At 44.1% G+C, this 144,179-nt stretch overlaps 1 protein-coding gene across 2 annotated transcripts; it reads left to right on the forward strand.

Annotated features, from left to right (window-relative positions):
- The first annotated feature begins 53,194 nt into the window (after positions 1 to 53,194).
- Positions 53,195 to 118,135, forward strand: ST6GALNAC2 (ST6 N-acetylgalactosaminide alpha-2,6-sialyltransferase 2). Of its 2 annotated transcripts, none has more exons than XM_044298884.1 (11): positions 53,195 to 53,505; positions 82,147 to 82,236; positions 98,185 to 98,268; positions 98,364 to 98,412; positions 98,542 to 98,725; positions 109,257 to 109,419; positions 112,756 to 112,894; positions 115,891 to 115,994; positions 116,084 to 116,167; positions 116,302 to 116,401; positions 117,726 to 118,135. In XM_044298884.1, the coding sequence occupies exons 1-11, from the start codon at positions 53,414 to 53,416 to the stop codon at positions 117,891 to 117,893; spliced, it is 1,257 nt and encodes a 418-aa protein (XP_044154819.1). In that variant the 5' UTR covers positions 53,195 to 53,413; the 3' UTR covers positions 117,894 to 118,135. The 2 variants fall into 2 exon arrangements, with proteins under 2 accessions (XP_044154819.1, XP_044154820.1); XM_044298885.1 differs by having other exon boundaries at positions 98,188 to 98,268.
- The last annotated feature ends 26,044 nt before the right edge of the window (positions 118,136 to 144,179 follow it).

A 144,179-nucleotide genomic window follows, 5' to 3' on the forward strand; every position in this document is an offset into this window, starting at 1 on the left:
TGAATGAACTTCTGCACCACCAAATTCAGCACATGCGCCAAGCAAGGGATGTGCGTCAAATTGGCTAGTCCCAGAGCTGCAACGAGATTTCGCCCATTATCACACACCACCAGGCCGGGCTTGAGGCTCACCGGCAGCAACCACTCGTCGGTCTGTTGTTCAATACCCCGCCACAACTCCTGTGCGGTGTGGGGCCTGTCCCCCAAACATATGAGTTTCAGAATGGCCTGCTGACGTTTACCCCGGGCTGTGCTGAAGTTGGTGGTGAAGGTGTGTGGCTGACTGGATGAGCAGGTGGAAGAAGAGGAGGAGGAAGCCGAGAAGGAGGAGGTGGCAACAGGAGGCAAAGAATGTTGCCCTGCGATCCTTGGCGGCGGAAGGACGTGCGCCAAACAGCTCTCCGCCTGGGGCCCAGCTGCCACTACATTTACCCAGTGTGCAGTTAGGGAGATATAGCGTCCCTGGCCGTGCTTACTGGTCCACGTATCTGTGGTTAGGTGGACCTTGCTACAGATGGCGTTGCGCAGTGCACACTTGATTTTATCGGATACTTGGTTGTGCAGGGAAGGCACGGCTCTCTTGGAGAAGTAGTGCCGGCTGGGAACAACATACTGTGGGACAGCAAGCGACATGAGCTGTTTGAAGCTGTCTGTGTCCACCAGCCTAAATGACAGCATTTCATAGGCCAGTAGTTTAGAAATGCTGGCATTCAGGGCCAGGGATCGAGGGTGGCTAGGTGGGAATTTACGCTTTCTATCAAATGTTTGTGAGATGGAGAGCTGAACGCTGGCGTGTGACATGGTTGAGACGCTTGGTGACGGAGGTGGTGGTGGTGGTGTTGGTGGTACATCCCCTGTTTGCTGGGCGGCAGGTGCCAACGTTCCTCCAGAGGCAGAGGAAGAGGCCGAGGCGGCAGCAGCAGAATAGGCCGAGGCGGCAGCAGCAGAAGAGGTAGCAGGGGGAGCCTGAGTGACTTCCTTGGTTTTAAGGTGTTTACTCCACTGCAGTTCATGCTTTGCATGCAGGTGCCTGGTCATGCAGGTTGTGCTCAGGTTCAGAACGTTAAAGGGGTTGTCCCACTTCATAAAATAGGTTTTATCTAATCTATTTACCCCCACACAACATATCTTCCTATCCATGTTATTATCCAAAAGCTACCTTTCATTCAAAAAATCATGTAAAGCGATTCCTTTGTTGTTTTCTGTATCCCATGGATACGGCCTCTTTCGTCCGGCCGCATCGCTGTGCCGCGCCTGCGCACAACGGCTGAACAAGTACTCGGGCCGCCTCTCCATTCCTACAAGTACGCGCACGCCCGCGCATGCGCAAATACAGCAGGCGGGTGCCGGAATCAAATAGCCGGCACCCGACCTCTATGACAGGGAGCGGGACCTTAGGGGTTAACTGCCGCTGATCGCAGCCCCCTATCATAGAGGTCGGGTGCCGGCTATTTCACTCCGGCACCCACCTCCTGCATTTGTATTAACATTGGTGGCGCAGTGCGCCCCCCCCCCCCAGTATAATATACATTCAGTGCGGCCACCCCCCCCCCCCCAGTATAATATACATTCAGTGCGGCCACCCCCCCCCCCCCCAGTATAATATACATTCAGTGCGGCCACCCCCCCCAGTATAATATACATTCAGTGCGGCCACCCCCCCCCCAGTATAATATACATTCAGTGCGGACCCCCCCAGTATAATATACATTGGTGGCGCAGTGGGAAGTGCCAATGAGGGTTAAAAAAATAAATAAAAAATTAACTCACCTCCTCCAATTGTTCGCGCAGCTGCCGGTCTCCTGTTCTATCTTTAGGACCTGTGAAAGGACCTTTGGTGACGTCACTGAGCTAATCACATGGTCCATTACCATGGTGATGGATCATATGATGTACCATGTGATGACCACAGTGATGTCACCAAAGGTCCTTTCACAGGTCCTAAAGATAGAACAGGAGACCGGCAGCTGCGCGAACAATTGGAGGAGGTGAGTTAATTTTTTATTTATTTTTTTAACCCTCATTGGCACTTCCCACTGCGCCACCAATGTATATTATACTGGGGGGGTCCGCACTGAATGTATATTATACTGGGGGGGGGGTGGCCGCACTGAATGTATATTATACTGGGGGGGGTGGCCGCACTGAATGTATATTATACTGGGGGGGGGGGGTGGCCGCACTGAATGTATATTATACTGGGGGGGGGGTGGCCGCACTGAATGTATATTATACTGGGGGGGGGGTGGCCGCACTGAATGTATATTATACTGGGGGGGGGGCGGCCGCACTGAATGTATATTATACTGGGGGGGGGGGGGCGCACTAAATGTATATTATACTGGGGGGGGGGGGCCGCACTCAATGTTTATTATACTGGGGGGGGGGCGGGACCTCACATACGGCTCCATGTGGATGACCTCATACACATGAACGAGCACGCAGGGTGAGTCATGAGGAGGCGTGGCCTTCACTCAACTGCCTGAGAACCAGGAAGTTATCAGGACATCTACTGCTGATAAGATTAAAAAAGCAAAGTGGGACAACCCCTTTAATGCCTCGCTTCAGGCTCTGATGGCACAGCGTGCAAACCACTCGGGTCTTGTCGTCAGCACATTGTTTGAAGAAGTGCCATGCCAGGGAACTCCTTGAAGCTGCCTTTGGGGTGCTCGGTCCCAGATGGCGGCGGTCAGTAGCAGGCGGAGTCTCTTGGCGGCGGGTGTTCTGCTTTTGCCCACTGCTCCCTCTTTTGCTACGCTGTTGGCTCGGTCTCACCACTGCCTCTTCCTCCGAACTGTGAAAGTCAGTGGCACGACCTTCATTCCATGTGGGGTCTAGGACCTCATCGTCCCCTGCATCGTCTTCCACCCAGTCTTGATCCCTGACCTCCTGTTCAGTCTGCACACTGCAGAAAGACGCAGCAGTTGGCACCTGTGTTTCGTCATCATCAGAGACATGCTGAGGTGGTATTCCCATGTCCTCATCATCAGGAAACATAAGTGGTTGTGCGTCAGTGCATTCTATGTCTTTCACCGCTGGGGAAGGGCTAGGTGGATGCCCTTGGGAAACCCTGCCAGCGGAGTCTTCAAACAGCATAAGAGACTGCTGCATAACTTGAGGCTGAGACAGTTTCCCTGGTATGCATGGGGGTGATGTGACAGACTGATGGGGTTGGTTTTCAGGCGCCATCTGTGCGCTTTCTGCAGAAGACTGGGTGGGAGATAATGTGAACGTGCTGGATCCACTGTCGGCCACCCAATTGACTAATGCCTGTACCTGCTCAGGCCTTACCATCCTTAGAACGGCATTGGGCCCCACCATATATCGCTGTAAATTCTGGCGGCTACTGGGACCTGAGGTAGTTGGTACACTAGGACGTGTGGATGTGGCAGAACGGCCACGTCCTCTCCCAGCACCAGAGGGTCCACTAACACCACCACGACCATGTCCACGTCCGCGTCCCTTACTAGATGTTTTTCTCATTGTTATGGTTCACCACAACAACAAATATATTATTTGGCCCAATGTATTGTATTCAAATTCAGCGGGATATAAATTTGAGGCCTAGTATTTAGGCGCTGGGTGACCGGTATGGATTTAGTGACAGAATTAGACTTGGAAATGCACAGAAGCGTGTGTGTGAAGTTATTCTGAATGACCCTATGTGCACCTTGAATATTATATACCCTTTTTGGGATAGATTTCAAATAGCTCTGATATAGCAGGAACCACTAAATTATGAAATTGCTAAATTGGGAATTGTATTTCAACCCAGAACAAAAAATGTGCTTTGACGGACACTAAATATCTTGCCCAGCAACAACAGTACAGCGGTAACGAGAGATTTAGCAGGATATAAATTTGAGGCCTAGTATTTAGGCGCTGGGTGACAGGTATGGGTTTAGTGACAGAATTAGACTTGGAAATACACAGTAGAGGGTGTGTGTGAAGTTATTCTGAATGACCCTATGTGCACCTTGAATATTATATACCCTTTTTGGGATAGATTTCAAATAGCTCTGATATAGCAGGAACCACTAAATTATGAAATTGCTAAATTGGGAATTGTATTTCAACCCAGAACAAAAAATGTGCTTTGACGGACACTAAATATCTTTCCAAGCAACAACAGTACAGCGGTAACGAGAGATTTAGCAGGATATAAATTTGAGGCCTAGTATTTAGGCGCTGGGTGACAGGTATGGGTTTAGTGACAGAATTAGACTTGGAAATACACAGTAGCGGGTGTGTGTGAAGTTATTCTGAATGACCCAATGTGCACCTTGAATATTATATACCCTTTTAGGGATAGATTTCAAATAGCTCTGATATAGCAGAAACCACTAAATTATGAAATTGCTAAATTGGGAATTGTATTTCAACCCAGAACAAAAAATGTGCTTTGACGGACACTAAATAACTTTCCCAGCTACAACAGGACAGCGGTAACGAGAGATTTAGCAGGATATAAATTTGAGGCCTAGTATTTAGGCGCTGGGTGACAGGTATGGGTTTAGTGACAGAATTAGACTTGGAAATACACAGTAGCGGGTGTGTGTGAAGTTATTCTGAATGACCCAATGTGCACCTTGAATATTATATACCCTTTTAGGGATAGATTTCAAATAGCTCTGATATAGCAGAAACCACTAAATTATGAAATTGCTAAATTGGGAATTGTACTTCAACCCAGAACAAAAAATGTGCTTTGACGGACACTAAATAACTTTCCCAGCTACAACAGGACAGCGGTAACGAGAGATTTAGCAGGATATAAATTTGAGGCCTAGTATTTAGGCGCTGGGTGACAGGTATGGGTTTAGTGACAGAATTAGACTTGGAAATACACAGTAGCGGGTGTGTGTGAAGTTATTCTGAATGACCCAATGTGCACCTTGAATATTATATACCCTTTTAGGGATAGATTTCAAATAGCTCTGATATAGCAGAAACCACTAAATTATGAAATTGCTAAATTGGGAATTGTACTTCAACCCAGAACAAAAAATGTGCTTTGACGGACACTAAATAACTTTCCCAGCTACAACAGGACAGCGGTAACGAGAGATTTAGCAGGATATAAATTTGAGGCCTAGTATTTAGGCGCTGGGTGACAGGTATGGGTTTAGTGACAGAATTAGACTTGGAAATACACAGTAGCGGGTGTGTGTGAAGTTATTCTGAATGACCCAATGTGCACCTTGAATATTATATACCCTTTTAGGGATAGATTTCAAATAGCTCTGATATAGCAGAAACCACTAAATTATGAAATTGCTAAATTGGGAATTGTACTTCAACCCAGAACAAAAAATGTGCTTTGACGGACACTAAATAACTTTCCCAGCTACAACAGGACAGCGGTAACGAGAGATTTAGCAGGATATAAATTTGAGGCCTAGTATTTAGGCGCTGGGTGACAGGTATGGATTTAGTGACAGAATTAGACTTGGAAATACACAGTAGCGGGTGTGTGTGAAGTTATTCTGAATGACCCAATGTGCACCTTGAATATTATATACCCTTTTAGGGATAGATTTCAAATAGCTCTGATATAGCAGAAACCACTAAATTATGAAATTGCTAAATTGGGAATTGTACTTCAACCCAGAACAAAAAATGTGCTTTGACGGACACTAAATAACTTTCCCAGCTACAACAGGACAGCGGTAACGAGAGATTTAGCAGGATATAAATTTGAGGCCTAGTATTTAGGCGCTGGGTGACAGGTATGGGTTTAGTGACAGAATTAGACTTGAAAATACACAGTAGCGGGTGTGTGTGAAGTTATTCTGAATGACCCAATGTGCACCTTGAATATTATATACCCTTTTAGGGATAGATTTCAAATAGCTCTGATATAGCAGAAACCACTAAATTATGAAATTGCTAAATTGGGAATTGTACTTCAACCCAGAACAAAAAATGTGCTTTGACGGACACTAAATAACTTTCCCAGCTACAACAGGACAGCGGTAACGAGAGATTTAGCGGGATATAAATTTGAGGCCTAGTATTTAGGCGCTGGGTGACCGGTATGGATTTAGTGACAGAATTAGACTGGGATATGGCCAAAAAATAACCACACTATTGCTGGTTAAATGCACTTGGTGACGGGCGCAGCTTGCCCCTGATGTAGTATATGGCCAAAAAATGAACAGACTATTGCTGGTTAAATGCACTTGGTGTCACAGCTTGACCAACCACACTACTGAGGGTTAAATGCACTTGGTGACGGGCGCAGCTTGCCCCTGATGTAGTATATGGCCAAAAAATAAACAGACTATTGCTGGTTAAATGCACTTGGTGTGACAGCTTCACCCTGATGTAGGCTTTAGCCAGAAAACAACCACACCATTGAGGGTTAAATGCACTTGGTGACAGGCGCAGCTTGCCCCTGATTTTGTATATGGCCAAAAAATGAACAGACTATTGCTGGTTAAATGCACTTGGTGTGACAGCTTCACCCTGATGTAGGCTTTAGCCAAAAAACAACCACACCATTGAGGGTTAAATGCACTTGGTGACAGGCGCAGCTTGCCCCTGATTTTGTATATGGCCAAAAAATGAACAGACTATTGCTGGTTAAATGCACTTGGTGTGACAGCTTCACCCTGATGTAGGCTTTAGCCAAAAAACAACCACACCATTGAGGGTTAAATGCACTTGGTGACAGGCGCAGCTTGCCCCTGATTTTGTATATGGCCAAAAAATGAACAGACTATTGCTGGTTAAATGCACTTGGTGTGACAGCTTCACCCTGATGTAGGCTTTAGCCAAAAAACAACCACACCATTGAGGGTTAAATGCACTTGGTGACAGGCGCAGCTTGCCCCTGATTTTGTATATGGCCAAAAAATGAACAGACTATTGCTGGTTAAATGCACTTGGTGTGACAGCTTCACCCTGATGTAGGCTTTAGCCAAAAAACAACCACACCATTGAGGGTTAAATGCACTTGGTCGCAGCTTGTGCTGGCGCACCACAAGACACAAAATGGCCGCCGATCACCCCAGAAAAATGTGACTGACAAACGGTCTGGGCAGCCTAAAAACAGTGAGCAATTGAGGATCAGCAGCTCAATGATCCACAGCTGCAGATCGATCAGTTAATCAAGTCCTTTGGAGGAGTTAATCTGCCTAATCTCGCCCTACTGTCGCAGCCGCAACCTCTCCCTACGCTAATCAGAGCAGAGTGACGGGCGGCGCTATGTGACTCCAGCTTAAATAGAGGCTGGGTCACATGGTGCTCTGGCCAATCACAGCCATGCCAATAGTAGGCATGGCTGTGATGGCCTCTTGGGGCAAGTAGTATGACGCTTGTTGATTGGCTGCTTTGCAGCCTTTCAAAAAGCGCCAAGAAAGCATCACAAAAGCGCCAAGAAAGCGACGAACACCGAACCCGAACCCGGACTTTTACGAAAATGTCCGGGTTCGGGTCCGTGTCACGGACACCCCAAAATTCGGTACGAACCCGAACTATACAGTTCGAGTTCGCTCATCCCTAATAAAAACCTAAAAAATAAAAATGAGTAAAAGAAGAAAAATGTAAATATAAATTAATCAAAGAAATACCCAAACAAAAATAGACAAATATAACTGAAAAATAAAAAAGGAAAAAAAACACTTGATTACATAAATTGAGCTTCAGTAAAAAGTTTATTTTACCTTAACCCAAAACGCATACAAAAACTAAAACCTTCAGGAACAAATACAATTGTATAGGACTGAATTAACAAATCAATGACCTGGAGGGTTCCCCTGAAATCGTACAGGAGAAATTCCTACCCACCCAGTAATTGAAATTTTTATTTGCCCAGCCCCAAAGACCTTCAGATTCATTTGACCAGAGAAGCAGGATTTAACATCACAAGGTCCCAAAACACATTTTAACCGTTCATATTGTGATTTAAAATCCACTTCACTGATAAATGACCTTGGCTGTCCCTGGGTTCTCTGCCTTTGCAAAGAAGCATATCTGGGACCATTACCCTACCTTGCTGAATAAACCACTTCACTTCTAGGTGTGGTTCTGGGGTACTTAACATACCTGTGTCTGTTGCCATTGGCAACGTTACAAAATCGTGCAATGTGCCCGTATTCCCTGCATGCGAAACAAATAGCTTGCCTCCCTGCACAAGGCGATTTGACTTGGCGCACAACATTAACCATCCTAGCATGAGTAGCTCCCACACTACTATCTGTATTGAGTCCACTTACCACGGACTCCTCTGAGGAATCTTCTGGCCTTGTGTTAATACACCCAACTCCAGGGTCAGACACATTGTCCATCTCCATCCCTGAGTTGGATCCACCATGTGACCCACAGTCCTCAGACTTCTCCATGCTTACAGCCCATACATTGCCTCTAATCCCAGACACATTACTCTCCAACGGTTGTTTCAATAACTCTGGCAATTCCCTTACAGCACCCTGTGCATGCATCAGGCTTTCAGATAAACTATCATTCTCCTTGCACAGCGCAGTATTACACCTCACAGTACATTCCTACTCAGTGCTAGCTTCAGCTGCCTGCTGGACAAGAGATCTCAATTTAACAATTTCCACTTTTAAATCTTCCACTTCTCCTTCCGAACTCAGCTTCAGCCTACAAGACTCCTGATATTTATCCGCTATCCACCCAGCAGCAAAAAATCAGAGCATACTTGCCTTTCCTTTTGCACCATTTTTTGTACCGATCAGGTTTGCTACACAGTTCTGGGCCTGCAGCCATGGATCAGTAGATCCCTGCATAGCCTGAAGAATGGCTGCCGTGTCCTTCAACTTTGCTACTTCTTTAAAAATACTTTCCATTGTACCAGAAAACAAACGCCACAATGGTTGCTACAAAAAACAAAACACTAGTACCAATGTCTAGGAGTTGTCCCAATACTTTTGGCACAGAACCTTTCTACACTGTAGTACCCGTATTAATTATGCCAAACAAGTCTACAATTCAGTGTAACAGCCACAGATATACAAACATTAGGCAGAATCATCAACTATAGGACGATTTCACCACTAAACTGCCACTAATGTTCACACAATGAGTCCTGTATCAGACTGGTCACTGCAGTATACCATATACCATAACCGAACACTCAACCGATATCCAGCACAAAACTTATCAAAACAAAATCAAACTGTACATAGAAAGGTTACAAAAAGACAAGATAACTATTTGACAAAACTAACATTTCAGGCAAAAATAATCAAATCGCTTTCCATAGCAAACTAACTAAGATGGCCGACAAACTTAAAGATGGCCGACAAGCATTGTAAAGATGGCCGACAAGCACACGGTCATACACACACTAAGGCCTCTTTCACACTACAGTATGTTGAATTCAGTGTTTTGCGTTCCGTTTTTCACGGATCCGTTGTTCCGTTTTTTGCTTCCGTTGTGGTTCCGTTTCTGTTCCGTTGTTCCGTTCCGTGTTTCCGTATGGCATATACAGTATACAGTAATTACATAGAAAAAATTGGGCTGGGCATAACATTTTCAATAGATGGTTCCGCAAAAAACGGAACGGATACGGAAGACATACGGATGCATTTCCGTATGTGTTCCGGTTTTTTTGCGGACCCATGGACTTGAATGGAGCCACGGACCGTGATTCGCAGCCAAATATAGGACATGTTCTATCTTTTCAACGGAACGGAAAAACGGAAATACGGAAACGGAATGCATACGGAACACATTCCGTTTTTTTGCGGAACCATTGAAATGAATGGTTCCGTATACGGACCGTATACGGAACGCAAAAAACGGACCGCAAAACGGAAAAAAAAAACGGTAGTGTGAAAGAGGCCTAAAACCAATTGCTGCCTCTATAAAATCGCCTCTTACTAAATCACAGTAACATAAAAGTTAAGAAGTTACAAAAAAACACAATTCCCTGTACTGCTCATCATACAATCTCTGTACAATCAACACAATGGAAAAACGCTTACCTTACCCTTGATGCAGCAGACAACAACCACATAGGTTGTTTGAATAGATTTTTTTTCTTCTGATACCAGCAGATTGGAGTACACGGATTTCAGTTCACAAAGAGCAAAACTTTCTCAAAAATGAGAGTAAAGAAAAGAATATTACCTTATGCCGGCCTTTTTTGCTTTTTGAAAATTAAATTGTGTCTCCTAATGAGTTCTGCTAATAACAGGGAAAAAAAAATATTTCCCTCCTGAGCTTGCCATCAGTTGTAGACAAATATTAATGGTTGCAATCAGCTCGCATCAAAGTTTGTGTAAGAAAAAAGGTAAGTCCATCTTCCCTCAGCTGCAGTTAGAAAAAATTCTGAGCAACTCCCCCCGCCCTGCTCAGTGTTCCCATTTATTAACTAACAAAAGGTGTAAAAGGGGTTGGCCCAAGACAAGGATGCAGGAAGTGATGACATACAGGAAGTGATGACATACAGGAAGTGATGACATAGGAAGACAAGACACCATCATTTAGAACACATGTATACAATAATCTACCATTACCACTGAGAGACATGATGACAATCTATAAAACACACACACATCCTAAGATAAAATGTCCGCATAATAAAAATTTCCACAACACTCGGTACTGTCAGCTTCTGAATGGGGTCACTAAAGAATATGGAGAAATGGCAGTCTATCTCCCTGTCACTGGCACTTATAAGTAGACGTTCAGTCATGCCAAAACTGACTGGGCCCATTAACGGTAGTAAATAACTACCATGGATACATTGCGTGTAATTTGGGTGCTAGCCCACAAAGTCCGCGGCGCAGCCAGTAGGTTGTGGGGGCATAGCTCTCCCTATTGGGGATTCTGCGAGGGAGTGGGTTGATCCCACAGTGATCCACAGAGGCGCTTTTTATAAATTGCGATTGTCTAGTCGGACGCGGAACTTGGGCGCAGCCGTGGCAAGTGGGAGCTTCCACTGGGTTGTGATATATAGCCTCAGTTTGTAATGTAGCTACTAAGAGTGCCAAGTGTTATCTACAGATACTGTCAACAGGGGGAGGCCATGATATCTCCTGATGGATTTTCAGAACTGCAGCTGTTGATGTGTGCTCCCCTGAGGAGCAGACTGTTTAATATGATTCCAGGTGGAGAAATGCCCAGAGACACAATGATTGCCCTTGATCTAAGAAGATGACCAGACATCTGTACCCATCAGAAAGCCACCAGATGAAATTCCAGATGAACATCAGAACCATCCATACACAAGAAGATGAATCAACCGATTGGCCAAAAATGCAACATAAATGAGCTTATAATGTATTGTGTTTGTTCTTATTGTAAACACTTCCACACACAGACCAGGCTTCCAGCACAGTGTGTCGGTATACCGACAACAGGGGAATATGTTAAGGGAAATATGGCTTTCAGCCCGAACCTCATCCCGATGACCACACAAATATGCCTAATAATTGGACCCAGTGGTATTGACCCATTCAGTATGGCTAGTAGCAGTGTGTCCCTTGTTAGCATATCTAAGGCAGTTGAACAACATCCTCTTGACCAAGAGATGGGGGGAGATATTTGGGTGGTCACAGGGTGGAGTCGATGGTAGGGGGCTGGGACACAGCAAGATATAGGTGAAAGTTGGGAGGGAGGTAGGGTCTCTCTCTTCCTGCCACCCACTGGAACAACAGCACTTCAGGAGCAAGCTAAGTTATATGTGTGCGTATGTGGGTATGTATATAAGTATAATATCCCAGTAGACTTTATATGTGTACATATAGATATTTGTAGTCGGCAATTGTATTACCAGTTAGATGATATATGCTGTTTATGCAGGAGTCTCAATATGTACATATACTAATGGTCAGGTACTGGATGTGAGTTGATTAGAAGAGTAGATCCAGTAGACTGTATATTGATGGACTCTGGATATACTGTATATACTGTAAGAAGGAACAAGTAGCCGTTTTTGACGGAAGATACGTGTCACCGAGGTTCCTGGCCTCGGTGAGGTAAGAACCGGGTTTTTTCCTGAAGTGTCAGGTCTGTAGTGCAATCTGACACTTCAACTGTTAGAATGGCTGTAAAGCCAATCCGGGCCGGTTCTTATTGGGAGCAGCCAAAGAGCAGGGTGGGTGGCTGTTCCCCACGGTTCCAGGCCGGGTTTTGGCTGGAATATAAAAAACCCAGCCAGCATGTTCAGGTGGTGGATTATCCTCCATGACAGAGGAGCTGAGGAGTCTGTGGTTTGGAGACACTGAGTCATCTGTTTGTGTGAGCCATAGGCTGGGGAAACAGGCCACTAAAGACTGCTGCGGACTCTGGGTAAAAATCATCTGCTGACCAGGTGACGTCTTTTTTGCACTGTGAACTTTGTGTGGTGTGAACAGGCACCAAAACTGAACACTTTCTTTTGGCTTCTTTTCTTGCTATGTGTGAATAAACACTGAACTTTGATTTAAACCTTGTTTTTGCCTCTGTACTGCGTCCGCTTACCCCGCCTACCAAAGCGAATCCCCACATTTGGTGTCGGATGCGGGCAAGCGCAGTGAGGCAGGCCTGAAGGCCGAAAAGTTTTTGTTTATCCGGGCACAAGTGCATGTCCTACATTAAGCCGGCAAGGTTACGTCCCGTATCCCCTGACAAAATGGAGGCGGTCGTGAAGGCCCTCGTGGAGGCTAACTTGCAGCAGCGGGAGGCTAACAAGCAGCAACAAGAAACGAACCAGCTGCTATTGCAACATGTGATGGCGTTGCAGGCGTCAGGAGCGTCCCAGAATGTCCACGATGCCCGGAAAGCTGTCCGTGCGGCGATTCCGAAGATGACCCCCTCGGATGACGTAGAGACCTATCTGGCGGTCTTCGAAAAAGTGGCTGTGAGGGAAAAGTTACCCCGAGACCAGTGGGCTGAGGTCGTTGCTCCGTTCCTGGCGTCCGGTCCCCAGCAAGTATTGTTTGATCTCCCCGATGATCAGGCGGCTGACTACCCGACAGTAAAAGGTGAGATCCTGGCGAGACTCGGGGTGAATGTATTGGTCCGGGCCCAGAGGGTGCATCAGTGGGAATTTAACCCGGCTGAACCCGCTAGACCACAATATTATGATCTGCTGCACCGTTTGCAAAAATGGCTGCAGCCGGACATGTTGACTCCCACTGCTATGTTGGATCGGCTGTTGGCGGATGTGTTTTGGAGGGCTTTGCCGTACCCTCTCCAGCACTGGATCGGCCAGGTGTCTCCGAATAATGCCCTGGAGATGGTCGACCTGGTGGAGCGCTATGAGGCCACCAGAAATCTACAGGGGGGTTCTTTTGGGAAGGGGCCAGTCAAACCCCGGAAAACTCCACCCCAGACTCGGCGGCCGGTGCCAGCTAGACCCGCCCGGGATGTACCCCCTGCCGACCCCAACCCGGTGGTCTGCTGGCGTTGTCAGGAGCCTGGACACATAAGGGCTGACTGTCCCTATCGGGGGGAACCCATGGACACCAACTATGGCTTCCGCCACTCATTATATGCCAGGATGTTGTGTGCCACAGGAACTTCAGAGACTATGGACAATAGCCACCTGTGCCAGGTGGAAGTGGGGGGCACTCTGGCGGTGGCTCTGCTGGATTCAGGGAGCCTGGTGTCCCTGGTAAGAGCTGCCCTGGTGCGGCCGGCTGAGTATACTGGCCGAAGAGTCGGTGTTGTTTGCATACATGGGGACTTAAAGGAGTATCCCACCGCCCTGGTCTCTCTGTCAATGGTGGCCAGCAGGTGGATGCATGAGGTGGCCGTCGCCACAAAGCTACCATATGAATTGATCATTGGGAGAGACTTCCCCGGGTTCCCGGCACTCTGGCCGGATACGAAAGTTACCCGGGAGACAGATGTACCCCTAGCAGAGTGGCCTGACTCAGGGGGGAGGCCAGAACCTTGGGAACTGGAGTCAGAAGGACCAGCAGTAGGGGTGACCGCCACTTCGGTGGAAGAGGGGGAGACAACCCCGTTAAGTGTGATGGTGGGAGACGTAGAGGATTTGCCGCCGGGTCCTGAGCTGGCAGACCTCAATGTCTCTAGGGATAATTTCGGTACAGCACAACACCAGGATCCGACTCTATCTCGAGCCTGGGAAAATGTGGTAGTAGTTGAGGGTGAGCCGCAACAACCGGGGGCCGAATCTATGTTCCCCCGTTTTGTGGTTCAACAGGAGATGCTGTACCGGGTAAATAAACTACGGGGTGAACATATTGAACAGCTGGTGGTGCCCCAGGCATATCGCAAGCTCGTGTTGAAATTAGCCCACCAACATGTTCTTGGGGGACACCTGGGCCAGCAGAAAACGCAGGACCGGATTTTACAGCGGTTTTACTGGCCCAGTGTGTTCAGAGAGGTAGAAGAGTTTTGCAAGTCTTGCCCAACCTGCCAGATAACCAGCCCCCAGCCACATTTCCGTAGTCCTCTGGTCCCTCTCGCGATTATTGAGGTTCCCTTCGAGCGGCTCGCTATGGATCTTGTAGGCCCAGTACCGAAGTCAGCTAGAGGGCACCAGCACATCCTGGTCATCCTCGACTATGCCACGCGGTACCCGGAGGCGGTGCCACTGCGTCATACGTCAGCCAAACTCATAGCTAAGGAGTTAATGGAAATGTTTTCTAGAGTGGGTCTGCCTAAGGAGGTTCTAACTGACCAAGGGACCCCATTTATGTCCAAGGTCATGAGGGAACTCTGTAAGTTGCTCCAAATAAAACAGTTACGGACATCCGTGTATCATCCGCAAACGGGTGGCCTGGTAGAGAGGTTTAACCAGACGTTAAAAAATATGCTGAAAAGAGTGGTGTCTAAGGATGGGAGGGACTGGGACCTTCTTCTGCCCTATCTCATGTTCGCAGTGCGAGAAGTGCCCCAGGCCTCTACTGGGTTCTCGCCCTTCGAACTACTATACGGCAGACACCCTCGTGGTTTATTAGACGTCGCCAAAGAGGCGTGGGAACAAAAAACCGCACCGCACAAAAGTGTAGTTGAGTATGTCACCCAGATGCAGGGACGGATGGAAACAGTGTTACCTCTGGTTAGGGAGCATATGGAGGCAGCGCAGCGAGCCCAGAGTAGGGTCTATAATCGCAGGTGTACCATGTGAATCTGCTCAAGCCGTGGAAGGAATGGGAAACCTGTACGGAAGACAGCCCACAACCAGGGTTCCTAGGGGAAGCGGTTTTGGCCCCTCAGTCTGAAGCAGGGGAAGCGGCTGTCACAGTGAAAATTGCTGACAGCCTCTCCTCTAAACAGGCTCAGGAAGCCAGGGAGTTTATTAGTCGGAATACGGATGTGTTCTCAGACCTCCCTGGACGCACGTCCGTAATCCGGCATGACATTGTCACTGAGCCTCAGGCGAAAGTCCGGTTAAAACCTTACCGGGTACCCGAGGCTAGGCGACAAGCCATCACAGAGGAAGTGCAGCTAATGCTCCAGCTGGGTGTCATCGAGGAGTCAAAAAGTGAGTGGGCCAGTCCGATAGTATTAATACCCAAGCCAGACGGGACATTGCGGTTTTGTAATGACTTCCGCAAACTTAATGAGGTGTCCAAGTTTGACGCGTATCCCATGCCCCGAGTGGATGAGCTTATTGAAAAGTTGGGCCAAGCCCGGTATTTTTCTGTGTTGGACCTCACCAAAGGGTACTGGCAGGTACCCTTGACGGAGGCTGCCAAAGAAAAAATGGCTTTCGTCACGCCAGAGGGGCTGTATCAGTACAAGGTATTACCCTTTGGTCTACATGGCGCTCCCGCCACGTTTCAAAGGTTAATGGATATTGTACTCCGTCCACATCGTCGATACGCTTCAGCGTACCTGGACGATATCGTTGTACATAGCAACGACTGGGAAAGTCACTTACCTAAAGTCCAGGCTGTAGTGGACTCCCTTAGGAAGGCTGGCTTAACCGCTAACCCAAAAAAGTGCTCGATAGGGTTAGAAGAGACCAAGTACCTGGGGTATGTCATTGGGCGCGGAGTGATCAAACCTCAGGTGAACAAAATTGAGGCAATTAGGAATTGGCCCCGACCTGTCTCTACTCGGCAAGTAAAATCGTTCCTGGGTATGGTGGGGTACTATATGAGGTTTGTCCCCAATTTTGCTACAGTCACCGCACCATTGACAGGCCTTTTGAAGGGACGCAAGTCAGTGACGGTCCACTGGAATGAGCAGGCGGAAAAGGCTTTCTCCGCTTTGAAGTCGGCCCTGTGTGGGTCCCCGGTTTTGGTGACGCCCGACTTCAAAAGGGAGTTTATAGTGCAGACCGATGCCTCTGAGGTAGGTCTCGGTGCTGTACTATCTCAAGATATTGACGGGGAGGAGCATCCCGTTGTCTTCCTCAGCTGGAAGCTCACCCCAGCCGAGACTAGGTACAGTATAGTGGAGAGAGAGTGCCTGGCCATCAAGTGGGCACTCGAGTCTCTCCGCTACTACCTTTTGGGGAGAAGGTTCCGTCTGGTGACCGACCACTCCCCTTTGAAATGGATGAGCCAGGCCAAAGAGAGGAATGCTCGGGTCACCAGGTGGTTCTTATCTTTGCAAAATTTTAAGTTTTCCGTGGAACACAGGGCAGGCAGGTTACAGGGAAACGCGGATGCCCTATCCCGCGTACACTGTCTGGCAAGTGTTCACCCCCTCAGGGTTGAACAAAGGGGGGAGGTATGTAAGAAGGAACAAGGAGCCGTCTTTGACGGAAGATACGTGTCACCGAGGTTCCTGGCCTCGGTGAGGTAAGAACCGGGTTTTTTCCTGAAGTGTCAGGTCTGTAGTGCAATCTGACACTTCAACTGTTAGAATGGCTGTAAAGCCAATCCGGGCCGGTTCTTATTGGGAGCAGCCAAAGAGCAGGGTGGGTGGCTGTTCCCCACGGTTCCAGGCCGGGTTTTGGCTGGAATATAAAAAAAAACAGCCAGCATGTTCAGGTGGTGGATTATCCTCCATGACAGAGGAGCTGAGGAGTCTGTGGTTTGGAGACACTGAGTCATCTGTTTGTGTGAGCCATAGGCTGGGGAAACAGGCCACTAAAGACTGCTGCGGACTCTGGGTGAAAATCATCTGCTGACCAGGTGACGTCTTTTTTGCACTGTGAACTTTGTGTGGTGTGAACAGGCACCAAAACTGAACACTTTCTTTTGGCTTCTTTTCTTGCTATGTGTGAATAAACACTGAACTTTGATTTAAACCTTGTTTTTGCCTCTGTACTGCGTCCGCTTACCCTGCCTACCAAAGCGAATCCCCACAATACATACATATTATTAGCCACATTTGCTTAGCATCCAGGGTGGGCAGGAACTGAGGTGGCTGTGTGTGGTGGTGTCCTCTATGTATTGTGTTATCTGTATCTCTATGTATAATGTCCATTGCTTTGTCATCTCTGTTATCAGTAAACTATTTTTATATATAAGTATCTGCGAGGGTTGTGTGTTGCTCCTGGGGTATATGAAGGACTGGAAGAGGTGTAATTATACACAGAATAATCAGGTTGCATGGGAAACAAGGGCAACATGCTAGGAATAGAATAGAAGGGATGGAAAACGGAGATATACATAAATCTCAATTTTCCAAGAAGCAAAAACCCCCTCTTCAGAAACTTACCTCCTTGTTATCACCTTTTATCTGGGGTGCAAATAGGCCCAAGTTGTCGATAGTAAACCTAACTCGCTTTAAAAAAGAAGGGGGCATGTATTTGCCTGACATTTACTTATATTACCTAGCTGGGCAATTGAGGAATATTAAATCATGGTTATATCCGGTAGGCTCTCTCTATAGACAGGAGAAACAGCTCGCCGATTACCTGGGCCTCGCCAACCTATGGCCGGTTCTAGAGCAACCTAAACTGTTCCCACGTAAGCTGTTACCAATTCATAGAGTGGCAGTCCAAGTTTGGACGGCTTGCAAATGGCTACATAATGTGCAGTCGGATCTATTGGAAACCCCGATTTGGAATAACCCCATGTTCCCTGATCTGATGAAACTGCGGGACGGAACATTCTGGAAGGAACATGGGGTTATCACGTTGGGAAACCTATACAGTAATAATATTTTCAATGATTATGAGTCCCTGAATCGCAGATATGAACTTCCGAGACAGGTATTTTATAGATTCCTACAATTGAGGCATGCCCTGCAAACACACTACCGAGATACCCCAATCCTTCTGTCCTCATTTCCAATGATTGGTGTTATACGTTCTCAAGGACCGCGTGGCTTCATATCAGCATTATATACCCACCTCCTAGATGTCAAACTGAAAGGTACCCCGATGCTAGCATTAAATAAATGGGAAGCTATGATTCCTGATTTATCTAATGAAGATGAGGAGGACATTCTAGAATCCCCCACACTAGTGTCACCCACCATAAATAATATGTTTATCCAAGTGTGTATAATACATCAAAGCTACCTAACCCCGCTTAGATTACATAAGATGGTCAGGTGTACTCATTCTGAGTGCCACAGATGCACGTCAGAGGGCGCTGACTTCTGGCACCTTATCTGGGCGTGTCCAGTCATACAAACATTGTGGGGTGAAGTGATAAATCTACTTTCAGATCTCTTGGAATGTACAGTTCCATTGCACCCGAAGACCTGTCTCTTTGGAATATTGGATGAAACTGTGTATTCTCATCATACTAGGATATTTCTGAGAGAAACATTGTTCTTAGCGCGGAAGGCAATAGCCATGAGATGGATGGGTGATAGGGCGCCTATCTTAGCGCAATGGAAACAACTGGTCAACACTGCACGCATTTATTAGACTTTGCTGATGTACAACGAATGATAGACTATGTACAATGATTGTCATTATAATTGGCTTTGTGTGTTCAATAAAGCAAATTTAAATTATTCCCTTTCAATCATTATTCATTATGATAACTGAATTAACCCCTTAGGGACTTAGGGCGTACCGGTACGCCCTGTTTCCCTTATCGGAACAGGATGTCTGCTGAAATCATTCAGCGGGCATCCTGTCACAATGCCGGGGGGGTCCCGTGACCCCCTCCCCCCCCCCATGTCGGCGATCACCGCAAACTGCAGGTCAATTCAGACCTGCGGTTTGCGGCTTTCACCTGGTGCAGCAGCGGCGGACGGAGGTGCCATCTGGTCCCCCTGTGGCTTTGGGGGGGGGGGCCCTTCCGGTGACGAGCCTGTGAGATCCAACCCCCTGGGTCTCACAGGCCGGAAGCTGTATGAGTAATACACACAGTATTACTCATATAGCCAATGCATTCCAATACAAAAGTATTGGAAACATAGAAACATAGAATGTGTCGGCAGATAAGAACCATTTGGCCCATCTAGTCTGCCCAATATATCTTAATCCTATGAATAGTCCCTGGCCCTATCTTATATGAAGGATAGCCTTATGCCTATCCCATGCATGCTTAAACTCCTTCACTGTATTTGCAGCTACCACTTCTGCAGGAAGGCTATTCCATGCATCCACTACTCTCTCAGTAAAGTAATACTTCCTTATATTACTTTTAAACCTTTGCCCCTCTAATTTAAAACTGTGTCCTCTTGTGGTAGTTTTTCTTCTTTTAAATATGCTCTCCTCCTTTACCGAGTTGATTCCCTTTATGTATTTAAAAGTTTCTATCATATCCCCTCTGTCTCGTCTTTCTTCCAAGCTATACATGTTAAGGTCCTTTAACCTTTCCTGGTAAGTTTTATCCTGCAATCCATGTACCAATTTAGTAGCTCTTCTCTGAACTCTCTCTAGAGTATCTATATCCTTCTGGAGATATGGCCTCCAGTACTGCGCACAATACTCCAAGTGAGGTCTCACCAGTGTTCTGTACAGCGGCATAAGCACTTCACTCTTTCTACTGCTTATACCTCTCCCTATACACCCAAGCATTCTGCTAGCATTTCGTGCTGCTTTATTACATTGTCTTCCCACCTTTAAGTCTTCTGAAATAATTACTCCTAAATCCCTTTCCTCAGATACTGAGGTCAGGACTGTGTCAAATATTCTATATTCTGCCCTTGGGTTTTTACGCCCCAGGTGCATTATCTTGCACTTATCCACATTAAATTTCAGTTGCCAGAGTTCTGACCATTCTTCTAGTTTTCCTAAATCCTTTTCCATTTGGCGTTTCCCTCCAGGAACATCAACCCTGTTACATATCTTTGTGTCATCAGCAAAAAGACAAACCTTACCATCGAGGCCTTTTGCAATATCACTTATAAAGATATTAAACAAAATTGGTCCCAGTACAGATCCCTGTGGAATCCCACTGGTAACATGACCTTGTTTTGAATGTTCTCCATTGACTACAACCCTCTGTTGTCTGTCACTCAGCCACTGCCTAATCCACTCAACAATATGGGAGTCCATGCTCAATGACTGCAGTTTATTGATAAGTCTTCTATGTGGGACAGTGTCAAAAGCCTTACTAAAATCTAGATATGCGATGTCTACTGCACCTCCACCGTCTATTATTTTAGTCACCCAGTCAAAAAAATCTATAAGATTTGTTTGACATGATCTCCCTGAAGTAAACCCATGTTGTTTTTCATCTTGCAATCCATGGGATTTTAGATGTTCCACAATCCTATCCTTTAGTAGGGTTTCCATTAATTTGCCTACTATTGATGTCAGACTCACTGGTCTATAGTTGCTCGATTCCTCCCTACTACCTTTCTTGTGGATGGGCACGACATTTGCCAATTTCCAATCTTCCGGGACAACTCCTGTTACTAATGATTGGTTAAATAAATCTGTTAACGGTTTTGCCAGTTCACCACTAAGCTCTTTTAATAATTTTGGGTGTATCTCATCAGGCCCCTGTGACTTATTTTTCTTCACTTTAGACAGCAAACTTAGAACATCTTCCTCTGTAAAGACACATGCATCAAACGATTTAATAGTCATACTTTCTAGTGGAGGTCCTTCTCCTTCTTTTTCTTTTGTAAAAACTGAACAGAAGTATTCATTAAGGCAGTCGGCTAGCCCTTTATTCTCTTCTACATACCTTCCGTCCTTTGTTTTTAATTTAGTTATTCCTTGTTTTAATTTCCTTTTTTCATTTATATATCTGAAGAATGTCTTATCCCCTTTTTTCATAGACTGAGCTAGTTTTTCTTCTGCCTGAGCTTTAGAAGTTCTTATAACTTGCTTGGCCTCTTTCTGCCTAATCTTGTAGATTTCCTTATCTTCATTGCTCTGTTTTTTTTTATAATTACAAAATGCTAGCTTTTTATTTTTAATGATTTGGGCCACTTCTGCTGAGTACCACAGTGGTCTCTTCCTTTTTTTGCTTTTACTGACAAGTCTAATGCAATTTTCTGTTGCCTTCAATAATGCACCTTTTAAGTAGTCCCATTTCTCCTGGACTCCATGTAATCCGTTCCAGTCTGATAAGGACTCATTTATGACTAATTTCATTTTTGAAAAGTCTGTTTTTCTAAAATCTAAAACTTTTGTTTTTGTGTGGTGGGACTCTTTCACAGTTCTTATATTAAACCACACTGACTGGTGATCACTAGATCCCAAGGTTTCGCCTACAATGACATCATATACCGAATCCCCATTTGTGAATATCAAATCCAAAATGGCCTCCCTCCGGGTTGGCTCCTCAACCATTTGTTGTAGGGATAACCCCAGTAGGGAATTTAGAATATCTGTACTCTTGGTAGAACTTGCTATTTTGGTTTTCCAGTTTATATCTGGAAGATTGAAATCTCCCATAATGATAACTTCTCCTTTCATTGTCATTTTAGCTATTTCTTCAACTAGTAGATCATCTAGTTCTTTAACTTGATCAGGTGGTCTATATATCACACCTACACGAGTTACTGCATGATTAGCAAACTGTAACGTAACCCAAACTGACTCTATGTTGGCCTCACCAACTTGTATTAGGTTAGATTTAATGCTATCTTTCACATACAGGGCCACTCCTCCTCCTTTCTTGCCTTCTCTGTCTCTTCTGTATAAAGAGTACCCTGGTATGGTTATGTCCCAGTCATTTCTTTCATTAAACCATGTCTCCGTAACAGCCACTAAATCTACATTCTCAGATGCCATTATTGACCCAAGTTCATTGATTTTTTTACCTAAACTGCGAGCATTTGTAGACAGGACTCTGAGCTTATCATTTCTTAACCTCTGTGCTTCTGACCTGTTCTGGCATTGTTTCGGGGGGCAATTGGACTCTTTTATTTTTACTCTTTTGTCCCCCCTTCCTAGTTTAAATACTCTTTCGCAAATTCTTGGAGTTGTTCACTAAGTACATTTGTTCCTTTGAGAGAAAGATGCAAACCATCTTTTTTGTACAGTTCCTTTCTATTCCAAGTAGAGCTATCATGAGAAACAAAGCCAAATCCTTGCTCTTGACACCATTTACCAAGCCATATGTTGAACTCCTTTATGCGCATCTGCCTATCATTCTGAACATTATGCACAGGCAGAACTTCAGAAAATGAAATGGTGGATGCAAAATCCTGTATGTCATTACCAAGTGTGATAAAAGATTTTTTCACCTCTGACACTTCATTGCAAGCCAGGTCATTTGTCCCTAGATGGACAAGAACATCCACGTCCCCTTCCTGCTTTGCTTGCTTAACAATATTAATAATACGTCTTCTATCTCTTCTAGCAGTAGCCCCAGGGAGACATCTCACAAAACCATTTTCTTTAAGCTCCACACTTCTTATGATTGAATCACCCAGCAACAGCTGCTTCCTTTGAGACTTCACTTTATCTTTTTTGTCCTTGGCTGCAGTCTTGCATACATTAGACATAGGAGTCGATGGTTTCTCACCCTCTGTGCTTGAGTCCATATCCATGTTGTCCTTACATTCTGAGAGTGCTGAAAATGAATTTTGGAGAACCACCGACTGTGGGACATGTCTTCTATCCACCACTCTAAGTCTTCCAGAACCTACAGTAACCCATCTGCCATTTCTGGGGGTCCTCTGTGGCAGTGGCATTGCAGCAGTCCTAGCTGGAGTTTGTTTAACAGATAATTTAAATATCTCAGATTGCAAAAATGCAATTTCCTGCTGCAGTAAGGAGAACTGTCTACAGATCTGACAGCATCCGAATCTCCAAAGAGTGGAACATGAAATAAATGCACAACAATTCCTGCACTGAACCACACAATTCCGCGCACTTCGCTCAATGAGGCTGATTCTAAATGTCCGCACGGGCGCATCAGGCACAGGCCTGTGCGCACGTGAGGGATCTTTGAAAAGGAGGAGGGGGCACTGAGCGAGAGCCGGAGGCGGATTTCTTTACATTCAGGTGGCGCTGAAAGGATCAGGGGAGGAGCTGGGCACCAACGGCGGCGGCGGGCGGCAGCTTCAGACCTTCAGAAACGCCCTGGGCACCTTATCCACAAGATTGACAGGTTAGATAAAAGGTATTTTTATCAAAACGAGACGGCGAATTTATGTTATAACAACACCTTTGTAATCACAAGGGCGCCATGGAGAGAACAATAGTTTTAAAAGGGGGGGGGTTAGAAAGTGGTGACAGAGTCCCTTTAACTAAAAAAAAAATATACATATTAGGTATCGCCGCATCCATATCGACTATGGAAACCAATCTAACCGTCACCTCATCCCGCAAAAAATGAGCCCCTACCTGAGACAATCGCCCCAAAAATATAAAAAAATATGTCTCAGACTATGGAAACACTAAAACATGATTTTTTTTGCATAAAAAATTAAATCATTGTGTAAAACTTACATAAATAAAAAGAAAGTATACATATTAGGTATCGCAGCATCCGTAATAACTTGCTCTATAAAAATATCACATGACCTAACCCCTCAGGTGAATACCGTAAAAAAATAAAAAAGTGTAAAAAAAGCAATTTTTTGTCACCTTACATCACAAAAAGTGCAATAGCAAGCGATCAAAAAGTCACACGCACCCCAAAATAGTGCCAATAAAACCGTCATCTCATCCCGCAAAAACCATACCCTACCCAAGGTAATCGCCCAAAAACTGAAAAAATTATGGCTCTCAGACTATGGAAACACTAAAATATGATTTTGTTTGCTTAAAAAATGAAATCATTGTGTAACACTTACAAAAATAAAAAAAGTATACATATTAGGTATCGCCGCGTCCGTATCGACTGGCTCTCTAAAAATATCACATGACCTAACCCCTCAGATGAACACCGTAAAAAATAAAAAAAAACTGTGCCAAAACAGCTATTTCTTGTTACCTTGCCTCACAAAAAGTGTAATATAGAGCAACCAAAAATCATATGTACCCTAAACTAGTACCAACAATACTGCTACCCTATCCCGTATTTTTTTTAGATGGGGTCACTTTTATGGAGTTTCTACTCTAGGGGTGCATCAGGGGGGCTTGAAATGGGACATGGTGTCAAAAAAAAAACTGTCAAGCAAAACCTGCCTTCCAAAAACTGTATGGCATTCCTTTCCTTCTGCGCCCTGCCGTGTGCCCGTACAGCGGTTTACTACTACATATGGGGTGTTTCTGTAAACTACAGAATCAGGGCCATAAATATTGAGTTTGGTTTGGCTGTTAACCCTTGCTTTGTAACTGGAAAAAAATTATTAAAATGGAAAATCTGCCAAAAAAGTGAAATTTTGAAATTGTATCTCTATTTTACACTAATTCTTGTGGAACACCTAAAGGGTTAACAAAGTTTGTAAAATCAGTTTTGAATACCTTGAGGGTGTAGTTTATAGAATGGGGTCATTTTTGGGTGGTTTCTATTATGTAAGCCTCGCAAAGTTACTTCAGACCTGAACTGGTTCTGAAAAAGTGGGTTTTAAAAATTTTCGGAAAGATTTGCTTCTAAACTTCTAAGCCTTGAAACGTCCCCAAAAAATAAAATGGCATTCCCCAAATGATCCAAACTGAAGTAGACATATGGGGAATGTAAAGTAATAACTATTTTTGGAGGTATTACTATGTATGATAGAAGTAGAGAAATTTAAACTTGGAAAAACTTTGGTAAATTTGGTATTTTTTTATAAATAAAAATTATAATTTTTTACTTCATTTTACCAGTGTCATGAAGTACAATATGTGACGAAAAAACTGTCTCAGAATAGCCTGTATAAGTCAAAGCGTTTTAAAGTAATCAGCACTTAAAGTGACACTGGTCAGATTTGCAAAAAATGGCCAAGTCCTTAAAAATAGGGCTGAGTCCTTAAAGGGAACCTGTCACCGGGATTTTGGGTATAGAGCTGAGGACATGGGTTGCTAGATGGCCACTAGCACATCCGCAATACCCAGTCCCCATAGCTCTGTGTGCTTTTATTATGAAAAAAAACAAACGATTTGATACATATGCAAATTAACCTGAGATGAGTCCTGTATGTGAGATGAGTCAGGGACAGGACTCATCTCAGGTTAATTTGCATATGTATCAAATCGTTTTTTTTTTTCCATAATAAAAGCACACAGAGCTATGGGGACTGGGTATTGCTGATGTGCTAGCTGCCATCTAGCAACCCATGTCCTCAGCTCTATACACAAAATCCTGGTGACAGGTTCCCTTTAAGGGGTTAAAGAGGTTGTCCGGTCCCAAAATCAAAATTCTTTTTATGTACCCCTAACACCCCTCACCAATACCTGTTTTTCATGTCCGAGCTTTCCTTCCCCCCCCCCCCTGGAAGACATCACATTATCCTGGCAGATCTGTTTACTTTCTCCCCTTCTTGTTTTGTTGAATACCTAACTTTATTGATACACAATCCTGGCTGCACTGCTCAGTGATGAGTCATGTGTCCCTCTTTCTACACCCAGACATGAATCTACTTCTCACCCAGTGTCTAAATCCCATTACTGACCGTCCACAGGCTCTGCCCTCACATGTGTATCTAATCCTATCCTGTGTGATACAGCCTGCTGAGCTGTGTATCTAATCCCATCACTGACTGTCTGCAGGCTCTTCCCTCACCATCTCGAGTGTGAAAAACAGCTCGCATCAGCAAGCGTATCCAATCATATCTGTATCTAATCCTATCCTGTGTGATACAGCCTGCTGAGCGGTGTATCTAATCCCATCACTGACCATCCAGACTCTTCCCTCATCATCTCCAGAGTGTAATAAACTGCTGTAATCGGCAAGCGTATCCAATCACATCTGTATCTAATCCTATCATGTATGTGTGCCTTTATGCATACGACCGTATCCTTTTTGCGATCCACATTTTTTGCAGTCCCATTGACATGTTCTATCTTTACTGGAACTGACATACCGATGTAAAAAACACACTCTATGTCCAACGTCCATGTGCTTTCCACATCCGTATGTCAGTTCTGCGAAAGATAGAACATGTCATATTCTGGTCCTCATAATGCAGATCTAAAACCTATGGAACGCAATGGGACTGCAAAAAACACACTGCACACAGACAGTATTTAGTGGATCCGCAACTTGCAGACCGCAAAATGGAAACGGTTCTGTGACAGTGACGTCCGCAGTGCTCCCATAACAGTGACATCTGCAGTGTTCCCATAAGTGTCATCCACACTGCGCCATAACAGTGACATCCACACTGCCCCTATAACAGTGACATCAACAGTGCTTCCATAACAGTGACATTAACAGTACCCCCTTGTGCCATCCAGTGCCCCTTGTGCCATCCAGTGCCCCCTTGTCTGCCATCCAGTGCCCCTGTTTGCCACCCAGTGCCCCCCTTGTGCCATCTAGTGCCCCTTTGTGCCATCTATTGACCCCTTGTGACATCCACCATACCCCCATGTGCCATACACAGTGCCCATGTGCCATCCATAGTGCCCCTAATGACATCCACAGTGTCCCCCAAAGTGACCCCATGTGCCATCCACAGTGCCCATGTTCCACCAATAGTGACCCTAATGACATCCACAGTGCCCCCATGTGCCATACACAGTGCCCCCAAAGTGCCCATGTGCCATCCATAGTGCCCCTAATGACATCCACCGTGCCCCCAAAGTGCCATCCACCATGCCCACAAGGGCTCCCATGTGGACCGGAAGACTTGAAAATGCTTCAGGAGCGGTCACGTGACCGTGAAGAGAATCATAGGAAGGGCTGCGCTGTGGAGGTTAAGTATTGGTGTAATAACCTTCCCTTCACAGGTAATAAAGATGGGCAATTTTCAAGTAGGGGCCGGAGAACCATTTCAAAGAGTACCTTTCATCGGTCCAAACATTGTGAACTAAGTATCATGACATATACAGCGGCGCCCAGGGATCTCACTGCACTTACTATTATCCCTGGGCGCCGCTCCGTTCTCCCGTTATGTCCTCCGGTATGTTCGGGGACTTAGTTATAGTAGGTGGAGACTTAGGGGACTTGGTTATAGTAGGCGGAGTCTGCCCTTGTTCTCCTGGGCATCTTCTTCTCCCAGGCTGTAGCACTGGCCAATCGCAGCGCAGAGCTCACAGCCTGGGAGTTTTTTTTTTTCCCCAGGCTGTGAGCTCTGCGATTGGCCAGTGCTACAGCCTAGGAGGAGGAGATGCCCAGCAGAACAAGGGCAGACTCCGCCTACTATAACCAAGTCCCCAAACATACCGGAGGACATAACGGGAGAACGGAGCGGCGTCCAGGGATAATAGTAAGTGCAGTGAGATCCCTGGGCGCCGCTGTATATGTCATGATACTTAGTTCACAATGTTTTTCCAGGTGAAAGGTCCTCTTTAAATCTTTTCTGAAACGGTGTGGAAAATATTTGGTTGTATATTTCCATTATACATAAATTGTGACCATTGTGGAACTGGAGTTCCTGGGGCTCACCAGAGGAAATTATCCTTGAGGCCCAGTCCCCAATATCATCAATAATGTTTAATGGGGTTCAAATCAAAGAAATAGACGCTAGTGGCAAGTGCTTGGCTTTAAAGGCAGTCAAATAGGTTCTTTTCTTCTGGATCTTTGGGTCCCATTATGGTATCTGAACCTGGGCCCACCAGAAGATCCTCTGGTACTCTGGTGGGCCAGTGACTGTGACATAGTGTTTGTAGGAGGGCTGCTTTTTGATTGGTTGACTGCATCAACCAATCAGTGCACTGCTTATAGACCCTGAGCCTAGTATGGATCTATCCAATTAGTGCTCAGAGATCCAGCTGACATGTAGAGCCTGACTTTAAAGCAAGCTTTGGAGACAACTCAGGTCTCTTCATCAGGTAAGTTGTCTCAAAAGCTCCCTATGTTACATCATTGCTTCTATTTTTGATGGCCATTAAAAAGGTATCAAACCTGCTAGACTCTTAAACCTCATTATACATCTGTGTTAGTGCTTAAATCCGTGAGCAGGTGGTCAGCAGTTGCCTCCGGGAAGATGTCCGCAAAGGATCCGTGTGTCCGTTTTTTGCTGTCTGTGTTTCATCCGTGCAGCCGTGCTAAAACACTGATGTCTAAAAACACACTAAGGCCTCCTGCACACGACTGTTGTGTGCACCCGTGGCCGTTGTCCCGTTTAACGTGTTTTTCTGCGGCCCATTGACTTTCAATGGGTCCGTGGAAAAATCTAAAAATTCACCGTTTAGCAGCCGCATCCATGATCCGTGTTTCCTGGCCGTGAAAAAAATATGACCTGTCCTATTTTTTTCACGGCCAACGGTTTACGGACCCATTCAAGTCAATGGGTCCGTGAAAAATCACAGATGCACACAAGATTGTCATCCGCGTCCGTGATCCGTGTCCGTGATCCGTGTCCGTGATCCGTGTCCGTTTTTTCCTATCATTTCAATGGCAAACTTGACTTAGATTTTTTTTTTCATTTTTCATTCCGTGGATCCTCCAAAAATCACGGAAGACCAACGGAAGAAAAAACGGGCACGGATCACGGTACAACGGAACCACGTTTTGCGGGACGTTAAAAAATACTGTCGTGTGCAGGAGGCCTAAGGGTTCATGCACACAAACGTATTTTCTTTCCGTGTCTGTTCCGGGTTTTTTTTGTGGACCATATGCGGAACCATTCATTTCAATGGGTCCGCAAAAAAAAAAACATAAGTTACTCCGTGAACATGTCCTATTATTGTCCGCATTACGGACAAGGATAGTACTGTTCTATTAGGGGCCAGCTGTTCCATTCCTCAAAATACAGAATGCACACGGACGTCATTCCTATTTTCTGCGGACCGCAAAATGCATACAGTCGTGTGCATGAGCCCTAAAATGAATGGGGACGTGTGCTGTCCGTGGAACACTCATTTTTCTTAAAGAAAGCAATAAACCAGTTTTTTACCAGCTAAGAGCTCAAGCACACAAGATTATTTTCTTTCTGTGTCCGTTCCGTTTTTTTTTTTGTGGACTGTATGCGGAACCATTCATTTCATTGGGACCGCAAAAAAAACTGAAGTTACTCTGTGTGCATTCCTTTTTTATATGTCCGTATTTCAGTTCCGCAAAAAAATAGAACATGTCTTATTATTGTCCGCATTACGGACAAGGATAGGACTGTTCTATTAGGGGCCAGCTGTTCCGTTTCTCAAAATACAGAATGCACACGTACGTCATCCATATTTTTTGTGGATCCGTGTTTTGCGGACTGCAAAATACATATGTTCGTGTGGATGAGCCCTATGGCTGCGTTCACATCTCTGTTTCGGAGCCTGATCTGGTGCAAATGCCGGCTGTCTGCATGCAACAGTTTTTGTCCTGCCAAAATCCTGCGTTTATGCTGGAAATCGTCCGGATCACCACCAGACCACATTGCAGTCAATGGGGATCAGGCAGTACAGGATAGGAACCGTCAACTCCTCCTGTACAAAGCTTTACACGGTAACGGACTTGTTTTCCTTAAACAAGATGTCCATGACCATTCATTTTCTTCCAATGATAAATGTTTATTTTTTACTATTAGATGGTATTCCCCTTTAAGAAGAAATCCAACCAGATCACGAGCCACCGCACATGGCACCGATACAGCGAATGTCCTGGATTTCTAGTCCCCGGGTACCCAAGCGCTGTCAATAGAAGAATAGAGGAGAAGGCAGGGGGTAGAATCCGGACAATATGTGATCCTAGAACAGCCAAAAACTGAAGAAAAAGAATCAGGAGAGTGGTGTGAGGGCACAGCGAGCAAGAATGTTACAGAAGAGCTGAGGCGAGTTTCACACTGGCATTTTTGTTTTCCGGTATTGAGTTGTCACAGGAGCTCAATACCGGAAAAAAACTGATCAGTCTTATCCTAATGCATTCTGAATGCATTCCGTTCAGCATGCGCAGACCTTTAAAAATGCAAATAAAATTAATTCAGTTTTTCCGGATGACACCAGCGAGACGGATCCGGTATTGCAATGCATTTGTCAGACGGATCCGCATCCGGATCCGTCTCACAAATGCATCCGTTTGCGGACGGATTGCAGGATTCGGCAGGCAGTTCCGGCAACGGAACTGCCTGCCGCAATCCTCTGCCGCAAGTGTGAAAGTACCCCTAGGCTAGTTTCACACTAGCGGCAGCCTTCTATAATGGGGGCGGGCCGGAGTTCCGACGGCAGCACGGCAAACATGCTGAGAGGCGGCTGGAATATAACTACGACATGTCGCAGTTTTACTCCGGCCGCCTTTCGGCATGTTTGCCGTGCTGCCACCGGAACTCCGGCCCGCCCCCATTATAGTCAATGGGACCAGTGCGGACCTCCGGCGGCATGCATGCACTAGCGGCAGCACGGATCCGGCAGGCTGTTCACTCGCCGGAACAGCCTGCCCGAGTAGGCTGCCGCTAGTGTGAAACTAGCCTTAGTACAAAGATAACAGATCTCTCTGCGACTACATTTTTATGCTCGTCTTGTGACAGGGAAGCACAGTTTACATATATGACTGTCACAAACTAGTAATAGTCGTGTATAAATGAAAAAAATACTGCAAAGTGTTAAGAGTTTAAAATGTGACTGTCATTTAATTTTATTTTTTGTAATGTGTAGGGGAAGTGACAAGGAAAGTTTTTCTAATATACTTTTTTAAGTGAATTTGTATATTTGCAGGGAAAAAAAACTGTCTCTAAAGCGTCCCCTAGCAGCAGTCTCTAAATGAGTGTTGCTATCTGTCTTCACAGCGCAGCACTAAACAGCGAACACGCTGGCCTCACTGCTCCTTCATAACTATATATAACATACCTCCCAACTTTTTGGACAGTCAAAAAGGCACACTTTGGGTTCATTGTGTGAAAAATCAATTTTTCTGCATATTTACACACTGGATTAGTTTTCTTTTACACAATAGCGAGAGAAAAAAAATTCTGAATACAGAAATGTAAAAAATCCAAATTGCATCAAATAATATACAAGGCGGGTTCTAATACACAGAAAGGAACCAGACCAACACTTTATCGTAAATGTAATCTATACCTCAAAAATAGTGATGAGCTGCAGGGGCAATATTCGAATTTGCAATATTTCACAAATATTTGGGCAAATATTCATCATAAATTTGCGAATTCGAGAATTCGCCATTATTTTATTGATTGCGAAAATCAGCAATGTAATTTACGCGTATTGCGCGCGCAATACAGGCGTGGGTCACTGTTGCTACATTTTTCAAACTGCTAGAAGTTTCCTCAGACTGGAGAAAATGGTTGGCACGGCAGAACATTACAATAGCTTTATATGCAGATAGAGTGCTCTAATATATTCGCGATTGCGCAAATCGGCAATTAATGATGTGCATATTTTGACGCAATACGTGCAACTTCACATTTAAGTGAACGCCGAGGAATAAATGAAGGCGTCCTTGACTGCAGAGGGGGACTGGTAAAGAAGGGTTAATAAAGGTGGGCTGGCAGCTAGGCGCTAATGGTTCAGCCCGCGGGGGTGTTTTATTCAGCTTCATGCTTTAATTGTGCTGCAGCTGGCTTTCACTGTCCCTCCCCCTCCCCTCAGTTCTGATTGGCCGGGGCATAGTGGTCAGGGCCATAGGGATTAAAAGGACGCAGGAGGCCTGGGCTCGGCCTCTTTTTTCTTCGGCACCTGCCCTTGGTTTGAATTGTGTTTCAGTTTATTTTCTCTGTTGGTGTTATTTTAGATCAATCTTTATTCATAAGTCACAGCAGAGGTCGGTGTGAGTAAAATGAAGATGCAGAAGAAGGCGGACTTGCCCACGGAGGGATTCCGTGGGGCATACTGCTTCTTGATACTCCGAGTTTTTCCATGTTTTGATATTGCAAAGTTGGTGATTTGAGTAAATCATTAATTAAGCTGTGACCGACTCTCACCCAACAAAGAAGGTTTATTGGTGTGGTTTATTCATTAGCTGCAACAGTTTCAAGGTGGGGTCAAGTATTATAATTCTCGGCGGTCTAGCAGGTCTGACTACATATTACTGATTGCTGCACTAAGTATTGTTGTGACATCACAGCACTATGGGCCAGATTTATCATTAGCTCAAGTAAGAATAACGGAGTGAAAAAGCTAATTTTTGCGCAATCGCTTAAACTGCGCAAAAATTTTCGACTTTTATTGGCTCTGCACTATGCTCGCCAGTTTTCTAAAAATGGGCGTGTTTTCTTATGTAAATGAATCTCTAGACAGATTTACTACTGCGACTTTTTAAAAAGTCGCTAAAAAAGTCGTAAAAAATGCGCAATTTCACTCCAGTGAGGACCATAATTATCTTATGCGACTTTTTAATAGAACATGCGACTTTTTCGTAAAGCTGCTTACTGACGGATAAACTGTACTGTCAAGCCACATATATATATATATATATATATATATATATATATTCTAACTATCTAATGTAATGACTCAGCAAAGCACAGAGCACAGAAATGACACTGCTGTCTCTCTCAGAACTCCATAAAACTACAGAAAATGGCTGCTGGGGAGGTTCTTATATAATAAGGGGTCGGCAACTTTCCTATTGGTTGCTAGGGATGTTGCTAAGCTCAGACAAAGACATTGCAGCCTTTTCATTGGCCCACAAGGAGGGAGGGATCATGAGTTCAGATGAAAAAAAATCTAGAATATTCTCGAATACGAATATGGCCTCATGCACACGACCGTTGTGTGCATCCGTGGCAGTTGTGCCGTTTTCCGTTTTTTTCGCTGACCCATTGACTTTCAATGGGTCAGTGGAAAAATCGGAAGATGCACCGTTTTGCAGCCGCATCTGTGATCCGTGTATCCTGTCCATCAAAAAAATATGACCTGTCCTATTTTTTTGACGGACAACGGTTCACGGACCCATTCAAGTCAATGGGTCCGTGAAAAAACACGGACGCACACAAGATTGGCATCCGTGATCCGTGGCCGTAGGTTACTTTCATACAGACGGATCCGAAGATCCGTCTGCATAAAAGCTTTTTCAGAGCTGAGTTTTCACTTCGTGAAAACTCAGATCCGACAGTATATTCTAACATAGAGGCGTTCCCATGGTGATGGGGACGCTCCTAGTTAGAATATACTACGAACTGTGTACATGACTGCGGATCACAGCCCCCTGTAAGAGATCGGGTGCTGCCAGGCAGCAGGGGGCAGTCATGTACACAGTTCGTAGTATATTCTAACTAGAAGCATCCCCATCACCATGGGAACGCCTCTGTGTTAGAATATACTGTCGGATATGAGTTTTCACGATGTAACTCAAATCCGATGGTATATTCTAACATAGAGGCGTTCCCATGGTGATGGGGACGCTTCAAGTTAAAATATACCATCGGATTGGAGAAAAACTCTGATCCGATGGTATAAAAGGGACTCCTGACTTTACATTGAAAGTCAATGGGGACGGATCCGTTTGCAATTGCACCATATTGTGTCAACGTCAAACGGATCCGTCCCCATTGACTTTCATTGTAATTCAGGACGGATCCATCTGGCTCTGCACGGCCAGGCGGACACCAAAACAACTTTTTTTTCATGTCCGTGGATCCTCCAAAAATCAAGAAATACCCACGGACGAAAAAACGGTCACGGAACTACGGAACCCCGTTTTGCGGACCATGAAAAAATACTGTCGTGGGCATGAGGCCTATATAGCACTATATTCTAAATCTTCGCAAATTCTTGAAGTGCCGATATTCACGATCAAAATTCGCAATTCAAATATTCACGCCCAACACTACTCAAAAATAGGGACATTTAACCCCTTAAGGACATGGCAATATTTCACCTTAAGGACCAGGCCATTTTTTGCAAATCTGACCAGTGTCACTTTATGTGTGAATAACTTTAAAACGCTTTTACTTATCCAGGCCATTCTGTTTTTTCGCCACATATTGTACTTCATGACACTGATAAAATGGAGTAAAAAAAAATCATTTTTATAAAAAAAAAAGAAATTTACCAATTTTTTTTTAAAATGTGCAAATTTTAATTTCTCTACTTTTATAATAGATAGCAATACCTCCAAAAATAGTTATTACTTTACATTCCCCATATATCTACTTCATGTTTGGATGATTTTGGGAATGCCATTTTATTTTTTGGGGACGTTACAAGGCTTAGCTTAGTTTAGAAGCAAATCTTTTTAGAAAATTTCTAAAACCCACTTTTTCAGGACCAGTTCAGGTCTGAAGTCACTTTGTGAGGCTTAGGCTACTTTCACACTAGCGTTCGGGGCTCCTCTTGTGAGTTTCGTTTGAAGGCTCTCACAAGCGGCCCCCGAACGGATCCGTACAGCCCTAATGCATTCTGAGTGGATGTGGATCCGCTCAGAATGCACCAGTCTGGCAGCGTTTGGGCTTCGCTCGGCAGGCGGACACCTGAACGCTGCTTGCAGCGTTTGGGTGTCCGCCTGGCCGTGCGGAGGCAAACGTATCCATCCAGACTTACAATGTAAGTCAATGGGGACGGATCCGTTTGAATTTGACACTATATGGCTCAATTTTCAAACGGATCCGTCCCCCATTGACTTTCAATGTAAAGTCTGGACGGATCCGTCTGCAGCTACTTTCACACTTAGAATTTTTTTTACAATATAATGCAGACGGATCCGTTTTGACGGATCCCATCGTCTGCATTATATGAGCGGATCCGTCTGAGCAGACCCCAGACGGATCTGCTCTGAACGCAAGTGTGAAAGTAGCCTTACATAATAGAAACCACCCAAAAATGGCCCCATTTTACAAACTACACCCCTCAAGGTATTCAAAACTGATTTTTACAAACTGTTAACCCTGTAGGTGTTCCACAAGAATAAATGGAAAATAGAGATAACATTTCAAAATTTCACTTTTTTGGAAGATTTTTAATTTGAATCCATTTTTTCCAGTTACAAAGCAAGGGTTAACAGCCAAACAAAACTCAATATTTATGGCCCTGATTCTGTTGTTTACATATGTTTATGGCCCCATATGTGGTCGTAAACTGCTGTACGGTCACACAGCAGGGCGAATAAAGGAAAGGAATGCCGAAGGCAGATTTTGCTGGACTGGTTTTTTGACACCATGTCCCATTTGAAGCCCCCCTGATGCACCCCTAGAGTAGAAACTCCCAAAAAGTGACCTAATTTTGGAAACTACGGGATAAGGTGGCAGTTTTGTTGGTACTAGTTTAGGGTACATATGATTTTTGGTTGCTTTATATTATACTTTTTGTGAGGCAAGGTAACAAGAAATATCTGTTTTGGCACCGTTTTTTATTTTTTGTTATTTACAATATTCATCTGACAGGTTAGATCATGTGGTATTTTTATAGAGCAGGTTGTCACGGACGCGACAATACCAAATATTTGTTTCCGTTTTACATAACAAAGCATAAAAAAAAATAATAATGATTCTTTAGTGTCTCCACATTCTGAAAGCCATAGTTTTATTTATTTTTTGGGCGTCTGTCTTGTGTAGGGGCTCATTTTTTTGTGGGATGAGATGACGGTTTGATTGGCACTATTTTGGGGTGCGTATGACTTTTTGGTCGCTTGCTATTACACTTTTTGTGATGTAAGGTGACAAAAAATGGCTCTTTTTACACCTTTTTTTAGTGTCTGCATAGTCTGAGAGCCACGGTCAGTCTCCATGTATGTAAACAGAAGACACAGGGACGTTACTAAGGCTGATAATGGGCCACTTTACAGCAGTTTTTCTAATAGAAATATATACGATTTCAGTTATTAAAGTGTATTACAAAAATGGTCAGGGACAAAATTAGGGACTGTCCCTCCAAAAAAGGGACACTTGGGAGGTCTGTATATATAAATATATACATAGATAGCTAAATAGACAGACAGATAGATCTGAATATATATATATATATATATATATATATATATATATATACACACAGTAAAGACCAAAAGTTTGGACACACCTTCTCATTCAAAGAGTTTTCTTTATTTTCATGACTATGAAAATTGGAGATTCACACTAAAGGCATCAAAACTATGAATTAACACATGTGGAATTATATACATAACATATATATATATATATATATATATATATATATATATATATATAGTATATATACACACGCACCTGTATATCGTATTTTTGCTCCATAAGATTAACTTTTTCCCCCCCAAAAGTGGAGAAAAATGGTACTGCATCTTATGAAGCAAATACTTGAGTTCTAGGTTCTTCAAAGTAGCCACCTTTTGCTTTGATTACTGCTTTGCACACTCTTGGCATTCTCTTGATGAGCTTCAAGAGGTAGTCACCTGAAATGGTCTTCCAACAGTCTTGAAGGAGTTCCCAGAGATGCTTAGCACTTGTTGGCCCTTTAGCACTTGTTGACCATCTTGATTGGGTTCAGGTCCGGTGACTGTGGAGGCCAGGTCATCTGGCGCAGCACCCCATCACTCTCCTTCATGGTCAAATAGCCCTTACACAGCCTGGAGGTGTGTTTGGGGTCATTGTCCTGTTGAAAAATAAAAGCTGGTCCAACTAAATGCAAACCGGATGGAATAGCATGCCGCTGCAAGATGCTGTGGTAGCCATGCTGGTTCAGTATGCCTTTAATTTTGAATAAATCCCCAACAGTGTCACCAGCAAAGCACCCCCACACCATCACACCTCCTCGTCCATGCTTCACGGTGGGAACCAGGCATGTAGAGTCCATTCGTTCACCTTTTCTGCGTCGCACAAAGACAGTGGTTGAAACCAAAGATCTCAAATTTGGACTCATCAGTAGGGATGAGCGAACTCGAACTGTATAGTTCGGGTTCGTACCGAATTTTGGGGTGTCCGTGACACGGACCCGAACCCGGACATTTTCGTAAAAGTCCGGGTTCGGGTTCGGTGTTCGTCGCTTTCTTCGCGCTTTTGTGACGCTTTCTTGGCGCTTTTTGAAAGGCTGCAAAGCAGCCAATCAACAAGCGTCATACTACTTGCCCCAAGAGGCCATCACAGCCATGCCTACTATTGGCATGGCTGTGATTGGCCAGAGCACCATGTGACCCAGCCTCTATTTAAGCTGGAGTCACATAGCGCCGCCCGTCACTCTGCTCTGATTAGCGTAGGGAGAGGTTGCGGCTGCGACAGTAGGGCGAGATTAGGCAGATTAACTCCTCCAAAGGACTTGATTAACTGATCGATCTGCAGCTGTGGATCATTGAGCTGCTGATCCTCAATTGCTCACTGTTTTTAGGCTGCCCAGACCGTTTGTCAGTCACATTTTTCTGGGGTGATCGGCGGCCATTTTGTGTCTTGTGGTGCGCCAGCACAAGCTGCGACCAAGTGCATTTAACCCTCAATGGTGTGGTTGTTTTTTGGCTAAAGCCTACATCAGGGTGAAGCTGTCACACCAAGTGCATTTAACCAGCAATAGTCTGTTTATTTTTTGGCCATATACTACATCAGGGGCAAGCTGCGCCTGTCACCAAGTGCATTTAACCCTCAATGGTGCGTTTGTTTTTTGGCTAAAGCCTACATCAGGGTGAAGCTGTCACACCAAGTGCATTTAACCAGCAATAGTCTGTTTATTTTTTGGCCATATACTACATCAGGGGCAAGCTGCGCCCGTCACCAAGTGCATTTAACCCTCAGTAGTGTGGTTGGTCAAGCTATCACACCAAGTGCATTTAACCAGCAATAGTCTGTTCATTTTTTGGCCATATACTAAATCAGGGGCAAGCTGCGCCCGTCACCAAGTGCATTTAACCAGCAATAGTCTGTTCATTTTTTGGCCATATACTACATCAGGGGCAAGCTGCGCCCGTCACCAAGTGCATTTAACCCTCAGTAGTGTGGTTGGTCAAGCTGTGACACCAAGTGCATTTAACCAGCAATAGTCTGTTCATTTTTTGGCCATATACTACATCAGGGGCAAGCTGCGCCCATCACCAAGTGCATTTAACCAGCAATAGTGTGGTTATTTTTTGGCCATATCCCAGTCTAATTCTGTCACTAAATCCATACCGGTCACCCAGCGCCTAAATACTAGGCCTCAAATTTATATCCCGCTAAATCTCTCGTTACCGCTGTCCTGTTGTGGCTGGGAAAGTTATTTAGTGTCCGTCAAAGCACATTTTTTGTTCTGGGTTGAAATACAATTCCCAATTTAGCAATTTAAAAATTTAGTGGTTTCTGCTGTATCAGAGCTATTTGAAATCTATCCCTAAAAGGGTATATAATATTCAAGGTGCACATAGGGACATTCAGAATAACTTCACACACCCGCTACTGTGCATTTCCAAGTCTAATTCTGTCACTAAACCCATACCTGTCACCCAGCGCCTAAATACTAGGCCTCAAATTCATATCCAGCTAAATCTGTCGTTAGTGCTGTAGCTGGGCGAGTTATTTAGTGTCCGTTCAAGCACATTTCTTGTTCTGGGTTGAAATACAATTCCCAATTTAGCAATTTCATAATTTAGTGGTTTCTGCTATATCAGAGCTATTTGAAATCTATCCCTAAAAGGGTAGATCATATTGAAGGTGCACATAGGGACATTCAGAATAACTTCACACACCCGCTACTGTGCATTTCCAAGTCTAATTCTGTCACTAAACCCATACCTGTCACCCAGCGCCTAAATACTAGGCCTCAAATTTATATCCAGCTAAATCTGTCCTTAGTGCTGTAGCTGGGCGAGTTATTTAGTGTCCGTTCAAGCACATTTCTTGTTCTGGGTTGAAATACAATTCCCAATTTAGCAATTTCATAATTTAGTGGTTTCTGCTATATCAGAGCTATTTGAAATCTATCCCTAAAAGGGTATATAATATTCAAGGTGCACATTGGGTCATTCAGAATAACTTCACACACACCCGCTACTGTGTATTTCCAAGTCTAATTCTGTCACTAAACCCATACCTGTCACCCAGCGCCTAAATACTAGGCCTCAAATTTATATCCAGCTAAATCTGTCCTTAGTGCTGTAGCTGGGCGAGTTATTTAGTGTCCGTTCAAGCACATTTCTTGTTCTGGGTTGAAATACAATTCCCAATTTAGCAATTTCATAATTTAGTGGTTTCTGCTATATCAGAGCTATTTGAAATCTATCCCTAAAAGGGTAGATCATATTGAAGGTGCACATAGGGACATTCAGAATAACTTCACACACCCGCTACTGTGCATTTCCAAGTCTAATTCTGTCACTAAACCCATACCTGTCACCCAGCGCCTAAATACTAGGCCTCAAATTTATATCCAGCTAAATCTGTCCTTAGTGCTGTAGCTGGGCGAGTTATTTAGTGTCCGTTCAAGCACATTTCTTGTTCTGGGTTGAAATACAATTCCCAATTTAGCAATTTCATAATTTAGTGGTTTCTGCTATATCAGAGCTATTTGAAATCTATCCCTAAAAGGGTAGATCATATTGAAGGTGCACATAGGGACATTCAGAATAACTTCACACACCCGCTACTGTGCATTTCCAAGTCTAATTCTGTCACTAAACCCATACCTGTCACCCAGCGCCTAAATACTAGGCCTCAAATTTATATCCAGCTAAATCTGTCCTTAGTGCTGTAGCTGGGCGAGTTATTTAGTGTCCGTTCAAGCACATTTCTTGTTCTGGGTTGAAATACAATTCCCAATTTAGCAATTTCATAATTTAGTGGTTTCTGCTATATCAGAGCTATTTGAAATCTATCCCTAAAAGGGTAGATCATATTGAAGGTGCACATAGGGACATTCAGAATAACTTCACACACCCGCTACTGTGCATTTCCAAGTCTAATTCTGTCACTAAACCCATACCTGTCACCCAGCGCCTAAATACTAGGCCTCAAATTTATATCCAGCTAAATCTGTCCTTAGTGCTGTAGCTGGGCGAGTTATTTAGTGTCCGTTCAAGCACATTTCTTGTTCTGGGTTGAAATACAATTCCCAATTTAGCAATTTCATAATTTAGTGGTTTCTGCTATATCAGAGCTATTTGAAATCTATCCCTAAAAGGGTAGATCATATTGAAGGTGCACATAGGGACATTCAGAATAACTTCACACACCCGCTACTGTGCATTTCCAAGTCTAATTCTGTCACTAAACCCATACCTGTCACCCAGCGCCTAAATACTAGGCCTCAAATTTATATCCAGCTAAATCTGTCCTTAGTGCTGTAGCTGGGCGAGTTATTTAGTGTCCGTTCAAGCACATTTCTTGTTCTGGGTTGAAATACAATTCCCAATTTAGCAATTTCATAATTTAGTGGTTTCTGCTATATCAGAGCTATTTGAAATCTATCCCTAAAAGGGTATATAATATTCAAGGTGCACATTGGGTCATTCAGAATAACTTCACACACACCCGCTACTGTGTATTTCTAAGTCTAATTCTGTCACTAAACCCATACCTGTCACCCAGCGCCTAAATACTAGGCCTCAAATTTATATCCTGCTAAATCTCTCGTTAACGCTGTCCTGTTGTGGCTGGGAAAGTTATTTAGTGTCCGTCAAAGCACATTTTTTGTTCTGGGTTTAAATACAATTCCCAATTTAACAATTTCATAATTTAGTGGTTTCTGCTATATCAGAGCTATTTGAAATCTATCCCTAAAAGGGTATATAATATTCAAGGTGCACATTGGGTCATTCAGAATAACTTCACACACACCCGCTACTGTGTATTTCCAAGTCTAATTCTGTCACTAAACCCATACCTGTCACCCAGCGCCTAAATACTAGGCCTCAAATTTATATCCTGCTAAATCTCTCGTTAACGCTGTCCTGTTGTGGCTGGGAAAGTTATTTAGTGTCCGTCAAAGCACATTTTTTGTTCTGGGTTGAAATACAATTCCCAATTTAGCAATTTCATAATTTAGTGGTTTCTGCTATATCAGAGCTATTTGAAATCTATCCCTAAAAGGGTATATAATATTCAAGGTGCACATTGGGTCATTCAGAATAACTTCACACACACACGCTTCTGTGCATTTCCAAGTCTAATTCTGTCACTAAATCCATACCGGTCACCCAGCGCCTAAATACTAGGCCTCAAATTTATATCCCGCTGAATTTGAATACAATACATTGGGCCAAATAATATATTTGTTGTTGTGGTGAACCATAACAATGAGAAAAACATCTAGTAAGGGACGCGGACGTGGACATGGTCGTGGTGGTGTTAGTGGACCCTCTGGTGCTGGGAGAGGACGTGGCCGTTCTGCCACATCCACACGTCCTAGTGTACCAACTACCTCAGGTCCCAGTAGCCGCCAGAATTTACAGCGATATATGGTGGGGCCCAATGCCGTTCTAAGGATGGTAAGGCCTGAGCAGGTACAGGCATTAGTCAATTGGGTGGCCGACAGTGGATCCAGCACGTTCACATTATCTCCCACCCAGTCTTCTGCAGAAAGCGCACAGATGGCGCCTGAAAACCAACCCCATCAGTCTGTCACATCACCCCCATGCATACCAGGGAAACTGTCTCAGCCTCAAGTTATGCAGCAGTCTCTTATGCTGTTTGAAGACTCCGCTGGCAGGGTTTCCCAAGGGCATCCACCTAGCCCTTCCCCAGCGGTGAAAGACATAGAATGCACTGACGCACAACCACTTATGTTTCCTGATGATGAGGACATGGGAATACCACCTCAGCATGTCTCTGATGATGACGAAACACAGGTGCCAACTGCTGCGTCTTTCTGCAGTGTGCAGACTGAACAGGAGGTCAGGGATCAAGACTGGGTGGAAGACGATGCAGGGGACGATGAGGTCCTAGACCCCACATGGAATGAAGGTCGTGCCACTGACTTTCACAGTTCGGAGGAAGAGGCAGTGGTGAGACCGAGCCAACAGCGTAGCAAAAGAGGGAGCAGTGGGCAAAAGCAGAACACCCGCCGCCAAGAGACTCCGCCTGCTACTGACCGCCGCCATCTGGGACCGAGCACCCCAAAGGCAGCTTCAAGGAGTTCCCTGGCATGGCACTTCTTCAAACAATGTGCTGACGACAAGACCCGAGTGGTTTGCACGCTGTGCCATCAGAGCCTGAAGCGAGGCATTAACGTTCTGAACCTGAGCACAACCTGCATGACCAGGCACCTGCATGCAAAGCATGAACTGCAGTGGAGTAAACACCTTAAAACCAAGGAAGTCACTCAGGCTCCCCCTGCTACCTCTTCTGCTGCTGCCGCCTCGGCCTATTCTGCTGCTGCCGCCTCGGCCTCTTCCTCCGCCTCTGGAGGAACGTTGGCACCTGCCGCCCAGCAAACAGGGGATGTACCACCAACACCACCACCACCACCTCCGTCACCAAGCGTCTCAACCATGTCACACGCCAGCGTTCAGCTCTCCATCTCACAAACATTTGATAGAAAGCGTAAATTCCCACCTAGCCACCCTCGATCCCTGGCCCTGAATGCCAGCATTTCTAAACTACTGGCCTATGAAATGCTGTCATTTAGGCTGGTGGACACAGACAGCTTCAAACAGCTCATGTCGCTTGCTGTCCCACAGTATGTTGTTCCCAGCCGGCACTACTTCTCCAAGAGAGCCGTGCCTTCCCTGCACAACCAAGTATCCGATAAAATCAAGTGTGCACTGCGCAATGCCATCTGTAGCAAGGTCCACCTAACCACAGATACGTGGACCAGTAAGCACGGCCAGGGACGCTATATCTCCCTAACTGCACACTGGGTAAATGTAGTGGCAGCTGGGCCCCAGGCGGAGAGCTGTTTGGCGCACGTCCTTCCGCCGCCAAGGATCGCAGGGCAACATTCTTTGCCTCCTGTTGCCTCCTCCTCCTACTCGACTTCCTCCTCCTCTTCTTCCACCTGCTCATCCAGTCAGCCACACACCTTCACCACCAACTTCAGCACAGCCCGGGGTAAACGTCAGCAGGCCATTCTGAAACTCATATGTTTGGGGGACAGGCCCCACACCGCACAGGAGTTGTGGCGGGGTATTGAACAACAGACCGACGAGTGGTTGCTGCCGGTGAGCCTCAAGCCCGGCCTGGTGGTGTGTGATAATGGGCGAAATCTCGTTGCAGCTCTGGGACTAGCCAATTTGACGCACATCCCTTGCTTGGCGCATGTGCTGAATTTGGTGGTGCAGAAGTTCATTCACAACTACCCCGACATGTCAGAGCTGCTGCATAAAGTGCGGGCCGTCTGTTCGCGCTTCCGGCGTTCACATCCTGCTGCTGCTCGCCTGTCTGCGCTACAGCGTAACTTCGGCCTTCCCGCTCACCGCCTCATATGCGACGTGCCCACCAGGTGGAACTCCACCTTGCACATGTTGGACAGACTGTGCGAGCAGCAGCAGGCCATAGTGGAGTTTCAGCTGCAGCACGCACGGGTCAGTCGCACTACAGAACAGCACCACTTCACCACCAATGACTGGGCCTCCATGCGAGACCTGTGTGCCCTGTTGCGCTGTTTCGAGTACTCCACCAACATGGCCAGTGGCGATGACACCGTTATCAGCGTTACAATACCACTTCTATGTCTCCTTGAGAAAACACTTAGGGCGATGATGGAAGAGGAGGTGGCCCAGGAGGAGGAGGAGGAGGAGGAGGAAGAGGGGTCATTTTTAGCACTTTCAGGCCAGTGTCTTCGAAGTGACTCAGAGGGAGGTTTTTGGCAACAGCAGAGGCCAGGTACAAATGTGGCCAGCCAGGGCCCACTACTGGAGGACGAGGAGGACGAGGATGAGGAGGAGGTGGAGGAGGATGAGGATGAAGCATGGTCACAGCGGGGTGGCACCCAACGCAGCTCGGGTCCATCACTGGTGCGTGGCTGGGGGGAAAGGCAGGACGATGACGATACGCCTCCCACAGAGGACAGCTTGTCCTTACCCCTGGGCAGCCTGGCACACATGAGCGACTACATGCTGCAGTGCCTGCGCAACGACAGCAGAGTTGCCCACATTTTAACCTGTGCGGACTACTGGGTTGCCACCCTGCTGGATCCACGCTACAAAGACAATGTGCCCACCTTACTTCCTGCACTGGAGCGTGATAGGAAGATGCGCGAGTACAAGCGCACGTTGGTAGACGCGCTACTGAGAGCATTCCCAAATGTCACAGGGGAACAAGTGGAAGCCCAAGGCCAAGGCAGAGGAGGAGCAAGAGGTCGCCAAGGCAGCTGTGTCACGGCCAGCTCCTCTGAGGGCAGGGTTAGCATGGCAGAGATGTGGAAAACTTTTGTCAACACGCCACAGCTAACTGCACCACCACCTGATACGCAACGTGTTAGCAGGAGGCAACATTTCACTAACATGGTGGAACAGTACGTGTGCACACCCCTCCACGTACTGACTGATGGTTCGGCCCCATTCAACTTCTGGGTCTCTAAATTGTCCACGTGGCCAGAGCTAGCCTTTTATGCCTTGGAGGTGCTGGCCTGCCCGGCAGCCAGCGTTTTGTCTGAACGTGTATTCAGCACGGCAGGGGGCGTCATTACAGACAAACGCAGCCGCCTGTCTACAGCCAATGTGGACAAGCTGACGTTCATAAAAATGAACCAGGCATGGATCCCACAGGACCTGTCCGTCCCTTGTCCAGATTAGACATTAACTACCTCCCCATAACCATATATTATTGGACTCCAGGGCACTTCCTCATTCAATCCTATTTTTATTTTCATTTTACCATTATATTGCGAGGCTACCCAAAGTTGAATGAACCTCTCCTCTGCCTGTGTGCTAGGCCTAAATATATGCCAATGGACTGTTGCAGTGGTGGCTGACATGAAGCCTGATTCTCTGCTATGACATGCAGACTAATTCTCTGCTGACATGAAGCCAGATTGTCTGTTACGGGACCTCTCTCCTCTGCCTGGGTGCTGGGCCTAAATTTATGACAATGGACTGTTGCAGTGGTGGCTGACGTGAAGCCTGATTCTCTGCTATGACATGCAGACTGATTCTCTGCTGACATGAAGCCAGATTGTCTGTTACGGGACCTCTCTGCTCTGCCTGTGTGCTAGGCCTAAATATATGCCAATGGACTGTTGCAGTGGTGGGTGACGTGAAGCCTCATTCTCTGCTATGACATGCAGACTGATTCTCTGCTGACATGAAGCCAGATCGTCTGTTACGGGACCTCTCTGCTCTGCCTGTGTGCTAGGCCTAAATATATGCCAATGGACTGTTGCAGTGGTGGGTGACGTGAAGCCTCATTCTCTGCTATGACATGCAGACTGATTCTCTGCTGACATGAAGCCAGATCGTCTGTTACGGGACCTCTCTGCTCTGCCTGTGTGCTAGGCCTAAATATATGCCAATGGACTGTTGCAGTGGTGGGTGACGTGAAGCCTCATTCTCTGCTATGACATGCAGACTGATTCTCTGCTGACATGAAGCCAGATCGTCTGTTACGGGACCTCTCTGCTCTGCCTGTGTGCTAGGCCTAAATATATGCCAATGGACTGTTGCAGTGGTGGGTGACGTGAAGCCTCATTCTCTGCTATGACATGCAGACTGATTCTCTGCTGACATGAAGCCAGATCGTCTGTTACGGGACCTCTCTGCTCTGCCTGTGTGCTAGGCCTAAATATATGCCAATGGACTGTTGCAGTGGTGGGTGACGTGAAGCCTCATTCTCTGCTATGACATGCAGACTGATTCTCTGCTGACATGAAGCCAGATCCTCTGTTACGGGACCTCTCTCCTCTGCCTGTGTGTGTGCTGGGCCTAAATATATGCCAATGGACTGTTGCAGTGGTGGCTGACGTGAAGCCTCATTCTCTGCTATGACATGCAGACTGATTCTCTGCTGACATGAAGCCAGATTCTCTGTTACGGGACCTCTCTCCTCTGCCTGTGTGTGTGCTGGGCCTAAATATATGCCAATGGACTGTTGCAGTGGTGGCTGACGTGAAGCCTCATTCTCTGCTATGACATGCAGACTGATTCTCTGCTGACATGAAGCCAGATTCTCTGTTACGGGACCTCTCTCCTCTGCCTGTGTGTGTGCTGGGCCTAAATATATGCCAATGGACTGTTGCAGTGGTGGCTGACGTGAAGCCTCATTCTCTGCTATGACATGCAGACTGATTCTCTGCTGACATGAAGCCAGATTCTCTGTTACGGGACCTCTCTCCTCTGCCTGTGTGTGTGCTGGGCCTAAATATATGCCAATGGACTGTTGCAGTGGTGGCTGACGTGAAGCCTCATTCTCTGCTATGACATGCAGACTAATTCTCTGCTGACATGAAGACAGATTCTCTGTTACGGGACCTCCCTCCTCTGCCTGGGTGCTGGGCCTAAATATATGCCAATGGACTGTTGCAGTGGTGGCTGACGTGAAGCCTCATTCTCTGCTATGACATGCAGACTAATTCTCTGCTGACATGAAGACAGATTCTCTGTTACGGGACCTCTCTCCTCTGCCTGGGTGCCGGGGCCTAAATATCTGAGAATGGACTGTTCCAGTGGTGGGTGACGGGAAGCCAGATTCTCTGCTATGGAACCTCTCTCCAATTGATTTTGGTTAATTTTTATTTATTTAATTTTTATTTTAATTCATTTCCCTATCCACATTTGTTTGCAGGGGATTTACCTACATGTTGCTGCCTTTTGCAGCCCTCTAGCTCTTTCCTGGGCTGTTTTACAGCCTTTTTAGTGCCGAAAAGTTCGGGTCCCCATTGACTTCAATGGGGTTCGGGTTCGGGACGAAGTTCGGATCGGGTTCGGATCCCGAACCCGAACATTTCCGGGATGTTCGGCCGAACTTCTCGAACCCGAACATCCAGGTGTTCGCTCAACTCTACTCATCAGACCAAAGCACAGATTTCCACTGGTCTAATGTCCATTCCTTGTGTTCTTTAGCCCAAACAAGGCTCTTCTGCTTGTTGCCTGTCCTTAGCAGTGGTTTCCTAGCAGATATTCTACCATGAAGGCCTGATTCACACAGTCTCCTCTTAACAGTTGTTCTAGAGATGTGTCTGCTGCTAGAACTCTGTGTGGCACTGACCTGGTCTCTAATCTGAGCTGCTGTTAACCTGTGATTTCTGAGGCTGGTGACTCTGATGAACTTATCCTCCGCAGCGAGGTGACTCTTGGTCTTCCTTTCCTGGGGCGGTCCGCATGTGAGCCAGTTTCTTTGTAGCGCTTGATGGTTTTTGTGACTGCACATGGGGACACTTTCAAAGTTTTCCCGATTTTTGAGACTGACTGACCTTAATTTCTTAAAGTAATGATGGCCACTCATTTCTCTTTACTTAGCTGCTTTTTTCTTGCCGCAATACAAATTCTAACAGTCTATTCAGAAAGACTATCAGCTGTGTATCCACCTGAGTTCTCCACAACGCAACTGATGGTCCCAACCCCATTTATAAGGCAAGAAATCCCACTTATTAAACCTGACAGGGCACACCTGTGAAGTGAAAACCATTTCAGGTGACTACCTCTTGAAGCTCATCAAGAGAATGCCAAGAGTGTGCAAAGCAGTAATCAAAGCAAAAGGTGGCTACTTTGAAGAACCTAGAATATGACATATTTTCAGTTGTTTCACACTTTTTTGTTATGTATATAATTCCACATGTGTTAATTCATAGTTTTGATGCCTTCAGTGTGAATCTACAATTTTCATAGTCATGAAAATAAAGAAAACTCTTTGAATGAGAAGGTGTGTCCAAACGTTTGGTCTGTACTGTATATATACACACGCACCTGTATATCGTATTTTTGCTCCATCAGATTAACTTTCCCCCCCCCCCAAAAGTGGAGAAAAATGGTACTGCGTCTTATGAAGCGAATACTAATGAGTCCTTCCATTATGGAAGCGATCATTAGTACAGTACACGTAGGACGGGGAGCAATGAATATAGCGCTCCTGGTGCTGGCTGTTCCCAACACTCCCTGGTTTTCTGCCGGCGCCTTGCTGTGCTGTGTCTTGACTGTGAACAGCGCAGTCACTATGACTGGACATTGTGCTAGGTCAGGTCACAGTGCAGCCCTGCAGGAAGAGCGTGCTGGATCTCTCAAGTAGCGGCATCGTCCGGAGCAGGAGAGGTAAGTTCTTTTATGTATTTTATGTCTGATCTGAGGTCTGATGAGGATTGCGGTCTGATTTTGGGGTCTGATCTGAGGTATGATGAGGATTGGGCATCTGATGAAGTTTGGGGGTCTGAATTGAGGTCTGATAAAGATTAAGGGTCTGATCTGTGGTCTGATAAGGATTGGGGTTCTGATTTGGGGGTCTGATCTGAGGTATGATGAGGATTGGGGTCTGATTTGGGGTTCTGATCTGAGGTCGGATAATGATTGAGGTCTGATTTGTGGGTCTGATAAGGATTGGTGTTCTGATTTGCAGTATGATGAGGATTGGGGGTCTGAATTGAGTTCTGCTAAAGATTAGGGATCTGATCTGAGGTCTGATGAAGATTGGGGGTCTGGTCTGAGGTCTGATGAGGATTGCTGGTCTGATGAAGCATGGGGGTATACCATATATATTCTGACCCATCTGCCTGCTATTTTTACAGTGTGACAAGTGCCGACAGGGTATGATCCTTTTTTATCCCCAGCACGCTGAATAACTAACCAGTTGCAAGAGAGGCAGGAGTGCGGGCAGTCAGCACTCGCTATTGTCGGTGAATATAGAGGCAGGGAAAGGCTGTTCTGCAATATATAGGGACAGTTATATACAGGTCCTTCTAAAAAAATTTGCATATTGTGATAAAGTTCATTATTTTCTGTAATGTACTGATAAACATTAGACTTTCATATATTTTAGATTCATTACACACCACTGAAGTAGTTCAAGCCTTTTATTGTTTTAATATTGATGATTTTGGCATACAGCTCATGAAAACCCAAATTTCCTATCTAAAAAAATTAGCATATTTCATCCGACCAATAAAAGAAAAGTGTTTTTAATACAAAAAAAAGTCAACCTTCAAATAATTATGTTCAGTTATGCACTCAATACTTGGTCGGGAATCCTTTTGCAGAAATGACTGCTTCAATGCGGCGTGGCATGGAGGCAATCAGCCTGTGGCACTGCTGAGGTGTTATGGAGGCCCAGGATGCTTCGATAGCGGCCTTAAGCTCATCCAGAGTGTTGTGTCTTGCGTCTCTCAACTTTCTCTTCCCAATATCCCACAGATTCTCTATGGGGTTCAGGTCAGGAGAGTTGGCAGGCCAATTGAGCACAGTAATACCATGGTCGGTAAACCATTTACCAGTGGTTTTGGCACTGTGAGCAGGCGCCAGGTCATGCTGAAAAATGAAATCTTCATCTCCATAAAGCTTTTCAGCAGATGGAAGCATGAAGTGCTCCAAAATCTCCTGATAGCTAGCTGCATTGACCCTGCCCTTGATAAAACACAGTGGACCAACACCAGCAGCTGACATGGCACCCCAGACCATCACTGACTGTGGGTACTTGACACTGGACTTCAGGTATTTTGGCATTTCCCTCTCCCCAGTCTTCCTCCAGACTCTGGCACCTTGATTTCCGAATGACATGCAACAGTCCAGTGCTGCTTCTCTGTAGCCCAGGTCAGGCGCTTCTGCCGCTGTTTCTGGTTCAAAAGTGGCTTGACCTGGGGAATGCGGCACCTGTAGCCCATTTCCTGCACACTCCTGTACACGGTGGCTCTGGATGTTTCTACTCCAGACTCAGTCCACTGCTTCCGCAGGTCCCCCAAAGTCTGGAATCGGTCCTTCTCCACAATCTTCCTCAGGGTCCGGTCACCTCTTCTCGTTGTGCAGCGTTTTCTGCCACACTTTTTCCTTCCCACAGACTTCCCACTGAGGTGCCTTGATACAGCACTCTGGGAACAGCCTATTCGTTCAGAAATTTCTTTCTGTGTCTTACCCTCTTGCTTGAGGGTGTCAATGATGGCCTTCTGGACAGCAGTCAGGTCGGCAGTCTTACCCATGATTGCGGTTTTGAGTAATGAACCAGGCTGGGAGTTTTTAAAAGCCTCAGGAATCTTTTGCAGGTGTTTAGAGTTAATTAGTTGATTCAGATGATTAGGTTAATAGCTCGTTTAGAGAACCTTTTCATGATATGCTAATTTTTTGAGATAGGAAATTTGGTTTTTCATGAGCTGTATGCCAAAATCATCAATATTAAAACAATAAAAGGCTTGAACTACTTCAGTTGTGTGTAATGAGTCTAAAATATATGAAAGTCTAATGTTTATCAGTACATTACAGAAAATAATGAACTTTATCACAATATGCTAATTTTTTTTGAAGGACCTGTATACTATTGGAGTCATTTATCAAACTGGTGTAAAGTAGAACTGGCTGTTGCCCATAGCAACCAATCAGATTCCACCTTTCATTTTCCAAAGGACCTGGGCAACTAAGCCAGTTCTATTTTACACCAGTTTGATAAATGATCCATATATTTATTCCTAAGTTTGTAGAAGGGATAACATAGGAACAGAGGTTGTGAAGAAAGGTGACCCAGAAGTGTTAGTTCATGAAGAATACAGGTATTTGTCCTGCGGGATTTCCTGTTAAAGGTATTAAAGGCTATTGCTGGACATAATACTAAACTACTAATACAATAAGGCAACATTCACACGACCGTGAAAATAAATGACCGTTATACCATCAAAATGGTCAGTTTTTAAGGCAATTTTTTTCACTGATGTCTGTCTGAGAAATGGCCATTAAAAACAATCCTGTTTTTCTTTATTTTTTTTTGGTTTTTTACTGTTGTGTCAATGTAGCCTAATAAGATTTATATTACCCAGAGCTGAAAAACAGCAAGTTACCATGTTATATTTAGCAGTCAGGGGAGCAAGCACAATCCAATCAGGTATATCCGGATCTCATTGGATTAACCATACCAGACTACGGCAGGACGTACTTCTGCCAGCTGCTGTCACCTCACCTCACCCAATGCATCTGATCAGTTTCTCACTGTAAGGGCTCATGCACACGAACGTATTTTGTTTCCGTGTCTGTTCTGTGTTTTTTTTGCGGATAGGATGCGGACCCATTCATTTCAATGGGTCTGCAAAAAAAGCGAACATCTCACCATGTTCTATCCGCATCCGTCCTTTCCAAAGCCCCGCAAAAAAAGATAGAACATGTCCTATTCCTGTCCGTTTTGCGGACAAGGATAGGCATTGTTACAATGGATTCGCCAAACGGACGTCATCCTTTTTTTGCGGATCCGCAATTTGTGGACCACAAAACACATACGGTCATGTGCATGTAGCCTTATTCTGAAATATTCCTGAAAAAAGCGGCACAGCAGGGATATTCCATACCTCCCAAATTTGTCTACGATTGCGTTCAGTGTTTCAGTATTTTCCACGTGGGTGCAATCAATTTTGATGCGTTTTTTAACACACGTGAAAAAAAACGGAAGGTTTACAAACATCTCCTAGCAACCATAATTGAAAAACGCACTGCATCCAGATGCAATGCATTTTTCACTGAAGCCCCATTCACTTCAATGGGGCCAGAATATAGAACATGCTGCGTTTTTCACGCAACGCAGAACTGATGCGTGAAAAAAACGCTCATGTACACAGACCCATTGAAACGAATAGGTCAAGATTCAGCGCGGGTGCTATGCATTCACTTCACGCATCGCACCCATGCGGAAAACTCTCTCGTGTGAAAGGGGCCTTATGGTTCATTGTGTGAAAGTCCATTTTTCCTGCATATTTTTACACTTTAATGCCCGTTTCACACGAACAATATGGATTGGCTCCAGAAGCGTTCAGTGAAACTCAAACCATTTCGTTAGCAAGTTCAGTCAGTTTTGTCTGCGATAGCGTTCAGTGTTTCAGTTTTTTCCACGCGGGTGCAATCAGTTTTGATACCTTTTTCACGCACGTGAAAAAAAAACCTGAAGGTTTACAAACAACGTCTCCTAGCAACCATCATTGAAAAACACATTACATCGGATGCAATGCGTTTTTCACGGAAGCTCCATTCACTTCTATGGGGCCAGGGCTGCGTGAAAAACGCAGAATATAGAACATGCTGCGATTCTCACGCAACGCAGAACTGATGCGGGAAAAACACATTACATCTGAATGCAATGGGTTTTTCACGGAAGCCCCATTCACTTCTATGGGGCCAGGGCTGCGTGAAAAAACGATGAATATAGAACATGATGCGATTCTCACGCAACGCAGAACTGATGCATGAAAAACAACGCCCATGTGCACAGACCCATTGAAATGAATGGGTCAGGATTCAGAGTTGGTGCTATGGGTTCACTTCACGCTGGGCCGTAGCTATAGGGGGTGCAGAGGCCTGAGGGGGCCCAAAGACCCTTGTGCCACACAAGAAGACATCAGTATTATAGAAAGTGCATGCTGGTCAAGTTACACCTCTGGCTGAAGGGAAGGGGTTAGGTCAAGAATTCGGCATGGGGGGGGGGGGGGGGTGCGTTTCAATTTTTGCCTCAGGTAGCATGTAGGCAATGTGCTTCCCTGCCCCTGCAAACAAATCACTGAGGGAAGGGGGGCCCAAGATGAGCTCTTGCACCAGGGCCCATGAGACTTTAGCTACGCCTCTGACTTCACGCATTGCACCCGCGCTGAAAACTCGCCTGTGTGCAAAGGGCCTAATAGTTTTCTTAGCGCACAATTTTTTAAAATCCAAATTGCATCAAAGAATGAAATAAAATACAAGGTGGGGTCAAATATACAGATCTGAGCCCCTTTTGGGTACAGTTGGTTGCTAATGTTTGTAAAGCGTTGCGGAATATAGTAGCGCTATATAAGTGCATAAAATACATAAAATAATAAATAGGAACCAGACAAAGACTTTCTGGATCAATATTGTAAATGTAACAATGCAAATCTATTCCTCAGCTCAAAAAGAGGGACATTTAAGGAGAATAGAGGGACTTGGGTCCAAAATAGGGACCGTCCCTCCAAAAGAGGTTTGATATCTGTCCTGTCCCATCCAGGTCTATGGAGCGAGAAGAGACGGGGGGATGCTGGAGGCTACAATGTGTCAACCTGTCCAATGCTGTCTGTGATACAGCAGCAAGTGACACTGGGCAGCGGCAGCAGAAGTGGGTGGGAGGGATCAGTGTATCTACACCCAGCCGGGAGAACACTAGTGATCCACATTCAGCTCCTGGATGAGTTGCCTGTACTTGTGGGTGACTTCTTTTACAAGAGGGTGGATTGCAGACTTCATCCAGGATCTTGCAGCTCTGGCTGGGAGAAGATTTACTCTTATTATCTGTAATCCTGCGACAACCGAGAGCTCAACCCCCCCACCCAAAGCTTGCACACCCTCTTCATGTCCCCAGAGCCTCATTCTTTCTTCTCTTCCTAAATGCGTCTCCGTTGGCTTAAACTCCTGAGCCTGATGGTGGGGCTGGCAGTGTCTGCTGTCTTCTATGGGCACTACTACACTTCCTTGGTGAGGTAAGGACATGGAGGGAAGTGGGAGCATCCTTATAGCGAGATTGTATTGGGGAAGAGACAGCAGAAGGGAGTTTGTCATTTGGTACCAGTCGTTGGAGTCCTAAACGGGACTGAAGCAACCAAAACATGAATTCGGACAGTAATTCAGAAAAAATTGCAGCTGGAAAGAGTTAACGCCGCTACCGTAGAGTTATGTCAGATTTGTCGTTTGCAAGTGCTCATCCATCCTGCGAGCTGTGGTCCTAAATAGGACTGCGAGCGCAGTTATTTTATTTCATGATTGCAGTGTAGCTTGGCGACACGTATATTACTGTTAGGCGCTGTTCACATGTAGTTTTTACAGCACGTTTGGCATATGTGGCGCACATGATGAATGTATCCACAGGTGTTCAACGTATGCCAAATGAGCCTCTTTTTGGCAAACACCAGGTTAATATGCATTATTACGCGTTTTATTTATTTTTTATGTGTATAAAATCATAGTCTACTACGCTTTTTTATGCACAGTAAACTATATATGTATGCTGCGCGGTATAACATCTTTTACAACCAGACTCCACTTCTTGGAATATTCCTGACATATAACTCCGGCAGAAGCAGTAAATGAGATGTGAAACCAGCCTTTAAGGGGTTGTCTGCATTTATCATGTAGAGAAAGTGACTACAAGGCACTTACTAATGTATTGTGATTGTCCATATTGCCTCCTTTGCTGGCTGGATTCATTTTCTCATCACATTATAGTTTGCTGGTTACGACCACCTTGCAATAAAGCACCGGTCTCCCTGGTGGTCAGGACTGTGGGAATTCTCCTAGTCATGCATGCGCAGCAGATCCCATCACCTCATATCTGTGCTGCAGGCATGGTCATAACCCCTGGAAACAAACAGAGTATAATGTGATGGAAAAATGAATCCAGCCACCAAAGGAGACAATATGGATAATAACAATACATTAGTAAGTGCCTTGTATTATCTTCCTCTACATAGTAAGTGCCATCTGTTGCAGTCAGACAACCCCTTAAGCTGGCCATACACATTAGACTAAGGCTACATGCACACAAACGTATTTTTTTTCCGTGTCCTTCCCCTTTTTTTTGCGGATAGGATGCAGACCCATTATTTTCAATGGGTCTGCAAAAAATGTGGACATCACACTGTGTGCTATCCGCATCAGTATGTCCGTTCGGTAGCTCCTCAAAAAAGATATAACGTCCTATTCTTGTCCGTTTTAGGCATTGTTACAATGGATCCGAAAAAAAAAAAAAAAACGGATGGCATACGGATGTCATCCTTTTTTTCTTTTGCGGATCCACAATTTGCGGACCGCAAAACACATACTGTCGTGTGCATGTAGCCTAAAGACCAGGATTTGGAAAGCTAGCACAAAAGATTGTGATGGCTGACAACAGGATAACTGATCAGTTGTGTCCTGTGTATGGCCAGCTTTAAGCATCGTTCGTGCGAACACCAAAATCACCATTTGTTGACGGAAAAGTGTTCTGTGTAAACAGCAATCTGCTGTCTAGAGACGAGCGATGGTGGTTGTGATCATTAGTCCCGAGATAGCAGAGCTGATTGCTGCCTGTAAATGGAGCTCTTTCCTTCACTCACAATCAGGCAATTATCAGGACCAAGCAGTTAATTCCGGATAATTGCCTAGTCAGTCAGCCCATGTAAAAGGGTTTTTCCTGATGTGTCTGGAGAGTAGAAGTTTTTTCCTGCCTGTGACTATCTCCCCTGCTGGTTACGGTCACCTACTGTATGGCTGGTCTGCTTTTCTATCCACTTCCTATTCTGCCGTATCTGTATCCCAGTTGCTGCTTTCCTCTCTCTGTGGACTATGAGTGATAAGGTAGCAGTTTATCTGGAGCTATGTAGATATTCTGGAGATGCTGCCGTCCATAGACATACAGGGCAGTTTACAAGTAGTGATACTGTCAGGCTAGTATATAGCCATACATATGATGGTTTGCATGGTTCTTTGCCCATTTTATGCCTTATCATCTAGTTTTTCGATTAACATTTTTCTTCCTCGTAGTGGTCAGGTCAGGAGGACAAATACCAGAGGTCAGAAAATTCTTCCTGAGTCTTGTGTTTTGTACGGATGTCTAGGAGAGATGTCATTGCTAGGACAGTGACTACATCAGATCGTCTCGTGAAGTGGTCTGTTTGTGTTGTTATTGGTATCTAAGTAGCAGAACATTTCCTTCGAGGATTTGCTGCAGTAGATAAGGGCAAATCTGTTTACATACAAGGTTCTTTTAGACTTTGATACGCATCGTGTAAAAGGGCTGGTCAATCCGTCAAACATTTGATTTGCCAAGAACAATTTATCTGATGTTCATGGTACAAATCGTGTGCATTTTTCTGTTCTCAGCTTAATCGGAAAAATCTTTTCCTGTATGCTTGTGGTGGCATTGGCCAAAAATACATCTGTGGTCCACTTCAGATCTCATGTCTATTTCCAGCTCTTACGCTCATGGAGCCTGTCTTGTAGGCACCCCATGTGCTGCCATCCTTGAGGAGAGCAATGCTTCTTAGAGGGATTACCACCAGACTTTGTAACATGACATGCAATGGAGTATACCACAATTTCTTACTTATTTTAGGAAAGGTAAAATATTGGCTCATAAATATTAAATTCTACCAGGAAATGAACTTACAATTTACTCATGATCTGTTCCACCACCAGCCCCCATACTGTCTGTCACCCTTTCTCTCACCTGAAGACCACCCTCCATCAAGCCATTCTTGTGCTAATTGCTTCTTATATCCTGTTGCCCTCATGCTTCCAGCTCCAATTTCTACGTTAGCACAGAAGCTACAGCATACATTGGGTTGCATGTAACCTTTCATGAGATTTTAAAGCAAAAGAAATCAGAAAATATGGGCTCAAAAAGTTACGTTCCAGCTGCATAAATTTTAACTTGTCAATTTCAGCCAAATATCTAATGTGCGTGGAGCCTCCCGACATTTCCTCGGTGTCTAAATCTTTGTTAACATGGGAGATAAGCCACTGCCAGAGAAGAACCTATGCTGGAGAATAGTATATAATTTTTTTCATATCATTGTAGAAACAAAACGTTAAAAATTCTGTTTCCATGGCAGATTTGTACCTATGACAGTGGCTGACCTGTTACATGTGCGCTTGGCAGCTGAAGACATCTGTGTTGGTCCCATGTTCATATGTGCCCGCATTGCTGAGAAAAATGAAGTTTTAATATATGCAAATGAGCCTCTAGGAGCAACGGGGGCGTTGTCATTACACCTAGAGACTCTGCTCTCTCTGCACTCTCTCTTCACTTTGATTGACAGGATCACGTTTTCACTGCCTGGCCCTGTCAATCAAAGTGAAAATATCTCGGTGCGCAAATGGAAAGTTTATATAAAGATTCCCATCTGGTATAAATAGGGATAGACTCGTAGTCGTTACCCATAAACTCAGGTCTCATGCACGTGGCCGTATTACTTGGTATAAATTTGCAATAAGGCGCCTATAGATATGTTTAAGGATACTTCAAATTTCCTATTGTAGCATACAGGAAGTTTTTATTTATATGAATCCGGTAGGTTTGTGAATGCACCCTGCTACAGCACCCGGAGCACCTGAGGCTACGTATTACATACCTTCAGTCGACCTCAAGTGCCAACATGTAGCTTCTTGCATACAGCTCTGTTGTGTGAATCCACCTTTAGTTGTGGATACGAATGTCACTGGTTTCCAACAATCCATTTACATTCGGTTTGTCATGCTCAGGTTACCTTGAAAACGTGTAAAAAGTCCTTTAAAGTCAGATTCATTCATTGGAAAATTAGTCAGCACATTCCAATTACAAGTTAAAGGGATTGTGCCATAAACTACTAAAGTTTAGTTTCACCAGTTACTCTAGCTCCCATTCCTTCTTGGATTGTTTATTTTTTTTATTTACCTCATTTGCAGTTTTCTCTTATCCCCCATGCTTGAATCCTTCTTCCTGGTTTGTCAGGTGTGTGCTGTCCCATCATGCCTTAGGGTAGTGAGATGTGTCCTGACATCAGCAGATCATGTGAGACTAACGGTGCCTTGTTCTTACCATTGACCCATGTGCGTTCTACATGACAAGGCTCCAATGCAGGACGTAACCTACAGCAACTAAATATCAAGACTGATATTTAGGTCACAATGGTAGGCTAATAACTCTACAATAAGGCCTCGTTCACATTTCCGTGTCACGTCCGTGAAAAAAAAGCTTCCGTGTTTCATCCGTGAAGAATTCTTGGTTGGTCCGTGTGTCCGTTTTTACCATCCGTGTGTCATCCATAATTCCCTGACGTTGCTCAGCTGAAAATTATTAATTTCCAAAGAATCTCCTATTAGTCTTCAGTAAAAATCGGACACAACACGGATGTGTGTCAGTGATGTTCACGGACCCATAGACTTCAATGGGCGTGCTTGGTCCGCATCACGGATCAAAGTAGTGCATGTCCCCGTGATTGTTTTACTGACCCACGGTCAGTACTGAAATGTGGACAGACACATTTAAATCAATGGGTACGTGTGCTGTTCGTAGAAAATGCTGACAGCACATGTTAGTGAAAAACGGAAATGTGAACGAGGCCTAAGGAAGTTCTGATAAATGGTGCTATTTGGGGAAAGTGATATAACAGCGATATCTGTTGGGTGGGATACATTTTGACAGTGGTGTAACTAAACATTTCTGGGCCCCATAGCAAATTACAGCAGCAGCACAATATACTGTACATCCCCCAAAAAATCCACTGGTCGGCCGTAAGGAGGGCCCAGGTGGCCCCCTGAGCATCGGCCACCAGGAAATTTCCCTGTAAGATCTATGGCTGTAAGATCCCCTGGTTGTAAATATGGCTGTAGCAGTATATACACAAGGTGGCGGTAGGAGGTGGCACCAATACATTTCAGGAATCAGTACTTCAGACCCCTGAACCAAGTAAACATTGAAGAGGCTTGCACGAGCACCGCATGCCTCTTCCAACAGCTGATTGCCGGGGGTGACTATCCTGATGTTGATGGCCTATCCTGAGTCCCCAGTCTTTCATGGATAAGATTGGACTATCCCTCCTAAGTAGTGATCAGGAATGGCTAATGTTATGGAATTCATTTGCATAGGAACAATGTTAAGAAAGGCGTAGCACAGTCTGCTTAACTGTAACTACATCTGCCACTTAGGAGGGTTATTCAGATCTCAGCCATAAAAGGCTCAAATAGGAAGAGCTGCAGCAGCCTGCAGGGGAGGTGGAGAGAATAGGAGTAGTTGTACTCCATTTGAGGGGCACAACCCTTGTTTCTCTCGGGGCACACTCTGTTTTTCGCCCTCTGCTTGGTGGTAGTGGAGGTTCCCTTGGTGTTAGTGAGTTTTGGAGGTGCAAGGCAGGGGTTCCTCAACCTGCACATTTAAGGCAATGATGAGACATGCTGTAGAGTAACAGGTTGACTATACTTTACAGCAGATGTTCAGCAGATGGATCACACAGGCACTGAATACATTAAGTGTAGTGAAGTTGTCATACAATTTCCACTGGTTGTGTATGAAGAGCAGTGGGCTCTTAAGTCTCTTTCTATATGGTCTGCACAATCTTCCCAAATTAACCAAGAGGTGCAACTTATCTCTCCCACTCTGACTGAATTGGTATGTCTGCAGTAGTCTCAGTGAATACAGTCTATCAAGAGATGGTCAGTCTGTTCCTTTAGTATGATGGGGAACTTGAAGCTGATTACTCCCATCAACATTCAGTGAAGTCCAAAACAGAGACCTATGTGTTCTCTTCACTGAGAGATGCTCTGTACATTCTTCTATATGGCTTTTCAACCTTATGTAACTCTAATTAAGGGTTGGCATATATGCTTTCACTTTACTGCTTTTCAATCCTCAGAGCTGAATCCCCTGGAAGTGTAGCTCTATGTTGCTCCTTCACTCACAGCAACTGAACTGATGACACTTCCTTTACCAGAGGTGGTGCCAGCCCAACCTAGCAACAGTAACATACAGAAACAGACAATCAATGCCTAAAGTACAGTACACAAAACCCTGCAGTGGGACAATGCATAGCCCTTTAAAAGGATGGCCCCAGTAAGACAAGCCATGTCCTTATGTCCTATTAGGGCATATGGTTGTCATATAGTGGTGTCCCTGGCTCCGTGCCAACATCTATGAGCTTCAGCTGCCAACAGAAAGTGTCTTTCATTCTTTCATTCCCAGCCTGTCCACATATTACATGATTTGAATGACTGGCTTATAATACTACATTTCACACACGCAGAAGAATCCGGACTGGAACTGCTTGTCTCACACTGCCAAGAATTGTATATACGTCAGATACTGCCACATGGACAATAAAAGGTGCTGCTTTGTGGTAAAGTTAGAAAATTTTATAATTTGTGGCTTTCAATAGATCTGAAAGAGCTGGCCTTTGACAATTTGCATAAGGATTAGGGTTATGCAAAATGGCCGTAGGTCACACGTTTTTTCTTCTACATGAAACAGTAGATTTCACTCACAGTGCCGAAGCTTCATCGATGGTATCTTTGGATATACCTTCGGCTAGTAGAAGTAGATGGACTCAAGCCATCCTTGTGATACATTTGCTATCTCCCTCTGTAGGGGAAACGCATAGACTAGTGTTTCTCAACCTTTTTTACGCCAAGTCCCCCCTAGTGAGAAGAAGTTCTAATCAAGTAACTCCTAAAGAAGTGATCAGTGGAAAATGTTAAGAACCTAAAGCTATTCTCGCACCGCTGTCAGAAGTTCAGCTTCAAGCTCCTTCCAATTTGACAGTAAGCATGCTGCGCTAAACTTCCTGCCAAAATTAAAGGTACCATATTCAGAACTTTGATGGATGGCTTTTCTTGGATTTACATATTGATGGACTATCCTCAGGCTACGGCACTCCAGGGGCACTTAGGCCTTTTCCTAAGCTATGGGAAGCCATCTTCATTGGTCACATGGTCTACTCTAGGCGCAGCTCAGCCCCATTCAAGTGAAAGGAGCTGAGCTGCAATACCAAGCACAGTCACTATACATTGTACGGCGCTGTGCTTGGAAAGCTGCAAGGAGTCTGTGGTGCTCATCAGAGTGCAGCGGCCTCCAGCAGCAGATTGGTGGGTGTGCCGGGAGTCGGACCTCCACTGTCGTCGTATTGATGACCTATCCTAAGTCCCTGAAACCTGATTGCCAGGGCTGATTTGGAAGTAGTGACTCCCCGGCGTCTAATAAAGGTGCACAGAACTGTCTAGTAATATCCTATGTTAGAGCAAACTAGGTTGGCTGAATATTCCCTGGGGATGGCCATCTATGTAATGTGTAAGGGAACCTCCCAACTGTTCCCCAATAGATGATGTCAGGGGGAGAAGAACCTGATAAGCCACTGCCAGATGTCTCATGCCGTTATGGCAATGCCATAGGAAACATATGCAGCCTCAGCCAAATGGATAAACATAGGACCGTGCATAGACATATGATGATACTTTATGCTTTAAAAAAGGACCATACCAAAGGTCCACAATGTTGGCCAAACAAATGGATGAAGAAGCAGCGCACCAAAAGGTTTCTATAATTATATAAATTATGTTCATCTTGATGCAATCTATTTAAAGAGCATCTGTCAGCAGCCTCAATAATCCAGAGATACGGCCTGGTAGGGTGGATTTTGCTGATTAAAATGATACCTTTCTTGTTAAAATCGGTTAGGGGTGTCCCTGAGAAAACAGGGTTTTATTCTTTATGCAAATTAAGGCTTCAGTGCACTTAGTGGTGCGGCCTAGACCCTCAGTGCACTGAAGCTTTCCAGTGCTGGACCGGCCCCTTGCTGCACTGAAGCCATCATTTTTATAAAGGAACACTGAAACCGATTTTAACATGGCAGGTATCATTTTAATCAGCAGAATCAACCCAACCCAGCAGTGTCAGTTGTTTAATAGAGTTGATCCTGCTGACAAAGGCTCTTTAAATAGTTCGGGTCAGGACGAATGTGATTTTTTTTTTTTTTTCACAAGGCAGGTATCATTTTAATCAGCATGCCTGGTGTGATAGGGTTCATCCTGCTGAATGGTACTCTTAGCTACGCCCACTATTTATTTAAATGGTCAATGCCATAAAAAAAAAAAAGACAGAAAAACAATGGCGGAATTGCTTTTTTACACATTGCCCCATGCTAAACAGGATGTAATGGGCATATAAAGATGGGAAATGTGGATGCTTTCATTAGGCCCTCCACTGCCCTGACAACACCTTGGCACCATGCCATCTAATAGGTGAAATGGCTGGGAGTGGAGTTATTTCCAATCCTAGCTATTGCACACTCACGTGTCATCTCAAGCATTGGTGGCATATCACTAGGATATGCCACCAATGTCTGACAGGTGCGGGTCCAACCTTTGGGACCCTATCTCTAGAACGGAGCCTGCAACATGAAGGAGAACGGACCTCAAATGCACCACCACACTCCATTTATTTCTATGAGGCTGCAGAAAATAGCAGAGCGCTGGCTCAGCTATTTCCACAAGCCCCATCGAAGTGAATGGAGAAGTGGCCGCGCGTCTTTTCTGTTGGGACTTCCGAAAATAGCCGAGTGCACCGCTCAACTGATTATGGCACTCCCGTAGAAATGGATGAAGGGCAGCCGCACATGCGCGGTCCACTCTCCTTCAGTTTGCAGGCTCCATTTTAGAGATAGGTTTGGGTCCCACTTCTGGGACCTGCACCTATCAGACTTTGAGGGCATAGCCTAGCGATATGCCACCAATGCTTGGGAAGTTCACCGCTTCTTAAAAGAATAACATTGAAAAAATCTTTTAGGCATTTTTGTAATATATTATTATTATTGCCAGCTTAACTTACTTTTTCCTTCATGGGGAAGACTTATCACAAGTCGAATTTTTAAAGTCAGTTTTGCAAGAGTTTTTGTTACCATAATTTGCACCAAATTTATCAAATGTTGCACCATATTTTATAAATTAGGCACATCTTTAATAGAAATTTTTTTCAGGAGAGTAATATTTGAAGTCAGTTTTTGCTTGTGTCTGCGTTGGCATACTTTGCGACAAATTTATCCAGAGTTGCACATTGTTTTATACATTTGGGACATCTTTAAAACTATAACGCTCGTCTACAAATGCTACTCTCTCTCTCTCTTTCTATATATATATATATATATAATTTAATTAATTTTTTTATGCCAACCCCTACTTGAGTGGGCTTTGCGACTTTAAAAAATAAGTCACAGTAAAGCTAAATACCGTAGCAAACCATGCCTACTTTCTCAGCCACTGTTCAAATGTGGTAAGAAAGGTGTAAAATGGCAAAAAGGGGCACATTTTTGCAAAAAAAATAGCATGCCCCAAAATTTGTGATTTTTTTTACACCCATATTTTGGCACAAATAGGATGATAAATTAACATCTAAGTCTAAGGCTAAATGCACACGACCGTGCCGTTTTCTGCGGTCCGCGGATCCGCAAAAAATGGAAGCCACCTGTGTGCCTTCCGCAATTTGCGTAACGGAACGGGCGACCCATTGTAAAAATGCCTATTCTTATCCGCAAAACGGACAAGAATAGGACAGGTTATATTTTTTTTTTGCGGGACCACAGAACTTTTGCATCCCTATTGATGTGAATGGGTCAAAAACTGTGGCTCGGATGTGGACCAGAACTGCGGTCGTGTGCATGAGGCCTAAGGGTAGGGCTAAACAGCAACAACTACACTGTGACTACATGTGTCGTACCAATGTCGCACAACATTTTTTTGCCATTACAGTCAATGATGTCGCACTGCGCCATGTGACATGCTGTGACTGCAACGCAAGAGTCGGACAAAAATCCAACTTGGATGGATTTTTTGCGACTGCATTGTCTCAGTCGCAGTGCGACACCATTGACTAGCATTATAAAAAATGGTGTGCGACTTTTCAGCGACAAGAAGTCATATGACACATCTCGCCGTGTAGCCCTAGCCTAACACTTCTAGCTTGAGATTTTGTGCCAATTTATTTTTTTTAAAAGTCACAGTTAATCAATTTTATTCTTTCCCACCCAACTTCCAAAACTGGAATGACTGGTGTAATGCTGAGGCTATACAAAAATATTTTTTAAGCCCAAAAACTTGCAAAGCCCTATTTTGCGACATTTTGAGACCAGAATTCTGGAGTGCAGGATTTGATAAATTTCACCTTGTGCATTTTTAAAAATTGCTGACACCTCCTATTATTTGGGTACTCCTAAATAGTTGTCACCCTGGATGTGGCTCCAGGAACCTCCAGAAACTGTCTGTTATCGCCTGCAGGAAAAATTTAGAATAAATGAATGGCTGCCCATGTAATGCATGGATGAGCTAGGTCCATCAAAGCAAGAGCTACTCTTTACCAGCAGCTGGCTTTTCTGGGAAAAATAATGTGGTGCTTTCTATTAATTTAGGTGAACCAACAACACTTTAGGGTGAGACCAGACAGTACGACTGGCCACATGCGGCATTTCATATAATCAGTGTGAGGAGACTTATAGGCCATACATGCTCCTCTGGAATTCTGGGTGGGAAGGGAATAAGCTCTTAACAAGCTCTGCCTCTGGTCCCACCAGATGTAAGGCAGCTATCCTATAAGTCAATGTTCAGCTCTTAAAATAAGCCTTGAGACATGACTTGGATATTAAATAAGCCAGTACCTCATCTGCAGACAGCTGTCCCCCTTTAGTTCCTATGTAATGTGTCTTGTTCCCTACCCCAATCTCATGACCCAAATCACAGTTTCGGCCGTCCACCAACTACTATATAGCAGAATATCCTATTCCCAGCAAATTGTCTAATTCTTGCTTTTCTTGTCCTCTACCACACATCTGAAGGCTTGCCCTGTGTCACGACTGATGCCTCCTAATGTCACCCATTCCTAATCATGTCCTCTAATCTCTAGTCCCCAGTCTGTAACACAGGATTCCTGAACACCAGCCCAGAATTTCTGTCACCTATCATGTATCTAATCTGTACATCTCAATCCTTTCCTGAGAATTGGCAATGGCATCCTCAGAGCATTTCTAAGAAGCCCAAAGAGTCCATTCCATTGAGGCATTGGGACATTTTAATAGTATTTTATTACGTAATATTAAGATATAATAAAAACAAAATAAAAAATCAAAGCATTAAAAAAATTTTTTTTAAATATATATAAATGACACCGTCAGGGGTTACTGGTTCTTATTGAAAAGATCAAGCTGATGTAGAGACACTTATCACCGGGCAATGCTTCATGGGAAAAATATGCAATAAGCTCTAATCTTATGTTAGCCAAGCCAGACAGCTTAAAATATAACATTTGCTGTCCCTACTGCTGTATCTAAATTGTCATGGATAAGTGGCTTGTTGGCACCTTCCCTGGGGCACATGCCATCCCAGCAAACCCCCTTCCCCTCCCCTTTAACCCATGCACCATAGAGCCAGATCAGCAGAGGAAATTGCTAAAAGAGGTCAACTGACTTGCTAGCCAAAATCTAAAAAAAAGCACACTGCTGACTGCCATACAGTGGACCACAGGATCAGGAACAGTCATCAAGAAAGTCACGTGCCTTGTCTCAATCTCTTACGGTACGGTATGTGATTTTCATGTATTAAAAGATTGTTTACAACTCGATGAAACATTAGCTAGACCAGCCAAACCAGATACACCATGGTGTAGACAGTACTGTTTCCGGATTCTTGACCTTCATCAGGGAAAAGCAGATAAGATGTTTTAGGTACAAGCTAATTCCTATTCATCTCATGGAACATTGCCTGAAAAACAGGTTTCCATGCATCACTTTGTCTCTTCGCTCATACAAAGCGGTGTATGGAATCTTATTTTTCAGGCAATGTTCCATGAGAAAAATGTACATTAGCTCATAGCTGAGGTGCATCTAAGGTACTCCATCCATCTGACCAGTAACCTGATATGTACTGATGAGTGCCAAGAAGCCCAAAACAGCGCTGTCTACAGATGAAAGTCTCAGGTTTGGATAGTCTCCATACAACATTGTGTCTATTCAGTACCCTCTGGATCTGACATCTCCTAGAAATGTGTGGGGCCATCTGTTCTCACGTCATTCCTAAACCACAAAGTACGGCATAAATGCACCACCCATCATTCCCTGACATCCTGCCACTAATTAAGCTATTTGAACAACTCCCAATTCCCAGCCCTGGAGTAATGATCATTACCTGGAGACTAGAGGTCATGTTTTTTTTTTTTTTCTTGTGTTGTCATCAAGGCATGGCTTTAACAAAAGCACTGATGGCCACATCCCCTGCAAACATTCACCACAAAGCAGTATGATTACAGCGTTATAGACCATGGGTGAGTTGCTCCAGCACCTTTGCTGGAGCAAATGATGATTAGATTATAAAGCTTTGTATATATTACAGTACAGAGAAGTTTATTAATGATTGGGCAATGCTGTATAAATAATGTATAACTGCGTTGATACAAGGCAAGAGCACACAACAGATGGTGGCCTGTGATCCCAAAAGGGACCTTCTGTAGTTTGAGAGCACTCATTGGGAAGATAACTAAGACCGAAATTGTCCACTGACTCCAAATTGGGATGCTCATTTTGGTGTTTATCCTGTTCTTTTGGCATCGTTTTCTTTTTTCAAGTCAACCGTGATCAATTAGCACTTGTTCAACTCCTAAGAACCTTAAGAAACAGCTGGTTGTGTGTGTGTGGAGGAGGAGGGTGGGGAAGATATTATCGGCTTCTTATTTTCCCTGACCACTATTGGGAAAATGGAGCATTACATACACTGACAAGCAAAAAGAGTAACAATGTTTTGAACATTTGACTGTCAGGCTTCATATCTCACCATGCACTACATTTTATAGACAATCATCTTGGCTACCTCACACATAAATTGTACTTGCAATTGCAATTGTACTTCAATATGTATAAGATAGCCAAGATGATTGTCTATAATACGATGGTAGTCTCCCATTCGAAGATGTAGGGGATGGTGAGATATGGAGCCCAAAAGTTCAAAACATTGTTACCCTTTTGCTCATCAGTGTATGGTTGATCAAATGAATGGCTGTCCATGTAACACATTGTTGGGTCAGGTTTGTCAAAGCGAGAGGAGTCACTTCTTATTAGGACATATTGACAGGGCTTGTCCTGCTGGAGTGAGTGTGACCACTTTAAAATGTTTTATTTTTGCATATGATATACAGTGATGGGCAGTTCGCAGTGGTCGCCAGCGAACACATGTGGGCTGCCATCTTTAGTAAGGTAGACTCACCCGTCCGGCGATGCACAGGTAAGCCCTTACCTGTGCCTGTGCTGGGAGCCGGTCTGAAATCAAATGCAGTCACCGGAGCAGGCAGTTCCGAGAACAGTCGCCGGGGACCTTCATCGGGCTGTTCTCGGAACTGCCTGCTCCCGGTGACTTCATTTGATTTCAGACCGGCTCCCGGCACAGGCACAGTTAAGGGCTTACCTGTGCATCGCCGGACAGGTGAGTCTACCTTACTAAAGATGGCAGCCCACATGTGTTTGCTGGTGAACACTGCGAACTGACCATCACTGATGATATATACCGTAGTCATGAGAAAAACAAAGTACACTATCTTTGAAACCTATGATTTTAACTATCAAGAAATAAAAAAATCTGGTCCTTAGAAGGTCTTAAAGACAACCCTTAGATGAAGCCAAACACACAATAGATTTCACTGTGTCATTATCTATACCACAAAAAAGAAGACAAACTGGAAAAGCGATGTGTGAAAAACTAAGTCCACCCCAGGAACCAGTAGCTCGTAGAACCATCTTTGGCAGAAATAACTTGAAGTAAAGGTTTTCTGTATGACTTTATCAGTCTCTCACATTGTTCTGGAGGAATTGTGGGCTATTCTTCTCTATAACGTTGCTTGAGTTCATTGAGGTTTGTGGGAATTCATTTATGCACAGCTCTCACCATAGCATTTCCATTGGGTTTTTCTTTTTCAGCCATTCTGTTGTAGATTTGCTGGTATGCTTGTGATCATTGTCCTGTTGCATGACCCAGCTTAAGCCAAACTTTAGCTGTTGGACAGATAGCCTCATATTTGACTCTAGAATACTTTGGTATACAGAAGAGTTCATGGTCGGCACAATGACTCCAAGGTGCCTAGGTGCTCTGGCTGCAAAAAAAAGCCATAATCACCACTCCTCCGCCACCGTGCCTGACAGTTTATTGAGGTGTTTGTGGTGATGCTTTATTTGTTTTTTGCCCTGTGCATTATGGCCAAACGTCTCCACTCCACTGGTGTTGTCTTTCCAAAGAACATTGGGAGAGATTTATCAAACTGGTGTAAAGTAGAACTGGCTTTGTTTCCCATAGCAACCAATCAAGATTCCACCTTTCATTTTTCACAGCTCCTTTGGAAAATGAAAGGTGGAATATGATTGGTTGCTATGGGCAACTAAGCCAGTTCTACTTTACACCAGTTTGATAGATCTCTCCCAATGTTCTTTGGAAAGACAACACCAGTGGAGTGGAGAAATTTGGCCATAATGCACAGTGCAAAAAACAAATTATTCTAGAAGTCTTGTTTTTTGTTCAGATGCAACTTTGCAAACTTAGGCCATGTTCTTTTTGGACAGAAGAGGCTTTGTCCTGGTAACCCTTCCAAACAAGCCAAACTTGATCTGTCTTTTTCCAATTGTACTGCCATGAACTTAAACATTTAACACGCTGAGGACTGTAGAGCCTTAGATGAAGCTCTTGGGTTTTATGCGATTTCTCTGAGCAGTCCAACTTCTGACCTTGGGACTAATTATTTGCGAAGACTGTCAACTATCTTGAATGTTTTTCACTTGTGCATAACCTTTCTCAATAGATTTGATGGACTTCAGATTGTTTGGAAATTGCCCTATAAACCTTTCCAGATTAATGAGTATCAGGAATTGCTTCTCTAAGACTAGGTCTACACGATGACATGTGCCGCGTGACAATAAGTCACGCGACAGATAGGGCACAACTACACTGCAACATTTGTCGCACCAATATCATGCGACAATTTTTATAATGATAGTCTATGGTGTCGCAATGCGACGTGACAGTTGCAAAAAATCAATTTGAGATGGATTTTTCTGCGACTGTTGCGTCGCAGTGTGTGGCTTGTCACATTGCGACACCATAGACTATCATTATAAAAAAGAATTGCGCGACAAAGTGTTGCGCGACAAATGTTGCAGTGTAGTTGTGCCCTATCTGTCGCGCGACACATGTCGTCATGCAGACCTAGCCTAAGATCACTGCTGGTGTCTTTCCTCCTTGGCATTGTGTTAACACACATATGAAGGTCATTTGATTAGCTGAGCCTATCTGATACTTACCTTATCAACTCCTATGGAAGCAGTAAGGGGCTACTTAATTATTCACACACAGTTTCTGCATTTTGGCAAAGTTTTTGTTAAATAAATAATGGCACAGTGTAGTTTCTCATATGCAGTTTCTGATCTGAGGTTATATCTACCTAATTTAAAGACCTTCTAAGGACCACATTTTTTTAAATATGTCCTGATACGTAAATCTATAGAAGTCAAAGAGAGTATACTTTGTTTTACTCATGACTAGGGATGAGCGAACTCGAACTGTATAGTTCGGGTTCGTACCGAATTTTGGGGTGTCCGTGACACGGACCCGAACCCAGACATTTTCGTAAAGGTTCGGGTTCGGTGTTCGTCGCTTTCTTGGCGCTTTTGTGACGCTTTCTTGGCGCTTTTTGAAAGGCTGCAAAGCAGCCAATCAACAAGCGTCATACTACTTGCCCCAAGAGGCCGTCACAGCCATGCCTACTATTGGCATGGCTGTGATTGGCCAGAGCACCATGTGACCCAGCCTCTATTTAAGCTGGAGTCACATAGCGCCGCCCGTCACTCTGCTCTGATTAGCGTAGGGAGAGGTTGCGGCTGCGACAGTAGGGCAAGATTAGGCAGATTAACTCCTCCAAAGGACTTGATTATTGATCGATCTGCAGCTGTGGATCATTGAGCTGCTGATACTCAATTGCTCACTGTTTTTAGGCTGCCCAGACCGTTTGTCAGTCACTTTTTTCTGGGGTGATCGGCGGCCATTTTGTGTCTTGTGGTGCGCCAGCACAAGCTGCGACCAAGTGCATTTAACCCTCAATGGTGTGGTTGTTTTTTGGCTAAAGCCTACATCAGGGTGAAGCTGTCACACCAAGTGCATTTAACCAGCAATAGTCTGTTTATTTTTTGGCCATATACTACATCAGGGGCAAGCTGCGCCTGTCACCAAGTGCATTTAACCCTCAATGGTGTGGTTGTTTTTTGGCTAAAGCCTACATCAGGGTGAAGCTGTCACACCAAGTGCATTTAACCAGCAATAGTCTGTTTATTTTTTGGCCATATACTACATCAGGGGCAAGCTGCGCCCGTCACCAAGTGCATTTAACCCTCAGTAGTGTGGTTGATCAAGCTGTCACACCAAGTGCATTTAACCAGCAATAGTCTGTTCATTTTTTGGCCATATACTACATCAGGGGCAAGCTGCGCCCGTCACCAAGTGCATTTAACCCTCAGTAGTGTGGTTGGTCAAGCTGTCACACCAAGTGCATTTAACCAGCAATAGTCTGTTCATTTTTTGGCCATATACTACATCAGGGGCAAGCTGCGCCCATCACCAAGTGCATTTAACCCTCAGTAGTGTGGTTGGTCAAGCTGTCACACCAAGTGCATTTAACCAGCAATAGTCTGTTCATTTTTTGGCCATATACTACATCAGGGGCAAGCTGCGCCCGTCACCAAGTGCATTTAACCCTCAGTAGTGTGGTTGGTCAAGCTGTCACACCAAGTGCATTTAACCAGCAATAGTGTGGTTATTTTTTGGCCATATCCCAGTCTAATTCTGTCAGTAAATCCATACCGGTCACCCAGCGCCTAAATACTAGGCCTCAAATTTATATCCCGCTAAATCTGTCGTTACCGCTGTACTGTTGTGGCTGGGCAAGTTATTTAGTGTCCGTCAAAGCACATTTTTTGTTCTGGGTTGAAATACAATTCCCAATTTAGCAATTTCATAATTTAGTGGTTTCTGCTATATCAGAGCTATTTGAAATCTATCCCTAAAAGGGTATATAATATTCAAGGTGCACATAGGGTCATTCAGAATAACTTCACACACACGCTTCTGTGCATTTCCAAGTCTAATTCTGTCACTAAATCCATACCGGTCACCCAGCGCCTAAATACTAGGCCTCAAATTTATATCCCGCTGAATTTGAATACAATACATTGGGCCAAATAATATATTTGTTGTTGTGGTGAACGATAACAATGAGGAAAACATCTAGTAAGGGACGCGGACGTGGACATGGTCGTGGTGGTGTTAGTGGACCCTCTGGTGCTGGGAGAGGACGTGGCCGTTCTGCCACATCCACACGTCCTAGTGTACCAACTACCTCAGGTGCCAGTAGCCGCCAGAATTTACAGCGATATATGGTGGGGCCCAATGCCGTTCTAAGGATGGTAAGGCCTGAGCAGGTACAGGCATTAGTCAATTGGGTGGCCGACCGTGGATCCAGCACGTTCACATTATCTCCCACCCAGTCTTCTGCAGAAAGCGCACAGATGGCGCCTGAAAACCAACCCCATCAGTCTGTCACATCACCCCCATGCATACCAGGGAAACTGTCTCAGCCTCAAGTTATGCAGCAGTCTCTTATGCTGTTTGAAGACTCCGCTGGCAGGGTTTCCCAAGGGCATCCACCTAGCCCTTCCCCAGCGGTGAAAGACATAGAATGCACTGACGCACAACCACTTATGTTTCCTGATGATGAGGACATGGGAATACCACCTCAGCATGTCTCTGATGATGACGAAACACAGGTGCCAACTGCTGCGTCTTTCTGCAGTGTGCAGACTGAACAGGAGGTCAGGGATCAAGACTGGGTGGAAGACTATGCAGGGGACGATGAGGTCCTAGACCCCACATGGAATGAAGGTCGTGCCACTGACTTTCACAGTTCGGAGGAAGAGGCAGTGGTGAGACCGAGCCAACAGTGTAGCAAAAGAGGGAGCAGTGGGCAAAAGCAGAACACCCGCCGCCAAGAGACTCCGCCTGCTACTGACCGCCACCATCTTGGACCGAGCACCCCAAAGGCAGCTTCAAGGAGTTCCCTGGCATGGCACTTCTTCAAACAATGTGCTGACGACAAGACCCGAGTGGTTTGCATGCTGTGCCATCAGAGCCTGAAGCGAGGCATTAACGTTCTGAACCTTAGCACAACCTGCATGACCAGGCACCTGCATGCAAAGCATGAACTGCAGTGGAGTAAACACCTTAAAAACAAGGAAGTCACTCAGGCTCCCCCTGCTACCTCTTCTGCTGCTGCCTCGGCCTCTTCTACTGCTGCCGCCTCGGCCTCTTCTGCTGCTGCCGCCTCGGTCTCTTCCTCCGCCTCTGGAGGAACGTTGGCACCTGCCGCCCAGCAAACAGGGGATGTACCACCACCACCTCCATCACCAAGCATCTCAACCATGTCACACGGCAGCGTTCAGCTCTCCATCTCACAAACATTTGAGAGAAAGCGTAAATTCCCACCTAGCCACCCTCGATCCCTGGCCCTGAATGCCAGCATTTCTAAACTACTGGCCTATGAAATGCTGTTATTTAGGCTGGTGGACACAGACAGCTTCAAACAGCTCATGTCGCTTGCTGTCCCACAGTATGTTGTTCCCAGCCGCCACTACTTCTCCAAGAGAGCCGTGCCTTCCCTGCACAACCAAGTATCCGATAAAATCAAGTGTGCACTGCGCAACGCCATCTGTGGCAAGGTCCACCTAACCACAGATACGTGGACCAGTAAGCACGGCCAGGGACGCTATATCTCCCTAACTGCACACTGGGTAAATGTAGTGGCAGCTGGGCCCCAGGCGGAGAGCTGTTTGGCGCACGTCCTTCCGCCGCCAAGGATCACAGGGCAACATTCTTTGCCTCCTGTTGCCACCTCCTCCTACTCGACTTCCTCCTCCTCTTCTTCCACCTGCTCATCTAGTCAGCCACACACCTTCACCACCAACTTCAGCACAGCCCGGGGTAAACGTCAGCAGGCCATTCTGAAACTCATATGTTTGGGGGACAGGCCCCACACCGCACAGGAGTTGTGGCGGGGTATAGAACAACAGACCGACGAGTGGTTACTGCCGGTGAGCCTCAAGCCCGGCCTGGTGGTGTGTGATAATGGGCGAAATCTCGTTGCAGCTCTGGGACTAGCCAGTTTGACGCACATCCCTTGCTTGGCGCATGTGCTGAATTTGGTGGTGCAGAAGTTCATTCACAACTACCCCGACATGTCAGAGCTGCTGCATAAAGTGCGGGCCGTCTGTTCGCGCTTTCGGCGTTCACATCCTGCTGCTGCTCGCCTGTCTGCGCTACAGCGTAACTTCGGCCTTCCCGCTCACCGCCTCATATGCGACGTGCCCACCAGGTGGAACTCCACCTTGCACATGCTGGACAGACTGTGCGAGCAGCAGCAGGCCATAGTGGAGTTTCAGCTGCAGCACGCACGGGTCAGTCTCACTACAGAACAGCACCACTTCACCACCAATGACTGGGCCTCCATGCGAGACCTGTGTGCCCTGTTGCGCTGTTTCGAGTACTCCACCAACATGGCCAGTGGCGATGACGCCGTTATCAGCGTTACAATACCACTTCTATGTCTCCTTGAGAAAACACTTAGGGCGATGATGGAAGAGGAGGTGGCCCAGGAGGAGGAGGAGGAGGAGGAAGAGGGGTCATTTTTAGCACTTTCAGGCCAGTCTCTTCGAAGTGACTCAGAGGGAGGTTTTTGGCAACAGCAGAGGCCAGGTACAAATGTGGCCAGCCAGGGCCCACTACTGGAGGACGAGGATGAGGAGGAGGTGGAGGAGGATGAGGATGAAGCATGGTCACAGCGGGGTGGCACCCAACGCAGCTCGGGTCCATCACTGGTGCGTGGCTGGGGGGAAAGGCAGGACGATGACGATACGCCTCCCACAGAGGACAGCTTGTCCTTACCCCTGGGCAGCCTGGCACACATGAGCGACTACATGCTGCAGTGCCTGCGCAACGACAGCAGAGTTGCCCACATTTTAACCTGTGCGGACTACTGGGTTGCCACCCTGCTGGATCCACGCTACAAAGACAATGTGCCCACCTTACTTCCTGCACTGGAGCGTGATAGGAAGATGCGCGAGTACAGGCGCACGTTGGTAGACGCGCTACTGAGAGAATTCCCAAATGTCACAGGGGAACAAGTGGAAGCCCAAGGCCAAGGCAGAGGAGGAGCAAGAGGTCGCCAAGGCAGCTGTGTCACGGCCAGCTCCTCTGAGGGCAGGGTTAGCATGGCAGAGATGTGGAAAACTTTTGTCAACACGCCACAGCTAACTGCACCACCACCTGATACGCAACGTGTTAGCAGGAGGCAACATTTCACTAACATGGTGGAACAGTACGTGTGCACACCCCTCCACGTACTGACTGATGGTTCGGCCCCATTCAACTACTGGGTCTCTAAATTGTCCACGTGGCCAGAGCTAGCCTTTTATGCCTTGGAGGTGCTGGCCTGCCCGGCGGCCAGCGTTTTGTCTGAACGTGTATTCAGCACAGCAGGGGGTGTCATTACAGACAAACGCAGCCGCCTGTCTACAGCCAATGTGGACAAGCTGACGTTCATAAAAATGAACCAGGCATGGATCCCTCAGGGCCTGTCCGTCCCTTGTCCAGATTAGACATTAACTACCTCCCCTTAACCATATATTATTGTACTCCAGGGCACTTCCTCATTCAATCCTATTTTTATTTTCATTTTACCATTATATTGCGAGGCTACCCAAATTTGAATGAACCTCTCCTCTGTCTGGGTGCCGGGGCCTAAATATATGCCAATGGACTGTTCCAATGTTGGGTGACGTGAAGCCTGATTCTCTGCTATGACATGCAGACTAATTCTCTGCTGACATGAAGCCAGATTCTCTGTTACGGGACCTCTCTCCTCTGCCTGGGTGCTGGGCCTAAATATATGCCAATGGACTGTTGCACTGGTGGCTGACGTGAAGCCTGATTGTCTGTTACGGGACCTCTCTCCTCTGCCTGGGTGCTGGGCCTAAATATCTGACAATGGACTGTTGCATTGGTGGCTGACGTGAAGCCTGATTCTCTGCTATGATATAAAGACTGATTCTCTGCTGACATGAAGCCAGATTGTCTGTTACGGGACCTCTCTCCTCTGCCTGGGTGCTGGGCCTAAATTTATGAAAATGGACTCTTACAGTGGTGGGTGACGTGAAGCCTGATTCTCTGCTATGATATGAAGACTGATTCTCTGCTGACATGAAGCCAGATTGTCTGTTACGGGACCTCTCTCCTCTGCCTGGGTGCTGGGCCTAAATTTATGACAATGGACTGTTGCAGTGGTGGCTGACGTGAAGCCTGATTCTCTGCTATGACATGCAGACTGATTCTCTGCTGACATGAAGCCAGATTCTCTGTTACGGGACCTCTCTCCTCTGCCTGGGTGCTGGGCCTAAATATCTGACAATGGACTGTTGCATTGGTGGCTGACGTGAAGCCTGATTCTCTGCTATGATATGAAGACTGATTCTCTGCTGACATGAAGACAGATTCTCTGTTACGGGACCTCTCTCCTCTGCCTGGGTGCCGGGGCCTAAATATCTGAGAATGGACTGTTCCAGTGGTGGGTGACGTGAAGCTAGATTCTCTGCTATGGGACCTCTCTCCAATTGATTTTGGTTAATTTTTATTTATTTAATTTTTATTTTAATTCATTTCCCTATCCACATTTGTTTGCAGGGGATTTACCTACATGTTGCTGCCTTTTGCAGCCCTCTAGCCCTTTCCTGGGCTGTTTTACAGCCTTTTTAGTACCGAAAAGTTCGGGTCCCCATTGACTTCAATATGGTTCGGGTTCGGGACGAAGCTCGGATCAGGTTCGGATCCCGAACCCGAACATTTCCGGGAAGTTCGGCCGAACTTCTCGAACCCGAACATCCAGGTGTTCGCTCAACTCTACTCATGACCGTACATATTGTTGAACGTCCCAATATCAATCATTGAGCATTTATTAACAGGGGTGCACTACCAATGAGTGCAGGTGAGGCGATCGCCTCAGGCAGCACCAGGTAGGGGCAAGAGGTGGGCAGCAGAAGGGCCATGGGCAATAAATGCTTTCATTGTGGTGAGGCCCGTCTCTTTTTGCTATGGGGCCCTATGAATTCTAGCTAGGCCCCTGTTTAGATGCAACTGCCAACTGCTGCTTTCCGTTACGATGCTGTTCACAGCATAACTTTTTGGTATATGTATAGGACACCAAAGGGTACATGGCGCTTTTCATTGTACGATTCATACATTACATACTGCATATACCAAAATGTAATTGCCAAGAGCAGATTGGAAGGGAATTGGATTTCCCTTCTGCTGCCCTGCTTTCGCAGACCAATACTCTTATATATACAAAGGTGGTGATCCTATAACAAGGATAGTAACATAGTAACATAGTACATAAGGCCGAAAAAAGACATTTGTCCATCCAGTTCGGCCTGTTATCCTGCAAGTTGATCCAGAGGAAGGCAAAAAAAACTGTGAGGTAGAAGCCAATTTTCCCCACTTTAGGGAAATTAAAAATTCCTTCCCGACTCCAATCAGGCAATCATAATAACTCCCTGGATCAACGACCCCTCTCTAGTAGCTATAGCCTGTAATATTATTAAGCTCCAGAAATACGTCCAGGCCCCTCTTGAATTCCTTTATTGTACTCACCATCACCACCTCCTCAGGCAGAGAGCTCCATAGTCTCACTGCTCTTACCGTAAAGAATCCTTTTCTATGTTTGTGTACAAACCTTCTTTCCTCCAGACGCAGAGGATGTCCCCTCGTCACAGTCACAGTCCTGGGGATAAATAGCTGATGGGATAGATCTCTGTACTGACCCCTGATATATTTATACATATTAATTAGATCTCCCCTCAGTCGTCTTTTTTCTAAAGTGAATAACCCTAATTTTGATAATCTTTCAGGGTACTGTAGTTGCCCCATTCCAGTTATTACTTTAGATGCCCTCCTCTGGACCTTCTCCAACTCTATGTCTGCCTTGTTTACAGGAGCCCAGAACTGTACACAGTACTCCATGTGTGGTCTGACTAGCGATTTGTAAAGTGGTAGGACTATGTTCTTATCACGGGAATCTATGCCCCTTCTGATGCAACCCATTATCTTGTTGGCCTTGGCAGCAGCTGCCTGACACTGGTTTTTGCAGCTTAGTTTGCTGTTTATTAAAATTCCTAGATCCTTTTCCATGTCAGTGTTACCGAGTGTTTTACCATTTAGTATGTACGGGTGACTTGCATTTTTACTTCCCATGTGCATAACTTTACATTTGTCAGTGTTAAACCTCATCTGCCACTTATCTGCCCAAGCCTCCAATCTATCCAGATCCCTCTGTAGTAGTATACTGTCCTCATCAGTGTAAATTACTTTACACAGTTTAGTGTCATCTGCGAAAATTGATACTTTACTATGCAAGCCTTCTACAAGATCATTAATAAATATATTGAAGAGAATAGGGCCCAATACTGACCCCTGAGGTACCCCACTAGTGACAGTGACCCAATCTGAGTGTGTACCGTTAATAACCACCCTCTGTTTTCTATCACTGAGCCAGTTACTTACCCACATACAGATGTTTTCTCCCAGTCCGAGCATTCTCATTTTATATACTAACCTTTTATGTGGTACAGTGTCAAATGCTTTGGAGAAGTCCAGATACACAACATCCATTTATTCGCCGCTGTCAAGTCTAGAACTTACCTCCTCATAGAAACTGATTAAATTAGTCTGACATGACCGATCCCTCACGAAGCCATGCTGATATGGCGTTATTTGCTTATTTCTGTTGAGATGCTCTAATATAGCATCTCTCAGAAAACCTTTAAACAGTTTACCCACAACAGATGTTAAACTTACCGGCCTATAGTTTCCAGGCTCTGTTTTTGGCCCCTTTTTGAATATTGGCACCACATATGCCATGCGCCAATCCTGTGGGACATTCCCTGTCAGTATAGAGTCTGCAAATATCAGAAATAAGGGTCTGGCTATGACATTACTTAATTCCGGTCCTGGCGATTTGTCTATTTTAATCTTTTTAAGTCGCTGTTGTACTTCTTCCTGGGTCAGACAGGACACTATTAATGGGGAATTTATTTTTGCATTCTGCATGTCATCTGACAATTTCTTTTCCTCAGTGAATACATTGGAGAAAAAAATATTTAACAGCTTTGCTTTCTCCTCATCGCTCTCTGCGACTTCCCCCTCATTACTCTTTAAAGGGCCGACACCTTCAGATTTATACTTTTTAACATTTATATAATTGAAGAACATTTTAGGGTTAGTTTTACTCTCTTTGGCAATTAATCTCTCGGTCTCTAGTTTGGCCGCTTTTATTTGTTTTTTACATGTTCTATTTTTTTCCTTATAGTTTTTCAGTGCTTCCGTGCTCCCCTCCTGTTTCAGTGAATGATATGCTTTCTTTTTGTCATTTATTGCTTTCTTTACAGTTCTATTTATCCACATTGGTTTCTTTTTGTTCCTTAACCTTTTATTACCATAGGGCTGCAATCTCACAATGAGATTTTAGGATGTTTTTAAAGATATCCCATTTTGTGGCTGTATTTTTATTTTTGAGGAGTTTGTCCCAGTTAGTTTGGCCTATGGCCTCTCTTAGTTGGCTAAATTTAGCTTTTTTGAAGTTTGGTATTTTTGTTCCTCCCTGTAGAAACGCTCTTTTGAATGATAATTGGAAGGTTATTACTTTATGGTCACTATTTCCCAGGTGTCCCCCAACCTGCACGTCTGTTGTTCTGTCGGGCCTATTGGTTAATACTAAGTCCAGTATGGCCGTCCCTCTAGTCGGGTCCTGAACCAGTTGGGAGAGGTAATTGTCTTTGGTTATTGCCAAGAACCTGTTTCCCTTATGAGATATACAAGTTTCAGTTTCCCAGTCTATATCTGGGTAGTTGAAGTCCCCCATAATAACCACCTCATTATGATTTGCCGCCTCGTCTATCTCGTTTAGTAGTAGATTTTCTGTGGACTCTGGTATATTAGGTGGTTTATAGTAAACTCCTATTAGTAATTTATTGTTGTTTTTAGCTCCATGTATCTCTACCCACAGTGACTCCACATGTTCATGTCCCTCACTTATATCTTCGCGGAGTGTGGGCTTTAGACCGGACATTACATAAAGGCAGACCCCTCCCCCTCTCCGGTTTTGACGATCCTTTCTAAACAGACTGTAACCTTGTACATTAACCGCCCAGTCATAGCTATCATCCAGCCATGTCTCAGTTATTCCCACTATGTCATAGTCCTCCTCACACATCACTAATTCCAGTTCACCAGTTTTATTAGTCAGGCTTCTGGCATTAGTATACATACATTTGAGAGGTTTAGGTATATTTTTTACCCTACACCTTTCCTTCTGAACTGTTCTAGTCCCTCCTTCCATTCCTCCCCCAGTCCCATTACCTTGCCCCCGGTCTCTATCTGCGCTATCTTCCCGTCCTATAACGTAATTACCCTCCCCCCCAGTCCCTAGTTTAAACACTCCTCCAACCTTCTAGCCATCGTTCTCCCCAACACAGCTGACCCTTCCCCATTGAGGTGCAGCCCGTCCCTACGATAGAGCCTGTAGCCGATAGAAAAATCGGCCCAGTTCTCCAGGAACCCAAACCCCTCCTTCCTACACCAGTTCTTGAGCCACTTGTTAATCTCCCTAATCTCCCGTTGCCTTTCTTGTGTGGCTCGTGGTACAGGCAGTATTTCGGAAAATACTACCTTTGAGGTCCTTGCCCTCAGCTTTTGACCTAAATCCCTGAAATCATTTTTAAGGACTCTCCACCTACCTCTAACTTTGTCATTGGTTCCGATATGGACCATGACCGCTGGATCTTCTCCAGCCCCTCCCAGTAATCTGTCAACCCGATCCGCGATGTGTCGAACTCTAGCGCCAGGAAGACAGCACACTGTTCGGCGATCACGGTCTTTGTGACAGATTTCCCTATCTGTTCCCCTAATAATGGAGTCGCCCACTACCAGCACCTTTCTGGCCTGCCCTGCTCTCCTGGTTCCCTGCTTACTGGAGCTGACATTCCCCTGACTGGCAGAGGAAGTGTCCGGCTGCAGCAGTGCCGTCCCCGGACTGACATCCCCCTCATCTGCCAACCGTGCAAACTTGTTGGGGGTATGTCAGATCAGGGCTAGCCTCCCTGGCACTCTTCCCTCTACCCCGCTTTCTAACTGTTACCCAGCTAGCTACCTCACTTTCCTCAGCCTCCTCTCTGTCACCCTCCCCCTCATCTACCCCAAAGAGTGCTTGCTCGGTGAGAAGCAAACTCTTTTGCAAATTATCAATGCCTCTCAGTGTTGCAACTTGCCCGTTTAGAGACTCGATTTGCGATTCCAAACGGGTTATTTGCTCACATCTAGAACAAAGATATACACCCTGGAACGGCTGTTCCAGGACTGTATACATCATGCAAGATGTGCACTGGACTGCGTTGTAAATTGTGCAACACATACTAAATGTGGTTCCTCTGTCCACATAGTTAGGGCTCATGCACACAACCGTGGGTTTTTTCCGCATCCGATCCGCATTTTTTTGCAGGTTAAATGCGGACCCATTCACGTCAATAGGGCTGCAAAAGATGAGGACAGCACGTGGTGTGCATTCTGCGGCCCCGCAAAAAAAATGGAACATACCCTTTTCTTGTCTGTTTTATGAACAAGGATAGGACTGTTCCATTATGGGCCGGACATTCTGTTCCGCGATATCCGTTTTTTACAGATCCACAATTTGTGGACTGCTAAAACGGTAATGGCCGTGTGCATAAGCCCCTAATGCATGATATGCCCTTGTAAATCTATATGGATATAAATATATGTATTAGGGAATTGGTCTAATGTAAAAGAATATGAACCTAACCTGAAACTCTGTGATTAGCACAATAATGAGTGGATGTCAGTGACATGCACAGTACTTTGTTGGTGCAGTGATACAGTGGTACTTAAAGGGAACCTGTCACCAGTTTTATGGTGTCCTAACTAAGGGCAACATAAATAAGTGACTGATTTTCTTAGCAAAATGCTGGGTCACATCTTGTATTGAAAAGCTCCAGCTGATAATGATGAGTCCTGAATATTTATGAGCTCCTGACTCTCCCCGCCCACCTGCTGCTGAACGACAGTTTGTTTCCATAGGAATCAGCAGCGGGTGGGCAGGGGAGTGGCTATAGCTCTGAATTAAATAAACACTGGACTCAATGACATCACGCTGGACTCAAATCAGCTCATTAGCATGCAGCATCTTTGCGTGCATATTATGAAGTACCCATCTGTCACACCAGTAAGTGAATACATCTAAGGTACTTTTTAGTAGTTAATGATTGTATATAATTAGTTAGATTATAATCAAATATCCACATGACAGGTTCCCTTTAAAGGGTTATTTTAATATAATTCCGTTACTTTTGAACTGCTCCAGTTCAGAGATATTCACTTTGCTTCATTCTAACGGTGCCCCCTGGTGTTTAATCTGTATAATAATGTGCACATCCACCTACTTAGCTGAAAAGAGCATGGTCCCATGTGCTCAGTTACATCCTTGTCTACTGCTAGAAGCTGTGACAGTTACAAGATGAGAGGTGCAGCAGAAAGGACATGCCCCCTGAACCTGCAACAGAAAGGACTCACCTACTGCCTTGTGGTAGGGAGAGACCTGCAGCATCAGAAGGACCCCCCCCCCCCCCCCCTGAGCTGTGATAGGGAGAGAGCTGCAGCAGAAGGGACACTTCCGCTTGATATAAATCTAGTAGAGCAGTGAATGGGGAGATCTCTGGATCCATGTGAGGTACAGGGCTGGTTCTAGCTTTGGTAGAAACAAATTGTATTGTACTATATCCGGGATGACCAACATGCGGCTGTCCAGCTGTTTTAAAACTACAACTCTCAACATTCCCTGCTGTAGGCTGATAGCTAAAGGCAAGTCTGAGCATGCTGGGAGTTATAGTTTTGCAACAGCTGAAGAGCCTCGGGTTGGCCATCCCTGTACTATATGATGTCTGGTTTTCATTTTCTTTACATCATTAATGGCATAAACCCTTTACAGGGGACCTGTCAGCTCTTTTGACATCTGTTTTATTAAATAATTGTATTTCCCATAATATAACAATTTCTTAGAACTCTGTGTTATGTTGTTCCTCTGTTGTTCCTCCTAGAACGTTGTGAATACATTTACAGTTGGTAGTTACCAGTCGGAGGTGTGTCCCTACCCACTGTGACACTGTCCAATCAGTGCTAACAGATTGAGAATGCCCTTTGACAAGCGGACTGGTAACGCCCAGCGGTCAATTTATTCATAAATTTCAGGAGGAATAACAGAGGACCAGAACAATGTACAGTTATAAGAAATGTTATTTCTTCGGGAATATTTAAGTATTCACTAGCCAGGGGAGCTGACAGCCCCTCTGCAAGCTCTTCTTTATATGCCTGTCTATAGTTGGGGACCGTCTATTGAGGGGATATTTTTTTGTGCGCTCTTAACAAACACGGTTTTTATTTTGCAGACAAGCGGGTCAGGAGCAGGATTGGCTGCTGCACCAGAAAAGCAAGATTTCCCAAGACTCTAAAGAAAAACCTGCCTGGGAACATGCTGGGTATGTCACTTTATCCTTCCCGCCAGGTCTGCTTTACAGATTATCCACTTCAATGGTAAAAGGCTGCAATTATATGCTCCCATTAAATAAAGCAGGTTTTCTTTGATCAGGCGGAGTCATTTGCATATCAAAACGGAAATATAAATGAAAACATAAATCGGGGCCCCTTGTTTTAGCTCAATAGTATTCCGCTGATTTACCTTTGGAGATCTGAAGGGAAATGCTGCTTTGAAATGTTTAAAGATTTTCATTTGCCTCAAAGCGCGTGAGACAAGCCTATTACTAACCGTTTAAATGCATATCGCTCCCTACGGCTGATTCTTCCATGGATGAACCTGACCCCAGCCGCCAGCTCGCCGCTCTTATAAAGCTGTAAAGCCTTTAGAGAGAGGAACTCAATTTACTAAATGGATAAAAACATACAAACATCTCCTTTATCTGATATCTGGAGGGGAACGTTCCAAAATGATTGATCCCCTAGCCCCAGAAAAGGCGACCCCCAGCGATCCTGCGAACCTAGTCCGCTGCGGTAATAGAGTGCACATGTTGGTCCACCTCTATGGGACTGTCAGAGGACTGTTTTGGTGAGATAAAGGCAAGCAACCCAGCAACTTGGGTAGACTTCTATAATGCCCCCCCTTATATGCCCGGGCCCCTCACAGAGGTTGTACTTACCTCGCTCCCCGGCACTCACCTCGCTTCTCATACCGGCACGGCCGCTGCTACATAACGTCGCGCGGATGAAAACATCCAGTGTGTGGGCAGTGATGGGAATGAGCCTCCCTTGCATCACGGGTGACGCTAGGGAGGTTTGTTCCCGTTGTGGCCTGCTATTGGCTAACCCCCCCCCCAATGCCGGATGTTATAATCTGTGTGACGAGGAGATGCAGCAGCGGACGTACCGGTATGAGAACCCCTTTAATTAAAAAGGGTTAAAGCACATCCTTTGTAAAATGTGGTGTTTACTACGCGTTTCGGTAGAGATCCTTGTTCATAGCATAAGATAAGACGGTAATATAGGGTTCGGATTGGTCATTGACCCTACAGGGAAAGTGTGAGAGGTCACCGGATTTGTTGTATCCCCCCCCCCCCACATGGTAAGGGCTCATGCACAGGTTTTTTTTTTGTCTGTGTCTATTCTGTTTTTTTGCGGCCCGTATGCGGAACCATTCACTTCAATGGAAACGGAAATGACTCCATGTGCATTCTGTTTCCGTATGTCCGCATGGCCGTTCTGCAAAAAAAGATAGAACACGTCCCATTCTTGGCCGTTTTGCGGACAAGGTTAGGCATTGTTACACTGGATCTACAAAAAACAGACAGATGCAATATGGATGTCACACGGATGCCATCCGTGTTTTACGGACCTTAAAATACATACGGTCGTGTGCATGAGCGCTAAGTGAAACAGTAATGCTGGGTTTACACATCCTGATTTTCGCCCTCACTATCGGGAATGAACGCTAGTGTGAATGCTCGTTTCTGATAGTCTGTCCACGTGAAGGTGCCGCAGATCATCTGATGAACGAGCAAAATGCAGACCCCTCAATCATGTAAACAGCAATCTGCTGCCTGGAAATAATGAATCTGTATGAGGACAAGCGATCGCAATTGCGTCAAACATTGACTTATAGGATAGCTGCCTGACATCTGGTGGCATCAGAGGCAGAGCTTGTTAAGAGCTCATTTGCAGGAATGGCCAGTTCGCACTGTTCGCCTGCAAACACATGCGGGCTGCCATCTTTTTTCACAAGTCCGGCGAGGCACAGGTAAGCCCTTACCTGTGCCTGCGCAGCGAGCCGGTCTGAAAACAAATGCGGTCACCGGGAGCAGGCAGTTCCGAGCCCCCGGTGGCTGTTCTCGGAACTGCCTGCTCCCGCTGACTGCACTTGTATTCAGACCAGCTCGCGCACAGGCACAGATAAGAGCTTACCTGTGCCTCACCGGACTTGTGAAAAAAGATGGCAGCCTGCATATGTTCGCGGGCGAACAATGCGAACTGGCCATCACTGCTCATTTGCATCCCTTATATTATACTACCCCCCAAATGCAGTAGCCATGTAAATGCAGCTCTTAACCTCCAGGCAATTATCAGGAAGGAATGGTCCCGTCCCAATAATTACCTACTCAGACGGGTTGTATCTATCCAGGATAACTCTTTAGGTACTGAGTGGAAACCTATAAGATAAGACGTCACTAATATTGGCAGATAACATCTTGTGTAGCATTAAAACCATTAGGGCCTCTTGTATTCAATATTACTGACTCACTTTTACAAACAATAACAAACTAAGGAGTTAAAGAAGCAGGATTTTTTTTCCTTTCGCTATATAGTTCAGGCTGGGTCATTATTAAAGTGGTTATACAACCCCTGTAATGTCCCACCTAATGCCCAGGTGCCTCATGTAGGTTATACTTACCCTGCATCGCTTCTGATGCCTGTACGGCCGCATTTGCAGTGTAAAGGTAGCCATGACTGCTCAGTGACACAGTGCTGCTGGCCACCTCAATGTTTTCTTATGTGATACAGCTTGGTCCTGTCTCCCCTCCCTGCCCTGTCAGCTCTTACTACTGGAGGCAGGGTGTGAAGCTACACCTCCTAGAACTACACTGGAGAGTCAGCACACACAGATAGTACAGGCTGGCAGTGTGAGTCAGGAGGTTTACATAACTGCAGTTAATCACTGTATACACTCACCTACTATATATCTGCACTCCTGGTACTTTAGATAGGGGACACATATCTTCAACAGAGTACAGGAATATACAGCGGAATATGGAGGGAGGGGAGGGGCCTGAGAGATTGGTGATGATATCATCCTGTAGTTTTACACATTAGCGCAAGATAATCAAAGTGCAGGGGGCACGTCAGTTGCAGAAAGAACTAAGCCTCTAGGTGTAATGACAACGCCCCCGTTGCTCCTAGAGGCTCATTTGCATATAATAAAACATCATTTTTCTCAGCAATGCGGGCACATATGAACATGGGACCAACACAGATGTCTTCAGCTGCCAAGTGCACATGTAACAGGTCATAGGTACAAATCTGCTGACAGGTGCCCGATAAACTTGGCATTTTAACAGTTCTTGTTGCTGAATTGCTTGCTTTTATCTATTGGATTTATCTGGGGTCAGGATGTCATCTGAACACTTACTGAGGACTTACTTACTTACTTACTGAGGACTTACTTACTTACTTACTGAGGAGAACAAAGAGGTGGTCCCTAAGGGGAGATAATGCGTGAGCACTCTCCCAAGGTATACTGCTCTGTGACAGGAAATATGCAGGAATAGTAAGGGGCAGTAACGTATTAAAACCTAAAGTTTATTTGGACTGTTAAGATCCCTAATGGGGAAGAAAAGCCCCTACCAGACAAACTAGACAGACAACAAACAACGATATGGGACCCACGTAGGTGAGTCACAAACGGTCAAGTCCACTATTAAACTGTGCAGGGAAGCGGAACTGACCGACAAATAAACACTAAATACAGTCTTTTGGCAGGGTGCCACAGACTTAAGGTAATGCCATAAGGCAAATAAAAGGGTAGATCTTACCGGTGGTGCCAGTCAGGACCTTGTAGTCCAAAACACAGGAGGTGGAGGAGCTTCTCGGGTCCGAAAAACACGTCCTCTAATCAGTTGCACCTGGTGCCGAGGGGCTACAGGGAAAACCTGTCCCTGTTAATGCCCTACTTGGTCTGTGAATCCCTAGGTACCTCCTAACACGGGGTCCTTTCCCCGCAAGGGGTGGCCCCATCCGGAACCTGGCCCTAATAAATGAATTTAAATGAACCCTAAATAGCCCTATAGGGACAAAGGAATTGGCCCCATGGTCGCTACCAGGGTAGGGTGAACTAGTGTGGTGGATATATTTGAGGTTCCTACGCGTTTCGTTTATTTGGGACTATATCAAAACTATAAAGGATACCTCCACTTCACAAAAAAAGGGGGGACCCCCTAACTCTTCAGGGGACAGGGGTTGTGAGTGGAAGAGAATGTCTCTACCCTTAACACAGTGTGGTGATTATCTCGGCTAAGGGGATCAATGGAAAAGGGAAGCCATAAAGGTTGCGCAGACCTGACTAGACCAGTGTGGTCCAAATCAGCCCGGATACCTGTGGATAGCGAAATGACAGAACAAAATCCATTCAGATGTCGAACCTAACAGCAGCTTATACAATTACGGCATATGATTAGTTGGTTTACTTACTATTAAGATCATGGAACGCGTGTGGCAAATACCATGAAAGGCGGCAGTGCAGTTTGGCTTGCCGCCTATGTATCGGCGTCTGTCAGCACTGCTGTGGGCGCCAATCAGTTTAAATGGATGGAGCTGACTGATAGTGTGCCTGCGTGAAGAGTGCGGCCGCCGTCATGTGACTGTACGCGTGTCAGCTGACACGGCGATCCGCCTCCTTCCCAACGCATGCGCACTCCTCCAGTGTGCAGCCCGGCTACCGCGCAGCTGTTGTGACGTAGTGATGGGCGTCACAGCTAGGGAACATACTCCAAAACAAGGCGCGGAGTCGGCTGTATAATTAGGATAGCGGCGGTGGGAGGAGTCGCTGGATAAGTACAAGCAACTCCTACTACTTCACTTATGCTTATGTTGGCGGTAAAGCCAAACTGCACTGCCGCCTTTCATGGTATTTGCCACACGCGTTCCATGATCTTAATAGTAAGTAAACCAACTAATCATATGCCATAATTGTATAAGCTGCTGTTAGGTTCGACATCTGAATGGATTTTGTTCTGTCATTTCGCTATCCACAGGTATCCGGGCTGATTTGGACCACACTGGTCTAGTCAGGTCTGCGCAACCTTTATGGCTTCCCTTTTCCATTGCTCCCCTTAGCCGAGATAATCACCACACTGTGTTAAGGGTAGAGACATTCTCCTCCACTCACGACCCCTGTCCCCTGAAGAGTTAGGGGGTCCCCCCTTTTTTTGTGAAGTGGAGGTATCCTTTATAGTTTTGATATATTCCCAAATAAACGAAACGCGTAGGGACCTCGAATATATCCACCACACTAGTTCACCCTACCCTGGTAGCGACCATCACTTATGGGGCCAATTCCTTTGTCCTTATAGGGCTATTTAGGGTTCATTTATTAGGGCCAGGTTCCGGACGGGGCCACCCCTTGCGGGGAAAGGACCCCGTGTTAGGAGGTACCTAGGGATTCACAGGCCAAGTAGGGCATTAACAGGGACAGGTTTTCCCTGTAGCCCCTCGGCACCAGGTGCAACTGATTAGAGGACGTGTTTTTTGGACCCGAGAAGCTCCTCCACCTCCTGTGTTTTGGACTGATTGGTTTACCTGCACGGATACATTGTAGCAGATGAGGTCCGGACAGTTAGGCCCCTTTCACACGGGCATTGCGGATTGGGGCCGGATGCGTTCAGGGAAAATGTCAGTTTTCACTGCGATTACGTTCCATGTTTCCGTTTTTTCAGCGCTAGTGCAAAACATTGTAATGCGTTTTGCACGCGCGTGAGAAAAATCGGCATGTTTGGTACCCAGACCCGAACCCGGACTTCTTCACAGAAGTTCGGGTTTGGGTTAGGTGTTGTGTAGATTTTATTATTTTCCCTTATAACATGGTTATAAGGGAAAATAATAGCATTCTTAATACAGAATGCTTAGTACAATAGGGCTGGAGGGATAAAAATAAATAAATAATTGAACTCACCTTAATCCACTTGCTCGCGCAGCCCGGATTCTCTTCTGTCTTCTTCTTTGAGGAATAGGACCATTGATGACGTCACTGCGCTCATCACATGGTCCATCACATGATCTTTTTTACCACGGTGATGGATCATGTGACGGACCATGTGATGAGCGCAGTGACGTCATGAAAGGTCCTTTTCCTGTGCACAGCAAAGAAGAAGACAGAAGAGATGCCGGCTGCGTGATCAAGTGGATTAAGGTGAATTATATTATTTTCTAACCCCTCCAGCGCTATTGTACTATGCATTCTGTATTCAGAATGCTATTATTTTCCCTTATAACCATGTTATAAGGGAATATAATAATGATCGGGTCCCTATCCCGATCGTCTCCTAGCAACCGTGCGTAAAAAAATCGCACCGCATCCGCACTTGCTTGCGGATGCTTGCGATTTTCACGCAGCCCCATTCACTTCTATGGGGCCTGCGTTGCGTGAAAAACGCAGAATATAGAACATGCTGCGATTTTCACGCAACGCACAAGTGATGCGTGAAAATCACCGCTCGTGTGCACAGCCCCATTAAAATGAATCTGTCCGGATTTAGTGCGAGTGCAATGGGTTCAACTCACGCATTGCACCCGCGCGGAAATCTCGCCCGTGTGAAAGGGGCCTTATTTAGTCTCTGAATGTGGTATGTTTCTATTCATTGGCAGCAAGGAGAGTATTAGATTGCTATAATTACATATACAGATTACCAGGTACCTGCCCTGTTATGATCATATGCCCCAAAGAGATTAGTTTGTACAAGTAAAAGCCATAATTCATTTCAGGAATATGTCTCTGAGCAATAACCTGTTATGACCTGCATCCTGACTATTATTCCGCTGTGTGCCTACAGCTTCTGGGTTTCACCTAGTAGGTACAGCAGTAATGCAATTCACATTTCCCATGTTTGCAGTGTTAGCATGTGTCTTTGTGCTGTTGCATATAGTGTTTGTTTGGTTCTGCATTGCAGTGGTGGTAACGTGCGCCTGTAGTGTGCATACTGTTTGGAGGTGCTGGTCCAGCCTTGCTTTATGTATTAGGCTACATGCACACGACCGTATGTGTTTTGCGGTCCGCAAATTGCGGATCCGCCAAGAAAACGGATGACGTTCCGTATGGCATCCGTTTTTTTTTTGCGGATCCATTGTAATAATGCCTATCCTTATCCGCAAACCAGAAAAAAATAGGACATGCACAATTTTTTGAGCGGAGCAACGGAACGGAGATACTGATGCGGACAGCACACGGTGTGCTGTCCGCATTTTTTGCGGACCCATTGAAATGAATGGGTCCGCATCCTATCCACAAAAAAAAAACTGATCGGACACGGAAACAAAATACGGTCGTGTGCATGAGGCCTTATTCTGCAGTGTGAATCAAAAAAAAAATTGGAGCAGAGCTGCATTGGTGAGGCGCAGCACAGATTGAATCTTTGTCTTTTGGCACAAATCATTGCATTATGTTTTTTACATTTTTACAAATTGCATAGGACCAGGGCCGTAGCTAAAGGTTCACGGGCCCTGGTGCAAGAGTTCAGCTTGGGCCCCCGTTCTCTCAGTGCTTTGTGGCCAGGAGCAGGGGAGCACATTGCCTTCATGCTGCCTGAGGTGAAAACTGAAACAGCACCCCTCCATGCCAAATTTTTGACCTAACCCCTTCCCTCCAGCCAGATGTGTAACTTGAACATTCTGGGCTCTAGTGCAAAATCTATATCACAGCCCTCCCAGCGTGCACTTTCTATAATATCGGTGTCTTCTTATGTGGCACAAGGGTCTTTGGGCCCCCCTCAGGCTCCAGGGCCCGATAGCGACTGCCATCTCTGCACCGCCTATAGCTACGCCCTTGCATAGGACTGCAGGAATGGCGGAATCATTTTCCTTTCCAGTAGGGAGAGATTTGTGTGGCCATGGGACTAACTACCAGGATAGCAGACACATCAGCTGCTATGGAGCCCAAGAACCAAGGGGACCCATATCAACTCGAACATTTGGTGCACCTAGTAATGCATAAAATAAAGTGTGACACCAGCCAAATGGCGTTTTTCCCACCATAAACTTTTTATGGCATATCTAAGGGAAATGGCTGATAGTTGGGAGTCGTTGCCACTAAGTGATATGGATGCTGGCCTTGGCATTCATGTGAAGATTTAAAGGGGTTGTGCACCCCTGGGGGCCTTTTCTACACACTCCAGAGTGGCCGGTGGCACGTTGGTAATCTTACTTACCTGATTCCCCCCGCTGGGTTCTGGTTCCATCACTCCCCTTCAGGCACTGCAGGTCTGGGGTCTCCCTGCAATATTATCTGGTTTCACATAGGTCACTTAGCTGCTCCAGCCAATGACTGGCTGCAGCAGTGACCTGTCGCTCATGCATTACGTGAACCAGTGACATGACGCATGGGTGACATGTCACCACTACAGCCAGTTATCAAACCAGATGTTGATGCAAGGAGACCTGACACCTGTGGTACCCGTGGGGAGTGATGGAGCCGGAACCCAGCGACGAAGATCGGGTAAGTATGATTCCCTTCATGGGTCTGACTATGCTGAGGGGTCTGCAAAAAAGGTCCCCAGTGGTGAACAGCCCCTTTAATGAAGAAATAGCCTTGTATCTGCATGTAACAGTATTTGTCTGGCAGAAAGACTGCAATTATGCCGGACACCCACCGGATCCCCTTTGGATCCCATTATATAATATATAAAGCTGAGTGTATGTGTGTGTGTGTATGTCCGCTAAAGGAATCCGCACCGTCGCATTTACAATCACGAAATTTGGCACACAGGTACATCAGGTGTCCGGGAAGGTTTTAGGACGTACTGTTTCCAAGATATTCCCAAAAAAAGCATTAGGCAATAGAAGCTTGGTCACATGACCCTTATCAGCCAATAGAAGCTCACAGGCCCTAAATCTCCACATACACAGTTTTACTCCCGGTTTCCATAACAACCCAGCCATTTTTCTTCACTGCTGTAGGAGAGCTTTAAAGGAAATCTGTCACCAGGATAATTGCTATTGAAGTAAAGCCATGGCCTAATAGCACTTGGTACCTTATTTCCAGATGTGCCTTTGTTCTAGTAATAGATGTTTTTATCCTCTGAAAATCCAGTTTATTTGGTATGCAAATGAGCCAGTAAGGTGCCCAGAGCGGCGTCACTCTTGCAGGAAGGAGCCCAGACACACCCCCTGTCACAATGTGTCCACCCTCAAAAGACAAAACCCCGCCCCCAGGCCCCACCAAGCCAGGCCACTGATACGGTTAGATCATGCCCCCTCCTACTCCTGAGCCGACAGGGATTTAAAAAATGAAGGTAAAAATCAACTTCCATCAGCTGCAGGGGTGGGAGGAAGGATGACTTTCTCCCTGCAGCTCACACTTGGACAGTACAGTGCTGCTGTCTTAGAGTGAGCTGTTCAGAAGGACACCCCCCCCCCCCCCGATCCAGTAAAGGCCACTGTTAAGGGGGTGGGCCCCTGTGGAGGTCACTGTCAAGGGGGTGGTATGCTGTGAAAGTCACTGTTAAAGGGGAAGGCTGCTGTAAAGGTCAAAGGTAAGGGGGTGGGCTGCTGTGGAGGTCCAATTTTAAGGGACGGGGCACTGTGGGGGGGGGGGTCAGTGTTAAGGGGTGGGGGGCTGTGGAGGTCACTGTTTTGGGGGCAGGGTGCTGTAGATGTCACTGTTATAGTGGATAGTGTTGATATCTTTTAACGACACGCACAAACATTAAATGAAATAGATTAAATATACCTGAGCGAAGCTGGGTCCTTCAGCTAGTAAACAATAAAGATATGGCGGTGGGTAATTCCGTTCCTCTGGAACAGAGTACTGGATTTACCTGTCAGAGATGATGTGAACGTAGCCTTAGGAAGGGTAGGTGCCTCCTAGGTAGGAATCTCTTTTGCTTTCTTAACCTTAATCCTAAAACCTGCATATATCAGATTATCTTGGTTCAGATAATTATTGGTAGTAATAATCTCTGTGATTCATATGTCCTAGGGGATGTAACCCTGGGAAAGTCACTTATAGAGAAGGATTAGGGTGTCCTTGTGGATGGTATAATTAAATAACAGCATACAATGTCAATCAGCTGCTTCTAAGGCCACCAGGATATTAAACGAGGCATGGACTTGCTGGGCAGGAATGTGATATTACCACTTTACAAAGTGTTGGTGCGGCCTCATCTGGAATATGCAGTCCAGTTTGTGCACCAGTCCATAGAAAGGATGCACTGCAGCTGGAAAAAGTACAGAGGAGAGCGACTACACTGATAAGGGGCATGGAGGGACTTAGTTATGAAGAAAGATTAAAATAATTGAATTTATTTATCCTTGAGAAGAGACATCTAAGGGGGAACATGATTAACCTATACAAATATATAAATGGACCATACAAAAAATACAGTGAAAAACTGTTCCATGTAAAATGCCCTCAAAAGACAAGGGGGCACTGCCTCCGACTGGAGAAGAAAAAGTTCAGTCTCCAGAAGTGTCAAAGCTTCTTTACTGTAAGAACTGTGAATCTGTGGAATAGACTTCCTCAGGACGTGGTCACAGCAGGAACAGTGGACAGTTTTAAAAAGGGTTTAGATGAATTCTTAAAAGTAAACAACATTAATGCTTATGAAAACGTGGAGAAATCTGAGTCTCAATGCCCTTTGTGATTCACGTCCCCACCTATCCCTTGGTTGAACTTGATGGACGTATGTATTTTTTCAACTGTATCAACTATGTAACAGACTGAATGGAATGAAGGAAGGCCACCAACATACTGTGCTGAGGAATTTAGTCTTAAAGGGGTTGTCGCAGTTCAGTAAGTGGCATTTATCATGTAGAAAAAGTTAATATAAGCCACTTACTAATGTATTGTTATTATCCATATTGCTTCCTTTGCTGGCTGGATGAATTTTTCCATCACATTATACACTGCTCGTTTCCATGGTTACAGACCACCCCGCAATCCATCAGTGGTGGTCGTGCTTCCACAATATAGGAAAAAGCACCAGCCTATGTGTGCTCCTATGGTCCTGGCCACCAGAGAGGCTGACTCTTTTTCCTATAGTGTGCAAGCACGACCACCACTGATGGATTGCAGGGTGGTCATAACCATGGGAACGAGCAGTGTATAATGTGATGGAAAAATGAATCCAGACAGCAAAGGGGGCAATATGGACAACCACATCACATTAGTATTAACTTTCTCTACATGATGAATGCCACTTACTGAAGTGAGAGAACCCCTTTAAGACTCCCAATTACCTTCAATAGCCATTGGTCTAAACTGTGATGGCTAACCTCCGGCACTTCAGCTGTGGTAAAACTACGACTCCCAAGATGTGCACTTGCTTGGCTGTTCTCAGAACTCCATAGAAATGAATGGTGCATGCTGGGAATTGTAGTTTCGCCACAACTGGAGTGTCAGAGGTTAGCCATTACTGGACAGATTTGTGTCCAACAGCCATTCCTCTCGACTACCCCATATACGGGCATGCTCAGTGCTGTGTTTTTAATGATGGAGAAGGAAGTTAGCCCCTGACAGACATATCTGGCAGCTTATCGCCCTTCAGAACGAATGGATTGGGTGTTAAAATTCAACATACATGATCCTCCTTAAAGGGGTTTTCCAGGCTCTTGAACATCTGTTCCCTGTAACCACCGGAGCTGAAACTAGCACTTTGAATAGAGATGTTTTCCTGTTCCATTTAAAGTGTAGTGGCTGTGCCGAGTTACCATTCACTTCAGTGACAGTTAGGCTACATTCACACGAACGTTGTATTTTGCAGATCCACAAATTGCGGATCCACAAAACATGGATACTGGCCCATGTGCGTTCTGCAATTTGCAGACCGCACATGCCGCGGCTATCATTGAAAATGCCTATTCTTGTCCGCAATTGCGGACAAGAATAGGACATGTTCTTTTTTTTTGCGGGGCCACTGCACGGAGCAACAGATGCGGACAGCACATATTGTGCTGTCTGCATCTTTTGCGTGCCCATAGAAATAAATGGGTCCGCACCCGTTCCGCTGTCGTGTAAATGTAGCCTTAAGGTGCAGCAAGCAAGGACGGCCACTACATTTTCCATTTTCCTGTTCCATTTACAATGCTAGTTCCAGCGCCGGAGGCTGCAAGGAACACCTGACCTGTAGGGGAGCGGGTTGTCGGAACCTCACCATTCGGATATTAATGACCTATCCTGAGAAAATTTCATTAATATCAAGAGCCTGGAAAACCCTTTAATGTCCTTGGGTCGATGCGCAGACAAATTGAACCGAACATTCCCAATAATTGCCCGATCGTCATCAGAGATAAAAGCTGCATTTACAAGCAGTGATCATTTCCTCTGTATGGGGAGGAGCGATCTCTACATACAGATTTATTGTTTGTGGGCCGCAGATCTAATTACAAAGGATGATCTGCTGCTCATAAATGATGGTTTGGGTTGATCAGGTTGATTGGTGGTACTTTACACTGGGCAATTATTAGAAACGAGTGTCCTCATGAACGTCTGATCCCAATAAATGTTAAAGGGCCTTTATCCACAACATCATCTGTCGAGGGAGAGCTGGGATAGTCAGTCAGGCTTTGTGAAGAAAATCAGCCCTTGATCAGCACAGGCAAGGGGTGCAGGGGTGAGAGCAATAGTTCCTTGGGCCTCTGTATATCTAAGGCTGACCATACAATGCAGATATTTTTCCCAACTCCTCCATGCACATGGTGTTTCAGATGAATATGCTTGCGTCTTAAATAGGCAGAAGGAAGAAAGCCACTGCCAGACAACTCTGGCAGCAGAATATATCCACCAAGAACAAAAGTATTGGACATGTTGAACTCCAACTGCCCAATACTTGTCTCCCCCAGTAATTGCAATCAGGGAAGAGGAGACCCAGATGCCCATTAGATGGTCATCCAGTCTCACCCAAAAAATGATGGGTTAGTTTGGTTGACATTTATCTGATGTGTATTTCTAACTTAAAGGGGTTCTCTGGGCTTAATCGAGTGTTTCTTCTTCCTGTGGAAGATAGTTTAGTTAGTACTTACCCCTCCGTTGAGCTGACAATCTCCCCATCTCCGCTGCACTCACACAGGCTTAAGGCTCTTCCACTTGGGTCCTGAACAGGAAGAGAAGGGTGCACTTTCCTTCAGGACCCAAGCAGAAGAGCCCGCAGCCTGTGGAGGCGGCAGAAGGGTAATTACTAGCTAAGCTATCTTTCTTCCACAGGGCAGAAGAAAGACCGGATTTCCTAAAAAGCCCAGAGAACCCCCTAAAAGTAGCAAGACCAACTTTCAGAGGTCCTTCAGCTTGAAGTTGAAAGCTGAAGAACTTCTCAAAGTCAGATTGTGAGTGTATAAGCAAAACTTGGTATCAGAACTATATCTCCTACTTCTACTTGCTTCATCTCAGGATCTTTCTCAGTCTTTTACCAGTTAAATCATTATATTTCTTTCAAATAAAACACTCTATAACAGTTATATAGCGACAAGTGTGAAAGTAGCCTTAGTCTTCAGACACATCTGGCATTGAGAGTCCCATAGAGTCCCTATAGGAGACGGCACAAATGTTCTCTTCATTTGTCCTCAAGTTCTTCCATCTCATCCTTCCCTCTTACTTTATTCCCTCAGTTTGCTAAGCCCAGACCCCCTCCCGTTCTTCAGACACATACTAGAACAGAATCCCACACACATGGGTGTCATGGCATCCAGCTTATTTCCGCTAGGATTCAAATGTCACAGATCTAAGCCCTGCTGTTCCCTCTTAAATTTCCCCCAGACACAAATCTACCAATGTTCCTGCCAGCTCTCTGTGCCAGGCCAAGTCCTCCGCCTTTTATCCTTTCACAGGGCACAGATATAGTCACTTTGCCTGATGCCAAGAAAAAAAAAAAACATATGTGGCCAATAATGTCAAAAAAGAAGGAATCATTTCTAGGTAGCTGATAATCATTAGTAGCTGGACTAAGAAATATCATTAATATGAAGGTTTTATTATTGTCACAGGTAATGGGAGGGGATAACACACAGAAGGAATAGACCGGAGTCTAGGCCTCAAAGCTAAGGAAGAGGGATGGTGACCTCCTAGGAAACCCTAGACCTCTCCCTGACTCCTGCCAGTATGAATAGACCCTGACCCAATACGTTTTGCACAAAAGAAATCATAAAATTTAACATTTTATATTATGTGACTATTCTCCACCTAAAGAAATATGATTAGGGTGTGCGCTTAGCCCGCTGACTTGGTGCAGTGAAGGTCGCCAACCGTCCTCTGTTCTGCTAAGGACAGGTCACCAATAAAAAGTTCCAGAAGACCCGCCTTAAAGAGAATCTGTGACATGAATCTGTCAAATTTCATTCTGAAGAAAAAGTGCCTTTAATCCATATGCAAATGAGAAGTTAAGTGCACAGAGGGCGGATCCAAGCAACTCTGTGCACCCTTGATCCTCTTGCTTCCTCTGCAAGCTCCTCCCTCTCTTTCTTGATTGACAGGGCCCGGTTCCTGCATAGTCATCTCTCCTTGCCCCGTCAATCAAGAAAAGGAGAAAGGGGCTGGCAGAAGAGCCAAGGTGCTCTGGACTTGCAGGAGCGCACGACATTATCATGATTTATAATGCTATGTGTCTCTGCTTGACCTTATTTCTACAGAATCATACTGACAGCTTTATGTCACTATGATTCTGTGGAAAAAAGGCCATGCAGAGACACATAGCATTATAAATCATGATAATGTCGTGCGCTCCTGCAAGTCCAGAGCGGAGGATCAGCACTCACACACGGAGCGCGATTCCTGCAATGGACTCGCTCGTGTGAAACTACCCTTAGGCTCCATTCACACGTCCGCAACCGTTCCGCAATTGTGCGTATTTATTCTATGGTAAATTCAAAGTGACCATTAGGCTCCTGCATTTCCCTGCAGCAATATATGGGACCTTCTGTTAAATTCCCCAACCATATCAGTTGGGGCTTTGAGGAGGCAATCCCTTACATTTTCAGTGCAGTTACGCTTGACATCATACAACTAGTTTTTCTCAGTCAGACTCCTGCTGAGAGTTGCGTTGCCTGCTATAACATGGTGACGTGTGCAGTCCTCCACTGGCTGCAACATACCGCTGCCCTACTGCTTACACTGCACTGTGTACTGCAAAGCAGGTCTTGTGGTGGTCCCCCACAAGTGACACTATGACACCCCCTGAACATGGTGTAATGGAAGTTGTGTTTAACACTGGTGAGGACTAGGTAGGGGCAGATTTGGCATTTCTCGGACCCCAAGCAAAGTTATGTCTGGGAGCCCCTGTTGCACCCCTGTTGTCCTGTAGGGCCACTACACTGTTCCCCATTACATTGCTAATATGGTAATAGCTGATATACCCCCCACCACACCGTATATTGCCCCCTTGTGTGCCCCTCACACAGTATGATGCCTCCTTATGTGCCCCCAACACAATATGATTCCCCTTATATGTTCCCACCACAATATGATGTTCCCTTTTTTGCCCTCTAACACAATATGGTGCCCCTTATGTGTACTCCCAACACACTATGGTGCCCCTTTCTGTGCCTCTAACACCATATGGTGTTCCCTAATGTGTCCCCTAAAATCATATAGTGCACCTTATGTGTCCTCCAACACAATATGGTGCTCCCTTATGTGACCCTAACACAATATGGTACCCCTTATGTGCCTTAACACAATAGGATGCCCCCTTATATGCCCCCAGCATACTATGATGCCCCTTATTTGTCCCCCAACACAGAATTGTTCTGCTTTAGCATATCCAAAATATTATACTCTACAAGCCCAAATTCACAATGAACGGAGCGGATCCGTCTCTGCAGATCTGCTCCAGTCTGTTTAGCGGCTAAGCGCAGCAAGCGCGATGATGTCACTTCATTATGCCTGCCAGCATCACACCACTGGCTGAAGGGTGAATGGTGGCGCTGGGAACTGACAGCTCCCTGCTTCATTGTTGCATTTAACTGTATCGCCATCCTGAGGGCATGGATGCAGCTGAAAAAGGTGCCATACCTTAGGGGAAACTTGACTAGCAAGAGGCAGCAGGGGGCCCTGGTACAATTGCATTTTCTGCATGGTGAACTAATCCGCGCCAGGGTTCAGGAGTAAGCCGATGGAAAATTTGCGAAAAATTCTGTTAATTTGTATTGGGTTTTGCATACCAAAATGCATTGAATGCATAAGTAAACCATATTAGGATTTTAAGTCACTTTAAAAAACTTTTTTGCAGAAGTCTTCAGCTCGGAGCTGATCCTAAGTCTTCTTTCCAGTGGTTAAACGAGAGCCGAGACAGAACTGAAGCAGATAAGAAAAGGTGAGACTTAGGAAAAAAAACACTTTCCAATACATCAATGGCTCTGTAAACAGCAAAGATGACATAAATCAATAAATGTTACTGTTTCCATGTAGGAAAAATGACAAGAAGGCGGCAGTGACGTCAGCAAAGCCTAATGTCAAGGTAAGCAGGGTTCTTGAGATGTATTAGAACTGACTCCAAGGTGGAGGTTCACTTTTAGAATAATTAATAAGAAACTTATCCCAAAGCCTTTTTATTCTTAGACTAACATCTGTTCTCCTTTCCTCCTAGCTGCACACTGACCCTGTCTGCCCCACTTCTCTACGCTTCCATGTGCAGAATGACTCCTATTTTAGAAATCTGTTCAAGTTTGACGTCCCTGTGCTTATGTGGGACAGTCATCTCACTGAGGACTCCAAGAAAAACCTCAACCAGAGACCTGTGCCATATGGCTGGAAGGATCTCCCTCCAGAAGGTAGCTATTGCCATAATATTACATACACGTGGTGTCACACACAGATTTGTGTGGAGGTTTATGATGCAGTTTTTTGAGCCAAAGCCACGATTCTTCCTATATAGCAGGGGTACTCAAGTACTTTTTGTAAGGGTCCACATACCTAAGTCTGCTGTAGGATGGCCAACACCAATCAAAAGAAATATGATTAGGGTGTGCGCTTAGCCCGCTGACTTGGTGCATTGAAGGTCGCCAACCCTCCTCTGTTCTGCTACCAATAAAAAGTTCCAGAAGACCCGCCTTAAAGAGAATCTGTGACATGAATCTGTTAAATTTCATTCTGAAGAAAAAGTACCTTTAATCCATATGCAAATGAGAAGTTAAGTGCACAGAGGGCAGATCCAAGCAACTCTGTGCACCCTTGATCCTCTTGCTTCCTCTGCAAGCTCCTCCCTCTCTTTCTTGATTGACAGGGCCCGGTTCCTGCATAGTCATCTCTCCTTGCCCCGTCAATCAAGAAAAGGAGAAAGGGGCTGGCAGAAGAGCCAAGGTGCTCTGGACTTGCAGGAGCGCACGACATTATCATGATTTATAATGCTATGTGTCTCTGCTTGACCTTATTTCTACAGAATCCCACTGACAGCTTTATGTCACTATGATTCTGTGGAAAAAAAGGTCAAGCAGAGACACATAGCATTATAAATCATGATAATGCCGTGCGCTCCTGCAAGTCCAGAGCAGAGGATCACACTCACACACGGAGCGCAATTCCTGCAATGGACTCGCTCGTGTGAAACTACCCTTAGGCTCCTTTCACACGTCCGCAACCGTTCCGCAATTGTGCGTATTTATTCTATGGTAAATTCAAAGTGACCATTAGGCTCCTGCATTTCCCTGCAGCAATATATGGGACCTTCTGTTAAATTCCCCAACCATATCAGTTGGGGCTTTGAGGAGACAATCCCTTACATTTTCAGTGCAGTTACGCTTGACATCATACAAGTTTTTCTCATTATTCATTATTCTAAAAGTGAACCTCCACCTTGGAGTCAGTTCTAATCCTACTCAAGTACTTTTTGTAAGGGTCCACATACCTAAGTCTGCTGTAGGATGGCCAACACCATTGGCGTTCACCTAATCTCCTTTCTGCCGACCAAACAGTAATTGCCCCCTAACAATACTGATGCTCCTTTAATGCCCCTTAGATAGTATTATATCCCTCCACAAAGTATGACACCCCTAAGTGCACCCTCACAGCAGGGTGATCCCTTGGTGCTCCCACACATTATGATGCTCCTTAGTGCCCCTGACACATTGTGATGCCTTCTTAGTTCCTCCCCACAGAGTATGAATACTGTAAGTGCCCCCTCACAGTAGGATGATACCTTAGCTGCCCCTCACACAGAATGAGACCCACTTAAAAGTAATAATGCCCCTTAATAGTAGTTAGCCCATTGTGCCCCCTTCACAGTAATAATGCCCATTGTGCCCCTTCACAGTAGTGATGCCCATTGTGCTCCCTTCACAGTAATAATACCCATTGTGCCCCTTCACAGTGATAATGCCCTCTGTGCCCCCTCCATAGTAGAAATCTCTATTGTGCCCCCTTAATAGTAGTAATGCCCTCTGTGCCCCCTTCACTGTAGTAATGCCCTCTGTGCACTGTGCCCCCTCCATAGTAGAAATGCCCATTGTGCCCCCTCCAGAGTAGAAATATTCATTGTGCCCCCTCCAGAGGAGAAATCACCATTGTGCGCAGGGTACAGAGCGGAGAGTGACAGGACCGCAGCTCCCAGCACTCCAGCAATGAGCGCTTCCCTCTGTATTGCTTCTGGACTCTGGCACCCCCCGAGAGTCGGCACCCTGGGCCACGCCCCCCCCCCCTTAACACGCCACTGCATGCAGGAGTCCGGACAGCTGGCAACCGTGGTCTGAATTTGGGCCGCAGTCTGCCAGTTGAGTACCGCTGCAATGTAGCATATTCCATTTTTCTTAACTACCTACTTCTGGCTTAATCTGTTATTTACAGGACCAGCGGGTTGTCATTAAATATTCTGCTGTTTAGAAATGAACATAGGCAATTAAGAAATTATCCACAAGGGTAGAGATCCTTCAGTAAGATATATAACCCGATGCATCACTAACTTTTCACAAAACTTTGGATATATCATAGAGACATAAATTGGCTTAGGCAGGGTGCTGGAATTCTTTAAAGAGACCAGTCCTGTATGGAAATTTACCGGAAGTACTCCATGGTATGGAGATTTATTGGCAATGCTCTATGGGACAAGAATATGCAAAGAGGTAACTCGCAAGGAAGACCAAGCCAATGTCACGGCTGAGGATGGGGAAAACCCTCAGCCGTGCGATGACAGAAGATGGTGGTCGCTGCTCGACCAGGATGACAGAATTAGGGAGCAGGTCACCTCCTAATCGCATCCCTAATCTGACCCTGACTCCTAGCTGTATGAGCCAACCCTGATGGTAGGAGGGCTCATACTCTGGAACCTTGAAGTCCCTGCTAGCCCTCAGGGTGGCCCTAAACTAGGAGCAGGGTAAGATGACCTGTTCCTTCTGGATACGGAGGAACAGGAGTCTCAATGGCCAAGCTGCAAGGAAGGGGAAACATATACAACTTATGGCAATGGTAGGTACATGCCACAAACACAACATTCACCTGCCACAGACACTAAGCCTGGAACCCATGTGCAAGTGCTGCTATCCACTACAAGGGACACAGCACACAACACACATCACACAGGAACCCAGGACCATAAGGTGCAATAAACAAGCATAACACAAACACATCTTCATAACACCGTGTATCACATTTTATGACCACAAGGGTGGCCCTCACTGGCAGATGGTATTAGAGACCAGGAGGGTGCCTCCAGCTTACTACAAGGCTGGAGTACCCCTCTAACATCAGGTCTCAACTGAGGTTAAATAGCCCATATAGCCACACCCACACACAGACACACGCAGTGTTCACACAAAAAGGGAGTTAACCCTTCCTACACCAGGCAAGGGATGGCAGCCACTTAAAGGGGAAAGTGCACACATAACTAAAACCCTGTGCACACCAGACATACAAAAGACACACCTAACAAAGACAGGTTGCCAGGTGCAACCGCATGCACTTTGCAGCAAGCTGCCTAGCACCAGCTCAGGCTGCTATGCTGCGACATACAAAATAACAACTTGTTGCTCGCGGCAACCACAAGTGAGGCAACATAGTAGCGGCCCTCACCTGTGGTTGAACAACCAAAGTATTATCGATATGACCACTAAAGAAGTTTGCGACATATAGAATATGGATGTAGCACGATACCTTGATGTGATGTTGACACATGCAATCAAATATAAGCAATATGTGCAAAACGCTATTTTGAGGATATAATTTTGTAATTAAAGTGCTAATATAAATAGCTGAGGGGATCTAGAGGTATCACTATCTAAACATATCCTCTGGTCTAGATCTGGAGTATAATCATTGTGTTGCGGTTTAACTAGTATTAACCACTGGTATATATTGTTACCATCTTTGTAACTGTATGATGCCGACTGGGACAAGTGTTGAGCGTCCCCTGATGAGCCTGATTTATTAACACAGGGCGAAATGCGTTAGGATTAAGGGACCATACGTTGACATGTTGATGTCATCTAACTGTCAAGGTACCCTTTCTTTGTAAGACTAACAATTCATGAGAGAGTTGGTAGCACATTTGACGTTTGATTGAATGGTTATTTTACTGTTTAACACTACTATCAATAATCATCATATACAAACTTTAATATCTGTGATATATTAAGCATTTTATTTTATTTTTTTGTTTATCTAGATTAGGCCACATTACCAGTAGTGACCATCCTATTGAGGTGGGTCAGTATCACCTATTTACAGGGCCATCCTAGAGTGTACAGGAGGTTCCTGAACACGGGATCGCCCCTATCGGGGCGGCCATTCAGTTTCTTAGGCAGGGACCCGAATTTAGGGTAAGAAATAGGGTAAGTGCCCCACAGTAGGACTGCTACCCTGCCTACCAAACAACCCCTTCCTACATCGTGGAAGAAGTGATGACCATCGAGTCCCGACTATATATACAGTCATGTGAAAAAATTAGGACACCCTTTGAAAGCATGTGGTTTTTTGTAACATTTTTAATAAAAGGTTATTTCATCTCCGTTTCAACAATACAGAGAGATTAAAGTAATCCGACTAAACAAAGAAAACTGAAGAAAAGTCTTTTCAAGATCTTCTGTAAATGTCATTCTACAAAAATGCCTATTCTAACTGAGGAAAAAGATAGGACACCCTTGCCCCTAATAGCGAGTGTTACCTCCTTTGGCTGAAATAACTGCAGTGAGACGGTTCTTGTAGCCATCTACCAGTCTTCGACATCGGTCTGAGGAAATTTTACCCCACTCCTCAATGCAGAACTTTTTCAGCTGTGAGATGTTTGAGGGGTTTCTTGCACGTACAGCCCTTTTCAAGTCACCCCACAGCATCTCAATGGGATTCAAATCTGGACTTTGACTTGGCCATTCCAGGACTCTCCATTTCTTCTTTTTCAGCCAATCTTTGGTTGATTTACTAGTATGTTTTGGGTCATTGTCATGTTGCATGGTCCAGTTCCGCTTCAGCTTTAATTTTCTAACTGATGGTCTCACATGTTCTTCAAGCACCTTCTGATACACAGTAGAATTCATTGTGGATTCTATGATGGTGAGCTGACCAGGTCCTGCTGCAGCAAAGCAGCCCCAAACCATGACACTTCCACCTCCATGCTTCACAGTTGGTATGAGGTTCTTTTCTTGGAATGCTGTGTTTGGTTTACGCCAAACATGTCCTCTGCTGTTGTGTCCAAATAATTCAATTTTGGACTCATCTGTCCAAAGAACATTATTCCAGAAGTCCTGGTCTTTGTCAACTTTATCTCTGGCAAATGTCAGTCTGGCCTCGATGTTTCTCTTGGAAAGCAAAGGTTTCCTCCTTGCACACCTCCCATGCAAGTTAAACTTGTACAGTCTCTTTCTGATTGTAGAGGCATGTACTTCTACATCAACAGTAGCCAGAGCCTGCTGTAGTTCTCGAGATGACACTTTAGGGTTTTTGGAGACCTCTTTTAGCATCTTGCGGTCTGCTCTTGGGGTGAACTTGCTGGGGCGACCAGTCCTGGGCATGTTGGCAGTTGTTTTGAAAGCCCTCCACTTGTAGACTATCTTCCGGACAGTGGAATGGCTGATTTCAAAATCTTTTGAGATCTTTTTAAATCCCTTCCCAGACTCATAGGCTGCTACAATCTTTTTTCTGAAGTCCTCTGACAGCTCTTTTGCTCTCACCATGGTGCTCACTCTCACTTCAACAGTCAGGAGCACACCAAACTAAATGTCTGAGGTTTAAATAGGGCAAGCCTCATTCAACATGCAGAGTAACGATCTACTAATTATGTGCACCTGGTGTGATATACCTGTGTGATATCTGAGCCAATTTAAGAGGGAATACATGTGAGGGTGTCCTATCTTTTTCCTCAGTTAGAATAGGCATTTTTGTAGAATGACATTTACAGAAGATCTTGAAAAGACTTTTCTTCAGTTTTCTTTGTTTAGTTGGATTACTTTAATCTCTCTGTATTGTTGAAACGGAGATGAAATAACCTTTTATTAAAAATGTTACAAAAAACCACATGCTTTCAAAGGGTGTCCTAATTTTTTCACATGACTGTATATATATATATTTGTTGCTTTTTGTCTGACATGTGGGGTTGTTTAGATAATAGCATAATAAAAGTTAAGTTATATCTCCCCTTTGACGGGTTATTGTCCTAGCTGTGAGATTCTTGTCAAAGGTTTGACAGATTTTGATTCATAGGAGGCCACTTCCACAAGGTTGGGAGATAGCTCTTTGCATAGAGACATATCAAAAGTTGTGAACCGTTGGGCGTCTGAGTGCTGAGACCTCCATTGATGCCTAGAACCAATTCACCCTCTGCCTCTTCACTGCTGAGGACGGAATCGACATGAGCCTTTATACTTCAATGGAGCCCTTCTCATGCAGTGAGAAGAGAGAGCACAATATGTCCTTTATATTTTCTCCTTTTATGATTTGCTCTTGATTTTGGCTTCCAAACCTGCATCCAGGAACCTGAAAGTTTGGCAGTAACCATTATTGTTAAAAATATATATTTTCCCTGCATAGCTGTAGATGTTATCATCTATGACTAAATTTAGGCTAGGGTCACATCTGCGTTGCTGTCGCAGCTCTGGATCCGACATATGCCAGATACCAATGGTGCTCGTCGGATCCCATTGACTATAATGGGATCTTATTACCACATAAAGTGACACATGTCAGATTAAAAAAAAAAATGGCCTGGTCCTTAAGGTGAAAAATGGCAGGGTCCTGATGGGGTTAATCATGTAGGGTCCTTGTCTTGCATCTGTAATGTGGACTCCATCTGAAATAAGGGTTGCATTGCATTGTCTGAGTAGGAAGAAGCAATGGGAGAGAAGGCAGAGTAGAGCGCTATACTTGCAAATTAAGTCTACTGTACACCCTTCATTTTGGTACTTTTCCATTTCCAATCCTTTGTCTTGCACTGAATAAACAAATGCTATTTTAGTGGTTATGTCAAAGAAATCTAGGTGGAGACGGATTTTGGAAAAACAAGAGGGACAAGGAAACCGAACAAAAGTTTTTTCTCAATGTATCTCCCTATTAGCACTCACGAGATCAGTAAGCCTACGACCTTTCACACAGTCTTCGCTATGGTGCTGGTCCTGCTTGTCCATACAATACTTTTCCTGCTCACTCTTTACATTAACTCTGAAAGAATTTTGTATTATTTTAACGTGTTCACAGATTTCTGAGGTGGGAACAACTGTGACATTTCAATCACTCTCCATATTGAATCTCTCAAACAATGACATTTATTTTTAAAGGGGTTGTCTCACTTCAGTAAGTTGCATTTATCCACCACTGATGGAGTGCAGGGTGGTCCGTAACCATGGAAACGAGCAGTGTATAATGTGATAGAAAAATGAATCCAGCCAGCAAAGGAAGCAATATGGATAATAACAATACATTAGTAAGTGGCTCTTATTAACTTCCTCTACATGATAAATGCCACTTACTAAAGTGAGACAACCCATTTGAGTGCCCCCCTCCCCCCTGAGCCACACCCAAGGGACTTATGTCCTAAACCATAGGGTTGCCAGAAGCTGAGCTGTGGGTGTATCATTCCTTTCAGGAGAAGAAAACTAAAATTAAATCTGTGTATTTGTGTTCTACAGGACTAGGTAACAGAGTACGATCATAATTCAGAGTTCCCGTTCCTCAGTTACATGTACTATATTCAAATATCCTTTATACATTGCAATTTTGGAGAAAATATACCTGATGTCACATTAGAAGTGGAAGTAGGAAGCATTAGCACATCCAGGCACAGTGAGAAGAAAACGTGGGTAGGCCATCTTAAAAACCAGAGGACACATACCTTGGGTCAATGCGCGAAAATAAAGTTTTCCCCCCAAAAAATTTTAAGTTTCAAGTAAAAATAAACAAAAACGTAAATTTCCCCCAAATAAAGTTAAACAAAATTGTAAAAAAATAGGGAGAAAATTTTTTTGACATATTCGGTATCAACACATCCGTATTGACCGGCTCTATAAACATATCACATGACCTAACCCCTCAGATGAACCGTAAAAACTAAAAACTATGCTAAATAAACCATTTTGTCGTCACGTTACATCACAAAAAGTGTAATAGCAAGCGATCAAAAAGTCAGATGCACCCCAAAATAGTGCCAATCAAACCGTCATCTCATCCCGCAAAAAATGAGACCCTACCTAAGATAGTCGCCTAAAAACTGTAAAAACTATGGCTCTCAGAATATGGAGACACTAAAACATAAAAAAAAATTGTTTCAAAAATGATATTATTGTGTAAAACTTACATAAATAAAAAAAAACGTATACATATTAGGTATCACCGCGTCTGTAATAACCTGCTCTAAAAAAAATGACCTCAGGTGAATACCGTAAAAAAAAAAAATTGTGTAAAAAATGCAATTTTTTTGTCACCTTACATCACAAAAAGTGTAATAGCAAGCGATCAAAAAGTCACACGCACCCCAAAATAGTGCCAATCAAATCATCATCTCATCCCGCAAAAATCATACCCTACCCAAGATAATCGCCCAAAAACTGAAAAAGCTAGTGCTCTCAGACTATGGAAACACTAAAACTTTTTTTTAAAATACTTTAATAAACTTTAATAAAATCATTGTGTAAAACTTACATAAATAAAAAAAAGTATACATATTAGGTATCTCCGCATCCATAATAACTTGCTCTATAAAAATATCACATGACCTAACCATTAATTCTTGTGGAACACCTAAAGGGTTAACAAAGTTTGTAAAATCAGTTTTGAATACCTTGAGGGGTGTAGTTTCTAGAATGGGGTCATTTTTGGGTGGTTTCTATTATGTAAGCCTCACAAAGTGACTTCAGACCTGAACTGGTCCTTGAACTGGTCCTGTCTCCCTCCCACTGTATTCTTCAGCACAGTTTAACCCCTTCTACTATCAGCAAACTCAGTGTAACGGTCGCGTACACACACACACAGGGGGGAGGAAAGTGACCCCTGGCCCTGCCTACTTGCCTCGCGAGTCCTAATAACTGGACGGCATTCCCTACCTTGGAATAAGTGCAGGGAGGACAGACCAGACAAACAACAGAATGTGAATGGACCGAGTCTATACCAGGAAAGCTACAAAGTACAAATGGAGCAAGCAGAGAATAGTCAGGAGAAGCCGTGGTCAGAATACCAGGAGAGCAGCAAAGTACACAAGGAGCAGGCAGAGGATCGTCAGGAATTCAGCAGGAGGTCAGTACCCCAGGAAAGACAAAGTCGCAGGTGGAACCTAAATAACAGGCAATCTGTGGCCAGCAAACTGCCTGTTTAAATAGGGAGCTAGAGGGGTCATGTGACGTGGCCAGCGTCACATGACTTCACACAGCCGAGTGCCGAGTGATCAGCTCAGCGCTCAGCCCTAAAACCATTCTCATGAATGTGCATAGACGCGTGGGGGGCGTGCATAGTATTATCAGGAGCGCGGGCGACGTGGACGCGCTGATGATGCGTGTGCGCTCCGGACATGCCCGCCTCCTAGACCGCGCCGTGACACTCAGGTACTGAGCAGCTGCAGGGTTTCCTCTTCTCCAGGCAGTGATGAGATAAATACTGTGCACAGGATCTTCTCTCCCTCCTCACCAAAGACAAAGACGGAGGAGTCCTCTCCTCTGTACTCTTCTGCTGGCTCAGAGGAAGTGTCTGCAGAGCATTGCACAATAACAGGTAGGGGTAAGATCCTGTGTGTATAAGCAATGTCACTGTACTGTACAGCTGGGACTTGTAGTTCCACACATACAAAATGAGTATCCCAGAAGTCAGACTGCACACAGGGCAGCAATTTTATTCTATTTATCTTATTCTCCTTTGTGTCTTTGACACCCACAAATATTCATGAGGAAAGCCTCAGAGATTGTTTTTACACGCCCTCACAGCTCTGCAACTGCATGTCAACAATCGGCCAGAACAGAACTAGAGACATGAGTAAATATACTAGAAAGCACAATACTTAAGGGCACATTCAGACGGTCGTATGAGCAATTTAGCAAAACGGGTGCAGACCCATTCATTTCAATGGCTGCGCATGCGCCCGCTACGATTTGGACCGCACAGCCACAGTGGAAAAGGACAGGGGAGGGGAGTAAAGGGGTTATGAGGGCGGGGTTATGAGCCGTTTAGGAGGTGCTGCCTGGGGCTCCGAGGACTGAGAGACCGCCCTGGGCACTTGAGAGGGCTCATAACATAATCTTATAAGTTCATTTTCGGCAAAAAGAAAAGTCCGTTTTCTACAACAAAGGTACCGTTTTTAAGTTCTGGGTGGATCATATAACCCTATTTGATCGGTCTAATATGCTGAAATGTGGTGACAGACTCCCTTTAAGAACATTAAATACCATTTAAAGAAGAAGAAACAATTACCAGTACCCTATTCTGGGGTACTACACAAGGCTTGAGGTGCATATACTCTGCCAGTTCTTCTTTGCCTTCCTTTGGTCATGTTTCTGCCCTTTTTTTAAGGCCGTTATTTTTAAATAATATATGATTCTGCCTTTTCCATGGCTCTTAGCTGCCTTTCATTTTTCATCCATCATCAACAGACAAAACAAACATATGCCACGGCCGAAACAACAAAAGCCTTTTCTATATATGACTTCACTGATGCAAAGCAGTGCGGCGACGTTTCAGATTACTAGTGACAAACATTGCACAAGAGGAGGCCTGGTGCATAGGATGCCATGCTATTCATTGCCTGTAGTTGTTACTAGTGAGCCTGCTGCTGTCATGACCCCATAGTCTACTGGCGTAAAAATAGAATTATTTTTATTAGAAAAATACTGAAGTCTCATGTTTCTGTTCATTCATCACAATGAACGGGTCTGGTGAACTCTCCCATCTTTATTTATTTTCCTTTAGATGTCGCCTCTACATTGCAACTACTGAACGATTCTGCAAACCAGATACTATTTGATTGGCAGCCCCCGAAGGGATGCGTTCGATGTGCAGTGGTGGGAAATGGGGGGATCCTGAATGGTTCTCGTAAGGGGAAAGAGATCGATGAGCATGACTATGTTTTCAGGTAAGAGGGTGAATGGATATGGAATGTAAATGCGTAACACGCATACGGTGAGCTTTTACTATTGATCACCTATCCTGAGAATAGGTCATCAGTATCAATCGGCGGGGGTCCGACAACCGACCCGGCACCCATGCCAATCAGTTGTATGAGGAGAAAGCGCTCGCACTTGCGCACGTGCCGTCTCCCGTCTCTCTTCCTGTTCACCACTGCTGTCTATGGCAAAGACAGTGCAGTCATACAGCTGATTGGTGGGGTGCCGGGTGTCAGACCCCCTCCGATCGGATATGGAAAGACCTAGTAAAAGCCCCCAAAACCCCTTTAAAGGATTTGTTCTGTATAATTTTCCAATATTCCAGTGCTGTGTGCGTTTCGGGAGCCATGTGTGCAGAAATCAAGGTACTTCTCAGAACGGCATTTAAACCTGTACAACCCCCTTTAACAAGTACCTTGGAGCTCCCCTGATATGTTTTAGATCTCTATGTTGAGCTATTCCTCTGTTATTTCTCCTGTAAAATCACAAGTGGGTGTTACCATTCAATTTAAAGGGGTTGTCCTATTTTGGAGGACTCTACAAGGCCGCTCGGCTATTTTTGGTAGTCCTGTAGTAATGAATGGAGGGCAGCTGCACATGCTCGATGCACCGCCGTAACTTTGCGGGTTCTATTTTAAGGATAGCTGTGGGTTCCAGAGGTCCCTAGCAATAGTCTCCCAATTTCCAAGATGGGACAACCCCTTAAACTATGAAACCAGGCCCTTAAATGGGTTGTGTCATAAACTACTTTTCACTCTAAAGTGTATTTTTATTGATTAGTCTAGCTCCTATTCCTCCTTGGATATTTTTTATTTTTATTTTTTTATTTACCTCATTTGACATTTTCTCTTATCCCCCATGTTTGAATCCTACTTCCTGGTTTGTCAGATGTTTGATGTGCCACTATGCTTTATGGCAGTGCAATATAGCCACGTCCTTTGTTCCTACCAATGACTCTTGAACATTATACATTACAAGTCTTCAATGTAGGATATAACCTACAGCAACAGAATATCAAAACAGATTTGCCACAGGTCGCAATGATAGGCTAATAACTTTGGAATAACCCAGTTTTGATAAATGGTGACACTAACCACAAACCGTGAATGCGGCCTCGTATTAATGAATGGGTCCTCATACAGTCATGAGGCGTTATGTATATGCGTAGTCTAAAGTTAAATCCTCTATCCACTAAAGGAGGGAGTCCTATCTCACCCAGTCAGCCTAGTCACAGGACCATGGTCAGGAGGAGTTGAATGGAGTGGTGGTTTAACATATGCTTTGCCGCTCCATTGGGACACCAATGTGTATGCTCTACCATCTTCCTATGTAACTCCTGCTGGCCATGGTCTTGTGCCTGGGGGTAATGGGGGACACAGGATGGTGGAGGTTTGACCACTGGCACCACCACTGATCAAGCAGTTATGCCCTAGCCGAATAAATGGGGGATAACTTGTTATTACCAGAATGCCCCTTTAAGAGTTTTGAAATTTTTCCAGACAACATGTACTAACTTTTGCTGAAACATTTATGTTGCTGGAGTTCATAGCAGTGCCCCTAATAAGCCTGAAATCTAGGAATTGTGACAGGCAGTTGATAAAGGTCCTAGTACTAGCAACCCTAGGGGGGTCCTGAGCTTTTTGAAATCAAATAGGCTGCATATAATACATATATATATATATATATATATATAGTGGGGAGATTAGCTCTTTTTCAAGGGTCATTCTCACAATTAGCTTCACCACAGACGGATTTCAGGTCCAAACGTGAGATTTATTTTCACAGCAACAACAAAACAGTACAAAATAAAAAAGCCTGCCCGTCTGGGCTCTTATCCTAGACTGATTGTGGCACCTGGTGCTGGCTCAGAACTTATGACTGATGGGGAAGACATGGAAACTCCTGCCATGAATCTCCCCTAGCCGCTATGAGGCCCATCACTGCCTCACAATATTTACAGTATGGATAGCAATTTATGTCAGAAGGTGGTTCTGACGGGGGACCAGCCAACTATCTAAAGTATATAGGAGCTTCCCAGCAGATGTCAGAGTAGAGAATTATTGGCAAGTTAGATTTCAACACGACTGATCCAGAGCAGAATTCCCCATACAGAGCACATGCATGCTCGGCTGAGTAAGCATGTGTATGGGAGAGAGGGGAGGGAGATAACTATTGGCTAAATAAGCATATAGACAGCTGTGGCATTTGAGAAACTCTTTGGCATTTCTCCCAGGTTGCACTGACTTTGCTGGTAAATGAAGCATGGAAAAATGACAAAGAACTGTGAAAGGTTCTACCAGCAAAAGTATTTCAACTTTATAAATCAGGAAAAAAAATTAGAAAAAGCACAAAACAGCCAATTGATAGATATATAGTAGGATTAATTAAACATAATAAAATCTTGGATACACTGTACCTAGGTTGCAATATTTGGTATGAAAGCTAGATGGCTATAGGGGACGTCAGGTATGTAGACAAAGGAATTCCTCTGTTCTAGTTTTTCCCGCTTTGGAGTATCCTAATTGCGTACAGTCTATACTATGAGGATATATACATCCAGTCTTTGTTCAAATACATCACAATCCTATTGGCTCATTTGTATTTTTAGGCTGTAAGGGTGAAACCCAGGTTTTTGCTAATAAAAGTAATCTTCAGCAGTTTGGGGTCAGAGGAAGACTCATATACCACCATAAGTCATATCTTCTCATTCTTTTACCCCTAGACTGAATTTTAAGATTTGGAGCACTGCAGACAACATGGTTAGATCCCTTGTTTAGGGATCATACAAAAATTCTACCATGACACAATACCGCAAAATAGCAGCTAGAGAAGCCTCTAATCTTGTGGAACAAAGTAATTTAGATTAATGAGTAAACAAAAAGGACTTTGAGGTGACAACTATCATTCTGTTTTTGGGAGTCAAAATGTGCTATAATGAGAAGAACACCATCCCTACCATTGAAGTGGTTCTCTGTAGTTTTGGCAGGATGTCAGGGACAGTTACAGGGGATTTAGAAAAGCTGATGGTAGGATGATGCAGCATTGTATATAAAAAATGCCTGGCCACTTTTACCACCATGAACCAATTTAAACTGGCAACAGTATTAGTTAAAGACCTTTAAACTATCTCAGGATAGGTCACCCACATCTGATTGACGAGGGTCTGACACTTCGCACCCTAGCCAACCAGATATTGATGGTCAATCCTGAGGATAGACCATCCATATAAAACGATGAGGAAACTTCTTTAATGTGATAATCATCCTTACTACACTTTTCTATTAGTTTTCCTCTTGTATTTTCAGGTTGAATGGTGCAGTGATTAAAGGATTCGAGGAGGATGTTGGTACAAAAACTTCATTTTATGGTTTCACAGTCAACACCATGAAGAATTCTCTGATTGCTTATTATGAATACGGCTACACTGAAACACCCAAAGGGCAGGTAAAAGATATAAATAACTACAAAGGATCCAAACAACAAAGTCAGTGTTAAAGGAGATTGAAGAATCCACCAATCAGCTATAACATTAAAACCACCTAATATTGTGAAGGTCCTCCTCAATGCCACCAAAACAGCTTTGAACCATCAAGGTGCCCAGCTCCACAAGATCTCTGATGGTGTCATATTTTAGCTGGCAATAAGGATTTAGCAGCAGAACCCTAATCCTTTAATCCTGATTTCTGTAGCAGCATGCAGATGAGAGGAAATTTGGCACAAGCACCATGAGTTGATGAACCCTTCTTGTCAGGTGTCAACAGTTTAGGCTGGTGGAAAGTAATGGTGCTGGCAATGTTTTGTCGGCATATCTGTGGATGAACGTTTCTAGAGTAGGGCCAACTGATGGCAGAAGGACACTTATCATGTCACAAGGGTAGTATAGTTAGGTTCCAATAACATCAGCGAGTTTTACTTGTATCCTTGGACCTCACAGTCCCCACTTCCTAATCCAGCAGAACATCTCTGGGACAAGGTAAAATGGGCTGTTTGGAACATTTCTACCTCTGTGGAATTTGTGGCAACTTCAAGAAGCTACCCTGTCTGCATGGGCTAGTATCTCTGCAGAATAAATTCAACACCTAGTGGAATCTATCCAAAATGAATTGCTATGATTCTTAAGACCAAAGGTGGTCCAAGTCGCTACTAGACCTTCTAGACAGGTGTTTCTATTAAAGCAGCCATTCCGTGTACATGGTGGTATAATGTGGGCTCCTTAAAGGGTTGTCCACTAATTTCCAGCCTCTCAGACTGGAAGGTCCCAAGTTGGTGATCATACTTACCTGAACCCTGACGCTGGGTCCCAGCTTCTTCACTTTCCAGCCTTCTCTGCTTTTCTTAGGTCCCACCAACTGTAGCCGATCACTGGCCACAGAGGTGACCTGCTCTGTTGAATTTAGTGACCATTTATGACCATTTGTCATGATGTAAGGTTAACATGTCATCTCTGCAGACAGCGATTGGTTGCAGTGGCCTCAAAAAGAAAGTTTACATGGATAGAGCCAAGACAAGCAGTGGAGGCTGGTAAGTGAAAGAGTTGGGACCCAGTTCCGGCTATGATCACCAATGCAGGACCAGCCAATCTGAGAGGTCTAGAAATTAGTGGACAACCCCTTTAAGGAAATGTTAATTGAGCATTATATGGTGGTACTATAGGGGCTCTCTATAGCAGAAGTATTCTGGAACTATATTATGGTATTACATGTGCTGAAGAAATGGGAAATGACCCACTTTGCTTCTTGCCCAGGATTTTAATTGTAGAAAACCAATCCCGTATATACAGTTGTGTTCAAAATAATAGCAGTCAGACATCACTAACCTGATAAATCACTGTTTTTGGTAGAAATTATATTTCTATTTGGCAAATAATTTACTAGCAGACCCAACAGTCATGACATGCATGCTGCTAATTCTCTGTAATTCAATCACTTATTGAAAGGAGCATGTTCAAAATAATAGCATTGTGGAGTTCAATGAGTGAGGTCATTCATTCTTTGAAAAACGGGTGGCAATTATTGCCCTTATTTAAGGAAGGAAGACAGCAAATGTTGTACATGCTGGTTACAGTGCATTCCTCTCTGAAATTCTGAGGAAATTGGGTCTTTTCAGACATTGTTCAGAAGAACAGTGTACCTTGATTAAAAAGTTGATTGGAGAGGGGAAAACATATAAAGAAGTGCAGAAAATGATAGGCTGCTCAGCTAAAATGATCACAAATGCTTTAAAATGACAACCAAAACCTGAAAGACATGGAAGAAGGAAAAACTACGATTCGAATGGATAGAAGAATAGCCAAAATGGCAAGAACTCAGCCAACAATCAGCTCCAGGAAGATCAAAGAAGGTCTGAAGTTACCTGTGAGTACTGTTACAATTAGAAGACGCCTATGTGAAGCCAAGTTATCTACAAGAAGCCCTCTCAAAGTCCCACTGTTGAAAAAAAGACATGTGCTGAAGAGGTTACCATTTGCTAAAGAGCACATTGACTGGCCTAAAGAGACATTTTGTGGACTGATTAAAGTAAGATTGTTCTTTTTGGGTCTAGTGGCCGGAGACAGTTTGTCAGATGACCCCCAAACACTGAATTCAAGCCACAGTACACTATGAAGACAGTGAAGCATGGTGGCGCAAGCATCATGATATGGGGATGTTTCTCATACTAAAGTGTTGGGCCTATTTATCGCATACCAGGGATCATGGATCAGTTTGAATACATCAGAATACTTGAAGAGTTAATGCTGCCTTATGCTGAAGAGGAAATGCTCTTGGGTGCAAATGCAAATGGGTGTTCCAACAAGACAACGACCCCAAACACACCAGTAAACGTGTAACATCTTGGTTTCAGACCAACAAGATTGACGTTATGGAGTGGTCAGCCCAATCCCAGGATCTTAATCCAATAGAAAACTTGTGGGGTGACATCAAAAATGCAGTTTCTGAGGAAACATCAAGAAATAGAGAAGAACTGTGGACTGTAGTCCAATAATCCTGGGCTGGAATACCTGTTGACAGGGGCCAGAAGTTGGTTGACTCCGTGCAACACAGATGTACAGCAGTTCTCAGAAACAGCGGTTATACAACTAAATATTAGTGAAGTGATTCAAAGGAAAGCAAAATCTTCAAACAGTTTTCAGTTTATATAGTGAATGTTTGAGTTTGTAAAGAAGAATACAAACTGCTATTTTTTGAACAGTCTAATATTTACTTTTCTTAAATTTTTTAGAGGAACAACACAAATTTGATATATTGTTCTTCATGTTTTGATTTGGAATAGAATGTGTAGTGTTCCCAATGCATTTGTGTGTATGGAAATAAAAGCCATTAGAAGGATTTTTTTTAGCTTTATTCACGTTTTTAAACACACTGCTATTATTTTGAACCAACTGTATCTCCTGACAGATGGTGTGAGTGGTTAAATACATGTCTCCTTCTATGTCATTGCAGGGACTTCGATATATCTTTATACCATCAGATATACGGGACTATGTTATGCTACGTTCCGGCATTTTAGGAGTTCCAGTCCCAAGTGGTTCTGACCTAGGAGATAAGTAAGTGGGATTTGCTCTATTTTATAAACATGGTGGCAATATAGAAATGACGAAAGAAATCCAGACAGTCCTTTTTATTCCTTTATTAGGCCTTCTGCATATTATGGACCTGAAGCAACTCCAAAGAAATTTAAACTTCTGCATCCTGAATTTCTGATGTACCTTAGAGACAGGTCACTAGAGATACGCTTTTATATTTGGGGATTGGTCATTAAAGGTTTAAATTAATTGATTAAACCAGTAACTGGAAGTGAGGGTGCTGCTATAACCTTAGCTAATCAGATTAAATTGTATTCTACTTTTACAGATTCTTAAAGTCGGAGATATTAAAAACAGAATATGCAAATCTGTATATGCCCAGTACTGGTGGGCTGATGCTGCTGACTGCATTACACACCTGCGATCAGGTAAGAGGGGGCCTTTTTGTGTCTTACGCTAAGCTCAAACAATGCTAGATTAGCCAAGATGAAAGAAGGGTTTTTTTGGAAGAGGAAGGGGGCTGACATGGACCTTTCTCCCTTTTTTATTATTAGGTGTTCATAACCTGCTCCAATGGTGCATGTCCAATTCATGTGGGGAAATTAAAGTTAAATGCACTTTAAAAATGCCTATTGCTCAGTATGTGTAATTACTATGTGTAATGTAAGATTAACAAAAAGAAAGAAAGGGAGAAAGAAAAAAAGATTGCCCATTAAGGCTCCCTCTATATGGCATGAATAAAAACACTTCAGCGCTATTTATTGGCATCTAGAAGTCACTACTAAGTACTAATATGACTAATGGCGGCATCCTCAGTATCAATTATATACCATATTTGTTTGAAAGATATGGAGTACAATCTCAGACTGACCACACATGGGATATACTAGAGCCCTAGAATAGTTACAGCCATAAAATTTTAATTTTAAATGAGGTTGGCAAACACCCTGTGGATATTCTGAGTTGTTCATTTGTGTGGCAACAACCTACACTGATCAACATGGATCAAAGGCAACATTACCTTATTGAGTCAGGCTGTAAGAACTTTAACAGTGTCGGACTGGCCCACCAGAGTACAGAGGAATGGGAGGATCTTCCAATGGGCCAAGGGTCTGATACCATAGTAGGCCTCAAAGGTCCATTTGGTGTTGCCTTTGGAGCCAATAATTTGTAACTAGGGTCGATTTCTTTAAATTAAAACCTGTTAGACATTATTGATTATATAGGGGTTGAGCCCCAAGAATAAGTTCTCCTGGTCAGCCCAAGGAATCCCTGTCCGACCCTGAACTTTAGCCAAATATTTTGTACCACTGTTCAGCAATGTTATAGGGCATTGTGAGCCAGGATCATAGCTGTCCTCACCAGAATAATCAATGCTTATTCCATTTATGCTGGTAGCTTAGCTCCAACTACTACATCTCGTTATATTTTTTGAAAATTTCAATTAAGAGGCCATCTGGAAAAGAGGATTTTTACTTAGCGATCTCCCCCTAATTCCATCAGTTGAAATAGAAAGGTCCAACATCAATCTCTGCTCTATAGAAATAGACATTTCTCCAAAATATCTGGTCAGAGAATTTTACTCTTCTGTGGTGTAATATGAGGATGTGGGTCTTCATATTTCACCCCAGAAGAAATTTTTTCTTGGCCGAATATTGTAAAGACCCCCAAAATGTCATGTATCTCACTTTTTTCCTGAATTAAAGAAAGCCTAGCTTCATCCCTGATAAAAATAAAAACATTTCTTTACAGGTCAACGCCTATGGATTCATCACTAATAATTTCCAGCAATTCTCTGACCATTACTTTGAAAGAGAGAAGAAAGAACTAGAGTTCTATGCCAATCATGACATGATTATGGAAATGCAGTTGTGGCGCAAACTTCATCAGAAAAAGATTATGACTTTGTACCAGCGATGAAGACATGGAGGTTTCTGCCAAATGGACTTTGTATGGAGGCAGTAGTCCTCTGTAGCTCCAAAAGCTATGGAAAATGTATAATAAGGGTGGCCTTTACTTTGTAGATGAGAGGATCCCACAGGACTTAATAAGGAGTGTGATACACTTTAAAGGAGTTTAGAATATTGATGACCTATTCTCAGCATGGCAAATGAACAGAGGTAGCGGCAGCATCTCCAGTGAATCCTTTATTGGAGGGACTTTACAGAAAGTGTGCCATAAAATCAAGAAGCAACGTTTCGGCTGTGTCCCCGCTGACAAAGGCCGGGATACAGCCAAAACGTTGCTGATTGATTTTATGGCACACTTTCTGTAAAGTCCGTCCAATAAAGGATTTACTGGAAACGCTGCCGCTACCTCTCTTCATTTGTTATACGGTCGACTGCTGAGGATCTGCGGTCGTGGCTCGGCTGTTGCATTACCGGTGTGGCCATTTATGTCCGTGGGTGCTGCTCTACAAACACTTTTGTCTACTATTCTCAGCATGGGTCATCAGTATCAGATCTGTGGGGATATGACTCTCAGTAGAATCACCAATCAGCTGTTTAATGAGGCACCGGCGCTCTGATGAGTGATGCAGAGTTTTCCTAGGCTGGTGACGTCACGTTCATCGATCACATGGCCCTTTTGCAGATCAGTCCCATTCAAGTGAATGGGCCTGGGCTGCAATACCAAGCTCAGCCACTATACTGTGTACGGCGCTGTGATTGGTAAGCTGTGCGGAGACTGCAGCGCTTACCGGAGTGTAGCGACCTTGGTGGTGCTGACTCCATAGATCAGATATTGATGACCTATCCTGAGCTCCAGGAAAAACCCTTTAACTACTGCACTTGTCGTTTATGTTTCAATATTAGTACAGGAAAATTGTTGGTTCCTACAAAGAGACCTTGCCATATAACTTCCCACCATTTGGATTACTCTTTAGCCACCTTAATATAATGTGATATCAAAAGACCTTTTCCATGAGGTCTGTTACTTTCTCAAATTGAAAAGAAAAGGGTCACTAGGCTGCCAAGCAGGTCTTTCCTCATTCCACTAAATAGCAGGGTGTGAGTTTTTTTAACAAAGCAATCTTAGTCCTTAATCTACTAGACCTGGTTTCCAGGCCCAAGCACTAACCTCAGATATTTGCAAATGGATTAATCAATAACATTTAGAGTTATGGAGAACAGGTAAGAGCTCTGGATCAGACTTTGGCTAGGATGGTGTAATGCCATATGGCCAGTACCGTAATACTGCAGTTTTATGTGGGGTTGTGCCTTATTTTTACTTGTTCCTACTGTCATGAGCAAATGTGAAATTAAATACCTCTTAGCCGAAGTTGCAATGAAGGTTTTTTATTTTTTAGGAGACTAAAAGGGAAGTATATTTTAAATGATTAAATGATTATTTTTAAATATTTTTTTAATGACAATTTTAAAATAAAATATAGTGATTTGTGTCTTTGTTGTATTTTTCATTGAGTTCCTGTTTCTATATTTACATTTATAAAACCAAATTAAATCTATAATCTATCTACTGTGAGTGCTCTAGGTACCAAAGGATATTGTACCTTCAATGGAGGCAGACAATGAGACTGCTATGGGAACGCAGTGGGGACCTCCTTCTCTTTCCGATGTGAAAATACTGCATTTTCAGGCAGCTACCACTAAGGGGAGCTCAGTGCAAACTGACTATTACAGCTTCTAATACAGTCAATTGTAACTGCATAAATTGCTTTAAGCTCCCCCTAGTGGATGCTGCAGGCCTATTAATGTATTATGACACAGAAATCGGATAAAGTGGGTGAGACCAGGCTCCATTCCGTCTGTCTCCGCAGGTCAATTGCATATTGTTGATGAAAGTCCAATTGACCGAAACACCCAACATATTACGTCCTATGATGTATTGATTTTTACGTAACTATTAACTGAGCCTGGATTCAAGAAAGTGTAAAAAAATAGCATTACACTAAGGGAGTGCTGTGGATTACTGCTTTAAAGCTCATGTCATAGTATATTCAGGAGCAGCCAAATGTTGGACCGAAGAGGTAAGACAGATGTGGTGTGTATAAAGAATAAAAAGAAGAATAAAGGCAAAAGAATGATAAGTAGAATAAAGGCAGGTATGTTGCTGCTACCTCCGCTCATCCTCTTGATCATGTGACTGGTCATATGATTGCTGGGATGCCTATTCTAGGAGGCTGCTGCTCGGTCTCACTAGAACCAGCATACCCCTAGCAATGACAACTGTGCAGCTCCAGTTACAGCAGAAAAGTATAGTATAAATATATATTACCTAACCTTTGAGGGGCAGACCATAAAAAAAAATAAAAAATGTAATGAAAAAATCCTACCCCCAAAAACCTGTTTCCCGTCCAAATGTTTGTACCACTAGCCTCGATCCAGTTACCTGAAAGTGCACATGTAAAAACTTCAAATTTACTGTAGACAATGTCAAAAACTAATAATCGTGGAATTCTATTGTAAATCTGTTTTCCCTTAGTCCTAACAACAGCATAATGGGTATTTCTGTGGGACATTTTTAATTTAATCTAAATCATCACTAATTAATTAGAGATCCCTTAGCCTATATAAGGATACCTAGCCCCTCCTACCACAATTAGGGAGGGAAGCTTGTGATGCTGTTAGGACCAAGGGAAAACAGATTAACTTTAGAAATCAATGATTCCCTTATGTCCTAACCAGCCGCACAATAACAGGGAATTAACAAGAAATATCGCCCATAGGGTGGGCCCTCTTGTGTGGTGGGACTTAAATAGACTGCCACAGAGCAGCCTCTTCTGAGAACCGTAAATTCAACATACAGTGCTAGTTCCATGCTACACAGAAAAATAACACATTCTCAACCTTCTTGATCTCTTTAATTCAGGCTACATAGATCTCAAGACATCCTGAAAGATTTAGGGTATGTAGATTATATTCCTCATTGGAGGAAAGCTCCTAACAGACACTGGAAGGAGAAAACCTGATTACAGATACCAAAGAACAATCCTTTGGCGTAAAGTCCAATAATATCATTAGCAAAAACCTTGTCAGGGAGGAATCTGAAGTACAGATCCACTGATGACAAGACTAGGACCTCCCTCTTCTCACAGCAGATGTCATGGTCACATGGAAATAAAGGGGGATATTTACTAAGACTGGCGATTCTAATGCCAGTCTTAGTCCATCTCTGCTGCCACTTGATGTTCCTAAGTTATTAAGAGGCGCTTTATCGGCAGCCATGCGACTTGCTTAAATCTTCATCAGCTCTCTTGCTGGCGTAAATTAAAGTAATTTTCTACGCTAAAAACAAGCATAAAAAATAATGAATTAGATGTGTCTGCCGGCCCACGCCACACCCCTTTTTCCACCACCCTGGAAAAGTATTGTGAGCAGGGAAAAGCCAAAGATTTGGTCGCAAATCCCATTTGCAACCAAATCGGCGACAAAAGTACGCCAATAAGTGGCATACTTCCCATAACAAATGACCCCCAAACAGATAGATATGTATGTGGGACCTCATCCAGAGGTTCAAAGGGAGATGTTCTTAAAACTTTTGACACAGATCTGAGTATGGAAGGCCACATCCTTCCTGCAGGAAGCCTAAGAGATTGATAATCTAGCCACTCCTTGAGTAGAATTCAAGCTGAATAGATTCACTTGATCCTTGTGTAAGACTTTTAAGTGGATTGAAACCTGGCTGTGACCAGGTCTGCATGACTATGTCTGAGAGGCCACTAGGTTGTAATAGTAGCTGTCCGGTTGAGTCTCCCCAGGTCCTGGCAGAGTTGAGTGTGCTAGATGCACATGATTTGCACTGGGTGAAGTCTTCAGATATACCCTTGACTTATCTGAATGAGTGGGGAACAAAAAGGCCTTTTAATGGACTGAGAACCAGAATGTTGCAAGGTCTTCATACCTAACTCAGAGAGCCTCTAGATAGAAATAGAGGCTGGTCAACCTTCAGGCTATGAGACTGAACCTCGTCATGTCTTGGCAGAGTTCAGTGCCCTAGATGCACATGATCTGCAGTTAGGGAAGTCTCCAGTTACACCCTTGACTCAGGCATCAAGCAGGATATTCTCAGATGGAAGTGTTATGAGCAGGTTATCAGCAGGTTGCAATAGAGATACCGAGAGACTGGAAGAGTCACTGAAAGGCATAGAAGTGGACATCCTTTGGTCACATCCCATACATCCATGCATACGCTGGACGAGGGACCAGTGAGCTTAAGTGCTGTTCACTGAAGAAAGTTGATTCATGCTGAGCAGAAATGATGGCCGCAAATGTTGGAGACGTCAAGGAGAGCGATATGTATCAGCCACTGTTGTCAGCAGACGAGCCTTTGGTGGTGGTGTTACAGTGTGGGCAGGTGTGTTTAGTCAATACAGAACTGCCCTAAACTTTGCGAATGGTACAGTGACAAGCCCATACTACTTGAATAACATCATTAATCCAGTCATTTTGCCTCTGCATGAACAACACAGATCTAATTTAATCTTCACGGACAACAATGCGCCAGCTCATCGAGGTCGCATTATTAGGAAATGGCTGCTGGAGACTGGGGGACCTCAAATGGAGTGGCCTGCACTTTCTCCAGACCTGAATCCCATTGAAAACCTATAGGATCAGCTGTAGAGGCTTGTAACTCTGTACCTCAGAAATTCAATGGCCTGAGGGCCGCCCTTCAAGAAGAGTGTGATACCATGCCTCAGCAGGCAATAAGTCGGCTTGTGAACAGCATCAGAGATCATTGTCAAGCTGTAATTGATGCTCAAGGCCACATGACAAGTTATTGAGACATTGACATTTTTTGTGGGGGTATACCCACCATAGTTGTTGGCGTTTGTTTCAGTAAATTGTTTGAGATGAGGAAATGATCATTGCATGCTTCTACTTAAATGCCCTACTTGTATGATATAATATCACTGTAATGTGAACATTTTCCATTTTCCATAAAATTCTCCTGAAAGCCAAATATCCCTAACTTTTTGTGAGTAGTGTAGATCCGTCCCAGCAGGTACAATACAATGCCAGGACAATCTGGTTATAGATGTATTAACTTTAGGCGGAAGACCCCTTAGTTGTACTTTACAGGCCTGAAGTTGTGTACTTTGCACTCCAATGACGGAAGACACATTCACCTCAATAGATGATTCACTTTATGCAGAAGAAATATCTGATGACGTATACACTTCCACAGAAGAAAATCAAGCACATAGCCTGCAAAGGGTTTATAAATTCCTACCACCTCTCAGTTGGTGTTCCTGAGAGGCTGTGAACAGGTGAGCTCTTTGCACCTGTTCACATTATGCGGTGCTGGGCGGTGGGCGTTGCTGCTTTTGTGCTGTGCTGGTGGAGTGATGGGGCCCAGGGCCTAGGTGGCTTTGCCGCACAGTCAAGGCGCTGTGTGGCTGCTGGGTCCCTTTGCCTGCTGGTGAGGTGTGGGGGCGCGATGGTCGCTGCACAGCGCAGCGCCAAAATTGAAGAGGCAACCTTGTTGTGGTAAGTGGGCCTATGCTCTTTGATCAAACTGTATACTAATGCCTCCTAATAGTGCATAGCATAAGGTTATATTTATGGATAATAGTGTTGTTAAGCCATGTTTTATCATGCTGGAAATTTAAACAGTTCTTATATCAAATACATAGTGTCCTGTTCTCACAACATGTACCCCCGGGGTCTATATGCAGTTCAACAGGCAGATATCACCATTCTACTAGTTAATAAGATGAGACTTCTTTCTGTAATCTGTGGCTTTATTAACCGGCAGTAGATAAGGTAAACTATAGGAAAATTAACATACAAGAACTGAGTATACAGCACAATGTACACAAAACCAATACAAAAACATAAATAAATCCCTTACCGACGATGCTTTAGTAAGAGACACACAATGTGCAGCTGCTCCTTCCATGAGGTGAGGAGAAAAGGAAGCAGGAGCCTGTCTCTTTCCCAGAAAGCACTGTGAGCAGGAAGTCAGGTGACCTAATGAATATGCATAACTTAAAAAGGCAGAAGATGCACTTACAGCTAAAGGTCACTAGATGGTGCTGAAGGCACACACATGAGCACTCACATTAACAACTATGCATAGAAGACAGTACACTCCCCGCTTGACATCAGCCGATGTCACTATTAGAGTCCTCAACAGATAACAGTAGGATCAGTTCGGAAGTAGGTCTGATAAACAGTTTGGTCTCATTTTGTTTGAAAATCTTGACCTTAACTTTACGGACATGTCCGTCTTCACTTGGGAACACTTTAGTAATGAGGCCCAAAGGCCAATGATTTCTTTGAGCCTGAGAGTCTTTAACAAGAACAATGTCATCAGGTTTTAGGTTGGGCTTAACTGTGTGCCATTTGGTTCTTGTCTGTAAGGTGGGAAGATATTGCCTCTTCCACCTATTCCAGAAGGTATCAGCAAGGCCTTGCACTTGTCTCCATTGGCGTTTGTAGAGATCTTTGGTGCCAAACTCTCCAGAAGGAGCACTCACTATACCAGTCTTTTGGGTAAGTAGAGAGGCAGGCGTAAGCAGTATTGGATCTCCTGGGTCATTTGATATCGGAGCCAAGGGTCTGGCATTGATAATGGCTGAGACTTCGGCCATAAAGGTTGTAAGGCATTCATGAGAGAGTCTAGCATTACCCACTTGTAGGAAAATAGAGTTCAAGATTCTGCAGGCTATGTGTGCTAAGCAGGTGATAGCTCGCACAAGTGACTTCCAGGTGGAAAACCTGATGAAAAGGTGGCTACCGAGCTGATTGTATGAATTTACAGTGAGTAGTACAGATACCTGGGGGCGGATTTCTTTGTCAGAATCTGCATCTAACAGCTCATATGAGTCACAGGCAGAAGAATGTTCTGAGTTGTATAGAAAGGCAGGACCCGTGAACCAGACTGTGTCCTCAAGGTGATTGGCAGCAACTGACCTGGTTGCTAAGTCTGCTGGGTTATGGTCAGTAGGTACAAAGTGCCATTGCTTTGGGATAGTGGACCTCCTGATTCTTAACACTCGGTTGTTAACGTAAACGTAAAAACGCCTAGTTTGGTTGTAAATGTAGCCCAGGACCACTTTACTGTCTGTATAAAACTTGGTGTCTCGAATCTCTAGGTTTATCTCTGATGTAATTAATTCCGCTAGTTCAACAGCTAGTACAGCGGCACAGAGTTCTAGCCTGGGTATTGTATGTTCGAGAAGTGGTGCGAGTTTTGCTTTGCCCATGACAAACCCTGTGTGGCACTGACCTTTGTTATCTATAGTTTTAAGATACGCTACAGCAGCAATTGCTTTGACGGACGCATCAGAGAATACATAGAGTCTTTGTGTTTTTACTTCTGTGGATGGCACAGGAGCGTAAGAACGTGGAACATGCAGGCTAGATAAAGTCTTTAGGGAGTTTCTCCACTCTATCCATAGGTTTCTTTTTTCAGGGGATAGTGGGTGATCCCAATCCAATGTTTCCTGAGTTAAGTCTCTAAGTAGTGATTTGCCCTGGATTGTAACAGGGGCAGTGAATCCTAAGGGATCATAAAGACTGTTTATGGCAGACAGGACACCTCTACGGGTAAAGGGCTTCTCTTCCTGGCTGACTTGGAAGGTAAACATATCTGATTTTAGATCCCAGAGGAGACCAAGGCTACGTTGTATAGGAAGGGAGTCAGTCCCTAAGTCTAAGCTCTGTAGGTCATTTGAATGGTCTTGAGAGGGAAATGCTTCTATCAGCTGCTTACTATTGGAGGCTATTTTGTGGAGTCTCAGGTTTGAGCATGCAAGCATTTCTTGGGCTCTCTTAAGGAGACTTATTGCACCCTCAACAGTGGGTAGTGATTTTAGACAGTCATCTACATAAAAGTCTCTTTCTACGAATTGTCTGACGTCTGACCCATATTCTAGTTCGCCTTCCTGAGCAGAGTGTCTAAGACCATAAGTTGCAACTGCAGGGGAGGGGCTGTTACCAAAGATATGTACGCGCATGCGGTACTCCGCAATATCTTCTGTGGGGTCATTGTCTACAAACCAAAGAAATCTTAAGAAGTTTCTGTGTTCCTCTTTAACGAGAAAGCAATGAAACATCTGCTGAATGTCCGCCATGAAGGCAACAGAGTCTTTGCGAAAACGAAGCAGTACTCCTAGGAGCTTGTTATTAAGATCTGGACCTGAGAGCAGGACGTCATTTAAGGAGACGCCTTCATATTTTGCACTAGAGTCAAACACTACTCTAATTTGGCCAGGTTTCTTTGGGTGGTAAACCCCGAATATGGGTAAATACCAACATTCTTCAGAGTTTTTGAGGGTAGGAGCTACCTCAGCATGACCATTCTCAAATATTTTCCTCATGAAAGTAAAGAAGCGGTCTTTCATTTCTGGTTTCTTGTGGAAGCTACGTCTTAGAGAGACAAAACGTCTGTAGACTTGCTCTCTGTTGTTAGGCAAACGTTGCCTTTGAGGCCTGAAGGGAAGGGGTGCGACCAAACTATTTGTTTCATCCTTAGTGATTTCCTTTTGCATGGTTTCTAAAAACAATCTGTCTTCGTGGGACATTGCTACCTGATTGTCCTCCTTGGTCCTTTGGAACACTGAGCAACCTAGATGGTCTTTGTCACTGTCACAAGCTATGTCGTGGTCTACAGAGTCTATGAAAGAACAAGGTAGTTGAGTGCTATGTGGCAATTCCTTCATGAGGAAGTTGTTTTTACATGGTTGGAAGATAGAGGGACGTCCATTATCTAATGTGCTTGTAAGCATGCTATTAATGGAAGTTGGTTTGTGTACGCTTCCTAAGCAGACATCTCCTACTATGACCCATCCTAGGTCATGCCTTTGGGCATAAGGAGCATGATGAGGGCCATTAATCTGCTCTCTAGTTTTATGAACTTGTAAGATATCTCTCCCTAGGAGTAGGATTATCTGAGCGTTAGGATCAAGTTTTGGTAAGAGATGGGCTATACGCTGTAAATGGGGGTGATGTATGGCTACCTCTGGTGTAGGGATCTCGTGTCTATTATCAGGAATTTGGTTACATTCAGTAATAGTTGGTAAGGAAAGACACGTTTTACCATCTATGGATTCGATTAGATAGCCACTAGCTCTCCTCCCCGCTGTTTCTACAGTACCTGCACAGGTCTTTAGGGAATGAGTGTTGGGCCCTTTGATGCTGAAAATGTCAAAGAAAGTAGATTTGGCTAGGGACGCATTACTTTGGTCATCTAGGATGGCGTAAACATTGATGGCTTTGTCTCTGCAGCCCTTTGGGTATACTTTAGTTAGGCAGATTTTTGAGCAGGACCTGCCGCCTATGAGTCCTTTACAGACTTCAGTGCATTGTGAAGTAACTGCTGGTGGGTTAGCTTCAGAGGTACTTTCCTCCCCGCCATGCTCTCTGGCACTGTTACTTTGTGATGAGGTCCATGGGGAAGGCCCAGGATGTAGGGCCGTGTTGTGATCGGAGTTGTTGCATTCTGTGCATTTTACACTAACCTGACAGTCTTTGGCAATATGTGATGTAGATGAGCAGCACTTGTAGCAAATGCGGTTCTCCTTGAGGAAGGCTTTGCGATCTCCTATGGACATTTCTCTAAAGGCTCTGCACTTCAGAAGAGGTGTGGCTTCTTGTGTAGAGGGTAGTGATGAGCGGGAGGTGCCATATTCGATTTCGCGATATTTCGCGAATATTCGAATGAATATTCGTGTTATATTCGTCGAAATCGAATATTCGTAATTATTCCAATTATCGCGAATAATATACTAATTTTTTTTTTTTTTTTTTTTTATTTTTTTTTCCGCGTATTGCGATTATTTATCTTGATAGTATAAGGCAACGTTCCTATGCTAATTGACTATGGCTAGGCTAATATGTGTATTTTACGAAATTTCGTGATTTGCTCTAACTTCGTCTCTTAGAATATTACGAATATTCTAAAAGACGAAGTTAGAGCAATATTACGAAATTTCGTAAAATACACATATAGATTGTAATTTAGCTAATATACTGCTATAATCCCTTTTTTTGCCTCTAATTTTTTTTTTGCCTCTTCTGAACTTAAGTTTTGTAAAATATGTACACTATTAAAAAATATTACTATAGCAGTATATTAGCTTAAATACAATCTATGTGTATTTTACGAAATTTCGTAATATTGCTCTAACTTCGTCTTTTAGAATATTCGTAATATTCTAAAAGACGAAGTTAGAGCAATATTAAGAACATTTGCAAAAGCCGAAATTGCGATGCGAGTAATATAACACGAAATAATCGCATGAAGATTTCAACTTAGCACTGCTATATTCCATATTCTAGCCTAGTATGGAATACAGCAGTGCTAACTTAGCACAGCTATATTCCATATTAGGCTAGAATATGGAATATAGCAGTGCTAAATTGAAATCTTCATGCGATTATTTCGTGTTATATTACTCGCATCGCAACTTGCGAAATTTCGTAAAATACACATATAGATTAGATTGTAATTTAGCTAATATGGAATATAGCAGTAAGTTGAAAACACCACTGACTGGAGCAGCCAGGAAGCCAGGAATCCAAAGGACAGGTAAGAACAACTTTAGAGAAGTGGGAAAGAAAAAAATATATTATAATAAAAAAAAAATATACGAATATTCGAATTCGCGAATATATAGAACGATATTCTAAATATTCGCGAAATCTCGAAATTGCGATATTCGAGAAAAAAATTCGTAATTCGAATATTCGCGCTCAACACTAGTAGAGGGCACTGCTTACCAGGATCTTTGACTGTTTCGTGGCTGGCGGAGCTGTAATGCCTGTAAGAATCTGCAGGTGAAATGTTAGTTTTGTGTACTGCCACTGATCCTTTGTGTGGTCTGTGGTCATAGGGAATGGCACAAGACTGTGATAGATCAAAGCTAGGGTCATTACGAATATTAGCCTCTAGCCTTACAAAGTCAACAAACACACTGAAGGGAGGGAATGGCACATTGTAGGTATGTTTGTACCTTGACCCGTGGGAGACCCATTTCTCCTGCAGGTTGTAGGGAAGCTTTAATACAATAGGTTTGACACCTCTGGCAGTGTCGAGGAAAGCAAGCCCCGGTAAATCCCCTTCGGCTTTGGCAACCTGTAATTCCATCAGTAGATCACTTAAATCCCTAAGTTTCTGGAACCCTTTGCTAGATATTTTAGGGAATTCGTCAATTCTTTTAAACAACGCATCCTCTATGACCTCTGCAGAACCATAACATTCATCAAGTCTATCCCAGATCATTTTTAGGCCAATCTCTGGGTAGTTTATAATTATATCCCTGATTCTCTTGGCATGTTCTACCGAGTCTTTTCCAAGTCGATCTACGAGGAAGTCTATCTCCTCACTGTATGACAGACCCAAGTCTTTTGTAATGTTATAAAAGGAGGCCCGCCATGCTCTATAGTTTTCAGGGCGATTGCTGAACTTCGCCAGTCCCTTTGTAACAAGCTCTCGTTTAGTAAAGAACCTGGCAAAGTCTATTGTGCTCTGGTTACTACTAAGGTTGGTTGGAGGTGGAAAGTCACAGTGAGAGTGTGGTGTGCGATCATACCTGTATGGAGTCTCTGACTTAGGCCAGCCCATGTCATACCGTCTTATGGGATACGGTGGCTCTGCAGGCTGGACTGGAAGCTGGCTTCCTTGGTGTGCAGGGAAGTTAGCTGGAGTTTTGTCACGTGGCTCTGGGTTCTCTTGTTTGTAGGACTGGGTTCCGAGTGTGACTCTTTCTTTTGGACGGTATGATTCTTCTGTGGCATAGGTGACATCTTCGGTTCCTGGGAATGGATCAGCATTGCTGCTTGGTCTGGAGTGTTGACAGACGTACTCTGAAGTGCGTTGTACAGGATCTTGCTGGCCGAGTTCTGGGCTAAGCACGCTGCGGTGACTTCCGGTTTTTGGGTATTCCATTGCCTCCAAGAACTCTGCTTCAGCTATGGCGGCTGCCGTTTCTTTCTCTACGGCGAGTTTCTCTAGCTTTGCATCTAAGAGGACCTTTTGCATATCTATTGAAGCCTCTAGCTTTGCTTTCTCAGCCTTTTCTTCTTTCATCTTCATTTCCAGCTGTGCCTTTTCTTCTTTCATCTTCATTTCTTGTTCGGCAAAGGCTGCTTTGACCTTCGCGGCTTCTGCCTTTGCGCGGGCAATGGCAGCCGCATTGCTAACAGAAGACGACTTAGTGGAACCATCCTTCCCTGATCTTGTCTTGTAGCTTGATACTGTGCTACGCGACATGGTGTTGATGAAGACACTTAACCGCGTGGAGACTACTGTGCGGTGGAATGCCGGTCGCTGTGCTTAGAGAGCGGTCACAGTATGCAATCAAATGTGTCTACATTGCTTGAAGCGGCTATCCCCTTGCAGCACTGGACTGTATAGAAGTCGCTGTGGTGCCCGTTTGCAGATATTGCGTGGACCGTAACAGACTTCTGTGTAGTCAGGTGTGCTTCTCTCGCTAGAAGTCGTCGTTTACTGTCCTGTTCTCACAACATGTACCCCCGGGGTCTATATGCAGTTCAACAGGCAGATATCACCATTCTACTAGTTAATAAGATGAGACTTGTTTCTGTAATCTGTGGCTTTATTAACCGGCAGTAGATAAGGTAAACTATAGGAAAATTAACATACAAGAACTGAGTATACAGCACAATGTACACAAAACCAATACAAAAACATAAATAAATCCCTTACCGACGATGCTTTAGTAAGAGACACACAATGTGCAGCTGCTCCTTCCATGAGGTGAGGAGAAAAGGAAGCAGGAGCCTGTCTCTTTCCCAGAAAGCACTGTGAGCAGGAAGTCAGGTGACCTAATGAATATGCATAACTTAAAAAGGCAGAAGATGCACTTACAGCTAAAGGTCACTAGATGGTGCTGAAGACACACACATGAGCACTCACATTAACAACTATGCATAGAAGACAGTACACATAGTAATGAGGATGTGCGATTTAGATTCTCTCTCACATATTGAATACATAGCCATTTAGTACTGCAAGGCAACCATACTCTCTCCAGTACAGCATCTGCTGAGTAGAAGTGTAGGTCCCCCCCCCCCCCACCCAGACCACAGCACTCTTCTTAGCTTCCCACATAGGCAGAGTTAGACCTGCTCATGATTAAGAGGCTGTCTATAGTTAATCTGGACTAAGAAGCACCTCTAGTGGCCGTCTGATGAGTGGTATAGGTGTTCCTTGGCAGTAATGTAAATATAGCTTTTTTTTGAAAAGGCAGCGTTTACATCAAAAAGCTTGCAGAGACATGCTATAGACACCAGAACTACTACATTTAGCTGTTGTGGTTCTGGTGACTATAGTGTCCCTTAATATAGAGGGGGGAAAAGAATCAGCACAAAAGTATTAAATAAAATGGCTGTATCATTATTCTTAAAATTAAAAAAGCATAACTTCTGACACAAATATATAGTATTTTGCATTTTACTTTTTTTCTTTTACAATGTCCGCCCCTGCATCATAACTTTTTTCAAAGCTTCAACCATTTTGAAGACCCTAGGCCCCCTATAGGTGGAGACCTGAGCTTCCCCCCAGTCAATATCCTAGTTCCTTGACCAGATTGACATGAAAAAGTTTTGGATTCTTTATCCAAAATTAACATTCCCCTCTTTATTCTAATCCTCCTCAGAAAAGGAAAACAGTTGATCCTAAATTCTTCATCAGAATAGTGCGCTGGGGTTGTTGTACCTGTTTTCCTATAACAAGAGAGACTGACTCCTAACAGCTTAGTATTTCAAAGATGCCTCATAGGAAGGTCAGAAGGGATACATTCTGACACCTTAGTCATTCATAGCCATCAGACAAGGGCATACCGTATACAGGGCTGGAGCCACCCATAAGCAGAGTAGGCCACAGCGTAGAGCACACTCTGCCTGGGGCACTGGAGTCTGGCAGCCACACGCCAGTGGCGTTGCGAGGTGGGTCAGTGTGGCGGGTGCGGGCCGCATCGGGTGACACCAGTCTGATGGGGTGTCACCCGCCAGACCCAACTTAAGTTCCCAACACCACTAGCACCCGGCAGCCCCCTACTTGTGTTGCTAATCTGACATCTGATCCTGTACTTGCCAGCTGCGAGCCTGCGCGGGCATGAGTTCAGTAACTTCATCGCGCAAAATTACTTAGTGGGAGGCAAATTACATAATAGAGGGCAGTGTGTTGGTAAAATGACTTAGTGTGGCGGCAAATTACATAATAGAGGGCAGTGTGGGGACAAAATTAACTTGTGTGGGGGCAAAATTACTTGTCGGGGGGGCAAATTACATAATGAGGGCAGTGTGTGGGAAAAATTACTTTGGGGGCAAATTACATAATGGAGGGCAGTGTGAGGGCAAACAACATAATGTGGGGCAGTGTGGGGAGAAAATTAATGTGAGGCAGTGTGTGGGCCAAATTACAAAATGTGAGGCAGTATGGGGGGGCAAATTACATAATGTGGGGCAGTGTGGGGGCAAATTACATAATGTGAGGCAGTGTGAGGATACCACAGAGGAAGCCACTGCTGTCCAAAAAAAACATTGCTGCACGTTTACAGTTTGCACAAGAGCACCTGGAGGTTCCACAGCAGTACTGGCAAAATGTTCTGTGGACAGATGAAACCAAAGTTGAGTTGTTTGGAAGAAACACACAACACTATGTGTGGAGAAAAAGAGGCACAGCACACCAACATCAAAACCTCATCCCAACTGTAAAGTATGGTGGTGGGGGCATCATAGTTTGGGGTTGCCTTTCTGTGTCAGGGCCTGGACGGATTGCGATCATCGAAGGAAAAATGAATTCCCAAGTTTATCAAGACATTTTGCAGGAGAACTTAAGGCCATCTGTCCACCAGCTGAAGCTCAACAGAAGATGGGTGTTGCAACAGGACAACGAGCCAAAGCATAGAAGTAAATCAATAACAGAATGGCTTAAACAGAAGAAAATACTCCTTCTGGAGTGGCCCAGTCAGAGTCCTGACCTCTACCTGATTGAGATGCTGTGGCATGACCTCAAGAAAGCGATTCACACCAGACATCCCAAGAATATTGCTGAACTGAAACAGTTCTGTAAAGAGGAATGGTCAAGAATTACTCCTGACCGTTGTGCACGTCTGATCTGCAACTACAGGAAACGTTTGGTTGAAGTTATTGCTGCCAAAGGAGGTTCAACCAGTTATTAAATCCAAGGGTTCACATACGTTTTTCCACCTGCACTGTGAATGTTTACATGGTGTGTTCAATAAAAACATGGTAACATGTAATTCTTTGTGTGTTATTAGTTTAAGCAGATTGTGATTGTCTATTATTGTGACCACATTTTATGATCAATTTGTGCAGAAATCCATATCATTCCAAAGGGTTCACATACTTTTTCTTGCAACTCTATGTATTTTGTGTTCCGCAAAACACAGATCCGCCCCCCAAAAAAACAGGTGACATCCGTATTGAATACTTTTTTTTTTTGCAGATCCATTGTAACAATGCCTGTCCTTGTCCGCAAAATGGACAAGAATAGGACATGTTCTATTTTTTTTTTTTGCAGAACGGACATGTGGACATAAAGACACAGAATGCTCACGGAGTAATTTCCGTGTTTTTTCAACCCCTATTGAAATCAATGGTTCCACATATGAACCTGTAAAAAAACCGGAACGGAAACGGAAGAAAAATATGTTTGTGTGCATGAGCCCTAACTGATGGAAATAACTGACCATTCTGTGAAGATACGAGATGTGCAGCACCTGAAACTACGGACACTGGAAGCCTGTGCTAGCATTTCTCCTGCGGTGTTGCTATCAGTGTGTGAAGAGTGGGAGAAGAGGGTTGCATTGACAATCCAACACAATGGGCAGCACATTGAACACATTTTATAAGTGGTCAGAAACTTGTAAATAACTCATGAAAGAATAAAGTTACGTTAAAACCAAGTACACCATTGTTTTTCTTGTGAAACTCCCAATAAGTTTGATGTGTCACATGACCCTCTTCCTATTGAAAAAACAAAAGTTGGATTAAAAATGGCCGACTTCAAAATGGCCGCCATGGTCACCACCCATCTTGAAAAGTTTCCCCCCTCACATATACTAATGTGCCACAAACAGGAAGTTAATATCACCAACCATTCCCATTTTATTAAGGTGTATCCATATAAATGGCCCACCCTGTAGATTGGTAACGAAGCCTAGGATTTAGTGTGGATGCTCAAATGAAACTCCCAACAATAATCAATTATGGAAACGACTTTCCCAGGAGGGGAAAGGTGAGGGAGATAAAACTTAACTTTTACTATTAACTAATAAAAATAATAGAAGTGCACTACACCAAAATTACCATAAATTGCAAACAATCAGAGCAACATACTCAGCCAATCCCTGAATTAGGATGTAATAGATCCGATAGTCCAGTAGATGATCAGTCACAAGGCACAGTTATGTGAAAATGACAATTATTGGAAAGTTCTTACCCATCTTGAAGTGCCTTATGCGGATACAGTTCAAATGTATATAATTCAGCTGCAAACACGGTTCAGCTACATGTAGTTCAGCTTCAAATTCCGGTGGCAAAAAACATCATGTATAAAGAGGCATCGGGAACATCTGACCCTAAATAACCCTAAGTTATGGGAAGGGACTACAGACACCCTGCTTATCACCCCAAAAGGGGCGACCCCGTCCGGATACCTGACCCTAGGCCGGGCAGTATCCCTGTTAAACCCTATAAGCACTTCCTGACGGGCCACGTTTCGTTTAATAACTCATCACGGGAAATTTCACTTTGGGTATCCTCCAAATGTAATAAATACAGGGCATAAAAAATGTACAAGGATCAAGACAGTTGGGCCAAGATCCAGTAGTGTATGCAAGACCAAAAGGGACCTCCCTAAAGGTCAAAGGACCAGGAATATGGGGAGAAAAAATAATTATGTGTCCCTTATCCAGAATACACCTGGCAGCGGGTAGGGCCAACGTGACGCGTCACATGAGACGCGGCACCAGACATGCAGGACGCAGGCCTGCGCCACATGGGGCGGAACCAGGATTATGGAGATGAGCGAGCCCAGTGCCTAGCAACCAGGACGGCTCAATTTACATGAGGCGTCACGGTTGCTACGAGTAGGTGTATAATTATAATACACCCTATGGTATTGGTACTAATCTTCAACTGAAGAAATAAGAGAAGCTTCTCAGACAGTTTACTAACTAAGGTGACTTGCTGATGAGGCTAAAGAATAGGCAATTTGTATAATAAATATGGATATGTCCAGATATACTGACAGCACCAACCAATGAAAGACACCAGGAAAAAAAACGACATAAAAGATAACAAATATAATAAAAAGATAATACAAAAGTAGAAAAAGAAAACAGACAAATGGGGGGTAGAAGAAGGGAGACAGACTCCCTGGTCATTACAATTGGTAGCACCAATAAAAAAAAAACAGACATTAGTGGGCAAAGGACAGCTTTAAGCAATAGGAATGGTGAAATATGTCCTACAAAAAGACTAGGGGAAACAGGTGTCAGGGGTTCCAAATTATCCTCATCAAATTAAGCAGCTAAAATTAAGCTGCTCATTAAGACCCAGAGGGGCCGTGGTTTTAAGTTAATAAATCCAACAAGACTCTCTCTGGAGGATAACTCAGTCCCAGTTGCCCCCCCTCCGGGGTGGTTGGACTTTGTCAATGCCTATGAAAGAAACAAGAGCTCTACCATTGTGAAGGCCATGTATATGTTTGGCTATAGGTGTATCCTTCATGCTAATGATATCATTAAAGGGAACCTGTCACCTGGATTTTTTGTATAGAGCTGAGGACATGGGTTGCTAGATGGCCGCTAGCACATCCACAATACCCAGTCCCCATAGCTCTGTGTGCCTTTATTGTGGGAAAAAAACGATTTGATACATATGCAAATTAACCTAAGATGAGTCAGAGCTTAAAAATATGACTCTTCTCTGGTCACACAAGTAAGATATGACTCTTTTATGTTAATTTGCATATGTATCAAATCGGTTTTTTTTACACAATAAAAGCACACAGAGCTATGGGGACTGGGTATTGCGGATGTGCTAGCGGCCATCTAGCAACCCATGTCCTCAGCTCTATACCCAAAATCCTGGTGACAGGTTCCCTTTAAGGTGTTCACCCACTCGTCTGTGGATTTCGCGGATAGTTTTACCAATATATTCCTTCCCACATTCGCATGTGAAACCATAGATCATTCCCTGTGTTTTGCAGTTAACATATTGTCTTCCAGTTACATTACTAGTGAAAGTTTTACCAACCTGGATATGTTTACATGCTTTACAACCGCCGTATCTATAGCAGCCCCTTGTTCACGTCTGGAGCCAAGAGCTGCCTGAAAGCGTGGGTGGTGCAAATTTGCTGTGTACCAGTCTATCTTGTAGACTCCTGTCACGGCGATAGGTAATATGAGAATAATCTCCCACTACCTCTTTCAGATCCGAATCCATAGTGTTCCGGCCTGGCAAGGCAGTGCGCAGGTTTGGGATCTTGGCCGGACCAAAGGATGACGCAAGGGAATAGGAGGGCGGGCATAGGCAGAGGCTGGGAAACAATAAAAAAAGGAAGAGCAGCCTGGGCTCCAACACAGTGAACGCCGCCCCTGGGAACCTGTGAGTGCTCATTTGCATTTCCAGCTTCTGCAAGTGTAAAGAAAAAGACAAAGTTACTCTTACATTCATGTATAGATGTAGTATAGTAAGCACTGTATATGGCCATATGGAGGCGACAGACTCCCTTTAAAAAGAAAAATATGCATGAAATTGTTGTGCTGCTTCTTTCCATGCACATAGTAGCAGCCTTATCTCACATTCATATAGAATGCAACAATCTAAAGCCTTCATGTGCCTCTATATTATCTGGAGGCTCTCTAGAGCCCTATGGGCTGCATAGGTTTTTTGGCAGTAAAATGATGGAGAACATGAGTTCTGTACATTTAACAGATCATGGCCACTTATACATTTACAAGAAAAAGAAGGTAAATCCTTGAATTTAATGAGCTGTAGATCCTCCTTTAGCAGCAAATACCTCCACCAAACCTTTCCTGTAAAATGAACATCATTGAGGAGGAACTTTAAACCATTCCTCCCGGCAAATGTATTTAGTTCATCAGTATTTCTGGGATACCTTAAGGTCAGGACCCTGATTTGGCCATCCCAAAACACAAATCATCTTTTTCAATTTATTTTCATTCTTTACTGAATTACTAATAGGAGTTTACTATAAACCACCTAATATACCAGAGTCCACAGAAAATCTGCTACTAAACGAGATAGACAAGACGGCAAATCATAATGAGGTGGTTATTATGGGGGACTTCAACTACCCAGATATAGACTGGGAAACGGAATCCTGTACATCTCATAAAGGAAACAGGAATGAGCATCTGTCTCCAGGGTTGCACTGCCTGAGGCGATCGCCTTACCTCACCTAATTGGCGGTGCGGCCCTGGCTCCCTCCACCATACTTGGGAGGAGGTTTTGGTTTTGGTGTGCAGTGCTTATTTTCCTCCAAACATAGCCTTGATGTAAATGTACAAAACTGAAAAATTAGATCATTAGATCACTGCAAACAGAAATGAACTGGAAAGCCTACAAAGTATTCCCCAACTGCAGTTTATTTGGCCAAACTTAATGTAGCATGGTCCTAGGTGTTGATAAGGAGTATATGGCCTTAATTGCCTGGGGGCCCAGATTATTTTGTCTGACCCTGGTTTGAAACTAAAGGCAGTCTGTCACGTCCAAAATCAGTTTCAAAGTAAACATGTCTCCATATAGGGTAGATGCCACAAAACATAACCATACCCTTCTTGTGAAAATCCTGTCCACTATTCCTGAGAAATGCCTCTTTTTACTTTTACGCAAGTAAGGTTTTCAGTGCCATGTGGACAGGGACGCCTCTATTCAGTGCTTTAAACAACCCAAAAATATTTCCAATCGAACGGTACTCAACCCATATATGTTAGGCTGAGTTCACACCAGCGTTCAGCCTTTCCGTTCTCCTGCTCCATTATAGGAGCAGGAGAACGGAAAGGACGGATTGGGCACATAACTGAGACGAGCGGAGCCTACGGACCCCATAGACTATAATGGGGTCCGTTAGGTTTACGCTCAGAAGATGATTTTGGAGCGGAGACAAAAGTCCTGCATGCACAACTTTTGTCTCCGCTCCAAAATCATTTTCTGAGCGTAAACCTAACGGACCCCATTATAGTCTATGGGATCCGTAGGTTCCGCTCGTCTCAGTTATGTGCCCAATCCGTCCTTTCCGTTCTCCTGCTCCTATAACGGAGCAGGAGAACGGAAAGGCTGAACGCTGATGTGAACGAGGCCTTATAAACATACAACCAACAGGAATATATGGATCCACTATATATCAAGATATAAAGTAACTGTAATGCGGGGCCGGACACGTGTGCTTCCTTCGCAGCGCCGCCAGCACCCTGCGCAAGGAGAGGGTCAAGAACGCAAGAGCTGACCGCCGAGAATTATGATCGGTGCTCGGCTGTGTTGGCCTGTGTACTGTGAGTCACGTGACGCTGGCCACGTCATATTACTCACCAGCCAGGGCTATCTAAACATGCAGCCTGCTGGCCACAGGTTGCCTGTGATTGGTCTTATTTCATTCACCAGCATATCGTGTTTGTTGTGTTTTGACCTCGGCTTCGTATTTTGACCTCACTCTTGCTACCTCCTGTATTTGACGTGACCTCTTGGCTTTGACCCTGCCGTGAGTTTGACTTGATCTTATTTTCCCATTTGTATTGTTGTATTCCTGGCTCCTGCCCTCGGCTCGTTTTGACTTTGATATTTGATTAACCCCCCAGTGCCTGCCTGTCACTTTGTTTGTTGTTTTCTCCTTTATTGTATTCTTTCCTTTAAGGCCCTGCACGTACTCAGATTAGGCATCGCCATCAAGTTGTACACCATCGCCTAAGGCGAACCATGAAAGTAGGTAGGGACAGAGGTGAGGGTGGAGCTCAAGGCGGCACACACTCCTCCCATACGTGACAGTAACCACAAGTTATAATCAATAATTAAATAGTTAATTATTAACAAATTTATTGTTCACATGATTGACATAACACATACATAAAAACATAATTAAAAATAGGGCTGGTAGTGCATAGTTTATAGGCATAAAATAAAGTGCAAGTGCAACGGTTGGTCAACATAAAGTGCATTACATATAGTAAAGTGGAAGTGCAGCAGTTCGTCAGCATAAAGTACATAACATATATAATGATCTATATGAATAAAGCTATATGCCCAGACTAGATCTGATCACCCGACATCCCGCCATGCCACCAGACCGTGTGCGTGTACCCTGTTATCCGGAAGAGGGAGACATACGTGCGCGATCTCCATCCCCACTGGCGGATGTGCAGAGTTCCAAGCGCACCGCGGTCGCCATATTGAGTGCGGTCAGAGAGTTTGGCATTAGCCTTGTATAATACATAGTAGATACTCTCAATGTGAACATCATTAGACAGCCAAATAAAAACAAATGAATAGATATAATTGCAATATACCGGAACTATATAGTTATCACCATAATAGAAAATATAATTCTAATAAAAACATCATTTTGCACAATTGTTGTTTGTTAAGTGGGGGACAGCAATTACAGTATATACCCATAACCACCTAATTATAATATTACATTATACAATGTGCGTGAAAAAACTGTGAATATATATATACTCATGATTGGCAAAACGATACATGAGTAAATGACTTGATGTAATCATTAAGTATAAAAGTAGAAAAAAAAAACTAGATGCAATAAGTGAAAATATATGAATACAAAAGCAATTGTGAATGTGAAAAAAATATATAAGAAGTGTATTAAGTGTATAGGGGGGAAAAAACAAACAAAATTAAACAATACAGTGATAAAAAGGAAGAAAAGAAATAAAAAATATATAATTATAATTCATTAAAAGATGTAATGTAATGTGAGCATATCATGAGGTGTAAAAAAAATTAAAAAATAAATAAAAAAAAGAGGAAGGGTGGACAAAATTATTCAATCCATCTACCATCAGATAATATGCATATTGACCTACAAAAGCAAATAGAGAAAGATTTATACACAATCTACTCAAAAAAACAAATCCAGCAACCATACTATGATATAACACATAAAAGCTGTTAAAATTAGAAGATTAATAAACAAAGATATATTAGTTCAAGAATGACGCAAACAGAATTTTATGATTGAGACCATATGGTGTTTGTGTTTTCAATTTTACTATCAACTTACTCTCTACTCCAAACATTCTCAAAGTGCAGCATTACTAAGTGCATCTGAGATATTCAGGAGACTAACTTAGAGCTTTTCCACTGTAGCAGAACTTCAGCTGTGTTTTTGGTGGCTACTCAGACACTGCTTCAAAACAGATAAGGAATTTGTTAAACAGATTTTTGCTATTGTCTGATTGCAAATAAGCATAAGATAATTAAGGTGTTAAATTTGTTGTTGGAGGATGAGCTTTTGTGTGAGTGTGTATATATATATAGAAACATAGTATTAGCTTGCCTAATTTTAGCTTGCAGCATTCTCAAAGTGCAGCATTACTAAGTGCATCTGAGATATTCAGGAAACTAACTTAGAGCTTTTCCACTGTAGCAGAACTTCAGCTGTGTTTTTGGTGGCTACTCAGACACTGTGCTTCAAAACAGATAAGGAATTTGTTAAACAGATTTCTGCTATTGTCTGATTGCAAATAAGCATAAGGCATTAAGGTGTTAAATTTGTTGTTAGGGGATGAGCTTTTGTGGGAGTGTGTGTATATATAGAAACATAGTATTAGCTTGTCTAATTTTAGCTTGCAGCATTCTCAAAGTGCAGCATTACTAAGTGCATCTGAGATAGTCAGAAAACTAACTTAGAGCTTTTCCACTGTAGCAGAACTTCAGCTGTGTTTTTGGTGGCTACTCAGACACTGTGCTTCAAAACAGGTAAGGAATTTGTTAGACAGATTTTTGCTATTGTCTGATTGCAAATGAGCATCGGGTGATTAAGTGTAGCATTTATAAGTGCATTGGAGATACTCAGGAGGTAATCTGGAGGTGGATACAATCTAAAAAAGTAAGATTTGTTTGTTTAAAATCTTTCCCCTCTTTAAAATGGCAGACCTGGTACTGTGCAGGAATTGTTGTGCTTTTATTTCAGGTTCCACTCTTCGGAGGTTTAGATGCTGTCTGATCTGTAGACAGCTCTCCGTAATGCTGCAGGAAATTTCATTTTTGAAATCTGAGATTTGTATATTAACTGTTAAACAAACTCAAGCTGGGAACATTGCAATGCCACTGCCACAGAGGCCCCCCTAGAAATGGAAGATGGGTTACTGCAGGTTCTGGTAGACTTAGAGTTGTTGATAGAAGACATGTCCCACAGTCTGTGGCTCTCCATAATTCATTTGCAGCACTTTCAGAGCGCAAGAGCAACCTGGAGGATGGCGCAAGCACAGTGGGTGAGGAACAATCATCTCCTATGCCTAAAGTATGCAAGACTGCAGCCAAAGACAAAAAGGATAAGGTGAGAACTGATAGTAAGCAGCTGTTGGTGGGCGATTCTATAATAAGAGGTGTGAAGTTTGAGGAAAATGGTTTTGTGAGATGTCTCCCTGGTGCTACCGCTAGCAGGGACAGATGACGCATCCTTAATATTGTTAGGCAAGCAAAGCAGGAAAGGGAGGTGAATGTTATTGTTCATCTTGGGACAAATGATCTGGCTTGCAATGAGGTTTCAAAGGTGAAGGAAACTTTTCACACACTTGGTAATGATATACGGGAGGTTGCATTGACTGTTTCATTCTCTGCAGTTTTGCCTGTGCATAACCTTCAGCATGACAGGAAGATGCACATTAAGAAATGTATGGCTTGGTGAATGGTGTCTGAACCAAGGCTTTGGCTTTGTGTCTCATGTTAGCTCTCGTTGGAATGGAAAAGAACTGTATGGTTTGCATCTTTCTCTCAAAGGAAACAAATGTCCTCAGTGAACAGTTCAAAGTATTTGCTAAGGAGCATTGAAACTAGGAAAGGGGGGCAAAAGAGTGATAATCCAGCAGTCCGACTGACCCCCGGAACAATGCCAGAAGATGCCAGTAGCACATAGGTTAAGAAATGACAAGTTTAGAGTCTTGTCTACAAATGCTCACAGTTTAGGGAAAAAGATCAATGAACTTGAGTCTATAATGGCATCTGAGAATATAGATTTAGTGACTGTTACTGAGACATGGTCCAATGGGAGTAAGGACTGGGATATAACAATACCAGGGTTCTCTCTATATAAGAAAGACAGAGAAGGCAAGAAAGAGAGAGGGGTGGCCCTGTATGTGAAAGATAGCATAAAATCATAAACATAATTTAATACAAGTTAGCGAGACCAATTTAGAGTCATTTTGGGTTACGTTGCAGCTTGATAATCATAAGGTAACTTGTGTAAGTGTGATATATAGACCACCTAGCCAAGTCAAAGAATTAGATAATCTACTAGTTAAGGAAAAAGCTAAAATGATATTGAAAGGGGAAGTTATCATTATGTGAGACTTTAATCTTCCTGATGTAAACTGGAAAACCAAAATAGCTAGTTCTGCCAGCAGTACAGATATTCTAAATTCCCTAATGGGATTATCTATCTCTACAGCAAGTAGTGGAGGAGCCAACCTGGAAGGAGGCCATTTTAGATTTAGTATTTACAAATGGGAATTTGGTATCTGATATTACTGTAGGGGAAAGCTTGGGATCTAGTGATTAACTGAGTCACACCACACAAAAACGCAATTTTAGATTTTAGAAAAACTGACTTTTATAAAATTAGATTAGAGGTATACGAGTCCCTATCGGATTGGAACAGTTTCAATGAAGTCCAGGAGAAATGGGACTACTTAAAAGTGGCACTATTGAAGGCAACAGATAATTGCATTAGGCTTGTCAGTAAAAGCAAAAAAAGGAAGAGACCACTGGGGTACTCAGCAGAAGTGGACAAAATCATTAAAAACAATATAGCATTTAGTAATTATAAATAATAAATAAATAAATAGGATGACAGGCAAATTTATAAGATTAGGCAGAGAGAGGCCAAGCAAGTTATAAGAGCTTCTAAAGCATAGGCAGAAGAGAAATTAGCTCAGTTATTGAAAAAAGGCAATAAGACATTCTTCAGATACATAAATGAAAAAAAGGAAGCTAAAACAAGGAATTACCAAATTAAAAACAAAAGAAGGAAGGTATATGGAAGAAGATAAAGAACTAGCTGACTGCCTCAATAAATACTTCTGTTCAGTTTTTACAAAGGAAATTGAAGGAAAATTAGTTTTAAAAAGCTTTAATTAAATGTAAATATGTATATATTTTAAAGGAAAGAAGAATCTTACCGATTCAACAATTGTAACTTGTGCAACAATTGTAACATATACAGAGATGGGTACTTACTATGAAAAGGCATGTAGTAATACATCAATCAGAATACGTCAGGTGAGTGAGCAATAGTATTACAGCAGGTCATATAATAGTTAACAGTCAAACTTCAGCAATCAAAAGCAATTAGAAGCATATAATGTATATTATATCATAGAGATCGACTGGCTCAACCAATGACAATCATGAAAAAGTAATATTTCTGTGATTTATCCAATTTTTCCATTTGGATCTCAAGACCAGTGGTTTACGAGATTCTGCTGCAGCGATCTCTTTAAACCTGTATATAGAGCCTACCTTCTCTGTCCACTGGACTATGGTAGGAAGTCCAGTTGACATCCAGAAACGTGGAATAAGGAGGCACGCAGCCGTAAGAAGAATGTGGAACAGGGGAGGGATATTGTGAGCCAGATCTGAGGATGGAAGGTTCAGAAGAGCTACATGTGGAGAAGGAGGGATATTGGTTTTGCAAATTTTGTTGCAATTCTTAAATAGTTCTTCCCACCAAGGGAGCAATGAGGGGCATGACCACCAAATATGGAAGAAAGTACCCCTTTCTTCTCCACATCTCCAGCACCTATCCAGACTAGAGCTATCATATCTAGATGTAATGTCCGGAGTTTTGTACCATCTTGTGAGGATTTTATATCCATTCTCTTGAATAAGTACACATCTTGATGATTTGTGTGGAGAGATAAAAAGCTTTGTTAGGTCTTGAGATGAGAAAGATGTATTCAAGTCTCTTTCCCAGTGACCTACAGTATAAAAGCAGGTTTCGGCATCATAATAGGTACAGTAAGTTTTTTGTATATATGTGAGATTGCTT

This window comes from Bufo gargarizans, chromosome 6, assembly GCF_014858855.1.
Source record: "Bufo gargarizans isolate SCDJY-AF-19 chromosome 6, ASM1485885v1, whole genome shotgun sequence".
NCBI classification, from domain to species: domain Eukaryota; kingdom Metazoa; phylum Chordata; class Amphibia; order Anura; family Bufonidae; genus Bufo; species Bufo gargarizans.

What these genes read in the sequence shown, in the direction of transcription:
- ST6GALNAC2 (XM_044298884.1), top strand. Translation starts at nt 53,414, where the DNA reads ATGCGTCTCCGTTGGCTTAAACTCCTGAGCCTGATGGTGGGGCTGGCA. An exon ending in ACTGAAGCAGATAAGAAAAG is followed by an intron (nt 98,269 to 98,363) that starts GTGAGACTTAGG and finishes GTTTCCATGTAG; the next exon opens with GAAAAATGACAAGAAGGCGG. An exon ending in GGTTCTGACCTAGGAGATAA is followed by an intron (nt 115,995 to 116,083) that starts GTAAGTGGGATT and finishes TTCCTTTATTAG; the next exon opens with GCCTTCTGCATATTATGGAC.